General features: G+C 44.8%; 2 protein-coding genes across 3 annotated transcripts; both read left to right on the top strand.

Moving 5' to 3' along the window:
- Nucleotides 1-60,493: 60,493 nt before the first annotated feature.
- On the top strand, nt 60,494-94,069 carry LOC123344832 (myosin heavy chain, skeletal muscle, adult-like). Of its 2 annotated transcripts, none has more exons than XM_044981310.1 (38): nt 60,494-60,697; nt 60,783-60,926; nt 61,014-61,170; nt 62,540-62,567; nt 62,669-62,777; nt 62,881-62,973; nt 65,858-65,921; nt 66,017-66,115; nt 67,583-67,686; nt 67,766-67,904; nt 68,272-68,390; nt 68,490-68,639; nt 69,549-69,719; nt 72,318-72,624; nt 72,736-72,803; nt 75,657-75,744; nt 75,840-75,957; nt 76,366-76,489; nt 76,575-76,711; nt 76,811-77,066; nt 79,186-79,428; nt 80,611-80,787; nt 80,874-81,019; nt 81,101-81,191; nt 81,476-81,865; nt 82,161-82,287; nt 83,966-84,084; nt 84,818-85,014; nt 85,392-85,575; nt 85,656-85,821; nt 85,972-86,096; nt 86,344-86,652; nt 86,753-86,956; nt 88,672-88,797; nt 88,891-89,061; nt 89,146-89,250; nt 89,373-89,468; nt 93,917-94,069. In XM_044981310.1, exons 1-38 carry the CDS (start codon nt 60,494-60,496, stop codon nt 94,067-94,069), a joined length of 5,808 nt encoding a protein of 1,935 aa, XP_044837245.1. The 2 variants fall into 2 exon arrangements, with proteins under 2 accessions (XP_044837245.1, XP_044837244.1); XM_044981309.1 differs by having other exon boundaries at nt 72,733-72,803.
- Nucleotides 94,070-101,386: 7,317 nt separating this feature from the next.
- LOC123344834 (myosin heavy chain, skeletal muscle, adult-like) lies at nt 101,387-140,091 on the top strand. The gene is made up of 39 exons (XM_044981313.1): nt 101,387-101,422; nt 103,768-104,007; nt 104,093-104,236; nt 104,329-104,485; nt 105,312-105,339; nt 105,440-105,548; nt 105,645-105,737; nt 105,938-106,001; nt 106,097-106,195; nt 106,296-106,399; nt 106,479-106,617; nt 109,007-109,125; nt 109,225-109,374; nt 110,061-110,231; nt 113,695-114,001; nt 115,605-115,672; nt 117,003-117,090; nt 117,186-117,303; nt 118,150-118,273; nt 118,359-118,495; nt 119,519-119,774; nt 121,405-121,647; nt 121,755-121,931; nt 122,018-122,163; nt 122,243-122,333; nt 123,039-123,428; nt 132,630-132,756; nt 133,033-133,151; nt 133,468-133,664; nt 134,138-134,321; nt 134,402-134,567; nt 134,720-134,844; nt 135,091-135,399; nt 135,500-135,703; nt 136,323-136,448; nt 136,542-136,712; nt 136,797-136,901; nt 137,219-137,314; nt 139,939-140,091. The coding sequence occupies exons 2-39, from the start codon at nt 103,804-103,806 to the stop codon at nt 140,089-140,091; spliced, it is 5,808 nt and encodes a 1,935-aa protein (XP_044837248.1). The 5' UTR covers nt 101,387-101,422; nt 103,768-103,803.
- The last annotated feature ends 4,088 nt before the right edge of the window (nt 140,092-144,179 follow it).

The raw sequence follows: 144,179 nt of genomic DNA, 5'->3' as shown, positions 1-144,179 counted from the left end.
TAAGGTAACTCCCTTCTCTTCATGGATGTGTTTTTAAAGAAGCCTTATTGAGGGTGCAGGAACAAACCATCCTGATGTGCAGAAAGATTAGCAAACATGGCAGGTGCCCAGTTTGGCTTAACAGAGAAATCCTCGGTGAGCTTAAAGACAAAAAGGAAGCTTACAAGAAGTGGAAACTTGGACAGATGACTAGGGAAGAGAATAAAAATATTGCTCAAGCATGCAGGGATGTATTCAGGAAGGCCAAAACACAATTGGAGTTACAACTAGCAAGGGATGTGAAGGATAATGAGAAGGGTTTTGACAGGTATGTTAGCAACAAGAAGAGGGTCAGGGAAAGTGTGGGACCCTTACTGAATGGGGGAGGCAACCTAGTGACAGATGATGTGGAAAAAGCTGAAGGACTCAATGCTTTTTTTGCCTTGGTTTTCACAGATAAGGTCAGCTCCCAGACTGCTGCACTGGGCAGCACAGTGTGGGGAGGAAGTGAGCAGCCCTGAATGGTGAAGGAATAGGTTGAGGACTATTTAGAAAAGCTGGACATGCACAAGGCAATGGGGGCTGGATCTAATGCATCCGAAGGTACTGAGGGAGTGGTAATAAAAAGGTAATAATTGGAGATATACCAATCTCCTAGAACTAGAAGGGACCTTGAAAGGTCATTGAGTCCAGCCCCCACTAGCAGGACCAATTTTTGCCTCAGATCCCTAAGTGGCCCCCTCAAGGATTGAACTCACAACCCTGGGTTTAGCAGACCAATGCTCAAACCACTGAGCTATCCACTGATTGCAGAGCCCTTGGCCATTATCTCTGAAAACTCATGGCAAATGTCCCGGACGATTGGGAAAAGGCAAATATAGTGCCCATCTTCAAAAAGGGAAGAAGGAGAATCCAGGGAACTACAGACCGATCAGCCTCACCACAGTCCCCGGAAAAATCATGGAGCAGGTCCTCGAAGCACCTGGAGGAGAGGAAGGTGATCAGGACCAGTCAACATGGATTCACCAAGGGCAAGTGATGCCCGACCAACCTGATTGCCTTCTGTGATGAGATAACTGGCTCTGTGGATATGGGGAAAGTGGTGAACTTGATATATCTTGACTTTAGCCAAGCTTCAATACCATTTCCCACAGTATTCTTGCCAGCAAGTAAAAAAAGTATGGATTGGATGAATGCACTATAAGGTGGATAGAAAACTGGCTAGATTGTCGGGTTCAATGGGTAATGATCAATGGTTCAGTATCAAGCGGAGTGCCCCAGGGGTTGGTCCTGGGGCCAGTTTTGTTCAACATCTTCATTAATGATCTGGATGATGGGATGGATTGCACCCTCAGCAAGTTTGTGGATGACACTAAGCTGGGGGGAGCGTTAGATATACTGGAGGGTAGGGATAGGGTCCAGAGTGACCTAGACAAAATGGAGGATCAGACTAAAAGAAATCTGATGAGGTTCAAGAAGGACAAGTGCAGAGTCCTGCACTTAGGATGGAAGAATCCCATGCACTGCTACAGGCTGGGGACGGACTGGCTAAGCAGCAGTTCTGCAGAAAAGAACCTGGGGATTACAGTGGATGAGAAGCTGGATCTGAGTCAATAGTGTGCCATTGTTGCCAAAAAGGCTAATGGCATATTGAGTTGCATTAATAGGAGCATTGCCAGCAGATCAAGGGAAGAGATTATTCCCCTCTATTCGGCACTGGTGAGGCCACATCTGGAATATTGCGTTCAGTTTTGGGCTCCCCACTACAGAAAGGATGTGGGCAAATTGGAGACACCCCAGTGGAGGGCAACAAAAATGATTAGAGGGCTGGAGCACATGACTTATGAGGAGAGGCTGAGGGAACTGGTCTTATTTAGTCTGCAGAAGAGAAGACTGTGGTGGGATTTGATAGCAGCCTTCAACTACATGAAGGGAGATTCCAAAGAGGATGGAGCTAGACTGTTCTCAGTGGTGGCAGATGACAGAACAAGGAGAAATGGTCTCAAGTTGCAGTGGGAGAGGTCTAGGTTGGATATTAGGAAAAATTATTTCACTAGAAGGATGGTGAAGCACTGGAATGGGTTACCTAGGGAAGTAGTGTAATCTCCATTCTTAGAGGTTTTTAAGGCCCAGCTTGACAAAGCTCTGGCAGGGATGATTTAGTTGGGGTTGGTCCTGCTTTGAGCAGGGGGTTGGACTAGATGACCTCCTGAGGTCTCTTCCAACCCTAATCTTCTATGATTCTATGATTCTATCAGTAAGACTGAAATTAGAAAACACATGAAAAATCTGGTACCATGGCCAGAAAGATCCACAATCCCAATTAAGCCCCATGGGAGTTGACCTTAAATTTACTGTGTGCATTTGTTTTGCAGTTTATTACGCAAGCCTCTGTCACAGAGCCCCTGTGTGTCAGAAGCCCAACTGTACACAGATGAGAAAGGGCTTCTGTTAGAGGGGATGGACCAGGAAAAGTCAGAATAGAGAAGCAGCAAAGAATCCTGTGGCACCTTATAGACTAACAGACGTTTTGCAGCATTAGCCTTAGCCTTAGTCTATAAGGTGCCACAGGATTCTTTGCTGCTTCTACAGAACCAGACTAACACGGCTACCTCTCTGATACTTCAGAATAGAGAGAAGCACAGGAACAGTTGCTAGCCTGGCTGCCAGGACCATTAGGCACTGGAACAGGCTTTAGTGAGTCTTTTAAATAATGCTTTATAAATCCTACACAGTCTTCTGCTGGGTGAAGGTTTTACTGTAGATGCCTGAGGATGCACCATCATACTGAGCTAGCAGAGGCCTAATAACTCAGATGTGCTGAGCTGAATTGGCCCTCAGGCCCCAGGCAAGTTGCAGAGTTTTCATTTGGGTGACAGACTATAGTGTATAAAATAACCATTTAAGGTAGGAAACTTTGCAAATTGCACCCCAGACACAGGTAATGCAATTCCCTGAGGGCATAGGGACCATGTTGTGCTGCTTTCATAGATGTTCCAGAATGATGCAGTCTCAAGCATCTATGTCAAAGTTGGCAGCAGCTAAAGGACTTTATTACAGGGCCTATAAATAATTATTTTAAATGGATTCTAATGCTTGTGCCTGTGTTTAATCATAGAATCATAGAATCTCAAGGTTGGATGGGACCTCAGGAGGTCAGCTAGTCCAACCCCCTGCTCAAAGTAGGACCAAACCCAACTAAATCATCCCAGCCAGGGCTTTGTCAAGCCTGACCTTAAAAACCTCTAAGGAAGGAGATTCCACCACTAGGAGATTCCTAGGTAACCCATTCCATTTCTTCACCACTCTACTAGTGAAAAAGTTTTTCCTAATGTCCAACCTAAACCTCCCCCTCTGCAACTTGAGACCATTACTCCTTGTTTTGTCATCTTCTACCACTGAGAACAGTCTAGATCCATCCTCTTTGGAACCCCTTTTCAGGTAGTTGAAAGCAGCTATCAAATCCCCCCTCATTCTTCTCTTCTGCAGGCTAAACAATCTCAGTTCTCTCAGCCTCTCCTCATAAGTCATGTGCTCCAGCACCCTAATCATTTTTCTTGCCCTCCGCTGGACTCTCTCCAATTTATCCACATCCTTCTTGTAGTGTGGGGCCCAAAACTGGACACAGTACTCCAAATGAGGCCTCACCAGGGCTGAATAGAGGGGAATGATCACGTCCCTCGATCTGCTGGAAATGCCCCTACTTATACAACCCCAAATGCCATTAGCCTTCTTGGCAACAAGGGCACACTGTTGACTCATATTCAGCTTTTCGTCCACCGTAACCCCTAGGTCCTTTTCTGCAGAACTGCTGCCCAGCCATTCGGTCCCTAGTCTGTAGCAGTGAATGGGATTCTTCCGTCCTAAGTGCAGGACTCTGCACTTGTCCTTGTTGAACCTCATCATATTTCTTTTGGCCCAATCCTCTAATTTGTCTAGGTCCCTCTGTATCCTATCTCTACCCTCCAGCGAATCAACCACTCCTCCCAGTTTAGTGTCATCTGCAAACTTGCTAAGGGTGCAGTCCACACCATCCTCCAGATCGTTAATGAAGATATTGAACAAAACCGGCCCCAGCACCGACCCTTGGGGCACTCCACTTGATACCGGCTGCTAACTAGACATGGAACCATTGATCACTACCCGTTGAGCCCGACCATCTAGCCAGTTTTCTATCCACCTTACCGTCCATTCATGCAGCCCATACTTGTTTAACTTGCTGGCAAGAATACTGTGGGAGACTGTATCAGAAGCTTTGCTAAAGTCCAGAAATAGCACATCCACTGCTTTCCCCTCATCCACAGAGCCGGTTATCTCATCATAGAAGGCAATTAGGTTAGTCAGGCATGACTTGCCCTTGGTGAATCCATGCTGACTGTTCCTGATCACTTTCCCCTCCTTTAAGTGGTTCAGAATTGATTCCTTGAGGACCTGTTCCATGATTTTTCCAGGGACTGAGGTGAGACTGACTGGCCTGTAGTTCCCTGGATCTTCCTTCTTCCCTTTTTTAAAGATGGGCACTACATTAGCTTTTTTCCAGTCATCCGGGACCTCCCCCGCTCACCATGATTTTTCAAAGATAATGGCCAATGGCTCTGCAATCTCATCGGCCAAATCCTTTAGCACCCTCGGATGCAGTGCATCCGGCCCCATGGACTTGTGCTCGTCCAGCTTTTCTAAATAGTGCTGAACTACTTCTTTCTCCACAGAGAGCTGGGCACCTCCTCCCCATACCGTGCTGCAGAGTGCAGCTGTCTGGGAGCTGACCTTGTCTGTGAAGACAGAGGCAAAAAAAGCATTGAGTACACTAGCTTTCTCCACATCCTCTGTCACTAGGTTCCCTCCCTCATTCAGCAAGGGGCCCACACTTTCTTACTGTTTCTCAAAACCAGGTTCCTGTGGGGAATTCAGCAGATGGTCCAGTGCTTAGCTCTCTTTTTCTTTGTGGGTTCTATATCAGATTATGCAGTAGTCTTCCAGAAAAAATGCTGGATGGACTTGGGCTATTTGAATGAAAAATGGAGAAAGCGCTAGCAAAAGTACAATAGGTGGCAGGAGGCGGGACTAGCTGACCTGACAGATCTTTTCTGTCTCTTTTTTTTGGGATAGTTAGATCCAGAGTGTGACCTACATTTACACTGTGTTCCAAATACATTAAATAATATGGCCACTAGTTATAGCGGAATTCCAGAGGTTTTGTTGTGATGTAACAAAGGGAGCAAAAAAGTAGCTAAGAATCCCTGAGCGCAGAGCTGGGCAGATATAATCAGTCAGCATTTGCCTGCAGCACAAGCAAAGTCTTGTGGGCTTGAGGCTTTGACTTCCATGCAAATTCACAGACTTATGTACTAGCCTCTAACTCCTGCAGCAGTGGGAAGACTCAGCTCACCAGCACATCTCCTGACCCTGCTAGCCATACACCTAGAAAGGAAACCAAATCAGGGCCTGCTTTGTTCCCTTCTGGCTGGTTGGGGCAGGGCACTGTGCTTCCTTGGGGCTCCATTGCAGACTCGTTATCAACAATGCTTGTGCCATTCTTAATTTGCTTTACAAAGCCATGATCAGGTCTGTGCAAAAAGGAGCATGTTGGGAATGGCTGAACAATGGTGAGGGGAGGTCGCTGTGCTCGGAGGGGCTTGGATGGTGGCCTGCTCGAAGTGGGGTCTGGTCTATGTTCTCAGACTCTGCAAAGGGCTGGCTTGAGGGCTAAAAATAACTGTCCCTTACAAGACTCTTGAGCTGGCTCATGTCTGCTTATGCTGGTGACACTGTTCTCCTAATAAACATGGAAGACATTCCGCAGAGGCTAGATTGCCTCCTGTATCACACTGAAATGTACCATGATGTCAAGATGTTGGCAACTGTGTCATGCCCTAAAATGGCAGATTCTATTCTTAACTTAGAAAGAGTTACTAGTTAACAGTTCCTTCCCCATCTGAAATGATGGTGTAAATTAGCAACAGGCCTGGTTGTGCTTGCACTCCCCTAACTGTAAATCAGGAGTGACCCCTCTGAAGTCAAAGGAATGACACCCACTGTCGGTGCAGAATCTGGCGAGGACTCTATCCATGCTCTCTTCCATGTGCTCACAAAACTGAGAGCTGTGTATTCACTTCAAGGAGAGACGAGCTACCCAAATATTTGTGACAGCTGATCATAGAAATAATAGAAATGTAGGGCTCAAATGGACCTCGATAGGTCATATAGTCCAGTCCTCTGCACTATGGTAAGACTATTATCAAGACCAGTGTTTCTCAGTCTTTTTGATACCAGGGACCAGCTTGCTGCCTTCTTAAACTGTGTCAGGGAGATCTCAAGGACTGGCACGGGTCCCTGGACCAGGTGTTGAGAAACACTGATCTTTAGATATCAGAGGGGTAGCTGTGTTAGTCTGGATCTGTAAAAGCAGCAAAGAGTCCTGTGGCACCTTATAGACTAACAGATAGATTGGAGCATGAGCTTTCGTGGGTGAATACCCACTTCGTCGGATCCATCCGACGAAGTGGGTATTCACCCATGAAAGCTCATGCTCCAATATGTCTGTTAGTCTATAAGGTGCCACAGAACTCTTTGATCTTTAGATAGTGACATCTCATGGTCAGAAAGATTGACAGCAAGGTTTTAGTTTTCTTTTCCTTTTCCCATCCCCTAACAAGGCCGACGAGATGGGGGGAAGCCGGTACAAATTACCGGGGCCTGGCAGTCCAGAAGGGGGCCTGGGAATAGAGGTAACGGTGACAGGAAAGATGCAGCCGACGAAGTGGGTATTCACCCACAAAAACTCATGCTCCAATATGTTTGTTAGTCTATAAGGTGCCACAGAACTCTTTGCCGCTTTTACGGATCCAGACTAACACGGCTACCCTTTTGATAGGTGACAGGAAAGTGGGCCAGGGAGGATGCAAATAACAGTGACAGGAAAATAGGGTGAGAGGGAGGACACGGGTAATGGTGACAGGAAGGTGTGTGGTGGGAGGGAGGATGCAGGTAATGGTGCTAGGCAGGTTGAAGGTGAGAAGAAGGATGCAAGTAATGGTGACAGGAAGGTGGGGGTGGGAAGGTGGATGCAGATAACTGTGATAGGAAGGTGGGGGTGGGACAGAGGATGTAGGTATCAGTGACAGGAAGTTGGGGAGTGGGAAGGAGGATGCAGGCAACAATGACAGGATGGTGGGGGGTGGGGAGGTGGATGCAGGTAACGATGACAGAAAGGAGTGTATGGGAAGGAAGATGTGGGTAATGGCGATAGAAAGGTGGGGAGTGGGAGGAAGGATGCAGGTAATGGTGACAGGAAGGTGGGGGGTGGGAGGGAGGATCCAAGTAATGGTGACAGGAAAGCGGGAGGTTAGAAGGAGGATGTGGGTATTAGTGACAGGAAGGTGGGGGTGGGAAGGTGGATGCAGGTAGTGGTGACAGAAAGGAATGTGTGGGAGAGAAGATGCAGGTAACAGTGATAGGAATGTGGGAGTGGGAGGGAGGATGCAGGTAACAAGCTGGATGTAGTTAAGGGTGATAGGAAGGTGAGGGGTTGGAGGGAGGATGCTGGTAATGGTGACAGGAAGGTAGGGGTGGGAGGGAGGATCCAAGTACAGGTGACAGGAAGGTGGGAGGTTAGAAGGAGGATGCAGGTAATGGTGACAGGAAGGTGTGGTGTTAGATGGAGGATGCAGGTAATGTGACAGGGAGGTTGAGGGTGAGAGGAGGATGCAGGTAGCGGTGACAGAAAGGAGTGTGTGGGAGAGAAGATGCAGGTAACAGTGATAGGAAGGTGGGAGTGGGAGGAAGGATGTACGTAACAAGCTGCATGTAGGTAAGGGTGATAGGAAGGTGAGGGGTTGGAGGGAGGATCCAAGTACAGGTGACAGGAAGGTGGGAGGTTAGAAGGATGATGCAGGAAATGGTGACAGGAAGATGGGAGTGGAAAGGTGGATGCAGGTAACGGTGACAAGAAAGTGGGGGTTAGGAGGGAGGACACGGATAATGGTGACAGGAAGGTGTGGCGTTAGATGGAGGATGCAGGTAATGTGACAGGGAGGTGGGGGGTGGGAGAGAGGATCCAGGTAACGGTTACAGGAAGGTGGGAGGTAGGAGGGAGGACATGTATAATGGTGACAGGAAGGTGTGCCGTTAGTTGGAGGATACATGTAATGTGACGGGGAGGTGGGGGTCGGAGGGAGAATGTGGGTAATGGTGACAGGAAGGTGGGAGTTAGGAGGGAGGATGTGAGTAACAGTGACATGGAGGTAGGAGGGAGGACACAGGTACTGGTGACAGGAAGGTGGGAGGAGGATGCAGGAAATTGTAACAGGAATGGATGTAGGGTGACCAGAAGAATTGTTTCATGGGCTTAGTATCAGAAGAATTTGTATTGAGGGCTATTTTTAAGGCAGAAATATAAGACTGTATTAGTGATGAGACACTCCTAAGGGCTCGACAGCATAATTTATCCAGGAGGAAATAATAATTTTAGCATGAAGAGGGCTGCAGAGAGTGGGTGCTGACTACATTCTAATGTGATAATTACATTACATTTTAGTGAGGTGCCTCAAACACCAATCTCAGGGTCATCTTGAATCCTTTTATATCATGATACTGCCTGTAGACTCCCACAGTGCCAACTCTTACCTGAACACTAAGTACATTATAGCAGGGATGCACTGTGCAGTATCAGCCATTGGTGGCTGCACTTCTTCAGTATTGCTTTAATCTTATTCTGTTATTAAACTCTCAACAAAGGAGCATTTCATTGACTAAATCCAGGGTTTTCCGGGTGCACCAGACTCCCCATTCATAATGCCTGATCCTAGCTGCCTACATGCTAAGGAGACACTGCTCAGTTCTTTGGGATCCCTGGGGACCTAGCTGCCCAACACCCCCAATGGGGCAATAAGATAGTCATAAGAACATAAGAACAGAAGAACAGCAATACTGGGTCAGGCCAAAGATCCATCTACCCCAGTATCCTGTCTTCTGACAGTGGCCAATCCCAGGTGCCCCAGAGGAAATGAACAGAACAAGTAATCATCAAGTGATCCATCCCTTGTCTCCCATTCTCAGCTTCTGGCAAACAGAAGCTAGGGACACCATCCCTGCCCATCCTGGCTAATAGCCATTGATGGACCTATCCTCCATGAATTTATCTAGTTATTTTTTGAATCCTGTCATAATCTTGGCCTTCACAACATCCTCTGGCAAGGAGTTCCACAGGTTGACTGTGCGTTGTGTAAAGAAAATACTTCCTTTTGTTTGTTTTAAACCTGCTGCCTATTAATTTCATTTGGTGATCCCTAGTTCTTATGTTATGAGGATTAAATAATATTTCCTTATTTACTTTCTCCAGTCAGTGCTGGAGCATTTTTAGTTTTAAATACATAATGGCTGATGTACAGGTCTGTTTGCTTCAAAAAACTAAGATAACACCATCCCTGGGTAGGCTCAAATCACCAACTTATTTGTTATTAGCTGAATGACCCTAGTAATTGCACCACTGAGACAGATATCACATAAATAATAGTAATAAAGTGCCTTTTGATGTGATGTACTATAACAACAGCAGCAGCACCAAAAATGCACTCAGCAACGTTTTTGGCCATCTCCAAGATGCAGGCTTGGAATAACTCGTGAACCCTCAGCAGGGCTTTCAGTGAGAACCAGATGTTGCTGAAGGTCACAAAACCTTCTTTGTCAAAGCTTTTCCACCATAACAAAAATTGCACTCATAACACTAACACCTTTCTTCCCCACAAAAACCTGAACCCCCCACAAAAAAAATCTCCCACAGAACACTACCCAACCAACCAGCCAAAGAATCATAACCCTACCACAAGCAGAGTTTTCATTCTGTGAAGAGAGAAGAGCCAAAGACTATCAAGTTCATGAAGGACTTCACTATTTCTAATTGATTTTATGTGGCAGGTGCTCAGATGCGACAGTGCTGGGTGGGAGTTGAGAACCCTGCAGACAGATAGATGTCATGGATTTGTGCCCCCCTTCTTTCTGCCCTAAGCCACCTCATGCAGACCATTCTCTTCATCAAGCAAATGTTTCCCTGTAGAAAATGTTGCTTTGTGCTGGGTGGTGATATCCCTCTAAGGATCTGCTATGTTGGCAGGGGCGGCTCCAGGCACCAGCGCTTCAAGCGCATGCCTGGGGCGGCAAGCCACGGGGGGCGCTCTGCCGGTGCTGGGAGGGCGGCAGGCAGGCTGCCTTCGGCGGCTTGCCTACCGAGGGTCCGCTGGTCCCGGGACCAGCGGACCCTCCATGCTTGGGGCGGCAAAATGTCTAGAGCCGCCCCTGTATGTTGGTCAAAGCCTAGATTAGTCTACACTTTTTATCCCTTGGTTGGTGGCCTTCAGTGAGCAGTGGAAGTGCAAAGAGATGTTGCACCCTAAGTCTGCAGTTTCTGTAACAGATACGTAAGGCCTTTTGCAATGGCTTTAGTTAGCATTGTGACACTCAGCATGGCAGCACCTAACTTTTAGGCACCTAGAAAATCATAGGAACGCACTGCAATTCACAAAGCCTGAGTTAGGAGCCTGGGTTCCCTATGCAATGCGTAGGGAGGGAGAGATGCTGTGCCTTAGATTGAGATTCACAACAGCCACACTAGGCAGGGAGCTACCTAGGCTAGCCAAGAGGAGATGCCGATGAAAAGGGTGTGTGCTAAGCCCCACCTCTCAGGAAGGCCAGGGTGCAGGGAGGTGCCAATGTCTGCTAGTGATTTGCAAATGAGAATGACTCTCTTGGAGTCAGGTAGCTTAGGCTGTGAGACTAAGCTAGGGAGCTGCCTAGCTCCACACAAAACGTCAGGAAGAGGAACCCACTTTATAACATTTGACTCATGGTTAGCATGCTCACCCGGTGTCTAGGAAACCCAGGTTCAATTCCCTCCTCTGCTGAAGGAGAGAAAGGATTGGAACAGGGGCTCACAGGAGCACGTGCTAACCACGGAGCTACGAGATAGCAAACTCTCCTGTTGAAGCAGTTCTACTGGGGATAAACAATTAAAGAGTCAGTGGAGCAACGGACTGGCCTGTTCGTCCTCCACCTCCTACTTGGGGGCCCTAACCACCAGGCTACAGAGTTCTTTCCCCCTTTGCTAGCCCAGTGATGCTTCCATCATTTATCCACAGTGGAATCACTTCAACAGGAGGGATTGAGGGAGCTCCCATGTCAGAGTGTCCCACAGCTCAGTGGTTCGAGCACTCACCTCAGAGATGTGCGTGACCCCTGTTCAAATCTTTTCTCCCTTTCTGACATGGGGGTAACTGAACATGGGTCCCCCACATCCCCAGTGAGTGCTCTAACCGCTGGGCTAAAAGTTAGAGGGCAGCTGGTGCCTCCTCCTCCTTCTCTAGCTAGATTCTGAAGGGGACCTGATCAAGTTGGCAGTCTCTGAGAACAAAGGTCACGGTGGATTCTTCATCAGTGCAACTTTTAAATCAATATTGGCTGTTGTTCTAAACAATCTGCTGTAATTCAGGAGTTCCCAACCTTTTCTGAATCATGCTCCACTTTAGTATTTTTTTTTAACGTGGAGCCCCCCCGCCAAATGCCCGCTTACAATAGCGAGAAGGATATTGCCACCTAGCATTGCTAATGTATTTGTTCAAGAGCTACCAGGCCAATTACTCAAAATACAAGTCAAGTTGTATTATAAAAATACCCCTTACTTGTATTAGTGCTTGACTCCAAGTAACGGGAGAATTTACCACTTCCCTTGATAGTCTGATGATTAATTACATTCACTGTTAAAAATTTGCATCTTATTTCCAGTGTACACTTTGGTGACTTCAACTTCCTGTCAGTGGATTATGCCTTAGTGTCTGTTAGATTAAAGAGCCTTCTAGTGTCAGATATCAACTTCCTATGTAGGTACTTATAAACCACGGTCAACTTGTCCCTTAAACTTCTCTTTTATCAACTAAATGGATTACATTTCTTTAGCTTCTTATTGTAAGACATGTTTTCTGTACCTTGAAATTACATTAGATTTAGCTTTCATCTCTAGCTGTGAAATTTGTAGGGCTGCTACTGAACTTGTTGTGATGTGTGGGATATTTAGATGTTTAACTATAAGGCTATTTTCTGTTAACTTCACTTTAAGTATACACACTAGCCGGTCTGTAGAGACGCTATCACTGAGTCTGTTTAAGATGGCTGCTATAACAGAGTGAGTCACACACACTGTGCTCTCTCACAGAGACTTTATACAAGTTTTTTCTTGCATTGTTGTTTCCCCTGAATCTAAAATAAGACTAATCCTCTTGGAATGTATAGGTTTGCTTTTTGGCTAAGGAAAAACATAGCAAAAAGAAGGTAATGATGAAGTTCACATCTATTTAGACACTGGTGACAATATTTGACAGCCAGATCTCGATCCTGAATGGTACCAGTGTTCCTGTTTGTGGGAGGCTGTAAATGTCTCACTGTGCCTGATAATCCCAAATAATAGAGATGTTTTGTTCCCAGGGAATGTTAATCTTGGAGTGTTCTGTATGTGTTGCTGTTGTGAATCTGTAAAAATTCCTAGTGAGGAAATAGTTCTCATTTCAGGAGTATATTTATTTAATTAGTTGAATTCAAAAGATACTGATTACAGTTTGCGGAATATATTTTAAAACAAATTAATTTATATTAACTTTGGATAAAGTTTCAGTGACCATCTGGAGTTGATGAACTGACAGACGTGACTTAACTTTTAAATGATCTTGAAATCTGCTTGGAAAAAATGTAGGCTCTTTTATTTTTCAGAATGTGATTGTTTTAGAAGAAATTAATTCTATTTTTTAACTTGGAAAATATAAACATTGTGGTTTCACTAACTTTAGCTAAAAATCTCAGTCAAGGTATTCTATGCTAAATGTCATCTTTAGAAAATTCACACTAGTCCCATGTATTTTGCTGTGCTGAGTTGGTTGTGCCATTGAATGGAGGATCTCATAAAGCATGATGGATTATCAAGATCAAAGTGAAACATTAATGAGAGGGGAATGGAAAATTAATTTCTCCTCAGTTTGTGATTTGCTGCCTTACATGGAGGACAAGAGTCACTTTGCATTAACACACTATTTCTGGACTCAGGCTGTGCGTCAGCTGGTAAGTGCTGATGCAAAGGTAACTGATATTGAGAAAACATTGGTCCATAATGGCCATAAAGGAACATCACTGGGAGAAGGTTTAAAATAGATGCAGCTAATGTGCTGCACCCAAAGCTGCTGCACCATTTGCACTGCAGAGGCTTTTAAACAGTATCAGCAAGAGAGAGTGGTGTGTATTTACTGATGCACCAAAGCGTCATTCCCACTAATATCACCAGAATTTCACAAAATGCCCCCTGGGCTGCAGAAAGACCTTTTCCTTCAGAGGCTTCCAGTCTACAAAGCCAAATCCAATTATTCAGTTCTCCAAACACTACCTAAACAATGTGCTAGTACCTCTGCAAACCTACCTGCTGCAAGAGCTGATTTCTCTCTCATGCATAAAAGAAAGAAAGAAAGAAAGAAAGAAAGAAAGAAAGAGGCTTGCCAAGCCTTTGAAGTCTGACTTTAGAGCTGTCCCTACTCATATTTGGTAGCATTCACACATGTGAGTAGTCCCTTTGAAGTCAATAGGGATACTGGTGTGAGTAAATGCTATTCAGTATAAGAAGAGATTACTGAATCATGTCCCTAATGGGCAAAGCTGAAGGGCAAAATGTGTAACTGAGAGACCCCAGTAACCTAGAGGAATCTTTGGGAACATCTGCCCATGGGCTCCTCTACATCTGGGCAAGTGGATCTATCTGGGTCTTTGGCTATACTGTCTTTCTGACCCTTTATTTTGTGTCCATCACCTGCCTTCAGATGACTGGTGTGTTTGGAAACAAATGTGGTTTCTCCTGGCATTCAAGGGGTTAAAGTTGGGTATACAGCACCCAATACCTAATTTTCATTTTGTAGCTCCAAGCAACAAACAATCCAAGGGGCCTAGCCAGGGGAGAACCATGGGCAGAAACTAATAAAATGAGATGCATCCTGCCAATGAAACATTGGAACAATTTACCAAGGGCTCGGGTGGATTTCCCATTACTCGCAATTTTTCAATCAAGATTAGCTATTTTTCTAAAAGATCTGCTCTACTTCAAAAAGGAATTATTTTGGGGAAGCTCTATGGCCTATAGGGAGTCAGACTAGATAATCACAATGGTTCCTTCTGGCCTTGGAAACTATGAATCTATGCAACATCCTTCATGAATTGGGAGGCTTTGCAAGGTGTGGCCTCAAATGGAATATTAAACTCAGTACTAGGCATGGCCTTCCAGAAAGATCGTGATAAACTGGAGGGAACTCTGAAGAGAGCAAAGCCAGAGGGACTGATTTAGAGGGAAAGAGAGAAATCTGTCCAGCTTGGCAAAGTGATGGCTAAGTGGCATAGGCATTAAGTTCTTTGGTGATACAATGAGTATAATGATGTGAAGTTAAATAAGGAAACATTTAAGCTGAATACCAGGAGATGCTGCCTGTCAGCGTGAAGTATGAGGCTGTGGATGAGTCGCCCAGGGAAGTGATGGGACCCCATTGCTTGCAACTGTAAAAACTAGACTGTAGCAAACATTAAAAAATATACTATAGGGACCAATCTACTTAGCCACTTGGGAAGTGGCCTGGTAGTATAACAGGTATTTTCCCTCTATGATTCAGTATGGCCAAGTGTATGTTAAAGGCGTGGATAAGTTACAGTGTAGGTATACCATCCATTAACAGCATCCACAGTCAGACATCAAAGCTGCACTAAGCTCTCTTCATCCTGGGATCTCTTTCCTTATGTCCCAGATGGAGTGTCAGGGAAGGAACGTGTCACCTACTCACTCTTTTTCTAGAAGTCAGTTGCCCGCAGCTGCTGTTGCTAATATTATACTCCTAGCCTCCTTTACTCTCCTTGTCACTTCACTGTCTCTCTCCTTCTTCCTTCTCCTCCTTGACTGCACTCCCTCTCCTACCCATAGGCTTCTCACTCACCTGTTCTGTAACTGGAGCCCATCAGCTGTTCTGCAGTTTGATGAGAAGGGCATTTTGGAACTTCATCCTCTTCTGCTAGGACTCAGTGTCCAGATAGCTTTCTCTGGTGTTTACTATAGAGATAGGAAAAGTTTGATTAACCAGGAAACTCTGATGCATGATTAAGAGCTGCCAATCCTAAAATCCCTGTTAGCTGGGTTTTTTACCTGCCTCTCTACTGTTCAGAAAGTTGCTGGGCCCCTCCTGGCGTTTCACTCTTTCCCACTCTATGGCTTCCAGAGGGAAACCTCTCAGGTGTCATAACAGGAAACAGAAGACATCACTCACCTGGAAATCCCTCATCCTTCTGGCTGTGGGGCCAAGGCAGAGTGCTCACGGCCCTTTCCTGGGAGAGCGCAGGGCCAGGGACAGAATTAGAAGAGAAGGCAGCCATGTCAGTCTCCTGCATGCCCAGCTCATTTGACACAAGCAAGGGTTCAACAGCTAAACTCTCCATGGGATTACATTTAGCCTCAGAACCCTTAGCTTTCATGCACTATAAGCCAGAGCAATGGCTGGCCCAAATTGCCCTTCAGTCAGGACAATTAGTTGAAGTCTCTTGTCAGTTATGAGCATCAATTTGTTGTCCTCTGAAATCAGTTAATGTTTCCAGCTCTGCTCTTGCCCCACCAGCATGGGACTCTACTCATAATGGTAGATCAGACCCCTCGAGGACATTTCTTAACTAGACAATACAGTATTCTGGCAGCAGACGGAATAGGTTAGTGCTGCATGGAATACACAAAGCACTCTTTTATATGACTTAATCTGACCCAGGACATCTCAGCAGCATAAATAAAGCCTTTTAGTATGGAAAATATATTCTTACCACCTCCAGGGTCCAGTGCCCAGCAGTGTCTTAGCAGAAGTGTAGGGGTTGAGACGTTTTGCCGGCAGGATTACCATGCCAGTATTTCTGCTTGTTTTATGCCAAGATTCCTGGTAGCTCTAATTTTACAGGGAGAGCAGCAGAAATGCTGCTGCAATCTGAGGCTGTGCATTCCTCTTCACACTCTCCATAGGGGACCTGGAGGGCAAAGAAATCTCTCCAGGCATGCCCGACTAATATTGACAGCATGGCAGACAGCAGCATTTGCAAGCTGAAAATCCCACAGGGAATGTTTTTAGAAAATAATTAATGTACTAGCTAATCCAGAAGCAGTACAAAATCTGGCCAGAGTTTCACTGGAAACCTTGGAAGGTTCTGCTCTGTTTTCGGTGATGTTTTAGTAAATGCCGATAAAGGGCGTGATGCTGTCCCAGCCTCTGCTCTCACTGGGTGATGGTTTTATTCTTGTATTTGGAAAGCAACATGCCCTGATCTCATTGCTCATGATGAGGGATAATTCCATTGATTTCACTGGCATAACATTCCATGTCAGGAAGGACAGCAAAAGCAGGCCCAAATGAGTCGAAATTCAGACTTTTTGTAGCTTGGTTTCACTGGGAAGTTCATGTTGCTGGGTCAGTGTCAAAGCACTGAAACAAAACAATTGTTTTAAACAGAATTAAATATAATACGTTTAAAATCCAAGATCTTTGTAGAGGTGGAACTCGGTGATTTGGATCCAGGGTCAGGTTACATGTGTTTAAAAGTGATTCCTGATAAACATTACCTCGAATCGGGACAGCCTGGCCTGGGGTGAGGCTGCCACTCGGTGACCTAAACCCTCTGTACACAGTCTGATGTGCTACTGATTTTCTCTTAGAGAGAAGCCTGAACCAGAATGCCTAATATGTATCCCTCTGAATGTTGGGAAAATACAGACCCCCGTTCCAAGAACTGTCTGTAATGGGGCTGAACTAAAACTGGTTCCGCTGAAGCTGTACTAAAGCCATTGAGGATCCTAGTGCTGACGAGGCTCTGGTGGCCGGACTCCTTTTTACCCTTGCCTCCTGTAGGCTTTCTGTTCACTAGGAGTAACTAAGGTGGTGGTAACACAAGTCTGGCTGCCAGAGAATTGTCTTCACTGGGGCTCCCACTGGCTTAATGACAGTTCATTTGAACCAATGTGAGAGTCTGTGGAACTCTTTGTAAGCTTCCCAGTGTAGCCTGAGCCTTACAGAGCTTCTCCTGCCTTTGCCCCAAATAGGAGATGACCCAAGGGAAACAGAAGCTGCTACACTCCCCTCATCAAGTTAGGAAGGAGGCTCTGCCAAAAGGCAAACTGGGGTTTATAATTGGCTCAGTTCATGATCTCAGTTCACAGAGGGCTGATTCCGATGCCTTTACTCATGCTGGGTAACATCTTTCTCCACAAGTAGCCCCAGTGAGTGCAGTACTTTAGAAAGAGTAAAGTTATCAGAAGCTAGTCCACAAGGGGTGAACCTTCCCCAAGCTTGTCAATGTGGGAGTAGAAACTGCTGTTACCTTAAAAGATGCTGATACCGACGGCAGCAGGGAATGCTGGTGAAGTGGTTAAAACCTGGAGGAAACACGTAGGGAAACTATTCATGTTCTATCTGGGATCAGATGGGGGAGACTACTTCCTTCCCCCCAAGAGGCTCTCCGGTCAAAAGACATTTACAGGCAATATGGAGGTAAAGACCACTAGAAACTCAGTCAAAGGGAAATCAGCAGGGTGCTGATGTGATGGGACCACCCAGCAGCTGTTCCATAGACAGAACGCCCATCCCAGGCTCGGAGGGAGCCCATGTTCTCCGATACTGTAACATTCCTGTGTCACAAAAGCAATTTCCCCTCAATCTTCTTTTTCCACTGCAGCATGATGGTAGGTGGGGGCCATATAAACTACTAAAATAAAGTTCCCTTTCCACTTACCCAGGTGTGCTAGGAAGCTGTGGTAGGAAGTTAGTGACTATTAAACTGTCTGGCTATTAAGTCTCCTATAGTTAACTCAGATACTTAGGTCTGTATTAGACTTTCTGACCATTACAATGTCTGGAGATGCTTGGAGAAAGTAGATTGCTCAGTAAACCCTCCTTTAACAAACAGCAACGTTGCCACTTTTGACCTGAGTGACTAGTCAAAGCTGGGGGCTCTGTGGGATATTCCAGTTGGAAGTGGAAACTGATGGTGTCTGGTGTTTTCTTTGATGCCATTGTGTTTATTTACAAGGAATCTGCAAAGTCCCGTGTATCTGGACACCAGAACTGGACACAGTATTCCAGCAGCAGGTGCATCAGTGTCAAACACAGAGGTAAAATAACCTCTCTGCTCCTACTCAAGATTCCTCTGTTTATGCATCCAAGGCTCACATTAGTCCTTTTGGCAACAGCATCACATTGGGAGCTCCTGTTCAGCTGATTATCTATCATGACCCCAAGTCTTTTTCAGAGGCACGGCTTCCCACGAGAGTCCCCCATTGTGTAAATACGGCCTGCTTTCTTTGTTCCTAGGCGTATGTGTGATGCACAGGGAATTGTTATGTATTAATCTCTGAAGACTGATATATAACAATGGAATGAATATTGTAAGTGATCTGGTGAGTGAGGTAAAGTTACTGTATTCCTATGGTGAGTTATTAGAATGTCCTGTATGACTGTATAGCTGCAGGAAGAGCAAACAGGAAAGCCACACAATATATCTAGATAAGGACCCCAGTATACACTTGAAGGACAATGGGGCAACCTGTTAGCTTCAAGAATCCTGTCTCCTGTTTCCAACAGGTTGAAAACCTTGTTTTGCCAGAGCTGAGAGCCTGGAGCTCAAAAGAACCACTAACCAGTTGTAAAGCCCTTCTCAGGGGGCGAAGGGTTTACTTGGCAGAAACTAGCTAGGGGACAGGCTGACACTCTGAGGACAGTGTCTTAGCCACAGAGCCATCCCCAGCCCAGGGAATGCTAAGCCTTAGGGAAGGGCAGGCTTGCATACAGCCGGTTTTATTGCTTGTAACTTCTCCTTTCTTTGAAATGTTTTTGTGCTAAACAAATAATACTTTGCTCTCGGAGGCTGTTTGATCACTGGATCCCACTGCCTTTGCCCCAGAGTGAACAGACCTGTAGGTGTAGGAGACAAATCAGACCTGCTGAGATACACAGGGACTGAAGCCCAGGGCCTGGTCTGTGAAGGCAAGAGTCACATGGTCCCACCCTGAGAGACAGGTGACCTCTTGGGGCCTGAGAGCTAGAGGGGGCATGCTCAGAGAGACCAGGAGGCGTCAGAGGAGCAGTTTGCCTGGATTACACATGTTAACAGGAGATCCCCTCCCATTGGCGTAGGTTGTGTCTACACTGAAGCATTGCAATGGAGCAGCTGCAGTGGTGCCTCTGTAGTGTTTTAAGTGTAGACAAGCCCTCAGATACCCCTCTGATGCACAATTCCCTTCCCTGCTTCCCCCTTGCTCCTGGGGCAGGTAATTTGTTGCTGGCCTACCCCAACTGCATGGATTTTGCTGCACTGGCCTGTGTGCTGGGGTGGGAAGAAGCAGCCAAGTCTCTTGCATTCCCTGTTCTTCCCTGCCCACTCTCTGCTCTGGGTGAGTGGGAGGAGGTGGGTGTTGCACAACTGGACCCAAGGTCTTGGTAGCCAACACATGGGGACAAAGGGTTGTTCTTATTTCCCTTACTCCCTTATGTGGGCATGTTCCCAGCCCCAGTGTAGCCCCTGGTCTTCTCTTCCCAAAGAGCACTGAAGGAATGAATGGTGTAACACCACCGGAGAGAGGCAGGGCACGCATGTCTCTTGCGTCAGTAACTGAAGTCTATGATTTTAAAATAAAGAAAATTTTCCATAGCATTTTGCTTTAATGTTTATTAAATTACGGGCAAAGACCTTGATATTTGAACTCAGAATGACAGATTAGCTACTGCAGCAATTTGTCTCTGGCACTGATATTTTCTGTAATAGATAATTATCTTACCTTCCTAATTACCATTGACCCAACATACTATACCTCTCCCTGGTCCTCAGTAGAAGCCTGTAGGGGTGGCATTTTCTACCCTTCTCAAATAAAGAAAATAAATCCATCTGACATTCGAGAGTCACTGATCACAAATGTCTCTAAGTAAGAGATCTTCTGGTCAGGTCATCCCAGGAAGCTGTCTCCTCTGAGACAAGGGATTCACTTTCATTCCAAAGGCTAGTTTTGGACATTTCATTTCAGGTGTTTAGTTAGGAATGAGAAATGGGGAGCTGAACTGGAGAAATAAATTCTGCTAGTCAGTGCTGCTGCCTGGAGTGAGGAATATTTGTTGTCTGCAATGTTTGTTAAGAGATTTCTTCCTCAAGTAGGCTCCACAGTCTATAGCGCCCAGCAAGGTCTATTCAAAGGGAATATTTGGAAGCTCCATAAATGGTGTGTGTGGGGGTGAAGGGAGACTCATTACTTAAAAAGAACTTGTAATGTTTAAAACAAATGTATAAATCCCTGAGTTCATATATTTGGCCCAGCTCATATTCCATCTGCAGTTGGCAAAGCCATATGCTGCACTCACTCACTCCCCTGAGAAGCCCAAACTCCCCCTCAAGTATTAAGATGTCAGCGAAAAACTAGCTTCTTTCTGCTGAAACCTAACCCCAGGGAGCAGGGATACTGCTGCACATAAAAATAGCTTTCTGGTTCCTTTGAGACGTGCTTATGAAGGAATTGCTGAGCCCAAGATAGAACACAGATTTTCATACCAAATCAGACCATGGTGGGTCCCTCTGATCTGGGATGCTCCCTGTGTGGGAGATCCCTGCACATCCCCCTGTGCTGGGGACAGAGGGGCAGCTTTCCCTCATGTCTCAGTGTGCACCCCAGTCAAAATGCTGATGGTTCTGGTGCACTCAGGGTGTGTATCCTGCCAACAGAGGAGATGTCTGGGGAAAGTGGGGCGATGGTGGGGTATTGACAAATATTATTTCTCTTGAAAACGCTCCTGCTGTTGTTACTGTTAATATTACCACTAACACTGCAGCAGTGCTCAGCAACCCCCGCTCAGGATCAAGCCCCATTGCCAGTGTTAGGCCTAGACAAACACAGTTGAAGAGACAGACCCTACCTCAAAGAGCTTAGGAGCTACTCACTGCTGTTTCATTAGTTTGAGGGAGACATTGCTCCACTGGGCTTCAGAAAAGGACAGAATACACTTCCAAGGAGCCTGCAGACCGGGCAGAGAGAACAGGCTGAGTCTAGACACAGTGGCTGTGAATGGCTCCAAGTGAGGTGTAAACATTGTGAGGTGGAGTACGCGATGCACAGATCTGGGGGCCCATAGCCACGTGATTCCATGAGAGAAACAGGGCAGCTTTCTCTTATTCTCGCCAACTGCAGAGAGTAGCTAAGCTGATGAGGAATTCCTGCCTTCACCAGAATAATAACATAACAGATGCTGAGCAAATACCAACATACCACTTAGTTTTTCCAACAGCAAATATTTCTGAAGAATTCAGACTAGATGTTCCTATGGTCAGTTCTCATTCTGCCAGAATCCCACCTTCTCCTGCCTTTAGTTTGGGAGACAGAGCTGTTTTATCACTTCCAGTTGTAGCTAGAAATTCAGTATTTCCACATGTGTGCAGGTGTGTACATGAGGAGACCCATCATCTCTGTTGTCATGGTCAGACACCCAGGCTGTCAGCTAACTGTGCACATTAGACATGACTTTCTGCTCCAATAAGACAGGCTCCTCTCACCTGAGCTGAAAGAGTGTCTCCATGCACTGGCAGCGTTATGAAAGGAAAAAATGGCTTTGTGCTCGTTATTTCTTCCTCAGGGTGTATGCAGCATGAAAGGTTTTTTAAAAAGCCATCTGCTCAGAATTCAGGTCTGGCCTGCGCTGGACGGCTCTAGCAGCTGGAAAGCCAGTGACATTCTGACACCACAAATGTGCAGAGAGTGCAGGCTGAGACATGAGGGGGCAGGGATTGCTGTCAGACTCTTTAACACCTTGGGGACTGACTGGTTTTGTTAACACCTACTGAACTGCCTACTGAAGGGACCCTAGAGGCGAGGATGAAATGACGGCTCAGAAATATTCAGCACCTCGTCTGCTCCGCTGCCGGGGAGGTCCCAAGAGCATCCTCAGAGAACCACCTGGTAGCCCAGCCTTGCTGCTTGTAAGAATCTCAGAGTGACTCGAGTAGATTGTAAAGATTTCACCTCTTCCTCCTCATTGCCTTTCACTCCTTTCTGAGCTGTGTGGAAGCAAAACAGGACATGGTTATACCCACCTGGGCCTCCAGCCACTAAGGTTATGTTTGCACTCCAGCTGGCAGCCTGGGTAGACAGGGCTCAAGCTAGTGTGCTAAAAAGAGCAGTCGCAGCTCGGGCTGGAGCTTGGTTCTTAAGTCCACTCCTATGCACCAGCCCCAGCCACAACATCCACATTGGTACTCTTAGTGCTCTCGCTCAAACCCCGCTAGCATGTGTCTATCCACCGGACTGGGAGGCTCGATCCCCGCTGCAGCACAGCTGTACCCTCCTGGGCAAGGCAGTTACAAATGACTCGACACTCCACTGGGCATGTGGGACATTCCACTTCTAGAGGGCAGGCGGCACAAACATACTAAGCCCGGCTCTTCCCCGCCAAGCTCCTCTGCTGGCATCTGGGGTTTAGAGGAGATCAAACCAGCTGCCAGGAGCCAGGCATCCCCATGCCAGTCAGAACTGGGGGTCTTCTCATAGAGTCATAGAGTTAAGGCAAGAAGGGACCACTAGAGCATCCAATCTGAGCTCCTGTGTATCACAGGTCACCACCACCGCCCAGCACCCCCACACTAAACCCAACAATGGAAATGACACCAAAGTATCGCAGCCCATGGGAGACTAGACTAGTCTGTGCCACAGGCAGTGAATAGGAGGGACCGAGGTGCACCAGTGTCCCAGGCTAGGGCATGGAAATGATTAAGTGAGATAAACTAAGATAAGCCTGGCAAGTATCTGCACCCGCATGCTGCAAAGGAAGGTGGATGCCCTCCAGGGTTACTGCCACTCCAACCTGGGGGAAATTCCCATCCAACACCAGATGTGGCAATCAGTTAGACCCTGAGCATGTGTGTAGAACCAATCAAGCACCGGAGAGAGAGAGAATGCACTGTGCCACCTCAAAGCAATAGCCCTCCCCATCCAATGTCCCATCTCCAGCCATGGTCATCCCTGATGCTTCAGAGGAAGATAAAAAATACCCTCTCCAAATACACTAGGGGAGAGTCCCTTCCTGATCCCTCTGAGACCATGCACTAAAAGTTGCCTACTAGTCTTTGACGTACATCCTGAAACATGAGCTTTAGGAACATAATACATACAACTCCCCCATCATCACCAACAACTGCACTTGAAATTTGTCCAACTCTCTTTTAAAAATACTTAACTTGTTTGCCCCACAACTGCTATTGGGAGGTTGTTCCAGAACCTCACCCCTTTGATGGTTAGAAAGCTTCTAATTTCCAGACTGAATTTGTTCATGGCCAGTTTAAATTTGTTCTTGCTGAAATAACTCTTCACCCTCCCTGCTGGTGTTTACACTCCTAAAGTATTTCTAGAGAGCAATCCCATCTCCCCTCAGCCTTTTTTCAGCCAGGCTAAAGAAGCCAAGCTCTTCCAGGCTCCTCTCATAAGACAGGCCCTCCTTTTCCATGACCATCCTAGAAGCTCTTCTCTGCACCTCTTCCAGTTTGAATTAATCTTCTGCACATGCTCAAACTGCCTCTCTGGTAATGCTCCCCCACTTACTGGTGTTAAAGATACCTCCTGATTACTTGTGAGATGATGGATGGATTCTTCATGTGTGTGTGATGAGTGGCTGGAAGGAGAGCAGGCCTGGGGCTGTGATACAGAACAGTTCCTTCCCAGATTTTGGCATCCGTGCTGAGTTTTCAGTTTCACGATCAAGCACGGGGCGGGGTGCCTGGGAACTGTAGCTCTTAACTCAGGCTGAGCACTTCATCTCTTCCTGCTTGTTTGCTAAGCACAGCCCTCTGCATGACTGTCAGCCCAGGTGGGGGAAGAGCTGCCACAGAAGAGAGAACAATGCCCTTGTTTCCCATTGGAAAAGAGTTGTTCGTATATTTTTCTAATGAGGACCAATATTTCATCATTAGGGGGAATGACATCAGCTGTGTTGAAACTATCCCCCCAAATAACCGGTAACATCTGCCTCCCATCCCCAGCTGCCTGTGGAGATACAAGGGCACAACTAGGTCACTCCTCACCTACAACATGGTGGCCTCATTCTGTGGGTCTCTTTTAGTGTTTCATAGCGTGATTTATTTATTTTTTTTATGGTGGAAGCCAGTGATAAAAGCCATTTGGTCTTGTTCCCTTTCCAAGCCCAGGTTCCCAGCTGAGAAAAGTGGGGTTTGCTGCTAGTTGTTTTATATGGCCATGGTGCCTGCTCGGGTATGTTAGGAAACCAGACAGGCCACTGTAAGGCCTTGGCTAGATGGAGAATTAGCACACAGCCAGGTGGGGTGTGAATCTACAGGACACCAGCCTGCTGTGCACTAGCTGGCTGCATGGCTCTGAGACCATGCACTGAAAGTTGCCTACTAGTCTTTGACGTACTGCTGTTTGAAACGGGCGTAGACTCTCCATCCTGACAAGCCCCTACTCTACTTTAAAACCAGACCCATACATTGTAAGAGACTGTGCTATACAATGGGAGGACTCTATCGGTACCAAGCCCAAGTGACGAAGGGGAGAAGACTGCTGGAGTGGGAGATATGAGAAGGGCAGGGCAATGGTGACAATCAGGGACAACTAGTTCATGTTTCCTCAGCCCTTGTGTGCTACTGGCAGCCTCAGGCAGCTCCCCCCAGACTGACGTGCAGACCTCCTAGCACTGAGAATCCCGTTGTAACTGGGTGGTAAAACCATGCTAGAGTCAGCGCTGCACAGAACCCAGTCAAAACTCTCTGTTCACAATTGCAGGGTCTGCCATCCTGTGAACAGGGCCTAGAGGGGTCTCCAGGAGGACATGGATGGTTCAGAGACACAATACGAGTACTGCACAGTCTGCCCCTTCTCTAGCAATGGCTCCAGGGAAGAGGAACAGGGAGGGAAGGTGTTTGCTCCCATGCACACAGCCCCGAGCGCCAATATCCACTGCAGAACTGGGTTGGTGTTATTCTGACAGCTACATGGTGGGTTCACTGGTGTCCTGGCAGGAAGAGTTTGCCTTCAAAGTGGCTGGGATATGAGGATATCATTAAGTGTCAAAGGAAGTGGGGGACTGAAGTCACTCCATTATCTCTACATTGGGAATGTATCCATGTCCTGGCTTGGGGGTATGCATCCATGTGTTAGCTAATCCTGCTGCCAGAGTCCATACTGCAGAGACATGTGTATGCCACATTCCATGCTGACACTGGAGCTACAAGTTGTTCTGTGCCTAGCTTTGTAGGTGTCTATCCCATAGTCCTTAGCATCTTTGCCCCATGGAGTCACTCTACTACTACAACTTGTCTGTGCTTTTCCAACACCTGTGCAGAACTGCTTTCAGCCTGCCATCCTGTAGGTCTCTTCTTTCTGCCTGTGCAATGTGCTCAGCTTGTCGCTTCTAACCCAGGGATGAGCCATGAATCTATTTGATCAGCTGCTCCTGTTTGCAAGTGAATAGTTTATGCAGCAGCGCCGATGTTTGACGAGATACTGGCTAGCATTTCAGGAACAGTTTCTGAGACAAAGAAGGCAGAACTCAGGGTGGGATCCTTTCACATCAGACTGTATAGACCTATTGAATGCAGCAATTACAGCTTATTTGCCATGGGTGGAGTGGCGTTTCTGGTGCAGGATAACTAGCATAGTGTGGTGGGACCTCATCAGGCCTGGGAATACCAGCCACAGGGCCAGAACTTCTACATGAGGGAACAGACCTTCCTTGAACTGTGTGAGGAGTTTGTCCTGACCCTCCCCCTGACCCTCTATTGAGAGAGGCCATATCAGTGAGGAAGCAGGTTGCAATAGCCTTGACTGCTTTAGGTCCAGGGCTAGCCAGTCAACTGTGAGGGTTGTGGTAGTGGAGGTTTGCTGGGTGATTGTTACTGTGACATACCACATGTGATTGGCATTAGAAGTGTGCCAAAAATAATAGCTGGCTTTCCGAGAATGTGCTGGCTTTCCCCAAGTGTGCATTGATGGCACATGTGCCTGTAATTTGCCTACCACAAGGACAAGTGGCTATATAAACTGTGAAGGGCACTGCACCATCATTCTGCCGGCCTTGGGAACCACAGAGGCAGGTTCATGAACACCAGAATGGGCAGTTCTGGCAAGGTACATGGCACAAGGGTTTTCAGGAGATTTGGACTGGACCTCTTGGGAGAAGCAGGCACATTATTTCCCCCTAATAATATCGTTGACAATGGGGTGTTGGTGCCTACTGTTATTTTGAGGGCCCCTACCTACCTGCTGCTACCATGGCTCATGAAAACCTACCCCAGCAACACAGGACCTGCCAGGAGAAGGTTCAGTCATGTGCTCATTGGCTGCAGGATAGTTGTGGACTGTGCGTTTGTCAGGCTGAAGGCAGCCTGCCACAGATTACCGAACCCTTTGGATGCATATGGAGTCGACTCAAGACAGCACAAGTTTGCACGCCGGGTAAACGCAACCGGAAAAGGCACGTGTTCTCTCTAGATCTGCTTCCCTGCATGCAAGGGAAGTAAGGGGTATCTCTGGGCCCCCATTTGTGCACATCACAGTGAACTTACTGACATTTGATGATGTCCTGTTGTCCTACACGAGGGGTAGGCAACCTATGGCACATGTGCCGAAGGTGGCATGCAAGCTGATTTTCAGTGGCACTCACACTGCCCAGGTCCTGGCCACCAGTCCGGGGGGCTCTGCATTTTAATTTAATTTTAAATGAGGCTTCTTAAACATTTTAAAAACATTATTTACTTTACATACAACACTAGTTTAGTTATATATTACAGACTTATAGAAAGAGACCTTCTAAAAATGTTTAAATGTATTACTGGCACGTGAAACCTTAAATTAGAGTGAATAAATGAAGACTCCGCACACCACTTCATCCTACACTGTGTGCTCTGTTAATTAATGTTACTTCTGTTGTCAGTTTTCCAGTGTTAATTACCAATCCATGCATTTCTTTATGGTTAGTTGCGGGGAGGGGAAACAGTACTGCATGGGGCCATTGCTGGTCCAGAGCCTAGCACACACCCTGGGTTCCCTTATGGGTGAGCCCACCCTAACAGGCAGTGGACAACGAGTGTACTCAGGGATCATATAGAAGGGGTTCAGAATCACAAAGGAAGAAATGACACATGGAGCCCTATGCAAAGCTAGTCACTAGACACCTGTACAACGTTGTGAGTTGCCTGCATACATCACTGTCCACTTCGTAGACAGAGGAGCCGTCAATCCACTACTCATCAAGACAGTGCATGTTGCGGTGTGGTCAGCCACAAAGGGAACCCAGGGTATGTGCTGGGATCTGGGGCAGCAATGCCCCCACACAGTACAGTCTCCCTTCTCCCCCCATGAACCCTAAAGAAATTCATGGATTGCACTCGTGTCTGGCGGCTGTCCTGCTCAGCTAGCAGCCACAAAAATCTTTTTGTAGAGATAAGGATTATGGGAATTCCTACTAAAGTCATGGCTCTGGCTGTAGTCACCCCACAGGGTCACCAGCACCCTGGTATGGCTCTCAAGCCAGCTTGCAGCATGCTGAGGGATGGAAATCTTTTTTTTAAATGGCAGGGCAGGTAACAGTGGGAGCCAAATGTTGGAGCAATCCACTTGCATAAAAGGAAAGGCTTCACCATGCTCAGGAGAATGTGAAAATGGCAGTAAACTTCTGGACAAAAAGCAGGAGGCGTGAAGATACAGGACAGCCAGGGAATTGTGGGAGTGACGGTGGAGGACTATGGGGAGTAGAGAGCAATTCACTGCCGCATTGCTACGTTCACATCACAAAATGGGTGGGTACAGAGGCAGGCCAGATGCTGACGTGCAGTCTTACTCAGACCCCGGGCAGCTATGCTACCTCGCATTCTACATGCCCCTGGATGTGTGGCTAAGGGCTTCCAGTGTGGTTGCTGGGGAGCTAGGGACAAAAACCCGCAGCTTGCCATGCTGAAAGCTGGAAGTGTAGACAGGCCCAGAGAAAGGAGAGGGGGTTACATTCCCCAGACCCAGTGTCTGGAAGCCTTTCAGGGAAAATACAATTTACCCCCACTACCTTCTTACACCCGGAATCTGCTTTTCTGACTGCTTTTTCTGTGCTGAGCCTCTCACTGCCCTGAGTGCCTGGTTGAGGGCGGCTGTCCCAGACCCTGGACAGACAGAGAATTAACATCTCCAGCAGAGGTGTTCTTTATCACTCTGCTCATATTGGCCCAACTGAGAGCACTCACAGCTGTCCAGCAGCCTCAGTGCTCTGCCTGATATGCATAGCTTGGGCCAGAAGGCAGCCACCCTTTTCTTTAATAGGGAGTGGTGGCCCTTAGAGGCTATGTGTTTTGACCGGATAGCTCTGTCCCTTTCAATCAAGGTTCTCCAGTTGCATCCTGCGACATGTAGGGCCTGATTTGAATCTGGCTTTTAGTTGTATACTCGTTGACACCTGTGCAATTTGGGCATAAAATGCTCCCAAAGCAGAGTTCCTTCCTCATTCACAACTATGACAGCTGCACTGCTACAGACTAGGGACCGAATGGCTGGGCAGCAGTTCTACAGAAAAGGACCTAGGGGTTACGGTGGATGAAAAGCTGAATATGAGTCAACAGTGTGCCCTTGTTGCCAAGAAGGCTAATGGCATTTTGGGTTGTATAAGTAGGGGCATTTCCAGCAGATCGAGGGATGTGATCATTCCCCTCTATTCAGCACTGGTGAAGCCTCATCTGGAGTACTGTGTCCAGTTTTGGGCCCCACACTACAAGAAGGATGTGGATAAATTGGAGAGAGTCCAGCGGAGGGCAACAAAAATGATTAGGGGGCTGGAACACATGATTTATGAGGAGAGGCTGAGGGAACTGGGATTGTTTAGCCTGCAGAAGAGAAGAATGAGGGGGGATTTGATAGTTGCTTTCAACTACCTGAAAGGGGTTCCAAAGAGGATGGATCTAGACTGTTCTCAGTGGTAGAAGATGACAGAACAAGGAGTAATGGTCTCAAGTTGCAGAGGGGGAGGTTTAGGTTGGATATTAGGAAAAACTTTTTCACTAGTAGGGTGGTGAAGAACTGGAATGGGTTACCTAGGGAAGTGGTGGAATCTCCTTCCTTAGATGTTTTTAAGGTCAATCTTGACAAAGCCCTGGCTGGGATGATTTAGTTGGGTTTGGTCCTGCTTTGAGCAGGGGGTTGGACTAGATGACCTCCTGAGGTCCCTTCCAACCCTGAGATTCTATGATTCTATGATTCTATGATTCCTAGGCACTCTGTACAGGTGTCATTGGCTGCTCTCGCTCCAGGGGCCCAAGCTCTCAGAGGTGAGTGTAGCTGCAGCCCCACTGGAAAATGCTCTGCAAAGCGCTCCTGGGCTCTGACGTATCAGGAGAGGAACCGCAGAGGGGCATGTGGAAGGGATACTGCACATTAGGTCACTGAAGGAAACAGTTTCAAGACTTGGCTCCTCATTTCAAGGAAGATTTTTCTCATTTTCTCCTACCAGGTAAAGGAACTTTTAAAAAGACTCTCGCGACCGCACTGCTGGGACTGCAGGGAGAGGCAGTGCTGATCTCCTCAAGGTCACTGATGTGACAAGTGTGTACTGCATCAGGCTTTCAACTCACACATTAAACAGGGCAGGCTCTCAGCTCCAGTGTAAAGTCACGAGTTCGCCTCCAAAGGGAATCAGCTCTGCTAGGTATTTCTGTTCCTTGGGAACAGGTGACATGGCCAAGTTAACAGGAGGGAAACAACCAGAGAGTTGCAGAGAGGATTCCTGCTCTATCTTAGAACCACCAGTGCTGTAACCAATTGTAGTGTCATTCTGCTAGTTGCTGGATGTCCCCACCTAAGGCTGTTGAACTTAATTGTACAGTGGTCATGATTAGCTACTTGAACCAACTCCTGCATTTTAGTTGGGATCAAGTTAGAGTAAAATGGAGCAAAATGAGCTGTTCCAAGAAGCAACTGCTTAAAGTGATGAGAAATTGCTTCTCTAAACCTTGTCCATTGGGACCATTTGCCAAGGTTATATGCTGATAGCTGAAGGCCCCATTATTACTATTTTATTAGACATCATTACCTTTGACTCTCTCAACACTGTGTACTCAATATTCTTTCCCATCTCTGCAAGCTAGTAGTATGACCCCTTGTCTTCTTACAGATGGGGATTTGCATCCATCCAGAGTCATCTCCACTCAGTATTTTTACTTCACTGGATTCTAGGCAATCTTTTCATTTAATCCTTTGACTGAACAATTTTCACTTTAGTCTCTTGCTCTTTCTTTTCTTCCTCCAGTTTTTGCTCCATTTTGCTTTCCTCTATTGAATGAAGAATCTCTTTTCATCCTGCTCTTTCAGTGTCTATTTTTCCTGAATCTGACTTCTTCTTTCTCTTCCTTCATCCTCCTCTGATCCCTTCCCCCTTTCTTTCCCTGTGACCTCCTGACTGTACATTCTTTCATTCGCCTCACCCCACTGTGCTATAACCATCTCTCACACTCCTGCACATTGGCACTAACTGTTGTGTATTTGGTTGTCATGGGTTTTGTTACTATGGCAACTGAGTTAGACTATTAAGGGATAGCTCAGCTGGTTTCAACCGGCTGAGTGAGCTCTCTGTTTTCTGTAAATAAAATGGAGGTTTTGGTTAGCTGTCTGCTCTCTGGCCTCAAGTGATTGTTTCCTACACCGGCTGCCCCAAGGACTTAACACTGGCGACGAGGGTGGGATCCTGGTGCTGCTCCAGTAACAGAAGGAAGTAGAAGTCAAGGTAAAGACCAAACAAAGAAAAAAAGCTGCTTGTTTGCACTGACTGTGAAAGTGAAACTAAAAATCATGGCTACTCTGACCAGGCCCCTGGAGCCTTTTGATGAGAATACAGAGCAGTGGCATGTGTATACTGAGCGTTTTGAGCTTTTTGGTATTGCAAATGACATTACAGAAGCGAAGAAGGTGCCAATATTCTTAACTGTTGTAGGGGCTAAAACCTACTCTCTGCTACACAGCTTACTGCACCCTGTTAAGACTGAGACTAAATCTTACAGTGACATTGTGGAAATCCTGGGGTCTCATTTCTCCCCAAAACCACTGGTAATTGCTGAAAGATATAGGTTCCACAAAAGAGACCAAAAGGAAGATGAAACAGTTGTACAATTTGTAGCCATTTTAAAAAAGCTAGCAGAACACTGTGAATTTAAAGAGATGTTAAATGATGCCCTGCGTGACAGGTTAGTGTGTGGCCTCTGCAGTGAAGCTATATGGAAGCGCCTACTGACAGAGGCTCAGCTTACATTACAGAAGGCTGTTGATATTGCTGTCTCCATGGAACTGGCTACAAGGGAGGCACAATACATCGGTGCATCCCCTAGGGTGCAAAAAGTGTCACAAGAACTGACCCACAAAACGGTGCAGAGTCAAGAATGTTACCGCTGTGGTAAGCTGGGTCACCAGGCATCAGAATGCTGGTGTAAGGACCTGGTGTGTCGACACTGTGGCAAAAAGAGACACATTGAGTATGCCTGTAAACAAAAGAAAAAGAGGCCTGTGGTCTGGCCGACAAAAAGAGGAACCTTGCATACCCTAGAGCAGACCCAGGATGATCAAGGTGACACCTCCTCACAAGAGGAAGTGCCACTGCATGTTTTGTCTTTGGCAGCGGGCTCACATGAATACTGGGTAACCCCCTTATTGGAGGGCAAACCTATACGGATGGAACTAGACACCGGTGCAGCTGTCTCACTGGTTCCTGAGACTGTGTATAAGGAAAAGCTACAGCATCTTCCGCTTAAGGCAACAAAAACTGTTCTGAAGACGTATACAGGTGAAGCTGTGCCCATGTTGGGCACTATTGATGTTAAGGTGGAGCTCAACGGAAAGGCGGCTAAATTGCCACTGTTTGTGGTGAGAGGTAACTACCCAGCCTTAATGGGTAGGTCTTGGCTGGGAAGATTCAGCTGAACTGGGCAGAAGTGCACCGGATGACTAAAGAAGAAACCAGTCTAACCCCTATACTAAGGAAACATGCTGCTGTTTTTGGAGATGATTTGGGAAGTATGAAGGGAATCACTGTGACATTGAACATTAAACCTGGCAGTCCACCAAAATATCTGAAAGCCCGAACTGTGCCATATGCCATCAGGCCAAAAGTTGAAGCAGACCTGGAGCGCCTGGTCACCAATGGAGTCCTAATACCAGTTACCCATAGCTCATGGGCCACTCCTATCGTTCCAATAGTGAAGAAAGATGGCTCTCTCCGGATTTGCGGTGATTTTAAAGTCACTGTCAACCCAGTGTTGTGTGCAGAGCAATACCCGCTTCCCCGCATCGATGACCTCTTCGCAGGCCTGGCTGGGGGACAAAAGTTCAGTAAGATTGATCTGAGTCAAGCATATTTACAGATGCACGTCGATGAAAAGTCCCAAGAGCTGTTGACTATTGTGACTCATAAGGGGCTTTATCGATACTGTCGCCTACCCTTCGGAATCACATCGGCTCCCGCCCTGTTCCAGAGGGCTATGGACCAGATCTTGTGTGGCTTGTCAGGAGTTCAGTGCTATCTGGATGATATCCTGGTCACTGGAAGAAATGAAGAGGATCACTTAAGGAATTTAGAGGCTACCCTACAAAGACTGGAAGAGTATGGTCTACGAGTTCGCAAAGACAAGTGTGAATTCTTCAAGCCCTCTGTTGAATATTTAGGACATATCATCGATTCTGCAGGTCTTCATAAGGCCCCTGCAAAAGTTAAAGCTATTGTGGAGGCTCCCCCACCTCGAAATGTAAGCCAGCTGCGCTCATTTCTAGGACTACTGAACTATTATGGAAAGTTCATCTCACAGTTAGCCACACTGCTAAAACCACTTCATGAGCTCCTTGGGCAGAACAAGGCCTGGAAGTGGACTGAAGCCTGTGATGTTGCATTTAACAAAGCTAAGGATGCATTGTTAAATTCTGAAGTTCTAACGCACTTTGATCCATCCTTACCCCTACAATTGGCCTGCGATGCTTCCCCTTATGGAGTGGGAGCGGTCGTGTCACACATTATGCCTTCGGGAGAAGAAAGACCTATTGCTTTTGCTTCACGCACTCTAAGCAAAGCAGAAACTAACTACGCCCAAATCGAACGTGAGGCATTAGGAATTGTTTTTGGAATTAGGAAGTTTCATCAGTACCTGTTTGGGCGAAAGTTTACTCTTCTTACAGACCATCGACCTCTGACATCAATTTTTGGACCCTACACAGGCATTCCCCCATTAGCTGCTAGTCGTATGCAACGTTGGGCATTGATACTTTCTGCACACACATATGAAATCAAATATCGGAAATCCACTCTGCACGGCAATGCAGATGGCCTCTCAAGGTTGCCTTTACCGGTCAAACATCAAGATAGTGCCCAAAAGGAAATCTTCTACTTTGAACAGGTAGAGAATACACCCATCACTGCTACTCAGATAAAGAAGGCAACCCGCGTTGACCCAGTATTATCCCAAGTTATGGACCTGGTGATGCATGGAAAATCTCGACAAACCTCTCCGGTCTCACCTGACCTTGTTCCCTACATGTCCAGGCGGACGGAGTTATTGGTCCAATCTGGTTGTTTGTTGTGGGGGAGGCGTGTCATTATTCCACCACCCCTGAGATCACAGATGTTAGAACAGCTACATTCCGGTCACTGTGGAATAGTGCGCATGAAGGAAATTGCACGAAGCTATTTTTGGTGGCCTAGATTGGACAGTGCTATTGAAGAGAAGGCAAAAGCTTGTATGTCATGTCAGAGTGTAAGAAATGCACCCCAGTGGGCACCCCTACACCCATGGGACTGGCCTGAAAACCCGTGGCAACGTATTCACGTTGACTTTGCTGGCCCCCTTGAAGGAAGCATGTTCTTGGTGGCAGTAGATGCCCATTCTAAATGGCCAGAAGTCTCTATAATGCAGTCCACTACTGCAGAGAGTACTATCCAAAAACTACAAGGACTCTATAGTCGTTTTGGTCTGCCAGAACAACTTGTGAGCGACAACGGACCGCAGTTCGTCTCTCAGGAGTTTCAAAATTTTATGAAGGCAAATGGGATACACCACATCACGTCAGCACCATATCATCCGTCCACCAACGGATTAGCTGAAAGATTTGTGCAGACAATGAAAAACGCTTTGAAATCAGCAAAGGGACAACACTCCATTCAAAAGCGTCTGGATACCTTCTTACTTTCCTATAGAAACACACCTCATGCTACGACCCAGGCTTCCCCAGCCTTTCTAATGATGGGACGACAGCTGCGCACTTGCTTTGATCTGCTGAAACCTTCTGAACCCAGACAAACTGTGCAACATCAGCAGCAATATCAAGTCATCAGACGGGCACCCAGAGCAAAAGACCGAACCTTTAGCCCAGGACAGCCAGTTTTGGCTCGGAATTATACTTCCAGAGCTAAATGGGTCCCGGCCACAGTCATCACTCAAACAGGACCTGTTTCCTATACAGTCCGGACTGCAGAGAATCTTACCTGGCGGCGACATGTAGATCAGCTGTTGCCAGGTCATGCCAGTCTTCAGGACCCATCTGCAGTTGAGGGGTCTGACTTCACCCCTCCTGGTGAGACACCGAATCATGAGTCACCTGTTCCTGACTGTTCTCCTCCATTACTGCTGGCAGCTGAGATACCCCTTTGCCCAGCACGAGCTGATACCACCTCCTCACCTATTCGTGCTGCGGACCCTGAGCCCCTAGTACTTTCGGGTGCAACAACACCAGAAGTTCGCCGTAATCCACTTAGAGACAGAAGGCCTCCTCATCGGCTGGATCTTTAGTTAGGGCGAACCCACGGTTATGGGGCAAAATAATCCCCAGGGTTTAGCTGGGAATGGAGGCAGTCTACCCTCCTTCTCTAGTTTAGTGTGTGTTTTATTTAGGGGATGTTCTTATTAGGCGGGGAGGAATATGTTGTGTATTTGGTTGTCATGGGTTTTGTTACTATGGCAACTGAGTTAGACTATTAAGGGATAGCTCAGCCGGTTTCAACCGGCTGAGTGAGCTCTCTGTTTTCTGTAAATAAAATGGAGGTTTTGGTTAGCTGTCTGCTCTCTGGCCTCAAGTGATTGTTTCCTACACCGGCTGCCCCAAGGACTTAACACTAACCGCATCATTCACGTTCACTCTGGTGATCTTACCCACACACACTCGCGCAGTTGCTCCTGCCCCCATTCACACTGATGTCTTACCTCGCACCAGGGCCGGCTTTAGGAAGTGCAGGGCCCAATTCAAACAGTTTCGACGGGGCCCTGGCAGGGATGACTTAAAAAAAAAACACATGTAAAAAACACGTGGGGCTTGTATTCACCGGGCGGTGCTCTGAGTCTTTGGCGGCACTTCGGCAGTGGGTCCTTCACTCGCTCCAGGTCTTCAGCGGCAGTGAAGGACCCGCTGCCGAAGTGTCGCCGAAGACCCAGAGTAAGCGAAGGACATGCCGCTGAAGTACCGTCGAAGACCCGGAGAGAGTGAAGGACCCGCCACTGAAGTGCCGCTGAAGAACCAAAGTGCCGCCAGGTGAGTAAAAATTAAAAAGGCGCCTCTAGCCAGGGAAGGGATTCTCACTGGGCGCGGGGCCCGATTCGGGGGAATTGGTGGAATAGGCCTAAAGCCGGCCCTGCCTCGCACACCCATACATGTGTCCTTCATCCTCACTCATGCTAACACTGCTAGTGCCAGGCCTAAGCAAGGATCTTCTTCTCCTCGATTTATTGGGGATGAGTGGCCTTCCCCTGACTTCATAGGGATGGGTGGGAAGCCACTGGGAGAAGCTCAGTTGTAACTCAAGCCCCTGCCCCCAGGGGACCCATGGGAGCCCTATAGTAACACCATGATATGGGAGGACATCACCCATGGAACATCCCTTTGTCCCTTAGTGCAGAATTGCAGTTGCATTCCTGCATTCCAGTTTCCCCTAGAGGATGTTCAATGAGGCTTTTAAGTAGTGAACAGTGCCCCTTCAGGTGTCTGATTTATTTGACCAAAGGCCAAAATGTGGTACATAAACAAGTGTTTGCCCCAGCACCCTAGCTTGGAGGTGGGGGAGTTAAATTTAGTCTGTCTGCTTCCCATGAGTCCATCCATCTCCTCAGTCAAGGCTCCTTACCAGTAAATCTCTCTCAGCTCAGGACTTCCTCTAGAGCCAGGCCTCCTGCCCTCAAGTGGGAAGGGTTCCCTCTCTAGACTCAGGGCTCCTGGAGAGGTCAAACCTCCACAGCTCTTTTCCAGAGTTGTGTGTAAGTCCTCTTTGATATGGACCATCTGCTGTTCTCTGGTAAGGTCCTTTTGCTGAGACCAGGCCACCCTAAGGGTTTGGCATTCATAGCTCTCCCCTTTCAGAACCTCTTCTTTCCAGAAGGACCTTTCCTAGGTCCCCTTTCCTGGTGAGCTCCCTAACCAGCTTCCTTGAGAAGCCCCTGTCCTCAGGAGCTTCCTGTCTTCTGCAGGCTTTCTGCCTGAGCTGTCATAACCATTTCATTAGGCCCAGATGTTCCTTAGTTAATTGACTGCCACCCAGACACCCAGGCAATTAACTAATCACAGATGGCTCTGGGGTGGCTTATTCTCCTTATTGGAGCCTGTCACAGGTAGGCTGGGTGCTTGGGAACTTGGGTGAGAGGGGCGAGATAGCTGCTGAGTCAAGAGGGCCTGCAGTCACCCTGCAGGGTGGTGGGGGATCTGCAGGGAAGATCTGTCCCCTCCTGCAATGTTCTTATTCAAGTAGAAGGAAGGAAAAGAAGGAGGAGGAAGAAGAAGGGAGGAGGGCAGAAGGAGGCATTAGGAATTTCTGGAGTAATGGAAGGACACAGTGGGAAGGTTACAGAGAGCCATTTGGGACAGCCCAGGAGGGCTGGGGCAGGGGAGAAATTGCCCATCTCCTAAGCCTTGGAGTGGGGAGAAGGACTCCTCTGGGGAGCCTGCCCCACCAGGGAAGTTCTTGCAGCCAGTAAACCAAAGGGCTCCTGAGAGGAGAGAGTAGGTCAGGGAACAAGGCATGATGTTGGGGTTCAGGAGGACTAGTAGTCTGGAGAGGCTGGGGAAGGAGACCCTGGAGAGGGTGAAGCGCTGTCCAGCAGTAACAGTCACAGGACTGGGGTGGGAGGAAAGACATTGTTGCATAGGGCGGCTGCTCTGAATTCTATTGTGGAACAGGGTGTTCAACAGCAACAGAAGGAGGCAGTGCCGGGGATGTCAAAAGAGGATATGGGTATGAGCCAGGCCCTCCTCTCTTCCCCAGTTGCTGAGATAGAGTCACGAGGTCTGGCAGTAGCAGTAGATACTAATGAGCGAGGAAGCAGCAGGCAGGTAGTGGCAGAGAAGGCCGGTGTGCAATGCTAGTGGAATGGCAGAGGCTTGAGGTGTGGTGAGCTGCACCCTCGGTGCCCAGTGAATCATCAGAGTAGGGGGAGCCCAGTATGGGCTGGTGGGGAAGGCAGCTGCTACTCATACAGAGTTTGGTTTCTGGGCTGCACTGAACAGAGATGCAGATGTGGATGATGGAAGCCCTTTAGTCGCACCTCCAGGGGAACCATGGGAGCCCTATAGTAACACCTTCAGGGGAACCACGGGAGTCCTATAATAACACCTTCAGGGGAACCATGGTAGCCCTATAGTAACACCTTCAGGGGAACCATGACTGACCTGTAGTAACTCCCCCAAGGGAACCATAGCTCCCCTATAATAACACCCCAGAGAAACCAGGGGAGTCCTGTAGTCACACCCCAGGGGAGCCACGAGCGCTCTCTAGCAACACCCCAGGGGAAACATGGGAGTCCTGTTGTAACACTCTCAGGGGAAACAAATTTTAAACAACCACATTTGTCTTGAAAAACTAGTTTAATGTACTCTGGGTCCACAAACACGATAATGCCTTAATCATACAGTTATTGTATGGCATCACTCTAGGGCAGAGTTAATTTAGACTCTGGAGACTGTAACTGCATTTCAGGAGCTTAACTTGTTTGAGTTTCTTTTAAGCGTAACCATATCTGTGAATTTCCTGTGTCTGTAATGGTTGTTTTGTGATTAAAAACAATAGCCCTGTAATATTTTTTTACCCTTCTGTTACTGATAAGTACTCTCAGTCTTAACATATGGAGTGATCCCTGCCTGAATCTGCAGAGAGCCAGAAACAATAGTTCTAAGAGATGCAAACTGCTCCATTCGTTTCAGTCAAATGCCTGTGGACTCTGCCATTTTGCAGCCAAAAAATGTGGCATTTTTCATTTATGAATGGAGCTTTATTTTATTTATTTCATCATAGAATCATAGAATCTCAGGGTTGGAAGGGACCTCAGGAGGTCATCTAGTCCAACCCCCTGCTCAAAGCAGGACCAAACCCAACTAAATCATCCCAGCCAGGGCTTTGTCAAGCCTGACCTTAAAAACCTCTAAGGAAGGAGATTCCACCACCTCCCTAGGTAACCCATTCCAGTTCTTCACCACCCTACTAGTGAAAAAGTTTTTCCTAATGTCCAACCTAAACCTCCCCCTCTGCAACTTGAGACCATTACTCCTTGTTCTGTCATCTTCTACCACTGAGAACAGTCTAGATCCATCCTCTTTGGAACCCCCTTTCAGGTAGTTGAAAGCAGCTATCAAATCCCCCCTCATTCTTCTCTTCTGCAGACTAAACAATCCCAGTTCCCTCAGCCTCTCCTCATAAGTCATGTGCTCCAGTCCCCTAATCATTTTTGTTGCCCTCCGCTGGACTCTCTCCAATTTATCCACATCCTTCTTGTAGTGTGGGGCCCAAAACTGGACACAGTACTCCAAATGAGGCCTCACCAGTGCTGAATAGAGGGGAATGATCACATCCCTCGATCTGCTGGAAATACCCCTACTTATACAACCCAAAATGCCATTAGCCTTCTTGGCAACAAGGGCACACTGTTGACTCATATTCAGCTTTTCGTCCACCGTAACCCCTAGGTCCTTTTCTGCAGAACTGCTGCCCAGCCATTCGGTCCCTAGTCTGTAACAGTGCATGGGATTCTTCCGTCCTAAGTGCAGGACTCTGCACTTGTCCTTGTTGAACCTCATCATATTTCTTTTGGCCCAATCCTCTAATTTGTCTAGGTCCCTCTGTATCCTATCCCTACCCTCCAGCGTATCAACCACTCCTCCCAGTTTAGTGTCATCTGTAAACTTGATAAGGCTGCAGTCCACACCATCCTCCAGATCGTTAATGAAGATATTGAATAAAACCGGCCCCAGCACCGACCCTTGGGGCACTCCACTTGATACCGGCTGCCAACTAGACATGGAACCATTGATCACTACCCGTTGAGCCCGACCATCTAGCCAGTTTTCTATCCACCTTACCGTCCATTCATCCAGCCCATACTTCTTTAACTTGCTGGCAAGAATACTGTGGGAGACTGTATCAAAAGCTTTGCTAAAGTCCAGAAATAGCACATCCACTGCTTTCCCCTCATCATAGAAGGCAATTAGGTTATCTCATCATAGAAGGCAATTAGGTTAGTCAGGCACGACTTGCCCTTGGTGAATCCATGCTGACTGTTCCTGATCACTTTCCCCTCCTTTAAGTGGTTCAGGATTGATTCCGTGAGGACCTGTTCCATGATTTTTCCAGAGACTGAGGTGAGACTGACTGGCCTGTAGTTCCCTGGATCTTCCTTCTTCCCTTTTTTAAAGATGGGCACTACATTAGCTTTTTTCCAGTCGTCCGGGATCTCCCCCGATCGCCATGATTTTTCAAAGATAATGGCCAATGGCTCTGCAATCTCATCGGCCAACTCCTTTAGCACCCTCAGATGCAGCGCATCCGGCCCCATGGACTTGTGCTCGTCCAGCTTTCCTAAATAGTCCCGAACTACTTCTTTCTCCACAGAGAGCTGGTCACCTCCTCCCCATACCGTGCTGCCCAGTGCAGCTGTCTGGGAGCTGACCTTGTCTGTGAAGACAGGCAAAAAAAGCATTGAGTACACTAGCTTTCTCCACATCCTCTGTCACTAGGTTCTCTCCCTCATTCAGCAAGGGGCCCACACTTTCCTTGACTTTCTTCCTGTTGCTAACATACCTAAAGAAACCCTTCTTGTTACTCCTAACATCTCTGGCTAGCTGCAACTCCAAGTGTGATTTGGCCTTCCTAATTTCACTCCTGCATGCCTGAGCAATACTTTTATATTCCTCCCTGGTTATTTGTCCAATCTTCCACTTCTTGTAAGCTGTTTTTTTGTGTTTAAGTCGAGCAAGGATTTCACTGTTAAGCCAAGCTGGTCGCCTGCCATATTTACTTTTCTTCCTACACATTGGGATGGTTTGTTCCTGCAACCTCAATAAGGTTTCTTTAAAATACAGCCAGCTTTCCTCGACTCCTTTCCCCGTCATGTTATTCTCCCAGGGGACCTTGCCCATCAGTTCCCTGAGGGAGTCAAAGTCTGCTTTTCTGAAGTCCAGGGTCTCTTTTCTACTGCTTTCCTTTTTTCCTTGTGTCAGGATCCTGAACTCGACCATCTCATGGTCACTGCCTCCCAGGTTCCCATCCACTATTGCTTCCTCTACTATTTCTTCCCTGTTTGTGAGCAGCAGGTCAAGAAGAGCTTTTCCCCTAGTTGGTTCCTCCAGCACTTGCACCAGGAAATTGTCTCCTACACTTTCCAGAAACTTCCTGGATTGTCTGTGCACCACTGTATTGCTCTCCCAGCAGATATCAGGGTGATTAAAGTCACCCATGAGAACCAGGGCCTGTGATCTAGCAACTTCTGTTAGTTGCTGGAAGAAAGCCTTGTCCACCTCATCCCCCTGGTCTGGTGGTCTGTAGCAGACTCTCACCACGACATTACCCTTGTTGTTCATACTTCTAAATTTAATCCAGAGACTCTCAGGTTTTTCTGCAGTTTCATACCGGAGCTCTGAGCAGTCATACTGCTCTCTTACATACAACGCAACTCCCCCACCTTTTCTGCCCTGCCTGTCCTTCCTGAACAGTTTATATCCATCCATGACAGTACTCCAATCATGTGAGTTATCCCACCAAGTCTCTGTTATTCCAATTACATCATAATTCCCTGACTGTGCCAGGACTTCTAGTTCTCCCTGCTTGTTCCCCAGGCTTCTTGCATTTGTGTATAGGCACTTAAGATAACTCGCTGATTGTCCCGCTTTCTCAGTCTGAGACAGGAGTCCTCCCCTCTTGCAGTCTCCTGCTTGTGCTTCGTCCCGGTATCCCACTTCCCCACTTACCTCGGGGCTTTGGTCTCCTTCCCCAGGTGAACCTAGTTTAAAGCCCTCCTCACTAGGTTAGCCAGCCTGCTTGCAAAGATGCTCTTCCCTCTCTTCGTGAGGTGGAGCCCGTCTCTGCCTAGCAATCCTTCTTCTTGGAAGACCATCCCATTGTCAAAGAATCCAAACCCTTCTCTCCGACACCATCTGCGTAGCCATTCGTTGATTTCCACGATTCGACGGTCTCTACCCTGGCCTTTTCCTGCCACAGGGAGGATAGATGAGAACACCACTTGTGCCTCAAACTCCTTTATCCTTCTTCCCAGAGCCACGTAGTCTGCAGTGATACGCTCAAGGTCATTCTTGGCAGTATCATTGGTGCCCATGTGGAGAAGCAGGAAGGGGTAGCGATCCGAGGGCTTGATGAGTCTCGGCAGTCTCTCCGTTACATCGTGAATCCTAGCCCCTGGCAAGCAGCACACTTCTCGGTTTTCCCCGTCAGGGCGGCAGATAGATGACTCAGTCTCCCTGAGGAGAGAGTCCACGACCACCACCACCCTCCTCCTCCTCCTGGGAGTGGTGGTCGTGGAACCCCCATCCCTAGGACGGCGCATCTCATGCCTTCCAATCAGTGGAGTCTCCTTCTGCTCTGTTCCCTCAGATGTATCATCCACTCCACTCTCTGCACTAGTACAGAGTTTATTTATTTAGCCTTGGAATGTGGCACTTTTCTGCACTGGGAGCTCAACATTTTGGTTTGTTTCCCTGCCTTGCTGGGACCTGCCTGCTGCTGACTCTTGCCCTCCAGCTTTCCCCATAAGGGGAGTTGACTGGATTACAGTGCATGTTCCCTGCATTGATCCATGAAGCCAGGAGCAGGGTGGGTCACCTCTGCTCTCCCTATCTTACTCTTTCTTCCCTCTCCAATGATGCCATTGGACCAGAACCACAAAGGTAGTATTTAGCCTCTTTACTTCCACTGAAATCATAGCGTCATAGAATCAATGAAGCCTAATTACTTTTGTGGATCTGGGCCACGGCTTGCAGCCTAATTTTCCTATTTGGTGGATCAGATCAAAACACATCCCAGAATGCTTGTCAGCTACATGGCACTTCAAAGGATTGTTGCAGTAGCTGGTACAGGACACGCATGCAGTCATTAGAAGGAGAGACACTACGTCATTTGAGCTCAAGCATCTTTGCACAAAAACCCCATGGAATTCCTCTAGTAAAATCTTAAGGTTTTCAAAATCAGGAGACTGTTTTATTACGGCAATGGTGCAAACAGGAAGGTCCTCTGAGCTCAGACTTGGTGTTACTATGAATGGCAAAAGCCACCAAGTGTGACTGTAATTATGGAAAGCGATGCTACGACATTTGAGACACAGGGCACAATCAGTGTTATGCTGGGGTCTGCTGCTGCTAGTCAAGACACATCAATTCTCCTCTTTGAAGATGCAGTCAGGTGACAAACTGGTGCCCTAGGTGTCGATGTTCAGTACTGACAGTACTTCTCGAGGCAATGGGGTGGAACTGCAGATGTCTTCTTCTGCCTAACTTTCAATGTCTGTCCAGTATGAGTAGGATGCACCCATACACAAAGAGTTCCTGTTTTGCTATTACTGACAGGATGTCCACCGGGCAAGAAACCCTACAAACAAAACCTCACAAACATTTTTACGAAATATGTGTCCCTTTTTCCAACCCACTCCCCGGGAAGCTTTGGTGGGAAGAGGATGCCTGTAGAACTGAACAAGGTACTTGATGAAGCTGTGTAAGTTGTGCTCTTTATCATAGGTGAGCCTGAGGCATGCCACCGCTGCACTATTAGATGAGAAGAAATGGGTGCTTATTGACAGCTCCTCTTCCACACTGGAGTTCTTTCATGGGGCAGAGTCTTGAACCACATATTTGAGCTCAGAGAAGGTGCAAGGATTTCCCTGGCTGATTGAGTTTCTTCCCTTGCTGAATGCATCACTGACCAGTGCTGGCTTACTCCAAATGCTTCTCTCCAGGAAAAGACTATGCCATGGGGCTGCAAACATGAGTCACAGAGTTGTGCCCACCCTGCCCTTCCCATGGTGTTAAATGGGACAGAAGTCTTGATTAGAAGAGTTGGAAGCACCAGTGTGGTTCTGGTGTGGGAAATGTGGAGAACCACTGCATTAGAGCTGATACACACCGATCCCTCCCCTCGGTGTCAAGTTTGTGAAAGCTCCTTCCATAATGGTGTATTATCAATAGAGAGGTTCCTTCCAATGATGGGAGTGATACCTAACAAACAGACAGGGTGAGCCAGGGCTGAGGAGAAGGCCACAGACTGGGAGTCTGGAGATATATCTACCTTCCCTCTTATGCTTTGCCTCCATGCTAGCATGCGTGACTCTCCCCTAGCCTCCCTTGAAATCTCAGGGCTTGGGGGAGGGGGAATTCTCATCTTACAGCAGGCAGTAAGCAAAGCAGCTGGCTGATCTCCGTCTCAAGGAAGGATCTATTTTCAGCACATCTGAATCCCCTCTCCTCTGTGGAGAATGTCAGCATTCCAGCCACTTGCCCACATGGCATTGCTTTGCTGGACGTGCTGTAGCTAGACATAGCTTTTCTTCTGCCACTTCTGTTTTAACATCTGTTGTGCTTTGAGTGCCAGCATCAGCCGAGCGCCAATATCTGGCCTGGACATATGGGAACAAGAACTGGAACACAAACAATGGCTGTCAGGAACCACGCCTCTTTTGTTTTTGCATTCCCTTTGCTACCTAAGAGATGAGCCCTGCAGGGACTTGCCCATCCCTCACCTGGTTATATTATATGGAGACACTGGGCCAGATTCTTCCCTGTTGTGAATCAGCAGGCCTGGAAAACAGCAGGACTGTGCAGCCCAGCAGCCCAGGGCAATCCTCAGTAGAGTGGCCACTTCACTGAACACCCTGCTTTTTGTGGCACCAAGTTTCTGCTCTATGGAATAAGGACTCAGCATAAATGTTGCCTGCAAACAGCCATGACAATTTTCATTACTTCCCAAAGAGGAATATCATTGACTCTCATTACTGATAACTGTATTTTTTATCTTCCCCCATGCAGAGGCACTGAACAAAGATCTCCTTCCAGTGTTCTGCCCCTGATATTTTACTGTGGACTCTCCTGCTGCCTCTTCGTACTCTCCCAAATCTGCAGGTGTACCCCAACCCACATGGGTTTCTTCCCTGCCAGACTACATCGTGAGCGCACGTCTAACTTTCTATTGACGTCCCTTGCTCCCTGTTCAGGTCCTCCTCCCATGGGCTAAGAGAAGGGCTGGTTGGCAAATGTTTCTTTTCTGTGGAAAATTTTAATGTAATTTTTTTTTGTTTTTGTCAAAATTCTCAGCAGAAAATGTTTTCAATAAAAACTGGTAGAAATTTTTTGTTTTTCAGTTTTCAAAAACTCAAAACAGTTTCAAGGAAAGCAGAGTCTTTCTGTGAAAAAATGTATTTAGTCAAAGACTCAAAACCCAATTTTGCATAAAAAAATGTTTTGATGTTGATTTTTGACCAGCCCTAGCAATGAGAGGTTTAGGTGATCTTTGCCAGAAGTATTAGGAGAATTTTCAAGCTGAATCTCATTTTGTTTTCCCTGCCTAGGTCCCTTTGTATTATTTCTGCCTCTCTCTGCTGTTTACTACCATAGTCAGAGCATTAATGAAGATGATAAATAAGAAGAGACCTAACACTGCTCCATGGGGACTTGTATCAGAGGGGTAGCCGTGTTAGTCTGGATCTGTAAAAGCAGCAAAGAGTCCTGTGGTACCTTATAGATTAACAGAAGTTTTGGACCATGAGCTTTCGTGGGTGAATACCCACTTCGTTGGATGCATGGGGACTTGTCTACACTAGACCCTTTTGCCAAAAGTTTCCAGATATTGCTCTCCCCAGTGCAGCCCTGGTAAGAGTGCTGGTGTTAGACAACACAATGGTAAAACCACTACTGGCACCTTCTCTACTCCAGCAGCACAACTGTACCTGTGCTAGCACTGGTGGGAATTTTCTGTGGAACAGATTTCTACTATTCTAACCCTATCACTTTGCACCGGAAAAACTCCAAAGGTGAAATCTATCAAGCACCCATACCCACCTCCAGGAAAGAGCACAGCCACTTGGGAACAGCCCCATGATCACCTGGCATGGACTCCAGTTTTATTATCAACCCCCAATAGTCACTGGCACAGAACAGTGCAGAAATAGCTAATGGGAACAGCCAATGGAAGCAGGTTCTTTATTGGCCATTGCCTTCAGGGATTTATAGCCATGCGAATCAGGGCTCTCAGTGCCATGGCACAGGCTGCAGACTGTTCAAAAGATGTAAGAAAAACCATCCTCACTAAATTGGATGTTCCTGGAGCTGCCCAGTTATTACTTCCTCTGAGTGAGAAAGTACACAGTGAGCGGCAGCCCATGGCAGCGAGTCTCAGAGCCCAGACCACAAGCTGCTGGGACTGAGCAGAGTGCACAGAGCTCAGAACAGACATGCCAAGTGGATGACTGCCCTTTTTGTGAAGAAGCCAGACATTCACATGGCACAGTTATACCATCAATATAGAAAAACCTTCGACAGGCACATAAGCACATAGATACCATGCACACAAATGCATCTGCTTGGACTTGAAACAGAGTATTTGACCAGATTCTGAGTAGTTACATTGCACTCTCTCGAGCACCTTGTCCCAAAATTCATCTCCTGTTGCTGTTCATTGAATCAATGATTTCTCAGAGGCAAAGGAAGAGTAAGGGCTCCTAGATGCCATCTTCTCCATAGGAAAGACCAAAGGCTCATATATATATATTCATGGCCAGCATAATCTAACATTGAGCTCTGGGTCAACAAAGGGATTTAGGCATTGCCACGCCTAACTTTTAGTCACCTTGAAAATCAGTGGGATCCATAAAGGCTGAGATAGGCGCTCAGGTTCCCTATGGAGCAAGAGATAGGGGCCTGAGAATGGGCTCAAAAGCCAGCATTTTAGGGGTGCGATGTCCTGATCCTTGCCAATGTGAGACAATGAGCTGGCCATGAAAAAGGGACATCCTGGCCAATCACGGTGCATGGAGGCATGACATTTATAAACATATGGGCCAATGAAGGTGAGCTGTCATCTACACAGATGTCACAGTCTCCCAGGAGGCTCCGTCATCAAAACAGAAAGTTGCTCCATGATTTCTTCAGGAAATTTGAGGTGAACTGAGCAGGTTGGTACAGTAAAAGCAAAACCCATCTTAGGAGCTTTATGAGGCTATCATGTTCTTTAAGTCCCATGTCTCATGAAGCTGTATTCAGAAGAAAACCACAGCAGCACCATTAGCCCAACAATTCCCCCTTGTCTCATGAAGAATTAACTCAGCCAGATTAAGATGTGCCAGTACTGGCCCAAAGCATGTCCAGGCTGATCAGGGGGTCTGATCTAGATCAGGGAGTCTGTCTTACTACCCACTAACATTACATTGAACATCACCCCAAGGGGATCTGCAATTCCATTGCCCACAGGTTGTTGAGCTAAATCTCTTGCAAGTGCAAGAGGAACTTGGACTAAGCAGCTTTATAATCACTGACCTGACCCATCTGCCCATGCTGAGATTCACAAAGGAGACCCAGACTCAGCATTGCAATGCCTGATTTTTAGGTGGACTCCTCAGTCCCAAATTAGGCATGCAGGCTCCCTATACAATGCATCGGGAGGGTTAGGTACCTAAAGGAGGGATTCACAGAACCCAGCATGCTGAGCAGGGAGTAGCTAACGAGTAGGAAATGCCGAGGAGAGGGGTGTGGACTAAGGGAGTTAGGTGCCTAAGTCTGGGCCAGAGAAAGGTCCACCACTTACATGGGAATCTCAGCCATAAGCTCTCTCCTGGAGTTAGGCATCTAAGCCAGATCAGCCCTTTCTCACACCGCCACAAAACTGAGGCCCTGGTGACTGTGTGCCCCTTACACCCAATAGCCCATTGATTAACACACTCTCTGGGGATGTGGGAAACCTCGGTTCCAAACCCCACTCTGCCTGATTTGGTGTAGGGACTTGACCGCTCAGGTGAACATCTGAACCACTGATTGATAGAGTCAATCTTTCTCTGGCTCAGTTAATAGTTAATTATTTATACAAGTTGGAACAGTTTCAACATGAAAGGCTGAGAGAGACCCCACCCAGAATAGCTTATCTATTCAACTCCCTGTACCACATCAGCCGGAATAGGGATTTGAATTTGGGTCTATGTGTTTCAGTGCACTAACCAAAGGGCTACTGGGGGAAGGGGAGGGCACTGCTATGATAACTATGTTTTATATGGGGCCCAATCTATTAGGCATGCTCTGAAGTGGCCTCTCAGCGTGCCTACCAGATAGGACCCTGCTGAGGACATTGGCAGAGGAATGGCTAGTTTGTGAAGTTCTTGGTGCCGTCAAGATTTAGGCAGATCTGCGTATGCTCACCAACAGAAATGTAGGCACTTGAGGGACTTTATAGGTAGAAACTTAGGCACCTAAAGGATTAGACAGTAGCTGAGCAGAGGTTTTGTGAATATTAGTGGCACCTAGATGTTGGACTTAGGCACCTAAAGGGGCAATTAGACACCAGAGTCCCCCTTGTGTATCGAGAGAGTCCAGAGTCTCCAACTGCCCTCCTCTCATGAAAAATGGTAAAGTCCTGTTCTCCCCTGGTGTCCTATAGGCAGCTCAGTGGGCTGTGTTGTTATAGCTAAGGTGGAGATCATTCTTTCTATTTTAAATACCTATTTGCAGCTTCTGATGCATTTGTTTCAGGTGTTTCTTTTAGGTTGAGATATTTGGTCTCAATCCAAACGGAATTACTCAAGAAAGGGTGCAACAGCATTTCCTACTTAGAACCCAGTTGTTCAGATTCTTTTTCCTCTCAGATGACTCAAGAACGGCTTTGCCTTGGAACCTCATTGAGCAGTGTGGACTTTGCTAGGCTTAAAAAGCATCAGCTTTGAAATAAAATTACAGACATCTGACAGTGCACAATCTGCACTTTGTCATTAGTAAGTTGAGCGTATGCTGTTCCAGCAAGGTGCTTGTGGTCTGACAGGAAGTCTGTAAGTTTTAAAACAGACAAGAGACATTATCCAGGCATTGAGTGGTATTGCAGGGATGGATGGCAGCGTGACGGGTTCTGCAGTCTTGTTGTGTGGGTGGGGATAACTTTTGAGGAGGTTTATCGATGGGGTGAGTGAGCTGTGTCATGGGTTTCTCACTGTGGTGGGGAAGCAAGTGGATTGCATCAAGGGTCAAACTGGTCAGTCCTTAAAGGAAGTCCCATAACCTTGGCACTCATTTTTCTGATGGGTTTGGAATTCGTTTTCTTAGGCTTTCAAAAATATTTTGAATAATAGCTAACTTATGTTCTAGTTTGTTTCAAAGTGCAGTGAACTGATAGACACAGATGGTGCCTTCTAAACGCATTTCCATTTGCATTGGACTAATGGTGTAGCTGCTAAAACATCAGCTTCTAATTAGCTGGTGTAGTATTTGGAAGTTAGTAACAGATCTAATGCTGTTTCTCAGTTACTTTTATCACAGTGTGTGCCAATACAAATAATTATGCTATCCTGAGACGATACTGAACTGTACTCCGCTCTCAGTGTGCCTGGTGTTGTTCTTAAAGAATGGAAAAATGCCTCCATTTCAACTAAAAATTATTCCATCAAATGTGGCCATGAGTATTTCGCTCAAAGGGAGAAGAGGTTCTATCATAAAATTTGCCTTAGGTTTTTAAACTGGTTGGACACATTCAAAGTCCCTAACTAAAGAAGCGCTTCAGATCTCCTAGGTTCTCTGTGTAACTTGGCTTTGGGTAACTTGAGCATAGCCATGGACACTTGATAAGATCCACAGTAACTTATAGCTCTTTGGTGATAGGCACTGACAAGGAGCTAAAATAAATTTTCAGTATTAAAAGGTCAACAGCTTACACCCAAGATAAGTTCAATGCAACCGACTAAAGTATCAGTTTCTCCTGTTTGGAGCTACCTACTGTTTGCAATGGGCAGAGAACAGCTACTATGAAAACCACTGGGTCAAATAGAATGTAAAATGAACATTATTTACTATGTGCTTGTGTAGAGCCCACCATGTATAGGGCACTTTCAAACACTTTAGGACACCCCCTGTTCTGAGGAGTCACAATCTAAAGACAGAGCTCAGAGAAGAGGCATAAAAATAGGCAGCTTATAAAAGATGTATCTACAAATGAACCAGCATCAGTAGAGGCAAGGTGACTGAGGTGGGTCTGTAAGAATGTGGCTAGGCTAAGGGGATGAGGTGGAACCAGGCACTAGAATCTCCTTGCATTGGGCCAGGCTGTGTACTTTACACAGTGCCTGTGTGAGGGTTAGTGCAGAGTCGAGCTGCACCATAGGGTGAGCGTTGGGAGAGATGGGGCCAAGTGCCCTGCAGGAATGCACCCACTGCCCCTGCCCTTCAAATGGCACACTTTGCGCCCTGCGTGGTGATCCAGCTCTGCAAACTGATGCAGAGAGGTGGGAATGCTATGACTCCATCTCCTCTCTGCTGCCTTTGTGGTGATTTTCCCTAGGCCACTCCTCTCCCCTGGCGGATGGGAACGGAATGAATAACAAATACTTTTAACTGAACCAAAGAGTGTTCCTGAGCTGCTACCAGACTGTAACTGGCTGGGATTCTCCAAAGGGTGCGGCATCGGTCTAACTTCTGCCTTTCAAGTCCATGGGAGATCTACCATTGACTTCAGTGGGAGCAGATGGGCTAAGGGTGAACCCTTTGGTAAATCCCCACCCCCCACCTCTCCCAATAGGTACGTGTATTTTGACACTAAACTGGGAGGAGTTGTTGATACGCTGGAGGGTAGGGATAGGATACAGAGGGACCTAGACAAATTAGAGGATTGGGCCAAAAGAAATATGATGAGGTTCAACAAGGACAAGTGCAGAGTCCTGCACTTAGGATGGAAGAATCCCATGCACTGCTACAGACTAGGGACCGAATGGCTGGGTAGCAGTTCTGCAGAAAAGGACCTAGGCGTTACGGTGGACGAAAAGCTGAATATGAGTCAACAGTGTGCCCTTGTTGCCAAGAAGGCTAATGGCATTTTGTGTTGTATAAGTAGGGGCATTTCCAGCAGATCGAGGGATGTGATCATCCCCCTCTACTCAGCACTGGTGAGGCCTCATTTGGAGTACTGTGTCCAGTTTTGGGCCCCACACTACAAGAAGGATGTGGATAAATTGGAGAGAGTCCAGCGGAGGGCAACAAAAATGATTAGGGGGCTGGAGCACATGACTTATGAGGAGAGGCTGAGGGAACTGGGATTGTTTAGTCTGCAGAAGAGAAGAATGAGGGGGGATTTGATAGCTGCTTTCAACTACCTGAAAGGGGGTTCCAAAGAGGATGGATCTAGACTGTTCTCAGTGGTAGAAGATGACAGAACAAGGAGTAATGGTCTCAAGTTGCAGAGGGGGAGGTTTAGGTTGGATATTAGGAAAAACTTTTTCACTAGTAGGGTGGTGAAGAACTGGAATGGGTTACCTAGGGAGGTAGTGGAATCTCCTTCCTTAGAGGTTTTTAAGGTCAGGCTTGACAAAGCCTTGGCTGGGATGATTTAGTTGGGTTTGGTCCTGCTTTGAGCAGGGGCTTGGACTAGATGACCTCCTGAGGTCCCTTCCAACCCTGAGATTCTATGATTCTATGATTCTATGACTCTATTTCACTCACCTGTTTCCCCCAGCTGCCCAGAAATAACTTTGAGTCCATAAGCGGTTGAGAGTGCTGACATGGGAAGCTTTATCTCACTTGTTCAGCATGGCATCACTTCCACAGGTTCATGTGCAGTAAAAAGCGAACTGGAAGAAAGCATAACTGCTTATATACTCTGGAGCCTACGGATTTTCAGCTAACACATGCTTTGTGGTATCACATGATATTGAGAGGTTCTCAGGCAAAAAACCCCAGTGCTTGAATTAGGGTGTAAGAGCTACAAGATAAAGAGTTCCCTGTTGTTTTATCATTTGGTTACAGTAATCAGAAGATCTTATAGAAAACTATGGGTAGGGTTACAAATTACCTACAGATACACCTAATGGTGGATTTCAAGATAATATGGAGGTGGATTTGTATCACCCAGTCCTGCAAAGATTTACCTTTGTGCACTGACTTCAGCGACTGTACTCATGCGTAAAGTTCAGCATGTGTACAAGTCTTTGTAGGCTCCAGGTGTAAGTGCACAGCTGGAGGCTGTGTGTGATGTTTGTGCAGATGGGGAAATGAGAAAGGCCGAGCTTTGTGTAATTATCTGGGGACGCAATGTTGGGTTAGACTGACATTCCAGTCATTAGGTAATTAGTTTAATTTCTAAAATTCTGATTTAGTATTGTCTTTGGTTTAACTGTACCTGACAGTCTCATTACTTTTGATTATGATAAAGTATGGCTGGCAAATCCATATAGGCCTGTATTAAAGATCCATAGCTCCACATTGGTATCAAAATGACCTCTCTGGAACCAAACAGTATAGAATTAGCATGACTTTACCATTGTGCTAAGACTTAGGGTTACTGTGATTTGATTTGTTAGTGCTTGATGCAATTTAAGAGTCAATGTTAAATTAATAGATTTGCATCTTTTAAACACTGTACTGTAACCATTTTTATTTTATTTTCTGTAATTTCTTATTTAACTTGAAATTCTATTTTGAGTAATAACACATAGATTTATTAGAATTCTTGAGCCTGTACTCAAGCCTGCACTAAATCACCTGAAATACAATGAATATGACATTAAAATATTAATGAAAATTGCTTATACTAATTTTTATACTGTTTTAACCCTAATGCTTTTGCATCAGCCTAATTTTTCCCCTTCTTTGTTTCATCCCATTACTCTCAATTAAACCCCATATATCACACTCCATACTTCCTCTCCTTCCTTTGGATTTGCACCTTTCTAAAACAGTACTTGCGGACTGGCATGCCCATCCTTTACTCGTTGCTCCCACAAGCTCTTTTTAATCTTTAAATAGTTAAATTTTTCATAATAAGGACAATTGGTCAAATAATTAATGAGAAATAAATTAACCAAACAAATTAACCATTTTACAGGTCATATATGGTTGTGAACCAGGTGATTTTTGCAAGGAGTAGTAGAGCAGGTACAGTAAAGGATACAGAAGAGATCACTTGATTTCTTAGTGTTGGTATTTACATAGCTCGCTAATTCCATATTTTCTTCTTACATGTTTATGAAGGTTAGTTAAACTAGAGCTATGCTGTGTAACTGCAGCACTGCAAGTGCTTGGTGGTGGGCTCTCACTGGAGAAAAGGAGGAGGTACAGTACAAGAGGCTGGAGAGGAAAGAGACAGCTGTTCTCTTGTTGCGCAGGCAGCAGAAAGGGGCATATGGATGCACATGTTGTTTCAGCAAGAAGTTTGTGAAAGCTGTGTTGTGTGCAAAGTGTCTCCTTAACTCTGCATTTCCTGGTTCTCCTGTGGTGGCTGTCATGATACAGAGTGAGGGCTGGAGGGATGATGGGAGATCTCTGAACACAGCTAAGGGACATTTGCTCTTGGGACAGTGTGGGGTAGAATACTTGAGGAGAAGGTGAGGTGCAGGAATGGCTCTTTGGACATATCAGACTCTTCACTTCACTGTGGAATTAAAAGCCAAGAGACCTTCACCTAGTTTACTTTAAGAGAAGTGTAAAACTAGGGTATGTTAAGCACATTGTTTATTTTATGCTTTCACCAGCTCTGCACCTCATCAGCATGGTGGCACACCGGTTAGGGGCACCTCTATGCGACTGTCCAACCCCACTGCTCCATCCACTCCAGCTATTTTTGCACTTTCCCCACTCAGGGCAACATAACTCTCCCCAGGGGTGAGAGGGCACGTGGACACGCTGAGTCCTTCAGTTTTGGGGCTATATGAAAAAGTTGCACTTGTTTCACTAAAGGTCAGATTTTAAACCCGGTTTCTGACATTGACATCTATCCCTGTGTGGATGCTCTGTTTCCAGTTTAAATCAGGCTATTTCAGTTTAGCGTATGGGAATGAGGCAATAACGACGTTCACAGAGCAGATGGTCGTCTGAAGTTTAAGTGAGATGATATGCTCTGAGTTCCAAATGGGTGTTTCTAGGAGCTTTACCCACTTGTTTCTCACAGTGAAACTAATACCATGCAGACGATTTTCTTTGCTGCTTCTACCTTGCCAAAAGAAGGTGTAATTGGCCTCTTGGACAGAACCAGCATCTGCAAGTCTTGTTTCCTGAAGTGCTGCAATGTCAACACTGAGTTTATACAGCTCACAGTCTATCAAAGCTGACTTCCGTATGCTGCTTGTGTATTGTAGGTCCTCATCGCCTGTCAATCCTGGACACATGGTCCTGACATTCCAGCTGCCAAACCAGAAAGTTCTTGGTATCTTATTTTTTGCCAGGTGCAAGGTTTCTGTCTGCTTTTCAACTTTTGGTCTAGCCCCATGCACCCCATGAGGTGGACAGATCGTGGCAGGTTAGCACCTAACTGTCTAGGAGCTACCTGGCTTTGTGAGGGGCGGTGGGTTACCAATGGAATGTAATGATTCCTCCCACCATTGAAGGTGACCCATGGCACCCTCCTCTATGCCATTCAAGTAAGAACTTATAACCCATAACTTCCACCTTCCATGTTGTGTCCATGTTCCCAGCAAGGATGGAGTGTCCTCTCCATATAATGTGGCTGCAAGAACCTGGGCAGTTGATATGGAGGCGCTGCTTTGCCCATGTGTCAGCATCCCCCTTTTGACTTCACTGGTTTGGACCAAAGGAAGGATTGGAGTCTATACATTTGGAACCAGCTATGCTGCAGGAGTTGCCAGCGCAGAGGAGATCTTCCATCTGCCTGCTGCCCAGAGCTCCACTCCTAGATTAGTTATCAGCCACAGGTGAAGTGCCCAATCTGTCCTGTGTGGATGTCGTTGGCAAAAACACTGAGTGAATTTACTCATCTGCCTTTTGATGGCATTTCCTCCATCAAGGTTTCCACTACCCTCCTTAGGCACTCATCAGCCCGAAGCCATTGGTGCTTCCTCAGGTTTCTGGGTTAATTAACCACTGCCCAGCAGTCAGCGTTGTCGAGTACGGGTTGTACCACATATGGTCATAGCAGTAGCAGATTTTCAATTCTGACCTGACCTTAAAGGACATGGCCTTCTGATAAAGGCGGAGAAGAGTTGCACAGTCTGGGATCCTTCCTGTCACTTTATTGAATGAGCATGCTATCTTCATCCAAATGCATGTTTCTAGAATGAAGTCCATGAAAGAAAGATTATTAATTAACTGTGAACAGAAGGGTTACAGCAGCCTATTGATGAGCAGACAAGTGGGTTAATTACTGTGTGAAGGCAGCAATGCATTGAAAATTAGATCACTGGGTTATTTTGATGATTTTGGTGAATCACTGATGATTTTGTTGATTCTCCCTTGGGAGTTGTCAGATATTCCAATGAGAACCCCAATAGACATCTTGCAGATGGCAGCCTCCTCCGTCCCACACTCCCCAGAACTACATTGCCAATGTTTCTGACAACTTTTTACAAATTTGCACAGAAATATTAATATGCCAAAATATTTTATTAATAAATTCATAGACTTTAAGGCCAGTGGGGACCATTAAGATCTTCATCCAGTCTGATCTTCTGTCCAACACAGGCCATAGAATTTCAACCAGACACACTTCCATTGAGCCCAGTAATTTGAGTTTGGCTAAAGTATATCTTCCAGGAGGGCACCTAGTCTGGATTTAAAGAGGTCAAGAGATGGAGAATCAACCACTTCCCTTGGCCATTTGTTCCAATGGTTAATCACCTTCAATGTCCCCGCCCCAGGCACCGGTTCCAAACTCCCATTGGCCTGTTCCCAGCCGATGGGAACTGGAGGGGGGCAGTGCCTGCAGGTGAGAGCAGTGCGTGGAGCCTCCTGGCCCCCCTGTCTATGACCCGGACCTGCTGACTGCTTCTGGGGCACATGCAGTGTGGTGCCAGGACCAGCAGGAAGCCTGCCTTAGACCCCCACTGCGCTGCTGACCAGGAACTGCCTGAGGTAAACCCATGCCGCAACCCTGTGCCCCAACTCCCTGCCCCAGCCCTGAACACCCCCAAATCTGGAGCCCCCTCCTGCACTCCAAACCCCTCATCCCCAGCCCCACCCCAGAGTCCACACCTCCAGTAAGAGCCTCATCCCCTCCCGCACTCCAACCCCGCCTACCCCAGCCCAGTGAAACTTAGTGAGAATGGGGGAGAGCGAGCCACTGAGGGAGGGGGAATGTAGTGAGTGGGGGGTGGGGCCTCAGGGAAGGGGCATGGCCTCGGGGAAGGGGCGGGGTTAGAGTGTTTGATTTTGTGCAACTAGAAAGTTGGCAACCCTAGGTGAGGTTCAGGATAAGGTAAGGAGCAGGATGGGGGAGGCGCGGGCCCGTGGGAAATGGCAGCAGGGAAGGATCCCTTGAGGGCTCTGGGAAGTGGGACAAAGCTTACCAAAGGAGGGGCAAGGAGCCTCCAGAACTCCAGTCTCACCCATCCAGCTCCTTACTGCTCCTTGCTGGCAAGCCTGAGGTCAATCCACTTCCTGAAGCCTTCAAGGGAGCCCCCTACCATGCCCTCCCATGGTAGGGGGCTCTCTCAAGAGCTGGGGCTCCTGGGAAGGAGTGGATGTTGGGCTCCTGGGCGGGGAAGGTCAGGCTGATGGTGGGAACACCTGAGTGGGGAGAGGAGGGTCAGGCTGGAGGTGTGTGAGGCATAGCCAGTGCCCATCTGTTCTGTGCCTCGGAGATGATGACCTTCATGCCTGCCTTCTCTTCTAGCTTGGCTTTCCTATTCTGCAGGGGATGGGGGAGGAAAGCTGGCAGCAGGAGCTAGGAGTGGTATTTCCTGCTAGCTCCATGCCCAACCCAGGGGCTTAGGGGATGGGTTGGGGGAAGAAGCCCATCCCCTGACCAATCAGAGTTTCAGGTCTTCGCAGCACTGCTGCTGACATGTGGAGCAAGGGGCTTCTTACACACACATAGATCCAAAGGGGAGTCCAGGCTCACAGGTTTAGACTTTCTCCATCAAGTCAAACATGTTTAAACCCTTACATCTAAAACTGAAAATACTCTTGCATTTTGTAGCCTTGGTATGACTTCCTCAACTATTCTCATGGACAGGCACTCACTTTAATAGCCTTATTCACAATTTTTGGATCTATACTAATCCTTAACTCTTCTGATTTTATTACACTGACAATAGTGTTAGCCCCACTCAGCTAGTGTTTGAATTAATTCACTAATATCTAATTTTACCTGGTCAGGTTCAGTTTTTATTTTCCCTTTCAGTGCTAAGCTGACTGAAGTGCACATGTATATTTGGGGATTGCCTCAAGATGATGTATCATATCCTTAGTGCAACCCCGTCAATTAAACACCTCATCATAGTCCCTGTCTTTTGTGTCCTGTGCTGTAGACAAGTTCTACATCCATTTTCAGACTGCAACCTAAGCAACTCCCAGTTCCACTCTTCCACATTTTACTAAGTGGGACCTGTCCTTGAAGAAAGACGCCAGCACACAGTAGCTTTGCGACATGGGCTCATTCTGTGCCAGCTGTATGGAAAAAGCTTCATTTCTATTTTATTTTACCCTCAGCTAGTCACTAATAATTTTGTACAGACTTGCTGTGATTATGCAGTCACATGTATCTCCCCAGAAGTGTTGCTTCCCCTATTGTGTGCTGTGTGGATGGGGAGAAGTGTAAGAGAAGAGTTGCTATGGCACCGCGTGGGGATAGAGCAGAGGTCCAGCAATAGCAGGGAGAGGAGTGGAGAGAGAGTGAGTTGCTCTTTCCTTTCCCTGCCTGGCCTCTGTTAGGTCCTGGCAACAGTGGATCCTGCTGCTTATTTCACTCAGCCCCCCATGGCCTAACCCAGCAAGTGACTCACTTCAAGGTCACACCCCAGTGGTGGTGCAGTCCTGTACACGCTATGAGGCTTTTGGAGGAAGCAGCAGGGCAAGTTCTTTTACAAGACGCCTTCATCGTTTTAGCTGAGCTCAGTTTATAGGCATTTCCCAAAACACGTAACTAACGGTACACAGATATACGCCACATTCAGCTTCAAGTATGCCTCTTGACATTAATTGAATTTTGCACTGCTCGTAGTTATAGCTAATCCAGTTTTGTTCTAAACCTAGCAGCGCATGGTCTTATGAGCTCGCAAGCCCCATTCCTATGTGCAGCATTTCACAATTGGCCAAGTGAATAATGTGGGAGGTTTTTCTGAAATGTAGGGCCAAAGCACGGTAATACGGTACTAGATTTGATAGATAATTGTTCTGATCTTGTATGTGTTTTGGTTTTGAAACTATTTTAATAACCTAACAATTAATGAGCAGGAGAACAACTTGTTTATAGCTTGGCAGGAATTAAAACTGCTCAAGCAAGTCTGCCATTTTCTTAAAACTACAGCAGTAGTCTCATGTTCTGTCTTCAAATTTCCCTTTGCTTATAGTATTAGTATACTGAAGGACCAGTGCTACTCGCTCATCCTGCTCTCGAGGTAATATACTCCTGCAATATGGTAAGCTTTCTTATGTGTGTATGGGATTGTGTGAAGCTGTGAGTAGTCTGCAAGGTATATGTGGTGGAGGGGCAGAATTGTTGGCTTGAGGGTGTATTAATACTAGGAGTTGTATGCTCATGTGACATTTGTGTGTGTGCATGTTGGGATGGATGAGGTGTTTATGAGCGTTGGGCGTGGGGACTGGGTATATGTGGTTTTGGTGTTTGGTGATTTGCCTGAGGGAGTTGTTTGTGAGGGTTAACAGTGGGAGTGTAGATTTGTGAGATGGAGGCTTAGGGAGTGGGTGTGTTTGTATGTGTTAGAAGGAGATTATGTTATTATGTGTTTGTGGATTAAGCATGTGTTTGGGGACCGTCTGTACCATTGCATGAGTCATATTTAGGCTTGAATCGATTTGTCTCTGGAAGGACAACACAAGGATAGGAGGAGAGGCAGCAGAAAGAATTTTGACTGATCTGGTCTCTGTGTAACATCCTCCATGAGTAACATGAGCTTTTAGGATGTGATACATTTCTATGGGCTGAGGTCTATAGCCCAAGTATTTGCTCTATTTACTTGAGAGATCACCAGGAATGTTTTGGGGGAAAGGACAAGGGAAAGAAAGGAGGTCCCTATCACAATGCCAGGGGGAGGAACACCTAGATTAATAGAATTTCAAGGTTAAGGCCAGAAGGGTCTTAAAGCATTTCTTCATAAACTTCACAACAGCCTTTGATGTGGATAATTATTATTATGGCACTTTTATAGCTAGAAGAATTGAGGCAAAGCAATACTAAGTAATCTGCCCTAGGACATTCCAAGAGTCAGTGGGAAGCCAGCAATAGAACTTTGGAGCCTTGGATTCAGTTCTCTAGCTGACCCATTAGGCCAGATTCCCTTGTCAAATTATTTATAGGAGATTAATTCATATAGCCGGTAAGACATCAAAAATTTCTAATTATATCTAGTCATGTCAAATGACAATTATGCCTTTAGTTAAGTATGCCATACAATACTTTGCCAGAGAAAGGTTAGCCAAAAATGCTTTGACTGAAGATCTGTTGCAGATGCAGAACAGACCCTATAAAAGGACCCCTGGGAAAAAATTTGCCTTGTCCTTGCACAGAAAGCTTCAAGGTAAGCATATGGAGGGACCTGGGTTTGTGGAGAGGGGATATTTCTCCTGCATTCCACACATCCAGCTACATTCCCGAAGCCGCTAGCACTAATTTCCATGAGGGATTGGCTCTGTTAGCAGTGATTTTAAATCTGCTTTTCAAGGTGCCTATATATTTTCAGTCTATAATTTATCACTGGAATTTCGTGCAGCAATAAGAAGGGAATATCTATTTCTATTTTACAGTATTGATCAGCTTCCAGACTGCATACTATCCATCTGGTATCACAAGAGGTAAGATTCTGATTTACTGATTCCAAGGGGATAGTAAGAGACTATCTAGGGTGGGATTTCTGTATTCCTGAATGGACAGTTGCTGTATCCCCTAATAGTTATACCCATTGTGCAAATGCATTACATATTGTGCTTGGGCTATGCTGCCTATGGCAGTCAGGGTCTCCACAGTGGCTGAACTTGAAGCCAGTGACTGCTGATGCTAGGCCGGCCAGTGCCCTGTCCTAGATCCTCACTTTTAACCAATCAGTTTGATCGGTTCTAGACTTTAAGTCTTTGATATGATTGTATCCAATGTGGCTAGAGCCCACCAGCTGAAGGAATATTGCAAAATCTTATTCTTTTTCCTCAGACATATGTATTATTGTAATGATCATTTTGTCAGGAATTTTCTGTACCAAATTTTATTGAAGAAGTTTGTCATCAGAACATACAAGTCATTTTGTAACATGTAATACAAAGGCCTCATTTTCAATACTGCTGAGAACTCAGCAGTTCCCTGTTGTTATAAATCCATAGTTTATTTAAGAGCCTAATAATGGGTTTAGAATTCCAACTCCTATTTTTGAAAATATTGGCCTTAGTTATTTTTATAAATTATATTCCAGCACATTTACAACTGTACTAAGTGTTATAATAAATAATTGAAATTGAACAGTGGCAATTCATTAAAAAAGTTGTGTTATCCATGGTTTTTATTATTTGTTCACTTTGTTTTATTGTTTGAATCACTGAGTACAGAATAGCAAGGGTCTTCTCAATAGATTTAGGCCCAGATCATTAAACTATTGTTCTGCTCTGCAATGCCTAACTGAATTAGGAGTCAAACTCCCGCAAGCCAATGGCTCATCAAGCTGATGTAGTTAGGACATGTTAGTGTCATAGCTAACAGTACACAGGGGCGCAATGTGGCAACATCATGTCTGATTACCTTGGGGTACACCAACCCAATGGAATGGGGAACCAGTCTGCAGCTAAATTAACTCAAGGTGGCCTTTTAGTGTGAGGCAGGCAAGATTCAAACCTTCAGGACTGTAGTTCAGAACCTTACCCTCACATTCCTCATACCCATGAGGAGCCATACTCCCACTGATTTTCAACAGATGCCTTACAATTTACCCCCACTAAACCATCCCAAGGGTAGAAAATGTCAGAGGTGTCCCAACGGATGCAGAATATTACTGATTCATCAGTGTAACATTTTCTCCCCATCAGAGCTCACTGCTGAGCTGCCCTAAATAAACTGCAGCCATGTCGTCGGATGCTGAGATGGCCGTCTTTGGGGTGGCAGCTCCTTTCCTCCGAAAGTCGGAGAAGGAGAGAATTGAGGACCAGAACAAGCCTTTTGATGCTAAGACATCAGTCTTTGTGGTGCATCCCAAGGAATCCTTTGTGAAAAGCTCAATTCAGAGCAGAGAAGGAGGGAAGGTCACAGTCAAGACTGAAAAAGGAGAAGTGAGTAAAAACAAGGAGTAAGGAACAGCATTTTGTTCCTCCTCTGTTCTTAGCTGATAGAAATGGGTCTCTTCTTTCCTTCCAGACTTTGACTGTTAAGGACGATCAAGTCTTCTCCATGAACCCTCCCAAATATGATAAAATCGAGGACATGGCGATGATGACCCATCTCCATGAACCTGGCGTCCTGTATAACCTCAAAGAGCGTTACGCAGCCTGGATGATCTATGTAAGTAAAGGTCGAAGTCTTTCCTGGATTTCCAAACTAACAGCTAAATCACGTGGAAGCCAACCAGGCTGTCTCCCTTTCTTTCAGACCTACTCAGGTCTCTTCTGTGTCACTGTCAACCCCTACAAGTGGCTGCCTGTGTACAACCCAGAAGTTGTGGCTGCCTACAGGGGCAAAAAGCGTCAAGAGGCCCCTCCCCACATCTTCTCCATCTCTGACAGCGCCTATCAGTTCATGTTAACTGGTGAGTGGCTCAGCTCCTGAAAAGTGATTATAGAGTGAAAATTTCATATGAGGAATCACAGTGGCTGAGTTTTAGCAGTATTAGGGGCATGCACCAGTGAGCAAATATCTGTGAGCCTTATTTCCTTCACAGCCATCATCAGTACCAGTGCAAATTACACATATTTTTTCACTTCGTTTTTCTAAAAACCAAACCCATAACATATAGCCAAAGACACTGAACATGCTAAGAATAGTGATAGGTAAAGTGGTTCAGATGAAACAAGAATTCATCCAAACCTACATTGAAACTGACCCAAAACATTGTCCAGCACTTGAATCTAAACCTGACCCAAAATTTCACACAAATCCTTTTTGATATTCTGGAAAGTTTGATTAATTTTTCTAAAAAAAAATAACTGTTCTTTGTTCCCAGGTTTCAACCAGGCCTAGAACAAACATGCAAAATGCTTTGATAAAATGTTGATCTCATGGTATTGCCAGCACAGCTGGATTCAGAAACTACTATGATCTCATGAACTTTCAGCTCCAAGAGCTTTGGATGAACTTGCAAACTTTTAGTTGTCTTTTAGTTAAGAGTATTGTTTATATAATCATTTGCCCTACAGAGATTTGTCACTTGTTCAGATTCCTGAATAATACAATTTGATGAAAGGAAAATGTGTATAAGTTGGTCTGAAGCCCATGTATCCTATGGGTCTGTCAATCCATGTGAATTTAACTCAAAACCTAAATATCATGGAATTGATACATTGATTGTTTAAGAGCAAGGGAGAGAGAGAGATAAAACAGTTAATGAAAAAATAAAAAATTTGAAGTAATTTCATTACAAAATGAAATGATTTTTAAAATATTGGTTTTGTTTTCTTCCTTTCTTCCCCGCCCCCCTTTACCACTGAATGCAGTAGAGTGGATGATGCCCAGAGCTTTATTTTATGTTCACATTTTCATTTTGTTTTTTCCTTTTCCCACTTTGTAACTTTTAGAAACTTCCAGAATAGGTAAAATGAAGGGAAGGGTAAGATTAGTGCTAAAATGAAAAAAAGAGAAAAAGAAAACAGAAAAAGTGACCAGAAACCCCCCGAACCCATTCTGGACACAATTCATTCTACTGGCATTCAGTGACAAAAAAAGGGAAAAAAAGGATCTCCTAAAAACTCAAAAATTTCCAATGCTGATTAAAAAAAAAATCTCAAGAAATCATAAACTACTAGAGAAAGTTTCTAGTTTTGAAAAAAGGATAGATATTGTTGAAAAAAGTTTCAGATAAAAATTTTGACAATCTCATATTTACTTCAAACACATTTCAATCAGTTCAATGTTACTCAGTAACTCTTTTAATAGTCTCTTTGGTTCTGTCTCTTTCACAGATCGGGAGAATCAGTCGATCCTCATCACGTATGTATATTTGCCTGCTCTGGTTTTTGTTGGCTTTGCTGTGCGCTGCAGGAAGAAACTCTTTGGTTATGTGTTCTCTGCTTCTCTGTTTGATTTGACAGTGGAGAATCCGGTGCTGGAAAGACTGTGAACACCAAGCGTGTCATCCAGTACTTTGCAACAATTGCAGCTAGTGGGGAGAAGAAGAAGGAAGAGCCAGGCAAAATGCATGTGAGTTGGCTACTAGGGATGGGATTAAATGCTCTTTTCTGAAACCGCCATGTATGTACTGATTTAAAACAACCTTAATTTGACGATAATTATTACTTTGTAGGGGACCCTTGAAGATCAAATCATCAGCGCCAACCCCCTGCTGGAGGCCTTTGGTAATGCCAAGACCGTGAGGAATGACAACTCCTCTCGTTTTGTAAGTCCTTTTGTCAGAAATCCTTTTAGTTCTAGGCAAACATGAGGGTACGGTGTCTGCCACTCACTCAACTGCAGTGATGGGACAATTTATGTTCATATAATTAGAATTTTTTATCATGTCTTGACTGGTCTTCAAACGAAAACAGATCAGACATACATATAAATAACAGAAATTATAGTAGAGAGACAAGGTGGATGAGGTAATATCTTTTATTGGATCAACTTCTGTTGATGAGAGAGAGAAACTTTCCAGCCACACAGAGCTCTTCTTCAGGTCTGGGAAAGGTATTCTGAGCATCACAGCTAAATGTAAGGTGGAACAGATTGTCTAGTATAAGTAGTTAACGCATATTGTAAAGCCCATTCAAGGTAGAGTGGTCCATTAACACCTCTGCAGTCATAGGACAAAAATGGGGGTTAGTGGGTTACAGATTGTTGTAATAATCCATAAATCCAGAGTATCTATTCAGTCCATGGTTTTTAGTGTCTAGCAGAGTGATGAATTTAAGCTCCCAGGCTCATCTTTTGAAAGTGTTGTGCAGGTTTCCTTTGAAGATGAGCACTGAGAGGTCAGACATAGAGTGATCACTCTGTGAAGTGTTCACCCACAGGTGATAGGGTGTTTTTGTCTTTTATCATTTTCCTGTGAGTGTTCATTTGAGAGGTAGTGATTATCTGGTTTCACCCACATAGTTGTTATTAGAGCAGTTAGTGCACAGAGCTGGGGCAGCAGACCTCGAGCGAACTGCCCAATGACCACAAGATCTGTTAAGGTCTGAAGGCACCCAGCCAGGTTTATTGTCGACAAAGCCCTATACTTGCTACAAGTACACTCAATGCATGTATGCCCATGACAATGGATGCAGCTCAGTGAATGGCAGGACTTTCCATTCCCCCCAATGCTGGCCAAAGACATTCCGTCTGAGACTCCATTTTATATACCAATACAAACAAGTTACATATTGCGCCTCTGACGTGGTTGGATACTGCCCTCTGACATAGCTAACTACCGCCTTGTACCTGTTGGTTTGATATAAACATCTCTATCCATCATGCTGTCATCCTGACATTATCTTTAGGATGGCTCAGCATGTTCCTGTTATCTTGGTGAATGTGTCTGATATCGAGGTGTTCTGGTACCACCTTCTGGAATGTGTTTGTGTGAGTGGCCTGTGTGTAGCACTTCTAAGGCCTGGTCTACACTGGGGGGGGGTTCGAACTAAGGTACGCAAGTTCAGCTACGTGAATAGCATAGCTGAACTCGAAGTACCTTAGTTTGAAGTACTTACCCGTCCTCAAGGTGTGGAATCGAAGTCCGCGGCTCCCCCGTCGACTCTGCCACCGCCGTTCATGGTGGTGGAGTTCCGGAGTCAATGGGAACACGTTCGGAGTTCGATATATCGCGTCTAGATGAGACGCGATATATCGAACTCCGAGAAGTCAATCGCTACCCGCCGACCTGGGCAGGTAGTATGGACATACCCTTAGGAATGTGTTTTTCTGAAATGTCAGCTCTGTTCTTGCCAGAGTCTGTGAGCACGGCCTGCCTCTAGCTCACAGCCTGACTTTGCTTGATATCAGCAAAACTTTGACCACTACTTTAGCCCAGGCCTCAGGTCTCATACCAGGCCTCTGATACAAGGGCTTATGTCTCATGCTCTTTTTCTACTACAACCCCCAGTTCAAGTTCCACCACCTTTGGATGAGGAGAAGGGATTTGAACAGGACCTACTGCCTCTCAGGGGAGAGTCCTAACCATTTAGCTCGGGGCTATTCTGATGTGGGGCTCCTTCAGTCTCTCTGGATGAAACTGTCTCATTCTGGATCAATAATTAAAGAGTCATTGGAGTGGGACCCTGGGTCTCCCCTCCTTTCCCGTGAGTGCAGTAATCACCCAGCTATGGAGTCATTCTCATGCTTCTGCTCTCTGTGTGGGTGAGAAGGATGTGTGAGAATGACTCTATAGTCTGGTGGTTCATGCACTCACCTGGGAGATGGGAGACCCAGGAGCTAATCCCCTTGTTCTAGTGATGCTTTAATTTTATCCAGAGTGCAACAGCAACAACAGGAGAGACTGACGGAGCCCCTCATCAGAAGAGCCCACAGCCCAGTGGTTAACATACTAACCTGAATGGAGGTACTTGTTCAAAACCCTTCTCCCCTCAGGCAGAGGGAGCATCTCCTACATCCGAGGTGAGCACCCTAACCACTGGGCTAAAGATTAGAAGGCAAGTCCTTCATCCCTGGCTGTTCTGTATTAACTCATCTGAGGGGCCTGATCCAGGAGGAATTCTCTGAGCATGTCTGCCAGATCAGGCCCCGCATGCGATTTAGCCAGCTGAATTCCTGTCTTCCCCCTGGTACATCAATCGTTCTGGGGCTTAGGCAGGAGATTGGCACCTATGGCTAGAGGGAGGCAGAAGTGCACACACCCAGAGGCAAGAACACAGATGTAGGGAACTTTTACTGCAAAAACATAGGTGTCAAGGGAGTTTAGGCACCGACAGGGTTCAGCAGGAGTTTTGTGCGTCACAGTTCTGATGAAACCAGGACTTAAATGCCTAAACAGGGACTTAGGCGCCTGGGTATTTTTGTGCATTTGGGCCTTCCTTCCTCCCATGCATTCAACTTATGTGAACTGTACAATTGTGGCTATATTGGTCACTATGGATGTTAATAATTTAGCATAGGTCTTTACCTAAATATTTAGTAGTGACATAGGGTAAAAATTTCACTACATATTAATAAAATAGATCTAGGGGGAAGCCTTGGCCCCTCTGAAGTAAAAGGCAAAACTCCCATTGATTTCAATGGGGCCAGGATTTCATCTCTAGTCTGCCTCTGAGGGTTTTAAATGAAATGACTTTTTTTTTCCTTCAAAGGGTAAATTCATCAGAATCCACTTTGGTACCACAGGGAAACTGGCTTCTGCTGACATTGAAACATGTAAGGGACCTCCCTTTATGGGTCACAATTCTCTGTCTCTCTTTCTTTCCCATTGTGTTTTCTTGTGGCTAATTGTACTTTACCTGCCTTGCCAGATCTGCTGGAGAAATCTAGAGTCACTTTCCAGCTCAAGGCGGAAAGAAGCTACCACATATTTTATCAGATCATGTCCAACAAGAAGCCAGAACTTATTGGTAAGAAACGTTTTCACTCTTTTGGTGGAACTGGTCACTGAGTAACGCCAACTGATGAGCTTTGTTACATGGGCAATTATGGGCATGTCTGCACTGCATTGTAAACCCAGGCTCAGACTCAGGTTTGAGCCCAACCCCTCCTCTACAGTTCACACTCAAATCAAGGTGTTGGTGAGACCTCATTTGGAGTACTGTGTGCAGTTTTGGTCTCCCATGTTTAAGAAGGATGAATTCAAACTGGAACGGGTACAAAGAAGGGCCACTAGAATGATCCGAGGAATGGAAAGCCTGTCGTATGAGACTTGAGGAGCTCGGTTTGTTTTCCTTAACCAAAAGAAGGTTGAGAGGAGATATGATTGCTCTCTTTAAATATATCAGAGAAATAATTACCAGGGAGGGAGAGGAATTATTTCAGCTCAGTACTAATGTGGACACGAGAACAAATGGATATAAATTGGCAGTCGGGAAGTTTAGGCTTGAAATTAGACGAAGGTTTCTAACCATCAGGGGAGTGAAATTCTGGAACAGCCTTCCGAGGGAAACAGTGGGGGCGAAGGACCTCTCTGGCTTTAAGATTAAGCTTGATAAGTTTATGGAGGGAATGGTTTGATTAGGATAACGTGATTTAGTCAATAGGTCAATAACGTGCCACCACTGGTATTTAGTACCGAGGGTCAATGTTGGGATATTGAAAGTCTTTTTCCTGAGTGTCTGGCTCGAGAGTCTTGCCCACATGCTCAGGGTTCAGCTGATCGCCATATTTGGGGTCGGGAAGGAATTTTCCTCCAGGGTAGATTGGCAGTGGCCCTGGAGGTTTTTCGCCTTCCTCCGCAGCATGGGGCAGGGTTCGCTTGCTGGAGGATTATCTGCTACTTGAAGTCTTTAAATCAGGATTTGGGGACTTCAACTTCTGAGTCAAGGGAGAGAATTATTTCAGGAGTGGGTGGGTCAGCTTTTGTGGCCTGCATCTTGCGGGAGGTCAGACTAGATGATCATAATAGTCCCTTCTGATCTTAAGTTCTATGATTCTATGATTCTATGATCTGACTCGGGTCAGTAAGTCCTCAAGGCCTGGGTCCTAGGACTCACATGGGGTGGTAGGTCCAACCCCAAATCCTATTGTGATTTGGGTCCAAACTCCGTCATTTCACAGTGTGAACATAGCACAAGCCTGGGTCCCCAGAAGCAGAAGGTCTGACTTGAGTCTGTGAGCTGTATGGACGCATCAGCATGGTTCTGAGAACTGGGTCCATCAAATGTAAATCTGGGTTTACAATGCAGCATGATGCACATGTGTAAGCTTGGAAACACTGAGTCTGTAGGCGTGGGGCCCACAGACCTGGGTTTACAATGAAGTGTAGACATACCGTTAAAGCCCTGTGTTACCCTGAGGCAAAGTCTGGAATAAATACGTGACCAAAGACCAAACTGCAGCAGGTTAAAATTGGGATCTATTCTTCTTTTCAGAGCTGCTTCTGATTACCACCAACCCATATGACTTCCCGTTTGTGAGTCAAGGCGAGATCAGTGTATCCAGCATCGATGACCAGGAGGAACTCATGGCCACAGATGTGAGTAACACATGAGAATTATTATGTGAAGTATTAACTTTACTAGATAAGATCTTTACTTTACTGATTCTGTCGACAGAGCGCCATTGACATCTTGGGCTTCAGTGCTGAGGAAAAAACAGCCATTTACAAGCTGACAGGGGCAGTACTGCACTATGGGAACATGAAATTCAAGCAGAAGCAGCGTGAGGAACAGGCAGAGCCAGATGGCACAGAAGGTATTAGCAGAAATTACACTCTCAATAATGCAAGCAATAAATCAATCCATAGAAGGTGAATTATGTCAAAATGTCAAGCTTTAGCTTTCAGTTCTGTTTGAGGAGTCTCTTTTAAAACTATCCTTTATTTTTAGGTGCTTAGGGGTACATTTTCAAAGGCACTGAGTGCTTAACTCCCACTGACTTTCAAAAAAGCCTAATTTTGAATTTCATGTCTTTTATGCCTGCAAAATCTCTACTGTAAGATTACATTAATAGAATTGCATGAATAGAACATTTAACATTACATGTGCTTTTGAGAGAATCTCACATACACCACACTCTATTTGTTGTTCAATAATTGATTCCTCTGACTGTGTCCTTTTAGTGGCTGACAAAGCAGCCTACCTGATGAATCTGAACTCAGCTGACCTGCTCAAAGCTCTGTGTTGCCCCCGAGTCAAGGTTGGGAATGAATATGTGACCAAAGGTCAAACCGTGCAGCAGGTAACAATTGGTGATCTAGAACTCCTGGTTTGAATTAACACACCCAAGTTTCTTCCTCTGCTTGGTATGGTAACACCAGTCCTTCTCCAACTGCTGTAGGTGCACAATTCGGTGGGTGCTCTGGCAAAGGCGGTCTATGAGAAGATGTTCCTGTGGATGGTCATTCGTATCAACCAGCAGCTGGATACCAAGCAGCCCAGACAGTACTTCATTGGTGTTCTGGACATTGCTGGCTTTGAGATCTTTGATGTAAGGAGCAGGGATTTGACAGCAGGTTCCTGGAAGGGACACTGAGGGGTTGTGAAAATTCAGAGAAATATGTTTTTCCTGAAGATCTTAGAACTTTTAAGATCATTTACAATTTTCTGGAAAAGCCTGCCTTTTCTGGAGAAGTGCCCTTTCTCAGCTTCTGAAGAGCATGACACTTGAAGGGCTCCACTTTTAAAAAGACGGAATTAGGTTTTGTATGTAGAAATAAATAGCAACTGCAGCTTTATGTGCTTTCAACTTTTCAACAGGTTGAGCTCATTATCAAAGAAACTATTGTGTAATGAGGTGAATGCTCAGAAGTGCCTGAGCAAGCATGAGGCAATGAACACAAAGGCAAGCCCAAGGGCTGAGGCACAAACAGGCCTGAGCCAGGGTATGGGAATTCCTGAGTGGGCCAAGTCAATAGTGCATAAATGCCTGGTCAGACAGGTCAGATGGGTGAGTACTGGGGGCTTGACCCCATAAAAAGCCTGCAGCGAGAGTGAGGAAATCCTGGCACAGCAGGGTGCTTATCTGGGCCAGAGCCTAGAAAGAAGCATGGCCTTGATCTGAAAGCATAGAAATCCTGGTGCGGGCAGGCACTGAAAATGTTGAAATGTCCCAGGAGATATGATAGTATAGTAAATAATAGATTTACCTTACTATTGACTTCAAAGGATAATAAGAGCTCTCCTGGGAACAATGAATTCAAGGTATTTTTGCTCTCCCATATTCATGCACAAATCCCATTGAGGGAATTGCACACAAGGCCTGAGCTGGTGGCAACCTGTCAATACAACCCTTTACATTTACACTAGGAAGCCCACTTTAGGATTAGAAGTGCCACCACAGCTTCACAGTTGCTGTTACAGCTTTAATACACATACATTTGTCTTTCCCTTTGTGTAGTACAACAGCTTGGAGCAGCTGTGCATCAACTTCACCAATGAGAAACTGCAACAGTTTTTCAACCACCACATGTTTGTGCTGGAGCAGGAGGAGTACAAGAAGGAAGGAATTGAATGGACATTCATTGACTTTGGGATGGACCTGGCTGCTTGCATTGAGCTCATTGAGAAGGTATCTTTTCAATTCAATTCGATTCATCTGAGAATTCTTTATTTGCTGGGGGTTGTATTCATTTTAGAGTGACTCTTCCCTGCTCAGGTCCATACATTCGGCCTTAGTTATTAAAAATACCTTGACCCACAATTGAATATATTTTGGGATAAAAACATTAGTCATAGAATAAAAAAAAAGTAGGGCTAGAAGGGACCTCGAGATGTCATCTAGTCCAGCTTCCTGCGCTGAGGCAGGACCAATGATGGGAGTTACATAGCCTCCCCTGGAACCTTATTCCAGAGCTTAACTACCTTTATAGTTAGAAAGTCTTTCCTAATAGCTAACCTAAATCTCCCTTGCCACAAACTAAGCCCATTACTTCTTGTCCTACCTTCAGTGGACATGGAGAAGTATTGATCAGCATCCTCTTTGTAACAGCCCTTAACATATTTGAAGATTGTTTTCAGGTTTCCTCTTCATCTTTTTTTCTCAAGGCTAACCATGTGAGATTTTCTAAACCTTTTATCATTATTGTTGCTTTCCTCTGGACTTTCTCCAGTTTGTTCACATCTTTCTTAAAGTGTGGTGCCCAGAAGTGGGCCTCCAGCTAAAGCCTCACCATGCTGAATAGACTGGCATAGACAATAGACAATTACTTCCCATGTTTTACCTACCATATTCCTGTGTCTTACATATGACATCCCAGAATATTAGCCCTTTTTGCAACTGCATTATAGTGTTGACTTATATTCAATTTCTGTTCCACTATAACCTCCAGATTCTTTTCATCAGTACTGCTGCCTAGCCAGTTATTCCCCACTTTTTAATTGTGCATTTGATTTTTAATTTGTAAATATAGTATTTTGCACCTGTCTTTATTGAATTTCATTTTGTTGATTCCAGACCAGTTCTCCAATTTGCCAAGGTCATTTTCTATTCTAATCTTGTCCTCCAAAGTGCTAGCAACCCCTCCCAGCTTGGTGTCATCCACAATTTTTGTAAGCATACTATACACTCCATTATCTAAGTTATTAATGAAAATATTGAGTAGTACCAGACCCAGGACTGACACCTGTGAGAGCCCACTAGATACATCCTCCCAGTCTGACAAGGAACAATTGATAACTATTCTTTGAGAATGGTTGTTCAACCAGTTTTGCATTTCATCTAGACCACATTTCCCTAGTTTGGTTATGAGAATGTCATGTGGGATAATGTCAAAACCTTACTAAAAATCAAGATATATCCTGTCTACAGCTTCCTTCCTATCCACTAGGCCAGTAACCCTGTCAAAGAGGGAAATGAGGTTGGTTTGGCATGATGTTTTTTGACAAATCCATATTGCCTATTACTCATTACCCTTCTATCTTCTAGGTGCTTACAAATTGATTGTTTAATAATTTGTTCTAGTATCTTTCCAGGTATCAAAATTAGGCTGACAGTTCAGCAATTCCCCAGGCCCTCTTTGGACCCCTTTTTAAGATAGGTAATATGTTTGTCCTTCTCCAGAACAGAAAGATGACCCAAATTACCTTCTAATAGGACCCTTTTCAGAAACCTGGACAAAGCATGCTTCTATACTCTTTAGTACTGAAAGAATTCATTCTTCAAAGCAAACCATGGAGAAATCTGAAAAAGAAGTATATTTTGGTTTCTTGATATTATTGCCCAAGTAACATGAAGATTATATCAGTTTGAGAACTTCATTAAAAGAATGTTCTACATTTGTGCTCTACGGGCCCTCAATGTCATAGCCAGTTAATCATTTCCTGGGTAGATTGGTAAGGAAGGCAGAAATATAATATTCTGATCACTTTGACATCGTCTTCAACAGTTGTAGCTTAGAAATTTTGAGCATGGTGAATATAGAAAATGGAAAAATACAATTCTGGGCAAATATGTTCTCTCTCTCTAATGTATACATCTTCTGAGTGCAACAATGAGGAGGTGGTGATTTTGAATGTAGGGCACATAGAATTCAGAACATTTGCTGAAAGTATACACAGGGCCGGCTCCAGGCACCAGTCCAGCAAGCAGCTGCTTGGGGCGGCCAATGGTGAGGGGCGGCACGTCCGGGTCTTCGGTGGCAATTCAGCGGCGGGTCCCTCACTCCCTCTCGGAGTGAAGGACCAGACACTGAATTGCTGCTGAAGACTGAAGCAGCGGCGGTAGAGCTGCAGATCGCGATCACAACTTATTTTTTTCCCCCTTCTTTTTGCTGCTTGGGGCTGCAAAAGCCCCGGAGCCAGCCCTGAATATACAGTTCTGGAGAACAACAGGTTCTTTTACCAATATGTCTCCATGTTCTGTGAGCTCATTTGGGTAAGGACTTTTATGTAAACATGACAATATTGTTGCACCTCTCAAAATGTTTGTTACAAAAAAATAAAATTTCCATGAGCCATTATGTTACATTCAGAGCTGAAATGGATGAAATTCAGCTTGTTTAATCTCCCATTTTGTCAGGAGATGTACTTGGAGTACATCCTTTTCTGACCTGTTTATCAACCTCTGGATGCTGTCAGTCTTCTGACCAAGATATGGCAACATTATCCAGGATGGCAGTTTGTAATCAGTCTCTCCCTCTTTCTACTTATCTGTTGCTGTTTCTTTCAGCCAATGGGTATTTTCTCCATCCTGGAAGAGGAGTGCATGTTCCCCAAGGCAACTGATGTGTCTTTCAAGAACAAACTCTATGACCAGCATCTTGGCAAGTCCAGCAACTTCCAGAAGCCCAAGCCTGCCAAAGGAAAGGCTGAGGCCCACTTCGCCCTGGTGCACTATGCTGGCATTGTGGACTACAACATCACTGGCTGGCTCGAAAAGAACAAAGATCCCCTGAATGAAACTGTCATTGGGCTGTACCAGAAATCGTCAATGAAAACACTGGCTTTTCTCTTTGCCGCATATGGTGGAGATGCAGGTATTTGTATTTATCCACAGTATCCAATATACACCGTGATACTTCTTCTAGAATCACAAAAGGGAACATAAAAAATCGAAAACGTTTTCTCTCTCTTTCATTGTGCAGAAGGCGGTGGCTCCAAGAAGGGGAGCAAGAAGAAGGGTTCTTCTTTTCAGACTGTTTCTGCTCTTTTCAGGGTACAGTACAATGTTCATTATTGCCTTCTCTGTGAAGATAATGAAAAATCTCACTTTTAAATCTGAAAAGGTTATTTTCCAGCTGGCTCAGTTGTGGTAAAAGCCCCTTGATTCTTATGGGAAGTTAACCTGCTGTATCTCCATTTCACTGAGTGCAGAGTCTGTCTCCTCCCCCACCCCGGGTGATATAACAAACAATGACGTTAAACAAAAGTAGTTTCTAAGAAATGCTGCTATGAGATTGTTACAGGCCCTCCTTGCACCAGCTCTGGAGTCAGGGCTGTATGTGGCCCTGTAATGGGGTTCACTTCTCTCATCTGGTTAGGTGCCTGCTGCCTCAGTTTCCCTGATTCTACTCCCTGAAGAATGCATGTAGACTTATGTGATTCAAATTCATCTCCTTTTTGAGGTATGGTTTATAACACATCATTTCAACTCAACTCACCACAAATCTTCCCCACAGACTTTACAATTCCTTCCCAATGCCAGCCTCAGCTGTCTGGCCTTTCCTAAAGCTTTTACCAGCCAAAGCTTCTATTCCTTCTCCCTGCAGATATCTCCTGCCAGGTTCTTCTCCTGACTCTGGGTCACACTCCTCTGTATGAACTGGCTCCCTCTTTATTACCACTCACAGGCCACCATTATGTGACATTGGCCCATCTGCTGGCCAAAGTCTTGAACCAGGAAACTTGGATACATGCATGTGCCCCTGGTCCAGACTGCTTACATTTAAACCACCTGAAAACTTAGAAATGTCTCACTTCCCTCACTGCTTTACCCCTTTCCATTCTCATGCTCTCTGTGTTTTCCTTCACATATGTCCCGTAAAAAACAAAGGACCTCCAGGGCTCCCAGGATATGATGCCCTTTCTGACACTGGTTTCCTGTCCTGTTTTGGTGAACATTTTCAGTATTGCCAACTTGTGGCATTCAAAAGCCATGAGTTGGGCCACCAAAACTCACGAGAGTGAAATATGATTTCAAGAAATAAGTGTTGGCTTTTTTCCTTGCCCTCTGCTCTCTGAGTCTTTAGTGCACACTTAGGTCACATTTTCCAGCTTTTCTCCTCAACCCCTTGTTTTTCAGTTAAAAATTGACATTACCCCCAAATCAATTGATTCAGGAACTGGGGCATAAGAAAAACACCAAATATAGTGAGACTCATGATAAAATTGTGAGATGGGAACATTACATTTCACACTTCTAGGTAGCACTATTTCTACAGTTTTATACCTCACTTTAAATGACCATATTTAGGATCCAAAGGAAGAAGAGAACTTAGATTAGAATGATTCCAGCTGAGATGTTTTGCAAGCTAGTCTACCTACATTGGTCATGTGCTACCCCAACAGAATTCTGCACCACTGTGGGAGTGCAGAATTCATATGGTCTGCATATTTCTGTGCCCCCCCCCCTGCAGAAAAATGCAAAAGAACTCTGCAGGGGGACATGCGCCTCTTCCCCACCAGCACATCTGTTCCAGCATGTCTGGAGCAGCTTCAGAGATGCAAATCTCTGCAGGGGAAGGTGGGATGGGCATGCATGTCTCTGGGAGAGACACTGATTACCAGCAGGGGGTGGGGCTGGTCACCTAGAGAGAGAGAGAGAGAGACTCTGTCCCTCTCACTTGCTACTGTGGCTCATTGGGTGTGGAGCGGGGTAGGTCTTTTTATTATGCATGAGGAAGGCTCTGTCCCTGAGGCAGGAATGTAGCAGCCTGCCTGCCTAGTAACATGTCTGTAACTTCTTGAGAATTGAAAAAAAACATTTAATTAAATATTGGTATCATGTTACTGAACATTAATCATAGATTATTAGGGTTGGAAGGGACCTCAAGAGATCATCTAGTCCAACCCTCTGCTCAAAGCAGGACTAATCCCCAAATCCCCCCCTCCACGATTGATCTCACAACCCTGGGTTTAGCAGGCCAATGCTCAAACCAGTGAGCTATCCCTGCCCCCCAATTGTTTGTTTTTAAATGAAAGAAAATTGATTTTGTAATTAAAAACACATTTTGTTAATGTTGCTATTGATGGTTAATTGATCTCATTCCCTGAGGCAGAAACGTAGCAGCCTGCCTACATAGTAATATTGTTAATGTTCCTATTGTTAGTTAACTGTTCCCATTCTTAGTCAATTCCCCCAGTAGCATAAAACCTGTAAAAGTTTTAAGGCCCCTACATTACCAGAATGATGTAAAGCCTTATACATGATAGTAAGGGAATCAGGTAGGAAGATCTATGTGCGTTCTTACTTTTTTCCTGTGCCAAAGTGGCACAATGGGTTAGATTACAGCTCAGGATTTATTTTACTTACCCATTAAAAAAAAAGACTTTGAGGGCAAATAAAATATTTACCAAGCAGTCAATAAAATGTCAGGACAATTAGAAGCAAGCACTTCCCAAAGGTCCAGGACAATGATTATCAAAACTGTACGACTTTCATGTGTGAAAGTCTGTGCAATTAAAAATGATATTCTGCCTTTTTTTTTTTTGGCTGTTTGGTATCCTGTAATGTAATTTAAATGAAAATTTACTGGAATGCAGGGTATTAGTTAACAAGTGTTTGTAACTTAACTTTCATGTGTTTAGGAAATGCTGAATAGTTATTGTGACTTTTTTCTGCATTGTAGTTTAAATAACTTACTAAAATAATTAAAACTGGTGTGATTATATTACATTATTTTGACAAATAAAATTGGCAGAATTTTGCAGAATTTTTATTTTTTTGGCGCAGAATCCCCCTCTCCCCAGGAGTAATGTGCATGATCCCATTATAATGAGTTTACTGCGTCTATCGATGTATATGGAGCGTAACATTGGTTAACCTAAATCTTTGTTTATGGTCTCACAGGAGAATTTAAACAAGCTGATGAGCAATCTGAGAAGCACTCATCCTCACTTTGTGCGATGCATCATTCCCAATGAAACCAAGACACCTGGTAAGAAGTGCCAGTGTACAGAAATCTTAGTGAGATTTCTGCCATTCCGTCTGGGCTGTCCAATAAGGTACTAATTCATGCTGTGATTTGTTAAGGTGCCATGGAACATGAACTCGTACTACACCAGCTGAGGTGTAACGGCGTGCTGGAAGGGATCAGAATTTGCAGGAAAGGATTCCCCAGCAGAGTCATTTATGCAGACTTTAAGCAGAGGTCAGAGAGCTCCACTATACTACCCCATTATGATCGTGCTAAGTAGCTTGTCTTTCCTAATTGTTTCAAATATTATATTCACCAAAGTATTTAGCATATATTTTCTTTACTTTGTTGTAAATACCAAATTAAAGTAATTTACTGTGGGTTAACACTGAGATTGATATCTTTGGAGTCTAAGGTCCTCTCTCCAGAGAACATATGTGGTAGGATATAATTGCAGTACAAGCTTTCTCAGACTATCCTACAATTGTTCCTCAGCCAAACAGATGGACAGCCTCTAGACATGAGAACTGGTCCAGTCATCCCTTTTTCTGGCTTCCAGTTACAACATAGGAGCCAATTAGTGTCAATGGTGATGGTGGTTTTGGTGATAGGAACATCCTTGTATTCGGTTTTCTCCTACAGATACAGGATTTTAAATGCAAGTGCTGTTCCAGAGGGACAGTTCATGGATAGCAAGAAGGCTTCTGAGAAACTACTTGGATCCATTGATATTGATCAGACACAGTATAAATTTGGTCACACTAAGGTACAGACACTCTTTGTTTCAAACACCATCTAACTGTATTTTGTCCAGAATGAAAGTGATATTTTGTAATATTCCCTTTTTCAAGGTGTTCTTCAAAGCGGGACTTCTGGGTCTTCTAGAGGAGATGAGAGATGATAAACTAGCAGAGATTATGACCCGCACACAAGCCAGGTGTCGTGGCTTCCTGATGAGAGTGGAGTATCAAAGAATGGTGGAAAGGAGGTAGCAATATATCATCTTGCATGGGATTCGTTGTGTTTGTGCTATTGCATCTATATTCATCACACACAACATTTAACATATATTTTAATTACATTATAGAGAGTCCGTCTTCTGTATCCAATACAACGTTCGCTCATTCATGAATGTCAAGCACTGGCCCTGGATGAAGCTGTACTTCAAGATCAAGCCCTTGCTGAGGAGTGCTGAATCTGAGAAGGAGATGGCCAACATGAAGGAAGAGTTTGAGAAAATGAAGGAAGAGCTTGCTAAGTCTGAGGCAAAAAGGAAAGAACTGGAAGAAAAAATGGTGACCCTGATGCAAGAGAAAAATGACCTGCAGCTCCAAGTGCAGTCTGTGAGTATCACCAGTGCATTCAACCCTTATTGCACAGGGGAAACTAAGCCTGAAATTTTTAAATGCAACTTTCCCAGCAAGAGAAGCACAAACAGATGGTTACGTTCCACTAGAAAAATGTTGCAAGTCAAATTAAAATACAAGGATTAAATGTTACATTTTCAAATTTAAGCATGTGCATTTGGGCACTATCCAAAATGTATGGGTCCAATTATCTGGCGTATACACACACACACACACACACCCCTAAGTCACCTATTTCAAGTGTGTTAGAGAAACCAGGTGGGGGAAGTAATATCTTTTATAGGACCAACTTCTGGTCACAGAGCTTTTCTTCGGGTCCTAAAGAGATCTGTGCAAGCTCAAAAGCTTGTCTCTCTCTACAGAATTTGGTCCAATAAAAGATACTGCCTCACTCACCTTGTCTCTCTAATATCCCAGGACCTACATGGCCACCACAACACTGCATATATCAAGTGTAGTAATTTTATGTAGCTATAATTTAGTTATTTCTAAATTAAATTATTTTAACAATAACAAAGTCTTTCGTCTTCAAATACTACGTACTGTATATGTCAAGTATGATATTTTAAAGCATACCCGTTTTTGAGGTGTCTGGTACAAAAAAGTTCTACATTCTTTTTAATTGGTAAAATTGTAATTTTTATTTATACAATGCTCAAACAGTTAAAAAAATGCAAGACTCCTGACATAAAGAGCCAGATTTTAAAAAATGCTCAGTATTCAAAACAGCTCTCATTCTCAGCTGACCTTCTTACTGAGAATAATCAATGTTCCTGGGTGCTCAGCATTTTAGAAAATTAGGCCATTAAAATCCAAATCATATGCAAATACAATAGGTGACACCAACCAACAGTGGGGTAAGAAACCAATGATGAGAAGATAAAATTAAAAACAGCATATGTAATTATATAGGATGTTTATATGCATGTCTAGGCTCTGACCCTGCTCACATGCTTAACAAACCACCATACAAGCAGGGGTGAAAATAACTTAAAGGACTTACCAGTACTCTGGAGTCCTTAGGAGGGGGTGGGGCCTCAACCGGAAGAGGTGTGGCCTTTAAATCTCCAGGCACTTTAAATCAGGATTTAAAGGGCCCGGGGCTGGGGCTGTGGTAGCAGCAGCTGGGAGCCCTGGGCCCTTTAAATAACCCCCAGAGCTACCAGCTGCAGAGGTGGCTGGGAGCCCTGGGGGTGATTTAAAGGGCCCGGGGCTCCAGCTGCTGCTACCGCAGCGGAGCCCTGGGCACTTTAAATCACCATTGGAGGGGGGTCCTGGCTGCCACCGCTACTCTCTGCTGCCGGAGACCTGGAGTAGCGGCGGCAGGGCTCTGGTGGCAAGTTAAAGGGCCAGGGGCAGTAGTGGCAGTTGAGCCCTGGGCCCTTTAAATCGCCGCCCCAGGCCCTTTAAATTGCCGCAAGGGAAGCCGACCCGCCCTGGTACGGCCCACTGGCTCTTGCCAGTATGCCGTACCAGGGTGTACTGGCTTACTTTCACCTCTGCATACAAGCAAAGGAAAGTCAGGAGGAATACTCATATACTTCAGGTTGAACATGTGCAAAATTGTTTGTAGGATCTGGGCCTTAATGGTTTAGGGACAGATTATATACGTTCATATGTAGTTATTACATTAATTTTTGTCTATGAATAGACTAAAAAAATAATCTAGTTGCTATTTTTCATGATCAGACATCTCATAAGAACATAAGCATGGTCAAACTGATTCAGACCAATGGTCCATCTAGCCCAGTATCCTGTCTTCTGGCAGTGGTCAATGCCAGGTTCTTCAGAAGGAATGAACAGAACAGGTAATCATCAAGTGATCCAGCCCCTGTCATCCAGTCCCAGCATCTGGCAATCAGGGGCTAGGGACACCTAGAGCATGGGGTAGCAATCCTGACCATCTTTGCTAATAGCCATTGATGGACCTATCCTCTAAACAACAAGTAAACAATTAAAATCAATCATATTTTGTGCTGAGATTAAATATAATTATTTTCAGCCTTTATTAAAATACCACTATTTAGTGTGATATAAGATAGAGCTAAAAGTCACCAAAACACAAATAAATGGAAAAACTACATTTCCCCAACAGGAATCTGAAGGCTTGGCTGATGCTGAGGAAAGATGTGATCAACTGATCAAAACCAAAATCCAACTTGAAGCTAAAATTAAGGAGGTGACTGAAAGAGCAGAGGATGAGGAGGAGATGAATGCTGAGCTGACAGCCAAAAAGAGGAAACTGGAGGATGAATGTTCTGAGCTGAAGAAAGATATCGATGACCTTGAGTTAACATTGGCCAAGGTTGAAAAGGAAAAACATGCCACAGAAAACAAGGTAAAGGCCATATATATATGAATGAGAGAGAGAGAGATCTGTGCATGTGTGCCTGGAGGGAGACTGGGACTGGCAGCCAGTAGGATGAGAAATGTGGGCAGGAGGAACAAGGAGGTGAGGGAAAGACAGATCAGACAAAGAGCTTGGAAGGGAAGAACTGGGACTGGCTGGCCAAGGGGACAGTGCACCATCTATTCTGCATACTGAATGAAGCAGGAGTCCTAGGGGGTCCTATGTTAAACAATTGTATGTAATCATGTAATTAAAAACTCTATCATAATGGATATGTTGCACAGGCAATCTTAATTCAAGAATTTCCTAACCTTGGAGTGCTTGACTTTGAAATTTTTCTTTGAAAATTGTTTTTGTGTGAGAGATTTATATTATACACACACACACACACACACACACACACACACACACACACACACACACACACACACACACACACTTTCTTAATTTACATATTTAGTTTATACTTTGCATTCATTTAATAAAAAGATCAATACATAATGTATTTATTTATCTTTATCATTTACTCTCCAAGTAAGGTATAATAAATACATTAATACACTTATGAGGTATGATATGCCACCAATTGAGTAGGCTCCATTCTAATTTATATTTCAGTGGTAAACAGACAGATTTTCAAAACTGCTCAGATCACTCAATTGGAATAGAAATTTCTAAAGCCCTCATAACTCTAAACTGTCAACTGAGACGAAGGTTGTTGCCGAGTACTCAATATTTTTAAAAATCTGAACATATATTTCAGTGCCTAAAAATTGAGAAGTGACCTCTTTTGATACGCAGGCATTAAAGTTGTTATTTGGTCTCTTATTGTTGAGGGAACAAACTGACTGAAATGAGACAAATCCAGACCTTAGTAGGGCAGATGTGGGAGTTTTCAGCTGTAAATTACTACAGTTTCATGAAAATGTCTTCCCATTTTTTCTGAGTTCACTCAGAGAAAAGATGATAAAGTAGCTATGACTTCACACATGACAGTGCTTTCTGCTTATTATATTACATTTCCATGCAGCCAGTATCTATTGCTTGAATCTTACAAAATCTTGGATAAAAAACATCAAATTTAATAAATCTAAATTTTAAATGACACTGTCATTTCACAAATAATGTTTTGTATCCATTTTCTTTAACTATCTTTATTCAACTCTGCAGGTGAAAAACCTCACGGAGGAGATGGCAGTCCTGGATGAGACCATCGCTAAACTGACAAAAGAAAAGAAAGCCCTCCAGGAGGCCCATCAGCAGACCCTGGATGACCTGCAGGCAGAAGAGGACAAAGTGAACACACTGACCAAAGCTAAAACCAAGCTGGAGCAGCAAGTGGATGATGTAGGCACAATAACATATGGAGAAAACAAAACCAGTGTGAAATTAGGCTCTTGTTAGCAGAGAATTTATGGCCTTTTTCTGTTTAGCTTGAAGGGTCGCTGGAGCAAGAGAAGAAGATTCGCATGGATCTTGAAAGAGCTAAGAGGAAACTTGAGGGAGATTTGAAACTGGCCCAGGAATCCACAATGGATTTAGAAAATGATAAACAGCAGCTGGAGGAAAAACTGAAGAAGTAGGTATGGTTTGCAGTGGGTATCCTGCAGATACATGTTGTTCCAGCACTAACTATTTTTTTCTTTGTGTGTGTGAAAAGGAAAGACTTTGAAATCAGTCAGTTCCTAAGCAGAATAGAGGATGAGCAAGTCCTGGGCATCCAGCTGCAGAAGAAGATCAAAGAGTTACAGGCAAGTCATAGTTTACCTGCTTCAGCCCAAGAGGGAGTTCAGTTTAAAGGAAGGGATTGGTCTTAGTGAACATGATGTATCAGGGACCCAAATTTCTCTCAATGGGTCTTTGGATGTAGCTACCCCAGTTCAGGGAAGTGATGTTCCTTTGCCACCGGAATCCCTGTTGTCAGTGTAGGCCGCATCTATTCTACGGTGTTATGCCAGCAGAACTCTGCCAACAGCCATACTGGTGTTGACTCCAGAACAAAGCCACAGTCTTAGTGTTTCCTGTTGTTCTCTAGGCTCGTATTGAGGAACTGGAGGAGGAGATAGAGGCTGAACGTGCCTCTCGGGCAAAAGCAGAGAAGCAGCGGGGTGATCTCTCCAGGGAACTTGAGGAGATCAGTGAGCGTCTGGAAGAAGCTGGTGGAGCCACAGCAGTTCAGATTGAGATGAACAAGAAGCGTGAGGCAGAATTCCAGAAAATGCGCCGAGACCTTGAAGAGGCCACTCTGCAGCATGAAGCCACATCCGCCGCCCTCCGGAAGAAGCACGCGGACAGCACAGCAGAGCTTGGGGAGCAAATCGACAACCTGCAACGAGTCAAGCAGAAGCTGGAGAAGGAGAAGAGTGAACTAAAGATGGAGATTGACGACCTGGCTAGTAATCTGGAGACTGTCTCCAAAGCCAAGGTACAGAAACAATATATATATGTTTACTGCAGAAAACAGACTGAACCTTCAGATTTGCACTTTGTAGTAGTAGTCTTAATTATAAAGACGAAAAATTCAGTGATGTCATTGCTATGTCACATACATAATACCATTTTTATTTTACTATTTGCATAATATTCAGTTTTATGAAGGGTGAGGTTTCCTTACTAATTGAGCCCACATGTAGTTTGTCATGACAAAGATCCCAATGATCTCAGAATGCTGGAGAGCCCATGTGTTTAATCCTCTGTCTTTCTGTCCATTTCACACAAAGGCAAACCTTGAGAAAATGTGCCGCACTCTGGAAGATCAGCTTAGCGAGATTAAGACAAAGGAAGAAGAGCATCAGCGTATGATCAATGACCTCAATGCTCAAAGAGCTCGTCTACAGACAGAATCAGGTAAAACATACATATTGTACAACTGTGAGCACATACAGGAGATTCTGGGATAAGAGGAAATTTCCATCATATGCACAACATCTGATCCACCATAAGAACAGCCATACTGGGTCAGACCAAAGGTCTATGGAGGCCAGTATCCTCTATTCTGACAGTGGCCCATGCCATGTACCCCAGAGGGAAAGAACAGAACAGGTAATCATCAAGTGATCCATCCCATCACCCATTCCCTGCTTCTGGAAAACAGCCTATCCTGCCTGCCAATCTTGACTAATAGCCATTGATGGACCTATCCTCCATGAATTTATCTAGTTATTGTTTGAACACTGTTATAGTCTTGGCCTCCTCAAACATCCCCTGGCAAGGAGTTCCACAGGTTTACTGTGCGTTATGTGAAAAAATACTTCCTTTTGTTTGTTTTAAACTTGCTGCCTATTAATTTTATTTGGTGACCCCTAGTTCTTGTGTTATGAGGAGTAAATAACAACTTTCTTATTTACTTTCTTCACACCAGTCATGATTTTATAGACCTCAATCATATCTGCCCTTAGTCTTCTTTTTTTCCAAGCTGAAATGTCCCAGTCTTATTAGTCTTTCCTCATATGGCAGCCGTTCCATGCCCTTAATCATTTTTGTTGCCCTTTTCTGAACCTTTTCCATTTCCAATGTATCTTTTTTGAGATATGGTGACCACATCTGCACAAAGTATTCAAGATGTGGGCGTACCATGGATTTATAAAGAGGCAGTATGATATTTTTTGTCTTATTATCTATCACTTTCTTAATGGTTCCCAACATTCTGTTTGCTTTTTTGACTGCCGGTGCACATTGAGCAGATGTTTTCCAAGAACTGTCCACAGTGATTCCAAGATCTCTTTCTTGAATGGTAACAGTTAATTTAGACCCCATCATTTTATATGTATAGTTGGGATTATGTTTTCTAATGTGCATTACTTTCCATTTATTAACTTTGAATTTCATCTGCCATTTTGTTACCCAGTCACCCAGTTTTGAGAGATCCCTTTGTAGCTCTTTGCAGTCTGCCTGTTTTGTATCATCTGCAAATTTTGCCACCTCACTGTTTACCCCTTTTTCCAGATCATTTAGAATATATTGAATAGGACTGAGTTCAGTACAGACCCCTGGGGGACACCATTATTTACCTCTCTCCATCCTGAGAACTGACCATTTATTCCTTCCCTTTTTCTCTATCTTTTAACAAGTAACAAATCCATGAGAGGACCTTCCCTCTTATCACTACTGCTTACAATGTTTAAGAGCCTTTGGTGAGGGACCTTGTCAAAGGCTTTCTGAAAATCTAAATACACTATATCCACTGGCTCCCCCTTGTCCACATGCTTGTTGATGCGCTCAAAGAATTCTACTAGATTGGTGAGGCATGATTTCCCTTAAAAAAACATGTTGACTCTTCCACAACAAATTATGTTCATCTATCAGAGGGGTAGCCGTGTTAGTGTGGATTTGTAAAAAGCGACAAAGAGTCCTGTGGTACCTTATAGACTAACAGATGTTTTGGCCCCTTGCAGCCCCAGTACCCTTTTGTAAGCCTTTGACAAGGCTCTAGAAGACCCTTCTAAATTAATCTGTTTTAAAATAAATTACTTTATTATGTTCACTTAATTGCCATTTCATATAATCTATCTGGAATCTTTCTTAGGTGAATTTGCGCGCCAGGTAGAGGAAAAAGATGCTTTGATTTCTCAGCTCTCAAGAGGTAAACAGGCATTTACCCAACAGATTGAGGAACTGAAGAGGCATCTAGAGGAGGAGATAAAGGTGAGGATTTTTCCAACAGCCTTTTCTGTGAAGCTGGATTCTTGTTGTGAGCAAGATGCTTTAACCTCAAATGAAACCATAGCACCCTAGAGAATAGAGGGGGAAAGGTCCTGTAGGTCACCTAACCCAGCCCCTGCAAATGCAGGATTGTTCCCTACATTAAATTTATGAATGCTTTCATAGAGTCACAGAGTTTCAGGCCTGAAAGGACCACTGGATCGTTTAATCTGTCCTGTATATCAGAGGACCCCAACACAAATCAGCAACCACATACAGAGCCCATCATCCAAAATTATACTGAAGTGTTACAACCCTCCGGAGACTAACCTATTTTGTGCCACAGGCAGAGAATAGGAGAGATCAAGGTGCGCTAATGCCTGAGGCACCTGCAATTATCAAAACCCAGCATAAAGCTTATCATCCATCGAATCTAGCACCACTTCCCTGGGATAGCTTTCCACAGCCTTCAGAGTTAATAATAAATAGAGATATACCAATCTCCTAGAACAGGAAGGGACCTTGAAAGATCATTGAGTCCAGCCCCCTGCCTTCACTGGCAGGACCAATTTTTGCCCCAGATCCTTAAGTGGCCCCCTCAAGAATTGAACTCACAAGCCTGGGTTTAGCAAGCCAATGCTCAAACCACTGAGCTATCCCTCCCACCCTGTTCACTGTCAGGAAGATTCCCAGGATATTTAGCTACCTCACTGTGATATTCCTGTTGTATCTCCAGGCTAAGAACGCACTGGCCCACGCCTTGCAGTCTGCTCGCCATGACTGCGACTTGCTCCGGGAGCAATATGAGGAGGAGCAGGAAGCCAAGGGTGAGCTGCAACGTGCCCTGTCCAAGGCCAACAGTGAAGTTGCCCAGTGGCGAACCAAATACGAGACGGACGCCATTCAGCGCACAGAGGAACTAGAAGAGGCCAAGTATGTGCTGGGGTGGAGGACTGGAAGAGGCCAAGAACTAAATGGGGAAATGTGAAGAGGCCAGTGATATGCTCAGGATGGGACTGGAAGAGGCCAAGGATGTGCTTGGGGAGGGTGATTAGAGGAGATGCAGTATATCCATGTAATGGTATGGGTTGGAAAATGGCAAATATGTACATTATGTTTAGAAAGACTAAGAGAGGCCCTATACTCTGTCGATAATGTGTGTGAGCTGATGGCAGAGGGATTACCAGATACATTGTACTGTATATGAATTGGATTAGAGTGACTGAGAAAGGGGTCACTGCTCAGAAGAGGTGACACAGTTTGTTTCCCATATTGCTCACTAAATGGGAGCTGAATTTACAATCTTCCAGGAAGAAGCTTGCCCAGCGTCTGCAGGATGCTGAAGAACATGTCGAAGCTGTGAATTCCAAATGTGCTTCTCTTGAAAAGACGAAGCAGAGGCTGCAGAATGAAGTGGAGGACCTGATGATTGATGTGGAAAGATCTAATGCTGCCTGCGCAGCTCTGGATAAGAAGCAGAAGAATTTCGATAAGGTATTTCAGCCTTGTGGGTGTTGGATGGAGCACCCTCTAGTCATCTCTGTTGCTTAGACTAAGGTCTTGTTGTTCTTCAGGTTCTGGCAGAATGGAAGCAGAAATACGAGGAAACGCAGGCTGAACTGGAAGCTTCCCAGAAGGAGTCTCGCTCTCTCAGCACAGAGCTGTTTAAGATGAAGAATTCTTATGAGGAAACCTTGGATCAACTTGAAACTCTGAAGCGCGAGAACAAAAACTTGCAGCGTAAGTCCCTGGATTTCTTCTCTAACATGGGCCTTCTGGAAAGCTTGTTAACACTCTAAAGTGAATCTGTCTGTGCTGGTGGCATTTCTAAGGAGCCTCTCTCTCTTTGGGCCCTTTGTCTGACTATGTTATTTGTCTGTAACCCAACAGAGGAGATTTCTGACCTCACGGAGCAGATTGCAGAGGGGGGAAAGACCATCCATGAGCTGGAGAAAGTGAAGAAGCAGATTGAGCAAGAGAAATCAGAAATCCAGTCTGCTCTGGAGGAAGCTGAGGTACGAACGCCATTAGTCACTGCTTTACAGAGAGAAAGTCAGAAAACCTTGGATCTGTATCCTATTGTAACACGGTGGGATAATTCACAGGGACAGGAGGACAGCTCATGCTGTGCTGGAAGCTATGTACTCAGTGCCCATACTACCCATAGCACTACATTCCACTCTGTGGGAGCATTTAATACTTTATTTGGAAGGAAAAAACTATTTTTGTCCCCTTATTGACCCTTCACTTGTTCTTGTTAAGGCTTCACTTGAACATGAAGAGGGCAAAATCCTCCGCATCCAACTTGAGCTGAACCAGGTAAAGTCTGAAATCGACAGGAAGATTGCTGAGAAAGATGAGGAAATTGATCAGCTGAAGAGAAACCATATCAGAATTGTGGAGTCCATGCAGAGCACCCTGGATGCTGAGATCAGGAGCAGAAACGAAGCCATTAGGCTAAAGAAGAAGATGGAAGGGGATCTGAATGAAATGGAGATCCAGCTGAGCCATGCCAGCCGCCTGGCTGCAGAGGCACAGAAGAACCTGCGAAACACACAAGGAGTGCTCAAGGTACAGTAAGCCACACATACCTAGTGTGATAGCTCAACTGGTCTTTTCAGCATGCCAAGGAATCTGTGCCTCCAGGTAATTTCTCTCACTCGTTTTACAGGACACCCAGATACACTTGGATGATGCTCTCCGAAGCCAAGAAGACCTGAAGGAGCAGGTGGCCATGGTTGAGCGCAGAGCTAACCTGATGCTGGCTGAAATTGAGGAGCTGAGGGCAGCTCTGGAACAGACAGAGAGGGCCAGGAAAGTGGCTGAACAGGAGCTTCTGGATGCAAGTGAACGAGTGCAGCTCCTGCACACCCAGGTCAGGGTCTAGTGTGAAAAGAAATCATAGAATCATAGAATATCAGGGTTGGAAGGTTCCTCAGGAGGGCATTTAATCCAACCCCCTGCTCAAAGCAGGGCCAACGCCAACTAAATCATCCCAGCCAGGGCTTTGTCAAGCCTGACCTTAAAAACCTCTAAGGATGGAGATTCTACCACCTCCCTAGGTAACCCATTCCAGTGCTTCACTACCATCCCAGTGAAACAGTGTTTCCTAATATCCAACCTAGACCTCTCCCACTGCAACTTGAGACCATTACTCCTTGTTCTGCTACCACTGAGAACAGTCTAGTTCCATCCTCTTTGGAACCCCCCTTCAGGTAGTTGAAAGCAGCTATCAAATCCCCCCTTCTTCTCTTCTGCAGATTAAACAATCCCAGTTCCCTCAGCCTCTCCTCATAAGTCATGTGCTCCAGTGCCCTAATCATTTTTCTTGCCTTCTGCTGGGCTCTTTCCAATTTTTCCACATCCTTCGTTTAGTATGGGGCCCAAAACTGGACACAGTACTCCAGATGAGGCCTCACCAATGCCTAATAGAGGGGAATGATCATGTCCCTCGATCTGCTGGCAATGCTCCTACTTATACAGTCCAAAATGCTGTTAGGCTTCTTGACAACAAGGGCGCACTGTTGACTCATATCCAGCTTCTTGTCCACCATAACCCCTAGGTCCTTTTCTGTAGAACTGCTGCCTAGCCATTCGGTCCCTAGTCTGTAGCAGTGCATGGGATTCTTCCATCATAAGTGCAGGACTCTGCACTTGTCCTCATTGAACCACATCATATTTCTTTTGGCCCAATCCTCTAATTTGTCTAGGACCCAGTGTATCCTGTCCCTACCCTCCAGCCTATCGACCACTCCTCCCAGTTTAGTGTCATCTGCAAACTTACTCAGGATGCAGGCCACACCATCCTCCAGATCATTAATGAAGATATTAAACAAAACCAGCCCCAGGACCAACCCTTGGGGCTTGATACCGGCTGCCAACTAGACGCGGAGCCATTGATCACTACCTGTTGAGCCTGACGCTCTAGCCAGCTTTTTATCCACCTTATAGATGATAATATCCACAACCCCCTAAGCAGGAGATTGCGATGTATGTACCCTGTTCCAAAGAGCAGTGCTAGGGGGTGTTTAGAAGATTTTTGTTCCTGAAATGGCCTTTATGCTAATGTCAATAGGTTGGACCTTTGTTAAACAGAAAGCAAGAAGCTGCAAGGCCATCCTTGGTTTTCTTCATGTTGCTGTGTTGAACATGACACAGGAATGATGAAGGTTATAATTGAAGTGATATGATGGAGCAGGACAAGTGTCTCAGAGGCTCTGGGAGTGGCTTTCCTGCCTCCTATACAGTTTCCGTCATTGGATACTTTTAAGTAATCTCTGCCATCCCCTGACATTCAGGAAGTATTTCTATACAGTGATTATTTTGTTTTGGAATGGACCAGATTTACAACAATTGGCACATAGAGTTTGTCACAGACTATGGGGGTAATGTTAGTGAGAGCCCTTAAAATATTCACAGCACATCACTGACTAGCTGTCAATGTTCTGCAGCAATGATACATTTGCAGGAGAGTTCTGCTGCAGAACAATGTTAATAGTAACCTGTACATTAAATACAAATATTCAGTTCATTTTCCAGAGTCAATATTTTGGGACTAACTGTAAAAACGTCTTGTCTATTGTTAAACAGAACACCAGCCTGATCAACACGAAGAAGAAGCTGGAAACAGATATTTCCCAAATCCAGAGTGAAATGGAAGAGACAATTCAGGAAGCACGTAATGCAGAAGACAAGGCCAAGAAGGCAATCACGGATGTGAGTTGAAGGCACCTTTCTTTGGAGAACATGGCCATGTTTGCACCTGAAATGGCTGGTTTTCTGGATCGGTTTCCTTTCTTTATTCACTAGGCGGCCATGATGGCGGAGGAGCTGAAGAAGGAGCAGGACACCAGCGCCCACCTGGAGAGGATGAAGAAGAACCTGGACCAGACGGTGAAGGACCTGCAGCTCCGTCTGGATGAGGCAGAGCAGCTGGCACTGAAGGGTGGCAAGAAGCAAATCCAGAAACTGGAGGCCAGAGTGTGTATTCCCCATATTTGTGCATTTAGGAGCATTTCCTATGTCCAGTCACAGTGAAACTCAACGATCCATTTCTCATTTCAGGTGCGTGAGTTGGAAGGTGAGGTTGACAATGAGCAGAAACGCAGCGCTGATGCTATCAAGGGTGTTCGCAAGTATGAGAGAAGAGTAAAGGAACTGACCTATCAGGTAAGGAGGGAGGCCCTTTATGCTGTCACATCCTTTTTTCATGTAAACCTGCAGGGGATAATTTTATTTTATCATATGGGCAAATGAACTCACCTCTTTCCTGCTTTATTAACTGCTTTCAGTCTGAGGAAGACCGGAAGAATATTCTCAGGCTTCAGGATCTGGTTGATAAACTACAAATGAAAGTGAAATCTTACAAGAGACAAGCCGAGGAGTCTGTAAGTATCAGTCAGAGGAGGGAAGATAGTTACCTGCTAACTAGGTAGGAATTGTACTAACTAGCATAGGATGTGTGGCAGGTATCATAGGTTCAGGGATGCTAAGCCTCCCCAAACAGCCAGGCATGGCCCTGCCCATGCTCCGCTCCAAGGCCCCCTCCTGCCTCCCACTCTTCTCCCCTGGTCCCAGCCCAGGCTGCTCCTCTTCCCTGAAGCGGCCTGGGACTCAGGGCGGGCTGGCCACGACGGGGTGACCGGTGGCCTGGGCCGGGTGGTGCGGCGGGACTCAGGGCGGCTGGGACGGGGCCAGGGGCTATCCTCCCCAAATGGGAGGCTCATGTGCCGCCCATGGTAACTAGTGGATATAAGAAATTATGAAGTTGTACAGGAGAACAAGGTTTAAGGATCAACAGAAGCTTGATAATTCATGCTTATATCTGAGGAACTAATTACTGAAAGAGTAAGCAAAGAAACAATAAAAAATCATAAAATAATAATATATATAAGTACATTTGATAAGCATAGTTTATTTGTCAGTGTTTAGGTTCATATTTCATAGTACATTATATAGAGGATTTAATAAATGATAAGAAAACTGAGCAATATAAGAATTCTACAGCATTTTGCAATTAAATTTTTGCTGAAAGTGGAGAAATGTTGCTGTTTTATGTATATGCCAGTTAGGAACCAGTGCCTAAATCAACAATCACTGACTCGTGCAGATAAAAACCATATGTGCTAGGTACATGCATTTTTTCCCATCTCTCCCCAAAAGAGCTCTCACCTCATTGAAAATTTCTTCAGCTACTCCGTAACTTTTCAAAATCTTCTCAAACTTGGAAAAGTTCTAGAATGCAAAGTTACAGAGCTCCTTTACCCTTTTGCTATTGTGCAACTTTTCCAAAGTTGAGAACATTTTGAAAGGTTACCTACTGGGAAAAGGAAAAAGAAAACAAAGGACAAATGAAACATCATTCATTCGATCACATTCATTTTGCAAAAGGGAAAAAGGGAAGAAAATGGATAGGATGGGGTGAAACAGTTTGAAATTCAAAATTTTGAAATTTTCAGTTTCAATGAAAAGCTGTTTTGAAAGGAATCTGTGAAATAATTTGTTTAGAAAAAAGACTATTTTTCATTAAAATGAAAAAAATTCTAGCAACTCTACTGAAAACTTTGCTTAGCTCTACTAATAACTCAATCGCAGTTGCACAAAAAATCTTCCAGATTTAGCATGTGCCTAGGCCACCATGAGGCAGATTCTTCTTGCTGGGTTTGTGGAGGGTAGTTTAAAAATAACAAAAAGTGCTAAATGATTGGAAGTGCACACCTGAGTCAGCTGGCAACTCAACTGCCAAGGTTGTTAGCATGGCCTGATGAGGCCTTGCCTCTGTGAACATGCTCCTTGTGTTGCCTGCCCCAGACCCAGTAGAGATAAGGATGTCTGGTCTCTGCGGATGGGACAATTTGCAAGAGGGAGACTGTGAGTGTCTCACTACTCACTAACTCCTCCAAATCCCTGCCTTCACCTCAGGGGCAGCAGGATAATAACGTTAAGCAGAATGGAGGATCCCATGATTTAAGCTCTCTGTGAATTTTTTCATCATTCCACAATTTTATGCAAATTCTCAGCTTTCATTCCAAACCAAGAATCAAATTTCATTTTCCTCTGCAAAGATCCATCCTTCCTAAGAAAGAGCATTATGCTGCTTCCTTGGTAACCCAGACAGCTGCCTGAGGCTAGTTAGGGACTGAGAGAGGAGCTGCCTGGCTGGAAGAGAAGGAAGGAAGTAGGGATCTGCCTGATCTGAGTCTATGCTGCCTGACTGGGAGAGAGAAGAGGGAAAATGAGTGGGTGGCAAGTGCTTCCTCTGTGAGGATCTGATCCAAACCTCACTGGAATTACTGGAAAGGCTCCAGTTAACTTCAATGGACTTTGGATCAGGCTCTTAGGGAGGAATAGGATTGTGACAGAATGAGAAATTCCTACTTTTCTCTTGAAACTGCTCCTCATTATCTCATTCTGTTCAGGGCAATCTGACTCTTTGAATATCCCATAATGGTTCAAAGTACCCAGACTGCCAATCAAAAGATCACTGTCATACATTGCAGTTGTGTGCACACAATACATGGCATATCTGACTCGGTGGAGCTCAGTATTCAAATGGTAGATTAATGGTGCGGATGCAACAATAACTCTCCATGCAGCTCAGTGAAACACACTGTGTTATCAAGGCTGTGTCTCCCGGAACTCAGCTTCAGGGTGGATGCACTCTTGTTGTTGGCGCTACAATGTAATGAAAGGTGGTTTGTTCATTGTACAATCCTGAACTCAGAGCATACAAATTGCAGACCTAAAACTGTCTCCGGAAAGGCTCACAAGTGAGAATGGATGACACTTCTCTTCTGGATTTTTGTCATTTCCCTGTCCCTAAGTGAATAGACTTCTAGTAGCAATTACATGTGCAGCATCATTCTACATTTAAAAAGGATTTCACCTCGCTTTTAATGGATTTTCTAACTTAGAAAATGGTGAGTGTGAGAAGGTCTGTACTTGGTTTTCAGATAAGAGATGGCAAGTGAGTGACAGATTAAGCAATTGTATCCCATGAAGTTCCAAATGCAAGAAAAGGGGGTCAGTGACTAGGACAAGCACAGTCACATCTAGTGGTCAGAGCAGGTGTTAGACCTAGTGGTTAGATAGCCTAGTTGGTAGCCAGAAATTGGAGCCCAGGGTCAGAGCTGCAGCCAGAGTCCAGACGCCAGAGTCAAGGGTCAGGGACAAAGTCATCAGTCAGGAGTCGGAGTCCAGGGGCAGAACTGGCTTACCTGGATTGAGGCAAGGCAGGGACAACGTTGGCGCCAAGGCAGGAGCAGGGCAGGAACAAAGCAAGAGCAAGGTTGGGAACAAGGCAGGAGCAGGCACTACTGCAGCTCTGGGTACATGCTTTGAGCAGTTGTTGAACTGCTGCTGCTGCTGCTGGGTTTAAGAGCCAATCTGCTGAACCTTCCAACCAATCAGGCAGCCTACTGTAGGCCAGCTGTGCTCATTAAGATTGCCCAGAGACTGGCTCTGCTTTGGGCCCTGCTTCCAGACTGGCTCTGCTACAAGCCCTGATTCCTTTCGAGTGCACCTCCTATGGACCCAGGGCCTGGTTTCTCAGGGTACTACTGAAAAACTCTTGCAATAGGCCAGGGTGTGGATGTTCATTCCCATGACCGCTAGTTCATTCTGTAGTCTTCCCAGTCCACCCCTTACTGGATCCTTCCCCTAATTTGCCAAGAGTGGAGGGTTCAGTGGACCAAGTACTTCTCCTGTCCGTGGACTGTTACGGATGGCAGTGGGCAGTGGAAGGTCATAGCAGTTTGTGTATGGGTTCTCAATGTAGGGCTTTAAAAGTGTGATGTGAAAGACAGCATGTATCTTTAAGGACTTGGGCAGCTGTAACCTAAAAGGCATTGGATTCACACATTGTATAACACTGAAAGGGCTCAGGTATTGGTAGTCTGACAGATGGGCAGCTAAATTTAAAGTTCTGGGCCGAGAGCCACACGTTGTCCCCTATGACTAGATTTGGGGTGGCCCTGATGGCTTCAGTCAGCATGATATTTATTGGCAGACTGGAAATGTTCCTTGAGCTCCTGGTGCGCCGGATGTAGATGAGAGGCTTTGTCAGTGGGGTACAACTGTGGGCATAGTAGAAATAGGAGCCAACACTGATTTAGAAATCCACAAAATTTGTGGCAATTGCCATTTAACTTGTCATACAGGGGGAAGTTGCTCTCGTGGAGAGTTGGGGTTGGAGCTGAAGACAGCACAGATTGAGCTTGCAGGACTGCATGCTAAACCTACAGGGTGGCAAGTTGGTCCTGCAAGGTATAGGGCTCCCATTATTTCACTCAGAGAGATATTGGCCTTTGTGGAATTCATGCTTCCTGTATTAGCTCTAGTTCTTGTATTGTTTTGTGCTAGGCTGCTCAAACTGTCAGTGACTGGAATATGAACAGTCGCTGCCTAGTGGTCAGAGCAAAAGTCAGTTAGGCTACTTCTAGTGGTTAGAAGAGCATTTGCTAGCAAGGAATTGGAGCCCAGGGTCAGAGCCAGAGTCAGAGGTCAGAAATCTGAGCCAAGGGTCCAGGTTACCTGGAGCGAGGCAAGGCAGGAGCAGGGCTGGGAACGAACAGGAGATATATAGATATAGATGACTGCTGTGAGCAACTGCTGCTGCTGCAGCTGGGCTTAAGAGCAGTTCTGCTGATCCATCCAACCAGTCAGGGTGTGTAGCCAAACAGGCAGCCTACGTTAGGCCAGCTGTATTCATTAAAGTTGCCCGGAGACTGGCTCTACTGCAGGCACTGCTTCCAGAGTGGATCTGTTGCAGGGCCTGATTCCTGACAAACGGCAACTGTCAGCACTTTGGTTTTCACAACTCTCTCTCCATCCTCAGGAGGAACTATCCAATGTCAACCTCACCAAGTTCCGCAAGATCCAGCACGAGCTGGAAGAGGCTGAGGAGCGGGCTGACATTGCAGAGTCCCAGGTTAACAAACTGCGGGTGAAGAGCCGCGAGATTCACAGGAAGATTGAAGGAGAAGAGTGAGGATGTCACCATGCTACACAGTGACTGAAGAAATGCACAAAATGTGAATCTCTCTGTCACTTTGTTGTATTTATTGGTTATTCTGTCCTCACTGTTTAGGAAATAAAGATTGTAGAGACCTTTGCATACAAAGAACTAGTAGGGGCTTTTGTTTTTTACAGATTAGCTTTGGGGTCTTATTAAGGTTTGTGCACTATTGAATGTTTAATTTTAACTCTTGTCCTTTGCATGCATCCATTACAACACAGTCTTTAATTACCTGATCACATAGTATTTCTTCATTATACATTATAAAATTATTCACTGAGAGGAAAAATAGTGTTAAATGTGATACAAAGATTGAGAAAGTGAGTGCTCAAGAGTAAGAAATGCCAAATGTTAATGTTGAAAGTTCAGCCTAAATCCTATTCTATTCTATTCAGATTCTTATATCATCCTCATCATCGTGGTATCTGAGCACCTTCCAGTAGTGTATTAAGCAATGTGATTAACAATTCTCACATGTGGTTTGTTCTTTCTCTCAGCTTCTCTCCAGGAAGGAATTGTTGTGCAGAGGAGTGTTTTGGTAGGGTTTTTTGTTGTTGGTGTTTTTACATTAGGTAAAACAGGTTGGAGAAGTGCCTCTGGCACTTGGAGTGGAAGGTGGGGATGTGTGTGAGGGTGCTTAGTTCATTGGGGAGTTTGTTCCACAGTCTGGGACCAGAATTCCTCCAGGAGTTCTCAAGACCAAACGTGCCCAGTTTTTTTTAACCTTTTGACATAAATCAGATTTTCTAAATCTTTTATAATTTTTGTTGCTCTCCTCTGCACTCTTTCCAATTTGTCCACATCTTTTCTAAAGTGTGGCACCCAGAATTGGACACAATACTCCAGCTGAGGCCTCACCTGTGCCAAGAAGAGTGGGACAATTACCTCCCTTATGTATGACACGTATGACACGCCTGTTAATACTCCCCAGAATATTAGCCTTTTTCTCAACTGCATCACATTGTTGACTCATATTCAATTTGTGATCCATAAGATCCCCCAGATCCTTTTCAGAAGTACTACCACCTAGTCAATTATTCCCCATTTTGTAGTTGTGCGTTTCATTTTTCCTCTCCAAGTGAAGTACTTTGTGCTTGCCTTTTTTGAATTTCATCTAGTTGAATCCAGACCAATTATATAATTTTGTCAAGGTAGTGCTGAATTCTAATCCTGTCTTCCAAAGATCTTGCAGCCCCTCCCAGTTTGGTGTCATCTGCAAATTCAATAAGCATGCTTTCCACTCTATTATCCAAGTCATTAATGAAAATATTGACTAGCACTGGACCCAAGACTGACTCCAATAGATATACCATCTCAGTTTAACACTTAACCATTGATAAGTACCCTCTGAGTGCAGTCTTTCAACCGGCTGGGCACCTACCTTATAATAATTTCATCTAGACCACACTTCCTTAGTCTGCTTATGAAAATGTCATAGGGGACTGTGACAGAAGCCTAACTAAAATCAAGATACATCATGCTTACTGCTTCTCCCCTATCCACTAGGCCAGTGACCCTGTCAAAAATGGAAACCAGGCTGGTTTGGCATGATTTGTTCTTGACAAGTCCATGCTGGCTATTCCTTATAATCCTGTTTATCCTCTAGGTGTTTACAAATTGATTGTTTAATAATTTGTTCCAGTATCTTTCCAGATATTGAAGTTAGGCTGACTGATCTATAATTTCCCAGGTCCTCTTTGTTACCTTTTTTAAAGATAGGTCCTATATTTGTTCTTCTCCAGTCCTCTGCGACTTCACCCGGCCTCCAGGAGTTCACAAAGATAATTATTAACGGTTCCAAAGTTGATTCAGCAACTTTAACCTGTTTTTTTTGCCTATTTTGTCTTGCGTTCCTTCCCCCTTGTTAACATTAAACTGTGCTGAGTATCTGGTCACCATTAACATTTTTAGTGAAGACTAAAGCAGAACAGGCATTAAACACATCAGCCTTCTTGATGCCATCAGTTGTTAGTATTGCTACCTGCTAAGTAGAGAACCTACATTTCTCTTGCCCCTAATATATTTAACAAACATCTTACTGCCTTTTATGTCACTTGCTAGGTATAAATTATTTTGTAGCGTAGCCTTTCGATTTTGTTCCTTCAAGCTTGTGCTCTTCTTTGGTACTCTTCCTTTGCAATTTGTACAGGTTTTCACATTTTGTAGAATTTTTTTATTTTTATTTTCAAGTAACTAAATAGCTCCTGATGGAGTCAGATTGGCCTCTTGCTATTCTTGCTAACTTTCCTTAACATTGAAATAGTTGAATGCAGTGTAGTTGTAGCCGTGTTGGTCCCAGGATATTAGAGAGACAAGGTGGACGAGGTAATATATTTTATTGCACCAACTGCTGTTGGTGAAAGAGACAAGATTTCGAGCCACCCAGGGTCTTCTTCAGCAGATGTGCCTTGAATATTGTCCCTTTGAAAAACTGCCACCTCTCCTGAATTCTTTTATCTCTAAGACTTTCTTCCTATGGCACCTTACCTTCCAGTTCTCTGAGTTTGTTAAAGTCTATTTTTCTAAAGTCCGTTGTTCTTTTTCTGCTGCTCTCACTCCTTCCTTTACTTAGAATCATGAAATCTATCATTTCACGGTCACTTTCACCCAAATTGCCTTCCATCTTCAGATTCACTACAATTCCGCCCTGTTGCCTAACCACAGAGCCAGGAAAGGACTAGATATGGTAGCATGGAAACATCCATCCTACAGATCACAGCGTAGTAAGCCAGCTACAATCAACAGCAAATTCTTTAATGCACTCAGTGTACAAGGAACGTGCAGAAGGTGCTGGCTTTGAAGCAAGAATATGCTGATTTATTATCATGTCACAGAAAGAGAGTAGGAGCACAAGAAAATGACAAGCATCCATCATTCCTTCTTGGATCTGTTGCTGTCCCAGATGATTTTAGTTAGCCCTGGGAGGTAAAGCTAGATATCAGATTTAAAACTGACACAGAAGATATGTAAGTGGGACCTCTGAATCAGTGTAGTGGAATCTGAATAATCCTCCTCAGTTAACACACACTATGTCTATCATAGGGAGTCCAGAAGTGAAGCTAAAACTAAACCTAAAGGTAGAGTACAGATTAGCAGTCCAAAGTGTGTAGTTTTGGAGCTCCACAGATTAACAACTGTTTCACCCAAGAAGGAGTGGAAGAGGAGTCTAGTGCTCTCGTTGTAACAAAATCATACTGATGCTTTTGGGGAGAGACCAGCACTGCAGTGCACCTCACCAAAATTAAAATTAGAGTGGAAATTATTCATTACAGTTTTCATGCAGCACTGGAGAATTTCAAGTCTAATGTGACCTGAACAGGAATTAGATCAAAAGTCTAGATGTGGGTTTATACAAGAAATTACGAAGCCCACATCATGTGACAATGGCAAAGACTCACAGAGTCATGTTCTTTTAACACTGAACAAGACATTGTTATTAGAATAAGAAAAAAACAGAGATCCTCCCTATCTCTCTGATTCACTACAAAGCTTCTTCCTAGACTAAGAGTTGCTAAAATTTTTCATAGCCATATAATAGGATTTTATAGTGAATCCTCCCTTTAAATTCACAACCACAAGTACTGTCTCCTCTTTGCAATTGCGTAACAGTCTTGTGGCAACTACAGCAATAGCTGACAGGGAAGAGAAATAGTAGAAAAAATGTCATGTATTTTTAGCTTCTTTTAATGCAATTTAGCAGTCAAGAATAAGATAGACACCTGCACCAGGTGACCAGCACCAGGTGACGCTGGTTCTGACCACAGGGCAGGGGATTGGGTGGGTGGTGACGCTGGGTCTGGCCATGGGGCAGGGTCTCGGGTGGGTGGTGATGCTGGGTCTGGCTACAGGGCAGGGGCTCAGACGGGTGGTGACGGTGGCTCTGGCCACGAGGCTGGGGCTTGGGCGGGTGGTGATGCTGGGTCTGGCCACGGGGCAGGGGCTCGGATGGGTGGTGACGCTTGGTCTGGCCACGGGCCTGGGGCTCAGGCGGGTGGTGACAGTGGCTATGGCCACAGGGCAGGGGCTCGGGCGGGTGGTGATGCTGGCTCTGGCCACGGGGCAGGGGCTGAGGCGAGTGGTGACACTGGCTCTGGCCATGGGGCAGGTGCTCAGGTGGGTGCTGATGCTTGCTCTGGCCATGGGGCAGTGTGGCCTGGCAGGGGCTGTACTCAGATCAACTTATTTGAGTTCCCTGTCTGACAGCAAAGTGGGACGTGGGCTGGGACATGTGGGGAGGGGAGGAGTCAAAGACATTAGATCTTCTAAGACTCTGGGTTTCCTGGGAGACTCCTGGAGTTGGGCTTCCTCTCTAGGCCTCTCAATCAGACGCCTGCCTCTCTCGTTGCTACTGGCAGGCAGTGACTTCTTCTGTCACATGTCAACTTGAAAAGCAGCACTAAAGGGTGATGCCCCAGTCTGCCTCCACTGGGTGACTGCCAATGGGATGGACCAAGTGACGGCTGTCCCTCCAGGATCTTACCAAGCCGAGGCTCATTAGGTCCCATATCGGGCTGCCCTTCCTTGTCCATTAGTGTAACAGGCAATTGCACCTCTCGCAGGACACCATTCAGTTACTCTGCCTCACTCACATGAAGGGGAGCAGCTTTAGGGAACCACAGAGCAACTGATTTTGGAGACAGCAACCCCAGCAAAGTCCCTGCAGCAGGAAAAACACATACTGGGAGAGGAAACAAGGAGAGCCGCCCCTACTGGTGGGAGTGGGTTTCTGCAAATCAGCAATTCCAAGCAGGACAGCGGGGGTGCAACAGGGGTGGCTTGAGGGGAAATGGTGGTCACTCAGAGCAGAGGTGGCACAGCAGGAGGGCAAGGGGAAGGTAACTACTATTCTAACCACAGAGGAAATGTGAAGGAAATGTGAGAATGCCGAAGACTTGCTGAGACTGAAATTTGTCCGGGACACTTTTGTTCATGCCCTGATTTTTGCATGGAAGGAGTTAAAAGCCACACAAGATCTTTGACTATCCCACATAGCTGCATAGCATCTTGGTTTTATGTCTCACCTGGCAACACAGACATATTTTTGAGGTGTATAATTGCGATCCAGTTTTGTTGTGTTTTGAACAAGCCACAACTCCCACTCCAAAGCTGACCAGGTGCAGGAGTGGACATGATGCTGAGCTTCCTCCTCAGCACTTTTGAATGACTTCCATTGTAAGGAAAAAAGCTTAGGAATGAGATGAAGAGGTAGAAACATCTGAGGATACATAGATAGTAGTGTATTCTGAACTCTGGTGGGTTATAACCTGCATTCTTTCTGCTGTTTATGTAAAAGAGCGCAACCATATTCTCAAAATATGTCAATTAATATACTAGTTATTTGCATGAAGCCTCCAGATTTCTGGACCTTCAGCATTAACAGTTATGTGTGTTGATGGAAGAGGGCACAAGTGGTACAGGTTGTAGGCTCCAAAATGGCTGAGCTGAGCTCTCAGGCCAGTGCAATAGGGTGGCTCACAGCAATGCCTCCTCAATAGCGACTGACAGGAAAGATGGCGCATCCAAAGCCCTGCCTATACTGACAGGCCTGGGAGTGAGGGTATGGAGTGATGTGGGGGTTGTGCACGTAGGCCTGAATGGAAAACAACCATCAATAAAGGTTGTAAACAGTTTAAGAAAGACAGACATGAAAAATGGATTGAAAAAAGGGCCAAGCATCATGCCAAGTCTTCAGTGGGAGCCTTCACATTCCTATGTGACATCTGTTTGTGACCTTGCTCCCTACAGATCAGACTATACACTCACGAGAACACATGAGATGCCACGATGGCATAGTCAGATACAACAGAGCCACACCATGTGCAGTGAGGTGAAAGTCTTGGGAGAACAAGAGCACTGCTTTCGTTCTGAGTTTAGTTTCAGAAAGACAGAATGAAGACAGGAGAAGAGATTAGCCATGACTGATGAGTTAATTATATGTCATCCCCTTTATTGGGTAATATGAGCACATGGGATGTGATACTGTTCCATGGCTGGTCTCTGCAATGCAACCCACTACACAGACTGACACCTAAAAAGTGAGGCACAATATGTGGAATTAAAAATAAAGTTACCGTCACCCTTCAATGTGTTTGCAAGTGGGCTCCCAAATACAGCTGGGCAAAATTTTTCTACCCAAACGGGTGTTTTTTGGAACAAAAATGCAGCTTCTTTGATACCAAAAATTTTGTGAATTCATGCAGATTTTGCTGAATTGTTTTGGTCAAAAGAAACCCTTAAAAATCAGAAATGTTTCGATTTGATGTTTTCTAAACAAAAGGTTTAAATTTGTTGTTTCATATTTTTCTTAAATTGTATTTTGAAAAATTAAAAAATGTTTATAAAGCTCAAAATCTACACAAAACATTCTTCTTCTTCTTATTATTATTTAAAAATCTGTTTGCGACACCAAGCATGTACTTGGGTGGCTAGCTCTTCCTGCCGCTTGGCCGCCACAGCTACAGCTAACCACTGCTCTGATTAGTGCACTAGTCGAGCTAGTGTGGGTATATTGCCTCAAGCTGGAATGGAATTTGTAGCTCCAGCTCAAAGTGTAGATATACTGTTTTCATTTCTGGGATCAGGACTATTCTAAATCTCTCGCTCTTTGCTTTATTGCAGGATTTTCCAGACCACAGTTGCCAAAAGTCTTTATTATTATAATAATTAATAATAAACCATTTAATCTCTACTGAGCTCTATGACACAGAAATCTAAAGTGTCACATAGTAAGTCAGTGGCCCAGACAGAACTAGAAGCAAGCAGTCCCAACAGTGCCCTGCTCTAACTACTACAGGGCACTTCCTCTTCAAATTCCCAGTCATAATATTTATAGGAGATTTATTCACATAGCTGGTAAGACAACAAATATTTCTATATATATCCATGTCTTATATGAATGACAATCATGCTCTGAGTCAAGTTTGCCAAACAATACTTTGCCAAAAATGTCTTGACCTAAGAAAGAGGAGGAGGCTGCTACATGTGCAGATAAGACCCTATAAAAGTGCCCCTAGGATGAATCTGCCTTGTCCTTGCACAGAAAGCTTCAAGGTAAGTGTATGGGGGGATCTGAGCTTGCAGAGAGGAGAAAGTACCCCCTGCATTCCACACGTCCCACTGCATTCCTGCTGCTGCTAGCACTCTTTTCCAGGAGGGATTGGCTCTTTCATCAAGGCTTTTAAATCAATTTTTGAGTCATCTATACATTTTCAATCTCCAGTTTATCACTGGAGTTTCATACAGCAATAAGAAAGGAATTTCTATTTCTATTTTAGAATATTGACCAGTTTCCAGCCTGCATACTATCCATCTGGTATCACAAAAGAGGTAAGATCCTGATTTACTAATTCCCAGGGGATGGTGAGTACCCTCTAGGGTGGGATTTCTATCTAGCTCAATAAGCAGACATTGTATCCCCTAATATCTATGCCCATTGTGTAAATGCACTGTATATTGTTCCTGGGCTTTGTTGCCCATGACAGGCAGGTCTCCAAAGTGGCTGGACTTGAAGCCACTCACCACTAATGCTGGGCCGGCCAGTGCCCTCTCTCAGATACCTCTCCTGAATACACACGTCACAACGCAATTGTACACAGAGCGCTCCGACACTCCAGCTCATAGGTCCCTAATAAACCAGGACAGAGTGGCCCAACAGAGGAGACCCACTAGGGGACAGAATCTAATTACTTGTCCATAGAATAAATCTATTCTTTTAATGAGCATGTATCCAGAATTTGCTTTTCCCCCCACACCCCAAACATCACTGACAATAATTGTGCCCCATCTGAAAGAGACACACATTTCTCTGGTAAATGCTAATCAAGTTTTCATCTCTTATTGCGCAGAGTAGCTTAGTGAGTGGCACTTAGGGCATGGCTACACTTGCAGATGTAGAGCGGTTTGAGTTAAACCAGCCTTCGGAGAGCACAGTAGGGAAAGCGCTGCAGTCTGTCCACACTGACAGCTTCAAGCACACTGGCGTGGCCACATTTGCAGCTCTTGCAGTGGCATTGGAAGCGGTGCATTATGGACAGCTATCCCAGCATGCAAGTGACAGCAACATGCTTTTCAAATGGGGTGGGGTGGGGTGTGACAGGGAGTATGTTGTGTGTATGTTGGGGGAGAGAGAGTGGGTTTTTAGGGGGCTGAGAGCATGTCAGCATGCTGTCTTGTAAATTCAGACAGCAGCAGATCTCCTTCCCCTGCCACCTCTCTCTCTCACACACAGCATTACACACTAATGGTTGTTTTGTCTCTGGGCAGACAAGCATGCCGGCTGTCAGAAACAGAGCTTTGAAAGGGCATATCTGCATTCCTGCAGCAATTCAAAAACAATGACAAGAGTGGCCACTTGACTTAAGGGGATTATGGGATGTTTCCGGAGCCAATCAGAGTGCAGTAACACAACACCCCGTTCACACTGGCGCCGCGGCGCTCCAGTGGAGGTGCAGCAAACGTTATTCCACTTGCCGAGGTGGAGTACCAGCAGTGCTGTAGGTGCGGAATCAGAGTGCTGTACATGCCTTGCCAGTGTGGACGGGTAGTGAGCTAGTGTGCTTTATTGCACACTAACTTGCAAGTATAGCCAAGCCCTGAGATGCCATGTGTGAAAATGCCCTCAGAAGAAGGTTTCAGGCAGTGTTTAAGGCAGCTGGTGGCCCTTTCACACTGACTCCTTGACCAGTCTGACCCAGTAGCTCAGCTAGGGGGGGAGCAGCGGGAGTGGCCGCTCCCCCACTGAGCACAAGTGGTGCCTTTATAATTTTTTGGCACCTTTTTAACTTTTACTCTGAATGTGGGGGGGACGGACATACTGCTGCAGGGCTTGTACTCACTGGGAGGCGCTCTGGGTCTTTGGCGGCACTTCAGCAGCGGGTCCTTCAGTGCCGCTGAAGACCTGGAGCAAGTGAGGGACCTGCCACCGAAGTGCCCGCTGAAGATCCGGAGCGCCACCCGGTGAATACAAGTGCCGCAGTGGGTGCTGCCTTTTTTTATGTCCACCCTCCCCCTCTCCCCAAGTTCACTGCACCTGGCTATACCACTGGTCTGACAGTGCCACTAATGAACCAGATAGTTCTTATATAGTTAAGTAAGGAAACTGTAAAAGGAGTAATGGCAAATAAAGGCATATTGATAATATTTGGTTAACTGGAGTGGGAGAGACAGACAGACAGACAGAGCTTAAATTACATGAGAACCCAGTGCTTTATTCTCTAATGCCGGAAAATTCTTTATCAAAAGCACTGACGGTAGTAGCCTCCCTTTTGCACCTTTTCCAATATCCACCCTCCTGCTCCCTTTCCCCCAATGCCCTTCCATTGTAAGCACATGACACAGTCTAAAATGTAGACAGAAGAGAGGATGTAAGAGGGCTTTCATAATTCTAATATGTTTTTGGCTCTTCCTGGTCCCTCATGTAGGGATCTACTTATGCTATTCCTATCAACAAATGCAGTGGACAATGGAGTTCATCCCCATGTAACTGCATGGCCCCTAATTATAGAGATCTAAACAGACAAGATGAAAAAGGGGTGGGAATGAAAAGTGTGGTAAAGTGAAGCCCCATATAAGTTTCTGGGTCTAAAGTGAGTCAGAGAGCATCTCACCCAGCTCTGGGGTTTCTTTCATTCCAGGTCCTGAGTCAAAAATGTAAAATATTTTCTCCCCATCAGAGCTCACTGCTGAGCTGTCCTAGATAAACCGCAGCCATGTCGTCGGATGCTGAGATGGCCGTCTTTGGGGTGGCAGCTCCTTTCCTCCGAAAGACAGAGAAGGAGAGAATTGAGGACCAGAACAAGCCTTTTGATGCTAAGACATCGGTCTTTGTGGTGCATCCCAAGGAATCCTTTGTGAAAAGCATAATCCAGAGCAGGGAAGGAGGGAAGGTCACAGTCAAGACTGAAAAAGGAGAAGTGAGTAAAAACACGGAGTAAGGAACAGCATTTTGTTCCTCCTCTGCTCTTAGCTGATAGAAATGGGTCTCTTCTTTCCTTCCAGAGTTTGACTGTTAAGGACGATCAAGTCTTCTCCATGAACCCTCCCAAATATGATAAAATCGAGGACATGGCGATGATGACCCATCTCCATGAACCTGGTGTCCTGTATAACCTCAAAGAGCGTTACGCAGCCTGGATGATCTATGTAAGTACAGGCTGAAGTCTTTCCTGGACTTCCAAACCAACAGCTACACTAAATCACGTGGAAGCCAACCAGGCTATCTCCCTTTCTTTCAGACCTACTCAGGTCTCTTCTGTGTCACTGTCAACCCCTACAAGTGGCTGCCTGTGTACAACCCAGAAGTTGTGACTGCCTACAGGGGCAAAAAGCGTCAAGAGGCCCCTCCCCACATCTTCTCCATCTCTGACAACGCCTATCAGTTCATGTTAACTGGTGAGTGGCTCAACTCCTGAAAAGCGATTACAGAATGAAAATTTCTTATGAGGAATCACAATCTTCTTTCCGGGAAATATGACATGCAGCTAACGACACCAAAACACATTCAGAACTAGCAAAGTGCAAACATTAATTTGTTCAAAAACAAACTGAACCTGACCCAAACATTAGCCCAGCTCTCGAAGAACCCAAAGCAAACCTTTTTGGAAGTTCACAAGCATGTGGTTAATGGAAAAAGTACAGAATGTCCATATCTGCTTCTGTACATTCTGGCTCTAGCTGGGCCCAAAGAAGAACTGTCAAAAATCATGACGCTCTGTTCTCAGGAAGCCTGATTCTTCCTGACTTTGCATCTTATGTGTCATTTACACTTGTGCAAAGTGGTGCATCATAATTCTCCACACCCCTACACCTTGCACAGTAATTCGCACACACTTTGCACTCTTCTTGCACTGATGCTATGCAGATGGTTATAAACTGAGGATCAAGTCATTATTCTGTATAACCCTTTGTTGTCCAGAGAGATAAGTAGCTTCATCAGATTTCTGCAAGAGGGAATTCTGTGAAAGGGAAGTGGGTATAAGTATCCTGGGGTGGCTCTATTGAGCTGCATGAGCGTATAGTTATTATTTATTATGGCCAGGATTTTCAAAGAGGCCTAAGGGAGTTAGATGCCCAATTCCTATGGACTTTGAGTTAGTTGCCTGATGTCCTGAGGCCCCTTTGCAAATCCCAGCACTTATTTGTTTCATTCCGTTTTCAGTGAGTTCAATGTTACTCAGTAACTCTTTCAAAAGTCTCTTTGGTTCTGTCTCTTTCACAGATCGGGAGAATCAGTCGATCCTCATCACGTATGTATATTTCCCTGCTCCGGTTTTTGTTGGCTTTGCTGTGCGCTGCAGGAAGAAACTCTTTGGTTATGTGTTCTCTGCTTCTCTGTTTGATTTGCAGCGGAGAATCCGGTGCTGGAAAGACTGTGAACACCAAGCGTGTCATCCAGTACTTTGCAACAATTGCAGTTTCTGGGGAGAAGAAGAAGGAAGAGCCAGGCAAAATGCACGTGAGTTGGTCACTAGAGATGGGATTAAATGTTCCGTTCTGAAACTGCAATGTGGTTTAAAACAATCTCAATTTGACAATAATTATTACTTTGTAGGGGACCCTTGAAGATCAAATCATCAGCGCCAACCCCCTGCTGGAGGCCTTTGGGAATGCCAAGACCGTGAGGAATGACAACTCCTCTCGTTTTGTAAGTTTTTCTTTTGACAAAATTGCTCCTAGTCACAAGTGCAATGATGGGCCACATATGTTCCCATCATTAGACTGTGATAATATAAATCTTGGCTGAGATTCAAACCTGCTGAAGGGACCCCCAGGGCAGCTTTGCAAATCTCACTTTTGGAGTCTGCCTGTGAGGGTTTTAAATGAAATGACTTTTTTCCTTTAAAGGGTAAATTCATCAGAATCCACTTTGGTACCACAGGGAAACTGGCTTCTGCTGACATTGAAACATGTAAGGGACCTCCCTTTATGGGTCACAATTCTCTGTCTCTCTTTCTTTCTCATTGTGTTTTCTTGTTACTAATTGTACTTTACCTGCCTTGCAAGATCTGCTGGAGAAATCTAGAGTCACTTTTCAGCTCAAGGCGGAAAGAAGCTACCACATATTTTATCAGATCATGTCCAACAAAAAGCCAGAACTAATTGGTAAGAAACGTTTTAACTCTTTTGGTGGAACTGGTCACTGATGAACTCAGGAACATGGTCAATTAAATTATACCCATATATATCCTATGCTTGTTTTCAGAGATGCTCCTGATTACCACCAACCCATATGACTTCCCATTTGTGAGTCAAGGTGAGATCACTGTAGCCAGCATCGATGACCAGGAAGAGCTGATTGCCACAGATGTAAGTAACACATGAGAATTATTGTGTGGAGTGTTAACTTTACTAGAGAAGTTATTTATATTACTGATTCTTTTGACAGAGCGCCATTGACATATTGGGTTTCAGTGCTGAGGAAAAAACAGCCATTTACAAGCTGACAGGGGCAGTCATGCATTATGGGAACCTGAAATTCAAGCAGAAGCAGCGTGAAGAGCAGGCAGAGCCAGATGGCACAGAAGGTATTGGCAAAATCTGTATCTAAACTCTCAAGCAATAACTCAAGGCCAGATTAACAGATATGTTCTGGATGTTTCATGCAACTCTAGCATTGCAAATGGCGGATAGCTCAGTGGTTTGAGCATTAACCTACTAAATCCAAGGTTGTGAGCTCAATCCTTAAGGGGGCCACTTAGGGATGTGGGGCAAAAATCAATACTTGGTACTGCTAGTGAAGGCAGGGGGCTGGATTTGATGACCTTTTGGGGGTCCCTTCCAGATCTGTGGGATAGGGTGTATATCTCCATATATTTAACATTAATTTGGCTTAAGCACATAATTCAGTTGAGTTCCGACCTGCTTTGCATCACTGGAACGCACATAAGAGCCAGAGTTTGCTAGTGAATCTGTCCCTATGTCTGCTGCTATATTAGACACTGATTTGCCACTCCGTCATCAGTTTGACATTGATGTAAGTCCACTAATGTCAGTGGTGTTGCCCTGGTGTAAAGCTAAAGTAATGCAGTGAAGAATCCTTCCAAAGTCTCCGCCAACAGTGATGAAGAAACAGAGAAGCAAAGGGCCTAATTTTACATGGCCTGGCACCTAGTCCCTCACTTAGTGAAGGGGGATTTGATAGCAGCCTTCAATTTCCTGAAACGGGGTTCCAAAGAGGATGGAACTAGGCTGTTCTCAGTGGTGGCAGATGACAGGACAAGGAGCAATGCTCTCAAGTTGCAGTTGGGGAGGTCTGGGTTGGCTATTGCCTGCTCTGGTTTTTGTTAGCTGGTTTGGTGTGCAAACACCTTTTCTTCCCCCACCAGGGCCATCCCTAGGGGAGTGCCCCACGAGGGACATTGCGGGCCCTGCGCTGGGGTCTGGGCTGCAGGGGCAGCTCCAGGCCCCAGCACGCCAAGCACGTGCTTGGGGCGGCATGCCGCGGGGGGCGCTCTGCCGGTCGCCGGGAGGGCGGCAGGCAGGGCTCCGGTGGACCTCCCGCAGGCGTGCCTGCGGCGGGTCCGCTGGTCCCGCGGCTCCACCGAAGCCCGAGCCCAACGCAGCACAGGGCCAGGCAAATGGGTCTGGCAGCCCAAGCCCCATGGAGCATGGGGCCAGGCAGTTGGGGCTGGCAGCCCAAGCCCTGCAGATTGCGGAGCCGGCAGCCCAGCAGAGGTGGCTCTAGACATTCCAGCTGACCCTCCGCAGGCACGCCTGCGGGAAGTCCACCGAAGCCACGGGACCAGCGGACCCTCCACAGGCACGCCTGCGGGAGGTCCACCGGAGCCATGGGACCGGCGACCGGCAGAGCGCCCCCCGCGGCATGCCTCTGTGCTTGGGGCGCTGGAATGTCTAGAGCCACCTCTGCTGGGCTGCCGGCTCCGCAATCTGCAGGGCTTGGGCTGCCAGCCTCAACTGCCTGGCCCCATGCTCCATGGGGCTTGGGCTGCCAGACCCATTTGCCTGGCCCTGTGCTGCGTTGGGCTCGGGGTGCCGGTGCCTCCGCTGACCAGGGCTCAGCTGCTTGCTCAGCGCTCCACCGGGCTTGGGCTGTCTACTCTGGAACTAGGTCCCACCTGCTGCCTCCCATGCCTGGGGTCCTCTGGCCGCCATTAAGGACATTTTTCTGGCGAACACCCTGTAACACTGTGCGAACCCCCAGGGTTCACAAACCTCAGTTTGGAAACCACTGCTCTAGGATGTATGTCTCTGGAAGGGAATGTAGGAGTGGTTCTATAAATAGTCATTATTTCAAGGTCAGTTGTTCATTCTGTCAAAAGCTAACTGCTCTTTACAGAGTGAAAACGCTTCACTTTCTTGAGAGGATTAGGATCTAAGGACAAATGCAAACAGAACTAAAGAAAACAGTTGTAAGAAAACATGACCCATTATAGACCTGGTCATGATATATTCAATAATGGCATTACATGCTGTTATTAATAATAAAATCATTTAAGCAATTTCAGCCAACACTGGAGGCCATAGGAGCTGTGGGATCTGAAGTCAATGGAACTGCACAGGTTTAGGTCAAGCCAATGTTTGGCCATTAGCCTGTTTCCTTCTGATCATTCAGAAATCAGAATCCCTAGACAAGCTGCACAGTAAAGTGGCAAAGAAAGAACTCCAAAGACATCTTTCCATTCTGGCTGTTCATCTGCTTCTTTCTCCTTAAAAATGGTTTTTATTTGGCCCTTATGAGGTATTTGTAAACAAATTCTTACAATCACTTGATGTACAGACCCTCTCAGTCAAATGCAAAACAATACATCAAGAAATCAAGGAAGCTCTAAACTCCATAATTACTGGAGTTATTAATAGATGTGGTAGTTGGTAAAACACAAACAGATCTCATTGCTCTTTTCTAGTAATTATAAATGACATCAAAGCCTATCTTTCATTCCTCTCTCTGTTTAGTGGCTGACAAAGCAGCCTACCTGATGAATCTGAACTCCGCTGACCTGCTCAAAGCCCTGTGTTACCCCCGAGTCAAGGTTGGGAATGAATATGTGACCAAAGGTCAAACCGTGCAGCAGGTAACAATTGGTGATCTAGAACTCCTGGTTTGCATTAACACACCCAGGTTTCTTCCTCTGCTTGGTATGGTAACACCAGTCCTTCTCCCACTGCTGTAGGTGCACAATTCAGTGGGTGCTCTGGGAAAGGCGGTCTATGAGAAGATGTTCCTGTGGATGGTTGTTCGTATCAACCAGCAGCTGGATACCAAGCAGCCCAGACAGTACTTCATTGGTGTCCTGGACATTGCTGGCTTTGAGATCTTTGATGTAAGGAGCAGGGATTTGACAGCAAGTTCCTGGAAGGGACACTCAGGGGTTATGAGAACTTTGAGGGTTTTTTTAACATTATATATTTTTTATTTAAATAATTTCCTGTAAAAGCCTGACTTTTCTGCAGAAACAGGTGTCTCTTGATCTTCCACTAAGGCAGCATGACCCTCTAATGGCTCCATTTTTTTGATAGACTTGTGTGGTACATGTAGAAATGACAACTGCATTGAAAGTGCCTTCAAATTGTTAACAGGTGGTGCCTAAAAGAAAATAAATGATTGTGTACCTAACTCAAATTTTTAGGTGTTTATGGCACCTGGAGGGCAGTTTGCTAACTCCCAGGCAGGCTTGGGGCTGAGGGTTGGGAAATGTCTGAGTAGGCCAGAGGGTTGAGAGCTCAGAAGGAGCTGGCCAGGCTCAGACCCAAATGCCTGGTCAAAGATCAGGGCCAAGAGTTGAGAAATGCCTGAGTAGACTTGGGTCCCAGAGCACAGAAATACCTGGACATGCCTGGGTCTGATACTGCAGAACTGAGAATAGAACTCCCAAAACATCTGGCTGGCTCTAGGGAGAAGAATTCAGAAAGTCTCCCAGGATTTGCTAAGCAATAGTAGCATTGCTCTTCATACTTTAGCTTTTTCACATATACATTGAAAGTAATCAATTTCTTTGCATTTTTGTAGTACAACAGCCTGGAGCAGCTGTGCATCAACTTCACCAATGAGAAACTGCAACAGTTTTTCAACCACCACATGTTCGTGCTGGAGCAGGAGGAGTACAAGAAGGAGGGAATCGAATGGGAGTTCATTGACTTTGGGATGGACCTGGCTGCCTGCATTGAGCTCATTGAGAAGGTATCTTTTCAATTCAAATGCCTTATATATTCAAGAATTCTTTAATTACTATGGGTTGCATTGAATTTTAGACGAGTTTTCCATGCTCAGGGCTATAAACATCTTGACCCATAATGTTTTAATTTTTTAGTCTGAAACATTAAGAAGACCACACACAGCTTTATGACAACAGTCCTGCACCTTCTTTCCAAAAGTGGAAAGATGGCATCGTTTACCTTTAGCAGGATTCTTTTCAGAATCCTGGACACAGATTTAATTTTAAAGCATACCCAGAAAGCCCCACTATCACAACTCAAAGAGATAGTATCCTGGAAGTTAAATTTCTCTACTTTTTGTCAGTGGAATACATCATTCTTTTCAGGAAAACCAGAAGTAATTCCTGAAAAAGATGTAAATTTTTCTGCCTTGATGTGATTATTGTACAGAGAGCAGGAACTTTATGCCAATTTTATGTGTTGAAAGGTCTGCTTCTGCATGTTGTTGTCAATAGGACAGTTCACCTGCTGGGAACTCAATTTTCATGCTGAAATATGTACTGATTATTTTGATGTCTTTCTTCACAGATACTGTAACCATTTTTGACAAGCTGAATGTTTGTAATGCACATGCATTATTAATCATTATTATTTGTTGTAGTGCAGGAGCTCCCAGGTCACTAACTAGGACCCTGTTGTGCTAGGTACCATATACCTTATATACATAAGGTTAAATCAGGCTGGGCCAATATAGACGATCTTTCATTTCTATGGCCTCTTTGGATGTGAAGATGAGGATTTTGACCGTGTTTCCACATTTTGGAAGATTCCTTTTGATTTTCAGGTCGTTAAAGAACCATATTAATCTCTTACTATTTTTCCTGTCTTTCCTTTGCATTAGGATAGTTTACAGTTGTGCCTTTACATTGTCTCCTTGAGAAACGGCCAGCTCTCCTGAACTCCTTTATCCCTTAGATTTTCTTCCTATGGGATCTCTCCTGCCATTTCTCTGAGTCTCTTAAAGTCTCCTTTGCTGAAGTCCATTGTCCTTATTCTGCTGCTCTCACTCATTCCTTTCCTTAGAATCATGAAATCTGCCATCTCATGATCACTGTCACTCAAATGGCCTTCCACCTTCAGATTCGCTACCAATTCTTCCCTGTTGGCCAGAATCAAGTCTAAAATGGCTGTCCCTGTGGTTACTTCCTCCACTTTATGGAACCAAAAGTTGTACGCAGCACATTCCTAGCATGGCTGGCTCCAGTTTTTTTGCAGCCCGCAGCTGTGAAGAAAAAAAAAAAGAAAAAAAGAAAAAACAATTGAGCTGCCACCAAAGTGCTGCTGAAGAGGAAGAGAAGGAGTGAAGGACTTGCCGCCAAATTGCCGCCGAAGACTGTAGCAGAGCAATTGGGCTGCCGCTGAAGAGGAAGCGAGGCACTGAAGGACCCACCTCCGAATTACCACCGCAGACCTGGATGTGCCGCCCCAACAATGGATGGAGTGCCGCCCCAATCTATTGTCTGCCCCAGGCACCTGCTTCCTTCACTCCCACCTACTTCTGGACCTCAGAACAAATGGATATATTCTTGTCAGAACCTTCTCCCTTTTCCTCCCGCCTGTCCTTCCTGAACAAGCTGTACCCCTCTGTATCAATATTCCAGTCAGATTTATCCCTCCAAGCCTCTGTGATTCCAATTAAGTCATAATTTAGTTATTTTATTTTTCACATCCCTTCTAGCATAAATAACATTAATTTTCATGAGCCATTAATGTATCTAGGGTTGATTGAAAAAATCAGATGAATAATTTATTCAGAAAATGTTCATTTTTCAAATGAAGGAGGGGGGTCTCTCCCCTGCCACAGCAGCCACAGAGCTGATGCTGGGAAGGAGGGCCGTCTCTCCCTGGCAGCCGCAGCCATGGAGCTGGGGAAAGTCACCTCCTTCTTCGGCTGCCGCAGCCCTGCATGTCCCAAATTCCCCAACCCCCTCTTCTAACCCCACTGCCCCCCTCCCACCTAGCCCCTATTCCCCTCAAGGCCAGCACCTCACCTTACATGTGCGTCTTCTCTAGGGTTGAGGCACCTTATTAGTGGAGCCAAGCCCATGTGGCTCCACTAATCAGGTGGGTAGCCCTTCATTCTTTCCTGTGCAGCTGCCCAGGTACGCACCTTAGGGGAACTATCCACGGACCACTTGAATGGAGCTCGCAGACCACTGGTGGTCCACGGACCACAGTTTGAGAGCCTCTGTCCTAGAGCATATTGTTTAGAGAAATATCCAATCTTGATTAAAAAATTATCCATGCTGGAGAATTCACCACGACTCATGGTAAATTATTCTAATGGTTAATTATCCTCACTCTTAAAAAAATTACACCTTATTTCCACTCTGAATTTGTCTAGCTTCAAATTCCAGCCATTTGATAGTGTTATACCTTTCTTTGCTAGACTGAAGAGCCCATTATTAAATATTTGTTTCCCATGTGGATACTTATAGACTGTAATCACATCACTCCTCACCTTCTCATTGTTAAGTGAAGAAGATTGACCTCCTTGAGTCTATCACTATAAGGCAGGTTTTCTAATCCTTTAATCATTCTCATGGCTCTTCTCTGAACCCTCTCCAGTTTATCAACATCCTTCTTGAATTGTGGGCACCAGAACTAGGTGCAGTATTCCAGCAGCAATTCTAAGCAATCTCTGGGCAGTTCTGCCAAATACAGAAATAAAATAACCTCTCTACTACTGCTCAAGATTCCCCTGTTTATGCAGCCCTGGGTCGCATTAGCTCTTTTGGCCACAGCATTGAACTGGGAGCTCATGTTCAGCTGATTATCCACCATGGCTCCCAAATCTTTTTCAGAGTCGCTGCTTCGTGGGATAGAGTCCTCCATCCTGTAAGTGTGGCCCACATTCTTTGTTCCCAGATGGATACACTTACATGTAGCCATATTAAAATGCATAGTGTTTGCTTGAGCCCAGCTTACCAAGTGATCAAGCTCACTCGGTGTCAGTGACCTGTCATCTTCATTATATGCCATTTCCTCAATTTTTGTGTCATCTGCAAACATTATCAGTAATGATTTTATGGTTTCTTTCAGGTCATTGATAAAAACGTTAAATAGTGTTGGGCCAAGAACTAATCCCTGTGGGTTCCCATTAGAAACACACCCATTCAATGATGATTCTCCATGTACATTTAGATTTTGAGATTTATCGGCTTAGCCAGTTTTTAATCCACTTAACGTGTGCCATGTTAATTTTATATCTTTCTAGTTTTGTAATCAGAATGTGATGAGTATGAAACCAAATGCCTTACAGAAATATAAGTATATTACATCAACACTATTACCTGTCCTCTAAAGCACTAGTAATATCCTCTTTTTAACTAGACCAAGAGATGGTCATGTTGTTGCATCCAGAAAATCCTCATGTAATCTCTCTCTCTTCTCTTATCCCCTTTCTTATCTGTTGCTGTTTCTTTCAGCCAATGGGTATTTTCTCCATCCTGGAAGAGGAGTGCATGTTCCCCAAGGCAACTGATGCTTCTTTCAAAAACAAGCTCTATGACCAGCATCTTGGCAAGTCCAACAACTTCCAGAAGCCCAAGCCTGCCAAAGGAAAGGCTGAGGCCCACTTCGCCCTGGTGCACTATGCTGGCACTGTGGACTACAACATCACTGGCTGGCTCGAGAAGAATAAAGATCCCTTGAATGAAACTGTCATTGGGCTGTACCAGAAATCGTCAATGAAAACACTGGCTTTGCTCTTTGCCACATATGGTGGAGATGCAGGTAATTTCTGTAAAATCAGTATTTTAATTGAGTCACAATAAACTGATTCCTCTAGAATCCCTACCAGTTCTAATCTAGCAGCACACTGTAGAGAGTGAAAAGTCACCTTCTGCCTGTGGCTTGGTCTTATTAACAAGGAAATAAAAAATCAGATCAAGTGTAGCTCAAGCCTCCTCCTTAGTATTGTCAAGACTGTGCATTGCACACCCTAGATCCTCTTTCTCCAGACAGCCACTCCTACCTCCCTTACAAATGGGTGTGATAATAGGGCTGTCAAGCAATTAAAAAAATTAAAAGTGATTAATCGCACGATTAAAAAATTAATCGCAATTAATAGCACGATTAATCACACTGCTAAACAATAATGGGATACCATTTATTTAAATATTTTTTCATGTTTTCTACATTTTCAAATACATTGGTTTCAATTACAACGCAGAATACAAAGTGTACGGTGCTCACTTTATATTTATTTTTGAGTGCAACAGCTCTCTTTAGAAATCTCACATTAGTACCGGCTTTGCATTTTGTCAAATTTGCAGTGAAAGTGTTCTTAAAATGAACAACATGTGCTGGGTCATCATCTGAGACTGCTATAACATGAAATATATGGCAGAATGTGGGTAAAACAGAGCAGGGGACATACAGTTCTCCCCCAAAGGAGTTCAGTCACAAATTTAATTGGTGCATTATTTTTTTAATGAGCATCATCAGCATGGAAACATGTCCTCTGGAATGGTGGCCCAAGCATGAATGGGCATGAAGGGGCATGATCGTTTAGCATATCTGACATGTAGCAATGCCGGCTACAAAAGTGCCATGCAAATGCCTGTTCTCACTTTCTGGTGTCATTGTAAATAAGAAGAGGGCAGCATTATCTCCTGTAAATGTAAACAAACTTGTTTGTCTTAGCAATTGGCTGAACAAGATGTAGGACTGAGTGGACTTGTAGGCACTGAAATTTTACATTGTTTTGTTTCTGACTGTATTCAGAGTAGCAGCCGTGTTAGTCTGTATCCGCAAAAAAAAAACAGGAGTACTTGTGGCACCTTAAAGACTAACAAATTTATTGTAGCATGAGCTTTCGTGAGCTAAAGCTCAACAAAAAAAATCTACATTTGTAAGTTGCACTTTCATGACAAAGAGATTGCACTACTGTACTTATATGAGGTGAATTGAAAAACACTATTTCTTTTTTTATCATTTTTACAGTGCAAATGTTTGTAATCAAAATAATATACACTGATTTCAATTACAACACAGAATACAGTATATGTGAAAATGTAGAAAAACATCCAAAATATTTAATAACTTTCAATTGGTATTCTATTGTTTAACACTGCGATTAATGCTGTGATTAATCATGATTAATTTTTTTTAATTGTGATTAATTTTTTTGTTAATTGCGTGAGTTAACTGGGATTAATCGACAGCCCTAATAATGAGCTGTCTGCTGTAGCAGAAACCATTAGTCCTTTCTCAGCATGACCAATGTTTATTAACAGGGTTGGCTGTTACAGGCAAACAGAACCAGCCTGTGAGAGTAACTGTTCAAACCTTAAAGTGCGTCCTTTTAATTTTGTCCTTTTTATGTGTGATTCAGAGGCTGGAGGCAAGAAGGGAGGCAAGAAGAAGGGTTCTTCTTTCCAGACCGTCTCTGCTCTTTTCAGGGTGCAGTACATTGTTCATTATTGTGTTCTCTGTGATGGTGGGTTGGAAATTCCCTTTACATCTAAAAAATCTATTTTCCTAGTGGTCTCAGTTGTGAACTTTTTAAGTCAAAAAGCCTCTTTCAGTTGCTCTTAAAGGGCCTGGTCCAAAGCCCATCGAAATCAGTGGAAAGACACCCATCTTTGGATGATGTCTAAAGTACTGTGGCCTTTACACAGGATTAAACCAATAGGGCTAAATTTGCCCTCTACTGTGCCCACTATGTACTAGCATTAGTGGGTCTGGCTGCCCGCCTTAGGCTGCCTGCCTGCCGAGCATGGGGGGATGTGCAGAAGGAGTAGGGCCAGCACAGTGGGTCCAAGACCACCTGCTTTCTAGCAACTGGCACAGGGGATATGACAGAGGAAAAGCGGCATGGTCCAGCTAATGTCTGGAAGCCAGAACAGGCTCTTGGTGTTATGGGCAGTAGGCACATCTTAGAATTGCCCAGGGATTGCTTAGAACTGTGTCTTGGGGCAGCCTTTATAGCTAACAATGCAGCCTCCCTCCTGATTTGTGCCTAGTGCAGCAGCGTCAGATCTGAGGAGGTGGCTCATAGTAACTCCATTTCTATTCCGTGGCAGAGTTACTCTGAATATACCTAGGTGTAACGGGAAGCAGAGTCTGTCCTTTTGTCTCCTCTCCCATGATGAAGATGTCAGAAACAATTATGTCAAACCAAACTAGTCTTGAGACCCCCCCACCCCACCCCGAGATGCTGTTATAGGATTTAGTATTTCCCTTCCTGCTTCCTTCGCTTTCTGTGGAAATTGTTACAGGGTCGTGTGCAGCCTTCCACTCAGCTCTGGATTTCAGGGATGTTAATGGCCCATACTGCCTACATTTCAAACACCTGAAAACACAGAAGTGTGTCATTTGTTAGCCTCTCCTGCCACTGCATCTGCCCCCGTCCTCTCTCATCCCCTCTGCATTTTCCAATATAATCAACAGAAAGAAACACCTTGTTCAGAATGATGGCCTGATGTTTGCAGATAATCATCTTTGAAAATTTCCTCTTTTGGTTTCCATAACAGCCCTTTTGGCCATTTCCCATTAGTTTCTGGTCCTGTCTTGGTAGCCTTTTCCAGCTTGCTCAAGTAGTGCCACTTTCAGAGTTTTATATCTCACTTTAATGACCGTGTTCAAGATCCAAAGAAAGAGAGCACCTTAGGTTAGAATGACCCCAGCTGGGAAGCTAGTCTGTCTACATTGGTAATGGATTTACTGCATCTATCGGTGAGCATACAGATGCAACACTTGTTAACCTAAACCTTTGCTTATGGTCTCACAGGAGAATTTAAACAAGCTGATGAGCAATCTGAGAAGCACTCATCCTCACTTTGTGCGATGCATCATTCCCAATGAAACCAAGACACCCGGTAAGAAGCGCCAGTGTACAGAGATCTCAGAGAGATTTCTGCCATTCCTTCTGGGCTGCACAATAAGGTACTAATTCATGCTGTGATTTGTTAAGGTGCCATGGAACATGAACTCGTATTACACCAGCTGAGGTGTAACGGCGTGCTGGAAGGGATCAGAATTTGCAGGAAAGGATTCCCCAGCAGAGTCATTTATGCAGACTTTAAACAGAGGTCAGACTCCTCCAATCCCTGTTCCATTCGCTCTGTGTTGAGTAGCTTGCATTTTCTAACTGCTTTAACTATTGTAGTCACTCCAGCACCCAGCACATGTTGTGTGTATAGAAGAAATTTAGAACCAAACTGGTGTAGTCCAAAAAGCAGCAAAAATGCCACACTTTTCTTATGTGGGGGGAGGGAAAGAGGCTGGGTGAGCAGTGGAGTGGCCATGCCAGGTGACTATGTAGCCCTTTAAATACCATAAAGCTGAATTTCATGATGGGTCTGTTTGTGGGACCTCAGAATAGGTGCTTCTTGGGAGGCAGTGACAGAGACATGGCCAGTGTGGCTGAGAATTCTATGGCCCACTGAGCCACAGCTGTGGATAGTGTAGGTGCAGTGGGACATGGCTACTACTAATTCTCATGTGCTGTATTAGCAATATTAGCTTGATTGCACTGATGCACTGTTTCTTCTCTCGGGTTTGTTTCTCTCCACATACATGCTTGCATAGCTCCCCACACACAAGGTTCTTTATTTGGGGATGTGACTTTTACCCTTGGAGATGGAGAAACATATCAGCCTGACATCCCTGGAGACCAATCTCATCTATGCATTGAGAACAGTTAATATAAATACATTGCAAGCAGTCATAGTGCAAGCTTTTTCACTTTGCCCTGAAAATGTGCTTCCTTCTGACCTGGAATGTCATCTAAAAGCATGAGAAAGAAATTCATTCTTCACAGCTCCATACACTCCTTGATTCTACTGTGGAAAATCCTAACAATGGGGCCCGTTAGTGACACATATAATTATGGTTTCAGCAATGTAAGTATCTTCATAGTCCATTTTCTCCAACAGATACAGGATTTTAAATGCAAGCGCTGTTCCAGAAGGACAGTTCATGGATAGCAAGAAGGCTTCTGAGAAACTACTTGGGTCCATTGATATTGATCAGACCCAGTATAAATTTGGTCACACCAAGGTACAGACACTCTTTGATTCAAACACCATCTAATTGTGTTTTGTCCAGAATGAAAGTGATGTTTTGTAATATTCCCTTTTTCAAGGTGTTCTTCAAAGCAGGACTTCTGGGTCTTCTAGAGGAGATGAGAGATGATAAACTGGCACAGCTTATCACCCGCACACAAGCCATGTGTCGTGGCTTCCTGATGAGAGTGGAGTTCCAGAAAATGATGGAAAGAAGGTAGCAATGTACTGCATTTGGTCTTTTGGGTTTGTGTCACCCTACAGAGGTGAAATGAACAGAATTGGAGGGGTGGACTCAGTCTAACTTAGATCTCATTAATCCACTGTATCAATGTGTGAGCACTTAGTAGAGTTGGGTGAAAATTTTCAGACAAATAGTTCATTTGCTGAAAAATGCAGTTTCAGGTTGACCTAAGCTAGTCACAAAATTGCTGATAGTTTAGTCCCAAAAACTGAGGCTAGAGTCACAAGGAAACTTAAATGCTATATAGACAACCGGAGGAGAAGGTAGAGACACAGCATCACCCCCACTTTCCCCTCTGGTCTGGGGAATCTAGCCTTTCTTTTCCTTTGCTTTTATTAAATGAAAATTTAAAAAGCCTGAACTCAAAACAAAAGGTTTTATTCAATCTTAAATGAAATTTTCCAACTTTTTCAATCCACTGAAAATTCAGAAAAATATTAGTTTGGGTTCAACCCAAACTGAATTTTTTTTTAAATTTTATTTTTCGGAACTGCCAGTGAACGAAAAACTCAGTTATTTGCACAGCTCTATCTGGGAGTGTAAAAGGATATAACTGGTATACCAAGCAGCAAGAAGAAGGTGTAATAAAGTGCGTGTTAGACTATAGGTGGCCAACTTTAACTTACACCTTCCAGTTGGGTACTTTTATGCTAAATTCTCAACCTGTGAGTTATACCAATTCAGAGTCCCTTAGACTTCAAAACACTCATCAGAGGGAGTGGGTCAGTTACAGATGTGATGTGTAAAGAGGGAGTGAAAGTTTATCCCGGTTTGTGAGTGTGAGTCTACAGAGAACAGACATCAGTTCAACATGCACATTAAGGAGATCGACAGTGGAGTTTTACTGCCCCTAGACTTTCTAAGGCTCAAGCAGGTCCAAAGATGTAACCTTCAGAGTAGTGCTTTTTCAAGTGAGTGGCCCCAGTGCTACTCACAATTAGTAACATTGCAGTATCTGGCCTTTAACATTAACCATATATTCTGATTACATTATAGAGAGTCCCTCTTTTGTATCCAATACAACGTTCGCTCGTTCATGAATGTCAAGCACTGGCCCTGGATGAAGCTGTACTTCAAGATCAAGCCCTTGCTGAAGAGTGCTGAATCTGAGAAGGAGATGGCCAACATGAAGGAAGAGTTTGAGAAAACGAAGGAAGAGCTTGCTAAGTCTGAGGCAAAAAGGAAAGAACTGGAGGAAAAAATGGTGACCCTGCTGCAAGAGAAAAACGACCTGCAGCTCCAAGTGCAGTCTGTGAGTATCACCAGTGCATTTGACCCTTATTGCAGGTAGAAAGGTCCAAGCTGAAAGTTCCAAATGCAACTTTCCCATGAAGCATCCCATTAATAGCACTGGGATCAGTGTTTGGCCAAGATAAAATATTCTCAGTGTTTAAAATATAAAGTATCGGTGTATAAATAAATAACAATACTCCCAGTCACGTATGACAGGTCATGCCCTAAAACAAGGTGAGAGCAAGCAAATTCAAAGAAACAAAGTTATGCTCTTTAAATACTCCTGCCTCATCCATGGCAACTTAGGCAACATCTACAATACAAACTATGGCTGGTGGCCTGTAGGGTACATGTGGCTACCCACAGCAGTGAAAAGCAGGCTACGGCTACATTGCAGTGTGCAGCTACGTGTGTTGTTTAAGGCTCTGGCAGAGAGTAGACAGCAAGAAAAGGTTTCAGCTGCCTCTCCCCTGCCAGAGGCTTTCCCTGCTGGTGGAGTCTTTCTATGTGGGGAAAGCAGAGAACAGCAGTGTAGGCAGGGAGGCCCGGCTTGAGTACGTAGAGAGCTGTGTATGTGTGTGAGTACATACCCACACCCTTCAGGCATGTCTGTACTCTACTTGCCTAAACCTGGTCTCACCGTCTACACTGCTATTTGTTACCCATGCTAGTGGCTACCTGGATGTGTGCACTCCACAGAGCCAAAAGAAGCATGCAGTGGAGACATACCCTTACTGTGACAATCCCAATGTATTCACATGCCATGATGAATTCACACATCTGCTGTACTATTTATATTTATTGTGCCACTGATGTTACCATTCAGGGCTGGATTAAGGCAGTTCGGGGCCCTACACAGACCATGACACAGGGTCTTCTCTGGCTCTACCCTGACATCCCCACCCCATAATGTGATCTCCACACACAATAGCACTTAGAGTGGCAGAGGCAGGGAGGCTACTCCCTGGGGGCAGGGTCTCTGTTGCCTATCAGAGCAGCAGGTCTTCGAGCTCATACCTCATAGAGAGAAATGGGGCAATTCTGCCCTCTCAGACTTTTGTTTTAGACTGTCTGTAAACTCCTGCAGTTGACACTGCATCAGATAAACTTGGGTCACATTTTCAACCTGTTCTTCATAACCATGAGGGCTACAAAGTTCTTTGAAGGATTAGGCCTTAGTTTTAACACTATGTAGATGCAAAAGCTAGATCCTGCAAATGGATCTGCCCCCAGGGAGCTTCACTGACTTCAGAGGAACTCTGAGTGGGTGCAGAGTCCACCCATGTGGATTCCTATAAAGTCATGGGTTTCATGAGAGTAGATCCATTTGCAGGATCTAGCCTCAAATTTGATCTTCAAAGTAAAGCCATACTCGAGGCACTAAAAATATTTGCCAAATATGTCAACTGGTAAGGGATGCTTCATTTACGGTGAGATATTTGAAAAATATACATTTTTCATATTTAAATTGTTTTGAAGATGCAGAACTTTTAAGCCAAATGGTTGTTTTTTAAAAAACTATTATGAGTCACTGATAGTATGAGTTAAAAATAGAAGTGTCATCTCAACAGATGCGGTAAAAATCATTATGATACAAAAACCAGTTAAAAATTTTTGTAGAAAAGATCCTAATAATGGATTCACTGTAGGAATCTGATGGTTTGGCTGATGCTGAGGAAAGATGTGACCAGCTGATCAAAACCAAAATCCAACTTGAAGCTAAAATTAAGGAGGTGACTGAAAGAGCAGAGGATGAGGAGGAGATGAACGCTGAGCTGACAGCCAAAAAGAGGAAACTGGAGGACGAGTGTTCAGAGCTGAAGAAAGACATTGATGACCTTGAGTTAACACTGGCCAAGGTTGAAAAGGAAAAACATGCCACAGAAAACAAGGTATAAGGCAGAATCTCTAACGAACATTTTAAAATATGACACTGTTGGTTCACAAACAATAATGTTTTGTATCCATTTTCTTTAACTTCCTCTGTTCAACTCTGCAGGTGAAAAACCTCACGGAGGAGATGGCAGTCCTGGATGAGACCATCGCTAAACTGACAAAGGAAAAGAAAGCCCTCCAGGAGGCCCATCAGCAGACCCTGGATGACCTGCAGGCAGAAGAGGACAAAGTGAACACACTGACCAAAGCTAAAACCAAGCTGGAGCAGCAAGTGGATGATGTAGGCACAATAACATATGGAGAGAATAAAACCAGTGTGAAATTAGGCTCTTGTTAGCAGAGAATTTATGGCCTTTTTCTGTTTAGCTTGAAGGGTCACTGGAGCAAGAGAAGAAGATTCGCATGGACCTTGAAAGAGCTAAGAGGAAACTTGAAGGAGATTTGAAGCTGGCCCAGGAATCCACAATGGATTTAGAAAATGATAAACAGCAGCTGGAGGAAAAACTGAAGAAGTAGGTATGGTTTGCAGGGGGTATCCTGCAGATACATTTTGTTCCAGCACTAACTTTTTTTTTTTTTGCATGTGAAAAGGAAAGACTTTGAAATCAGTCAGTTCCAAAGCAAAATAGAGGATGAGCAAGTCCTGGCCATCCAGCTGCAGAAGAAGATCAAAGAGTTACAGGCTAGTCATACATTTTTTCTCTTCTGGGCTTCAGAACAAGTTCAGTTAAAAGGAAGCCATCTTTTTTAGGCTTGGTCTAAGTTAGGTTGACATAGTCATGTCGGCCAGGGGTTTGATAAAACCACATCCCTGACTTGCATAGGTTTACCGACCTACCCCCCAGTGTAGATGCAGCTGTGTTGGTGGAAGAAAGCTTTTGTCGATATAGGCAATGCTGATGAGAGAAGGTAGAAAGGAGGGACAGTTGTACCAGGGCCCTGAGGTCAGGGGACCCCAAAAACATCTTTAATCTCTGTGTAAATAAAGTGAAATAGAAAGAGGTGGACTCAGTGAATATGATGTATCAAGAACCCAAATTTCTCTCAATGGGTCTTTGGATGTAGTTACCCCAGTTCAGGGAAGTGATGTTCCTTTGCTACTGGAACCCCTGTTGTCAGTGTAGGCTGCATCTATTGGCCTGCTAAACCCAGGGTTGTGAGTTCAATCCTTGAGGAGGCTATTTAGGGAAATGGGGTAAAATTCCATTTGGGGATTGGTCCTGCTTTGAGCAGGGGTTTGGACTAGATGACCTCCTGAAGTCCTTTCCAACCCTAATATTCTATTATTCTATTCTATGGTGTTATGCCAGCAGAACTCTGCCAACAGCCATACTGGTGTTGACTCCAGAACGAAGCCACAGTCTTAGTGTTTCCTGTTGTTCTCTAGGCTCGTATTGAGGAACTGGAGGAGGAGATAGAGGCTGAACGTGCCTCTCGGGCAAAAGCAGAGAAGCAGCGGGGTGATCTCTCCAGGGAACTTGAGGAGATCAGTGAGCGTCTGGAAGAAGCTGGTGGTGCCACAGCAGTTCAGATTGAGATGAACAAGAAGCGTGAGGCAGAATTCCAGAAAATGCGCCGAGACCTTGAAGAGGCCACTCTGCAGCATGAAGCTACAGCCGCCGCCCTCCGGAAGAAGCACGCGGACAGCACAGCAGAGCTTGGGGAGCAAATCGACAACCTGCAACGAGTCAAGCAGAAGCTGGAGAAGGAGAAGAGTGAACTGAAGATGGAGATTGATGACCTGGCTAGTAACATGGAGACTGTCTCCAAAGCCAAGGTACAGAGCTATGTATTGAAAGTGCTGTCTTTATCCTAAGTGTTATTGCAGCATAAAAGAATGAAAGAATTTTTATCATGTTTAATTGTACAAAAGATTGTAAGAGCAGGATATGAGTTGACTGTAATTTGGATTCTAACAGAATTATCTACAGTTTAATTTGTATAAAACATACATAAAATCTCAAACAGGACCAAGAAGTTTATAAACTCCAAATACAGTTATTACTAAATTAATAGCCATCACAGTTAGAGTATAATAATTAGCATTATATTGTTTTTTAAAGTGAATTATTAAAATTTATATGAAAGATATTAGTCTACCATAGAGTACTGAATATACAAGTCTACCCAGAATTACCTTTATAAACTATCTTAAAATAATTTTAAAGTTGCAGAGTCAAGCACAAGCACACAAAATTAAAATGGTCATAGAGCAATTTTTAAACTAAGGGTAGCGGGAAAGCTGACAGGTGCAGAGAAGTATGTTTTTTGGACAGAGACATCCCTTAGGGGAGGATCTATTAATGGAGAATATCTATGTCCCAGTAAGGAAGAGAGGATGGAAGATGATAAAATATGGGTAGGATGTGATGAGAAACAGTCAAATGAAAAAGAGTCTCATTCAATTACATCACGTGATGGCAGACAGCTGCTAAAAAGTGACAATTATTTTAAGTGCTTATATACAAATGCTATAAGTCTAAATAATAAGACGAGTGAGCTAGAGTGCCTCATATTAAATGAGGATATTGATATAATAAGCATCACAGAAGCTTGGTGGAATGAGGATAATCAATGGGACACAGTAATACCAGGGTATGAAATATATTGGAAGTACAGAAAAGGTCATGGTGGTGGGGAGTGGCACTATATATGAAAGAAAGTGTAAAATCAAATGATATAAAAAGGTCAAATGAACCAAACGGTACCATAGAATCTCTAAGGATAGTAATTCCATGCTTGAATAATAAGAATATAGCAGTAGGGATATATTACCAACCACCTGACTAGGATGGTGATAGTGACTGTAAAATGCTCAGGGAGATTAGAGAGGTAATAAAAATAGAAAACTCAATAATAATGGGGGGTTTTCAACTATCATCATATTGATTGGGTACATGTCACCTTGGAATGGGATGCAGAGACAAAGTTTCTTGACACCTTAAATGACTGCTTCTTGGAGCAGCTAGTTCTGGAACCCACAAGAGGAGAGGGAATTCTTGATTTAATCCTAAATGGAGCACAGGATCTGGTCCAAGAGGTGAATATAGATGTATAGATGAATATAGACCCGCTTGGTAATAGTGACCATAATATAATTATTTTTAGTATCCCTGTGGCGGGGAAAACACCACAGCGGCCCAACCCTGTTGCATTTAATTTAGAAAGGGAAACTACACAAAAATGAGGAGGTTAATTAAACAGAAATTAAAAGGTACAGTTCCAAAACTAAAATCCCTGCAAGCTGCATGGAAAGTTTTAAAAGATACCATAATAGAGGCTCAACTTAAATGTAGACCCCAAATTAAAAAACATAGTAAGAGATCCAAAAAAGAGTCATTGTGGCTAAACAAAAAAATAAAAGAAGTAGTGAGAGGCAAAAAGGCATCCTTTAAAAAAGGGGAAGTTAAATCCTAGTGAGGAAAATAGAAAGGAGCACAAACTCTAGCAAATTAAGGGTAAAAATATAATTAGGAAGCAGGGCCAGCTCTAGGTTTTTTGCCGCCCCAAGCAAAAAAAAATTTGGCTGCCCCCATCCCAGCCCTGGGCTCCTCGCTGAACCCCCCTGCTGCCCCAGCCCTGGGCTCTCCCCCCCCACACCTCCTGCCGCCCCAGCTCTGGGCTCCCCCTTTGCCCCCCTCCATTGCCCCCCCACACACCTCCTGCCGCCCCAGCCCTGGGCTCTCCCCCACCCACCTGCACCCTCCTTTCGCCGCAGCCATGGGTCACTGGTAACTCGCTCCCAGGGCGGGTCATTCAGCAGGAATTTTGGATGTGCACAAAACGCAGACAGGATTGGTTCCCATATGGTTACAGAGCTGCAGCAAAGTGGAACAATTTTCAGCTTGTGTGATTGGAGGATATCTGGATGCATATTATAAGACTGTCCTCCATAAATGAGAAAAAGTTGAGGTGACTTTATTATTCTTTTGTTCCACTCTTTCTTTCTATGGGGAATTTGCCAATGCAATATCACTGTCTTCCTTTTAAACAAACAAACAAAAGGCAAAGGCTGTTGAAAATAGCAATTCCAGTCCTAATAACCACTGAGAAGCATTTCTTGCTCAATTTTATCCTACTTTTTCTACAGCAAGTTACAGTGGATCAGTATATTTGATTTAGGAGAAATGAAGTAACAGCTGCCCAAACTGAGCTTGAGCACTCCTGAATTTTGAGGTGTTCAAATCTGGAAGGCAGGTGCTGGGAGGGGGGGCTGTGGCTCCACGGGGGAGCACGGCAGCATGTATACAGCAGTGGTCTGAGTGGCACAGTAAACAGACTGGGGGGTTGGAGAAGGGGGGGTTGGATGGGGCGGAGTCAAGGGACAGGGAGCAGGGGGAGTTGGATGGGGCGGAGGTTCGTGGGGGCAGTCAGGGGACAGGCAGCGGTTGGATAGGCATGGGAGTCCCAGGGGTTTGTCAGGGGACAGGTAGGGGGTGGGGCCCTAGGGGGAAGTTGAGGGGGGTCTCAGGAGGGGGCAGTTGGGGACGAGAAGGGAGGCTTAGATAGGGGGTGGGATCCCAAGGGGCAGTTAGGGGCAGAGGTCCGGGAGGGGGTGACCAGGGGATGGGGGGGTTGGGGGGGTTGGGGTTTCTGTGGGGGGCAGTCGGAGGGAGTGGATGGTGGCAGGGCGAGGGAGTGGATGGTGGCAGGGTGGGGCTACCCTCCCTTCCTGTGGAGTGTCCTATTTTTTGAATGTTAAAATATGGTATCCCGACCCTTCACCCTCCATTTACAGCAGGCTACAGCATGAGGTCTCAGTTACCTCACTCCCTTCCCCTTCCTTTCCTGTTGGTAGTGGCCAAGGGAATGCCGGGAAATGTAGTTCTTTCTTGCTCCAGGGCTGGTTCTATAGTCAGGGAGCTAACCAAGGAACTACAGCTCCCAGGGCCCCCTGTTGGTTCTCAGCTTCCATGCTGGATCCCTGCCGCCCCTGCAAATGGGCTGCCCCAAGCATGTGCTTGCTTTGCTGGTGCCTAGAGCCGCCCCTGTTAGGAAGGCCAAACAAAAATTTGAAGAACAGCTATCCAAAGAGTCAAAAAGTAGGAGCAAATTTTTTTAAGTACATCAGAAACAGGAAGCCTGCTAAAGAATCAGTGGAAAATAGAGATGCTAAAGAGCACTCAGGGATGATAAGGCCATTGCGGAAAAACTAAATGAATTCTTTGCATTGGTCTTCATGGCTGAGAATGTGAGGGAGATTCCCAAACCTGAGCCATTCTTTTTAGGTGACAAATCTGAGGAACTGTCTCAGATTGAGGTCTCATTAGACGAAGTTTTGGAATAAATTGATAAATTAAACAATAATAAGTTGCCCGGACCAGATGACATTTACCCAAGAGTTCTGAAGGAACTCAAATGTGAAATTGCAGAACTACTAACTGGTATGTAACCTATCATTTAAATCAGCGTCTATACCAGATGACTGGAGGATAGCTAATGTGACGCCAATATTTAAAAAGGGCTTCAGAGGTGATCCCAGCAATTACAGGCCAGTAAACCTGACTTCAGTACCGAGCAAACTGTTGTCAGTTTGTGTTTTAACATTGAAAAAGCTTTAACTTTTTGAATCTCAACCTCTACTGTCATTAAACAGTATTGTCAGACACATAGATGAACATAATTTGTTGGACAAGTCAACGTGGTGTTTGTAAAGAGAAATCATGCCTCACCAATCTACTATAATTCTTTGAGGGGGTCAAAAAGCGTGTGGATATAGTGTACTTAGATTTTCAGAAAGCTTTTGACAAGGTTCCTCACCAAAGGCTCTTAAACAAAGTAAGCAGTCATGGGATAAGAGGGAAGGTCCTGTCATGGATCAGTAACTGGTTAAAAGATAGAAAACAAAGGGTAGGGATAAATGGTCAGTTTTCAGAATGGTGAGAGGTAAATAGTGGTGTTTCCCAGGAGTCTGTACTGGGCCCAGTCCTATTCAACAATCATAGATGATCTGGAAAAAGGGGCAAACAATGAGGTGGCAAAATTTGCAGATGATAGAAAACTAGTCAACATAGCTAAGTCCAAAGCAGACTGCGAAGAGCTACAAAGGGATCTCACAAAACTGGGTGACTGGGCAACAAAATGGCAGATGAAATTCACTGTTGATAAATGCAAAGTAATGCACATTAGAAAACGTAATCCCAACTATACCTACAAAATGATGGTGTCTAAATTAGCTGTTACCACTCAAGAAAGAGATTTTGGAGTCATTGTGAATAGTTCCCTGAAAACATCCACTCAATGTGCAGCGGCAGTCAAAAGACAAACAGAATGTTGGGAATAATTAAAAAAGGGATAGATAATAAGACATAAAATATCATATTGCCTCTATATAAATCCATGGCACACCCACATCTTGAATACTGTGTGCAGATATGGTCGCCCCTTCTCAAAAAAGATATATTGTAATTGGAAAACATTCAGAAAATGGCAACAAAAATGACTAGGGGTATGGAACAGCTTCTGTATGAGGAGAGATTAATAACTGGGACTTTTCAGCTTGGAAAAGAGATGACTAAGAGAGGATATGATAGAGGTCTATAAAATCATGACTGGTGAGGAGAAAGTAAATAAGGAAGGGTTATTTACTCCTCATAACACAAGGACTAGGGATCACCAAATGAAACTAATAGGCAGGAGGTTTAAAACAAACAAAAGGAAGTATTTCTTCACACAAATCACAGTCAACCTGTGGAACTCTTTGCCAGAGGATGTTGTGAAGGCCAAGATTATACCAGGCTTTGAAAAATAATTAGATAACGTCATGGAGGATAAGTCCATCAATGGCTATTTGCCAGGATGGGCAGCGATGGTTACCCTAGCCTCTGTTTGTTAGGGACTGGGAATGAGCAATAGAGGATGGATCAGCTGTTTTGTTCATTGCCTCTGAAGCACCTGGCATTGGTCACTGTCAGAAGACAGGATACTGGGTTAGATGGATCTTTGGTCTGATTCAGTACGTTCTAACAGCAATGAATATGCCAGAATTATTGCTGTCCATGGAGAGGCAAACTTAATTCTGGTATCACTTAGCTTCTGAGTGCTTCAGCTTGCAATTGTAAAGCTCTTTTAAAGTAGGAAGATGGTGTTATGCAAAATTTTAGGATTTTTCTTCATAAAGCAGACTGAAAAACCAGAAATTTTATAAAGTGTAATCATGTTGATCCCCCTAAAATGGTCATCAGCAGGATTGAAACCTTTAGCTCCACAGCAACCTGAGCTAAATGAATAACTGGTAGCAGTAGTAAGCTCTTATCCTCTATGTGGACCAGCATCTAGAGAGGGATGACACACACTTTTTATCAGTGGGTCATACAACTTTGTGATATAACTGAGGAATGTTAGGTATAAGTAGGGTTGGCAGAATTTGATATTTATTTTTTTATAATTTTGATTGATAATATTGATGTTTATTTTGAAGTATTTTTAATTTTTTAATCTATTTCATTTTTCACAGTTGTACAAAATTATGGGTTTTAAGTATTTTTATGTATTTAAATTTTCACGTTTGCACAAAATTATGAGGGATCAGACAATGTAGGGGTTCAGACAATTATTTAATGACAGTAGAGGTTGAGAGTCAAAAAGTTAAAGCTTTTTCAATGTTAAAACACAAACTGACAGCATCACATGTCAAAATATACAAAGTAAAAAGCCTTAAATCAAACTCTAAGAAGTTTTCAGAAGCATTGTTCTGACTTTCCTATCTGTAAATTTCGTTTATTATCATGGAAATGTTTTTGTTGGTTTGTGTGCATGATGACATCAATGATTATTGACATTTACTGATAAAAATCGAATCCTTCAAAGCTTAGGTGTAAGGAGTGTGGGCTAGCAGTTACAGACAGCACAGCCATCCATATAAGTTTGCCACATTCATTCTGCAAAGCAGAGTGGCTGGAGTTTGGATTTTCCATGTTAGCACACTGGATTCCATGCCACAGTGTGCTGAAAGTGACTTGTATAACCTCATATTTCCCATCCATAAAATGGGGGAAAATTATATTTGCCTGACTCCCAAAGTCAGGGCATTGTTCAATAATACGGACTATGGAGTGCAATAGACCATTAACATCAGTCAGTAAAAGACCTGGAACTAGAAGTCATGGCCTGCTCCTGCCTCCCAGATCAGCACCCCACCCCATAGACTTGACCACAATTGTTAAGCTCTGTGTGGCTCCATGTGACATTTCCTGCCAGTGGGAAATAATCACTTATTTAATCACTTTGCCCCGGGGCACCCCAGAGCACTGGGAACAGGGTAGAGGGAGGCACGAGCCTACTTGTCACATCAGAGGGGATGGCTGGAGAGGCTTCTTGGGCATTCTGCAGAGGTGAGAGGCCAGGGGTGGTGATAGAGGAACCAACTAGGGGAAAAGCTCTTCTTGACCTGCTGCTCACAAACAGGGAAGAAATAGTAGAGGAAGCAATAGTGGATGGGAACCTGGGAGGCAGTGACCATGAGATGGTCGAGTTCAGGATCCTGACACAAGGAAAAAAGGAAAGCAGTAGAACAGAGACTCTGGACTTCAGAAAAGCAGACTTTGACTCCCTCAAGGAACTGATGGGCAAGGTCCCCTGGGAGAATAACATGACGGGGAAAGGAGTTGAGGAAAGCTGGCTGTATTTTAAAGAAACCTTATTGAGGTTGCAGGAACAAACCATCCCGATGTGTAGGAAGAAAAGTAAATATGGCAGGGAACCAGCTTGGCTTAACAGTGAAATCCTTGCTCATCTTAAACACAAAAAAACAGCTTACAAGAAGTGGAAGATTGGACAAATAACCAGGGAGGAGTATAAAAGTATTGTTCAGGCATGCAGGTGTGAAATCAGGAAGGCCAAATCACACTTGGAGTTGCAGCTAGCCGGAGATGTTAGGAGTAACAAGAAGGGTTTCTTTAGGTATGTTAGCAACAGGAAGAAAGTCAAGGAAAGTGTAGGCCCCTTGCTGAACGAGGGAGGGAACCTAGTGACAGAGGATGTGGAGAAAGCTAGTGTACTCAATGCTTTTTTTGCCTCTGTCTTCACAGACAAGGTCAGCTCCCAGACAGCTGCACTCTGCAGCACGGTATGGGGAGGAGGTGACCAGCTCTCTGTGGAAAAAGAAGTAGTTCGGGGCTATTTAGGAAAGCTGGACGAGCACAAGTCCATGGGGCCGGATGCGCTGCATCCGAGGGTGCTAAAGGAGTTGGCCGATGAGATTGCAGAGCCATTGGCCATTATCTTTGAAAAATCATGGCGATTGGGGGAGGTCCCGGATGACTGGAAAAAAGCTAATGTAGTGCCCATCTTTAAAAAAGGGAAGAAGGAAGATCCAGGGAACTACAGGCCAGTCAGTCTCACCTCAGTCCCTGGAAAAATCATGGAGCAGGTCCTCAAGGAATCAATCCTGAACCACTTAAAGGAGGGGAAAGTGATCAGGAACAGTCAGCATGGATTCACCAAGGGCAAGTCATGCCTGACTAACCCAATTGCATTCTATGATGAGATAACCGGCTCTGTGGATGAGGGGAAAGCAGTGGATGTGCTATTTCTGGACTTTAGCAAAGCTTTTGATACAGTCCCCCACAGTATTCTTGCCAGCAAGTTAAAGAAGTATGGGCTGGATGAATGGACGGTAAGGTGGATAGAAAACTGGCTAGATGGTCGGGCTCAACGGGTAGTGATCAATGGTTCCATGTCTAGTTGGCAGCCGGTATCAAGTGGAGTGCCCCAAGGGTCGGTGCTGGGGCCGGTTTTGTTCAATATCTTCATTAACGATCTGGAGGATGGTGTGGACTGCACCCTTAGCAAGTTTGCAGATGACACTAAACTGGGAGGAGTGGATGATACGCTGGAGGGTAGGGATAGGATACAGAGGGACCTAGACAAATTAGAGGATTGGGCCAAAAGAAATATGATGAGGTTCAACAAGGACAAGTGCTGAGTCCTGCACTTAGGACGGAAGAATCCCATACACTGCTACAGACTAGGGACCGAATGGCTGGGCAGCAGTTCTGCAGAAAAGGACCTAGGGGTTACGGTGGATGAAAAGCTGAATATGAGTCAACAGTGTGCCCTTGTTGCCATGAAGGCTAATGGCATTTTGGGTTGCATAAGTAGGGGCATTTCCAGCAGATCGAGGGATGTGATCATTCCCCTCTACTCAGCACTGGTGAGGCCTCATTTGGAGTACTGTGTCCAGTTTTGGGCCCCACACTACAAGAAGGATGTGGACAAATTGGAGAGAGTCCAGCGGAGGGCAACAAAAATGATTAGGGGGCTGGAGCACATGACTTATGAGGAGAGGCTGAGGGAACTGGGACTGTTTAGTCTGCAGAAGAGAAGAATGAGGAGGGATTTGATAGCTGCTTTCAACTACCTGAAAGGGGGTTCCAAAGAGGATGGATCTAGACTGTTCTCAGTGGTAGAAGATGACAGAACAAGGAGTAATGGTCTCAAGTTGCAGAGGGGGAGGTTTAGGTTGGACATTAGGAAAAACTTTTTCACTAGTAGGGTGGTGAAGAACTGGAATGGGTTACCTAGGGAGGTAGTGGAATCTCCTTCCTTAGAGGTTTTTAAGGTCAGGCTTGACAAAGCCCTGGCTGGGATGATTTAGTTGGGTTTGGTCCTGCTTTGAGCAGGGGGTTGGACTAGATGACCTCCTGAGGTCCCTTCCAACCCTGAGATTCTATGATTCTATGATTCTATGATAGGGCTGACACAGCCTCTACCATCCTGTGTCTGCTTCCCATTACCATACTTTCTGCCACATTCTACTAAGGTCTCAGCCTGTCCCTCTCTCCTCACGCTCCCTCTTTGCTCCATTCCCCTTCTCATTTTACCTTTTGCATACTTTGTTGCACACAGATTTATGAAGGGTGAGGTTTCCTCACTAATTGAGCCCATGTGTGTTTGTCATGCCAAAGCTCTCAATTATCTCAGAATGCTGGAGACCACATGTGTTTATCCTCTTTCTTTTTGTCCATTTTACACAAAGTCAAATCTTGAGAAGATGTGCCGCACCCTGGAAGATCAGCTCAGTGAAATTAAGACAAAGGAAGAAGAGCATCAGCGTACAATCAATGACCTCAGTGCTCAAAGAGCTCGTCTACAAACAGAATCAGGTAAGATGCATACATGTTTTTTGATGTAGACATTGTGAGTGTATGGAGAAAATATGAGGCGCAAAAGGGAGGAAATTGCCATTCTGTGGAAAAACTGCATATCCACCCTGCTGCTTGGCACCTGCTATTAGAAGTTCTTGAACAATGACTTGGATGAATTGAGAACTCAAGTTATTTGCTTTTCTTTAAAGCATTTCCATTTGTAGTTAATGGATGACTATATCATTTTCCAGTCAGTTAAATTAAATCCCTCCTATTTCATTTTCACTTTTTTAGGTGAATTTGCGCGCCAGGTAGAGGAAAAAGATACTTTGATTTCTCAGCTCTCAAGAGGCAAGCAGGCATTTACCCAACAGATTGAGGAACTGAAGAGGCATCTAGAGGAGGAGATAAAGGTGAGGATTTTTCCAACAGCCTTTTCTGTGAAGCTGGATTCTTGTTGTGAGCAAGATGCTTTAACCTCAAATGAAACCATAGAGGATAGAGGGGGAAAGGTCTTGTTAGGTCACCTAACCCAGGCCCTGCCAATGCATGATTGTTCCCTACAATATATTTAACAATGTTTTATTTACTCCCAGCTTTAAATTTGCCATCCATCAAATCTAGCACCACTTCCCTGGGATAGCTTTCCACAGTCTGACAGAGTCCATTGTCCGGAGGATTCCCAGGATATTTAGCTACATCACTGTGCTACTCCTATTGTTTCTCTAGGCTAAGAATGCACTAGCCCACGCCTTGCAGTCTGCTCGCCATGACTGCGACTTGCTCCGGGAGCAATATGAGGAGGAGCAGGAAGCCAAGGGTGAGCTGCAACGCACCCTGTCCAAGGCCAACAGTGAAGTTGCCCAGTGGCGAACCAAATATGAGACGGACGCCATTCAGCGCACAGAGGAACTAGAAGAGGCCAAGTATGTGTTGGGGTGGAGGACTGGAAGAAACCAAGAACTAAATGGGGAAATGTGAAGAGGCCAGTGATATGCTCAGGATGGGAATGGAAGAGGCCAAGGATGTGCTTTGGGGTGGGGGATTAGAGGAGATGCAGTATATCCTTGTAGTGGTATGGGTTGGAAAATGGCAAATATGCTCATTAGGTTAAGAAAGACTGAGAGAGACCCTGTTGATAATGCGTGTGAGCTGATGGTAGAGGGATTATCAGAGACATTGTACTGTACATGAATTGGATAAGAGTGACTGAGAAAGGACCTGAACTGTGTATGCACTTGAGTCATAGCCCAGAAGAGGTGACTTATGCTCTCACAAATCCCAGAGCAGCTGTACATAGTTTGCTTCCCATATTGCTCACTAAATGGGAGCTGAATTTACTCACTAAATGGGAGCTGAATTTACTCACTAAATGGGAGCTGAATTTACAATCTTCCAGGAAGAAGCTTGCCCAGCGTCTGCAGGATGCTGAAGAACATGTCGAAGCTGTGAATTCCAAATGTGCTTCTCTTGAAAAGACGAAGCAGAGGCTGCAGAATGAAGTGGAGGACCTGATGATTGATGTGGAAAGATCTAATGCCGCCTGCGCAGCTCTGGATAAGAAGCAGAAGAATTTCGATAAGGTATTTCAGCCTTGTGGGTGTTGGATGGAGCATCCTTTAGTCATCTCCATTGCTTAGACTAAGGTCTTGTTGTTCTTCAGGTTCTGGCAGAATGGAAGCAGAAATACGAGGAAACGCAGGCTGAACTGGAAGCTTCCCAGAAGGAGTCTCGCTCTCTCAGCACAGAGCTGTTTAAGATGAAGAATTCTTATGAGGAAACCTTGGATCAACTTGAAACACTGAAGCGTGAGAACAAGAACTTACAGCGTAAGTCCCTGGATTTCTTCTCTAACACGGGCCTTCTGGAAAGCTTGTTAACACTCTAAAGTGAATCTGTCTGTGCTGGTGGCATTTCTAAAGAGCCTCTCTCTCTCTTTGGGCCCTTTGTCTGACTGCGTTATTTGTCTGTAACCCAACAGAGGAGATTTCTGACCTCACGGAGCAGATTGCAGAGGGGGGAAAGACCATCCATGAGCTGGAGAAAGTGAAGAAGCAGATTGAGCAAGAGAAATCAGAAATCCAGTCTGCTCTGGAGGAAGCTGAGGTACGAACGCCATTAGTCACTGTTTTACAAAGAGAAAGAGAAAACCTTGGATCTGTATCCTATTGTAAACACGGTGGGATAATTCACAGAGACAGGAGGACAGCACATGCTGTCCTGGAAGCTATGTACTCAGTGTCCATACTACCCATAGCACTACATTCCACTCTGTGGGAGCATTTAACACTTTATTTGGAAGGAAAAATCTATTTTTGTCCCTTTATTGACCCTTCACTTGTTCTTGTTAAGGCTTCACTTGAACATGAAGAAGGCAAAATTCTCCGCATCCAACTTGAGCTGAACCAGGTAAAGTCTGAAATTGACAGGAAGATTGCTGAGAAAGATGAGGAAATTGATCAGCTGAAGAGAAACCATATCAGAGTTGTGGAGTCCATGCAGAGCACCCTGGATGCTGAGATCAGGAGCAGAAATGAAGCCATTAGGCTAAAGAAGAAGATGGAAGGGGATCTGAATGAAATGGAGATCCAGCTGAGCCATGCCAGCCGCCTGGCTGCAGAGGCACAGAAGAACCTGCGAAACACACAAGGAGTGCTCAAGGTACAGTAAGCCACACATACCTAGTGCAATAGCTCAGCTGGTCTTTTCAGTATGCCAAGGAGTCTGTGCCTCCAGGTAATTTCTCTCACTCATTTTACAGGACACCCAGATACACTTGGATGATGCTCTCCGAAGCCAAGAAGACCTGAAGGAGCAGGTGGCCATGGTTGAGCGCAGAGCTAACCTGATGCTGGCCGAAATTGAGGAGCTGAGGTCAGCTCTGGAACAGACAGAGAGGGCCAGGAAAGTGGCTGAACAGGAGCTTCTGGATGCAAGTGAACGAGTGCAGCTCTTGCACACCCAGGTCAGGGTCTAGTGTGAAAAGAAATCCCACAAACCCCTAAGCAGGAGATTGCTGTGTATGTTCCCTGCTCCAAAGAGCAGTGCTAGGGAGTGTTTAGAAGATTTTTGTTCCTGAAATGGCCTTTATGTTAATGTCCATAGGATGGACCTTTGTTAAACAGAAAGCATGAAGCTGCAAGGCCATCCTTGATTTTCCTCATGTTGCTGTGTTGAAGGCAACACATTGCAGTGATGTGTTGGAGGGGGGCTAGTGTCTCAGACTCTGGGAGTGGCTTTCCTGCCTCCTATACAGTTTCCATCATCAGATACTTTTAAGTCTCAGGAAATATTTCTACACAGTGATTATTTTGTTTTGGAATGGACCAGATTTACAACAATTGGCACATAGGGTTTGTCACAAGCTGTGGGGTGGGTAATGTTAGCGAGAGCTCTTAAAATTTTCACAGCACATCACTGACTAGCTATCAATGTTCTGCAGTGATGATACATTTGGAGGAGAGTTCTGCTGCAGTAAAATGTTAATAATAACCTCTACCTTAAGTACAAATATTCAGTTCATGTTCCAGAATCAATATTTTGGGACTAACTGTAAACACATCTTGTCTGTTGTTGTTAAACAGAACACCAGCCTGATAAACACAAAGAAGAAGCTGGAAACAGACATTTCCCAAATCCAGAGTGAAATGGAGGAGACAATTCAGGAAGCACGGAATGCAGAAGAGAAGGCCAAGAAGGCAATCACGGATGTGAGTTGGAGGCACCTTTCTTTGGAGAACATGGCCGTGTTTGCACCTGAAATGGCTGGTTTTCTGGACCAGTTTCCTTTCTTTACTCACTAGGCGGCCATGATGGCGGAGGAACTAAAGAAGGAGCAGGACACCAGCGCCCACCTGGAGAGGATGAAGAAGAACCTGGACCAGACGGTGAAGGACCTGCAGCTCCGTCTGGATGAGGCAGAGCAGCTGGCACTGAAGGGTGGCAAGAAGCATATCCAGAAACTGGAGGCCAGAGTGCGTATTCCCCATATCTGTGCATTTAGGAGCATTTCCTATGTCCAGTCACAGTGAAACTCAACGATCCATTTCTCATTTCAGGTGCGTGAGTTGGAAGGTGAGGTTGACAATGAGCAGAAACGCAGCGCTGATGCTATCAAGGGTATGCGCAAGTATGAGAGAAGAGTAAAGGAACTGACCTATCAGGTAAGGAGGGAGGCCCTTTTTGCTGTCACATCCTTCTCCTGGGAGCATGAATTGTTTGTACCTGAACCTGCAGGGGAGAATTTTTATTGTCCTTCTCAAACAGTAAGATGGTTAACAGTAATACTATGGAAAAACAAAGAGTTCACCAGGAAATCATTTGAAAGAGAATGTTAAAATATCCATTATAATCTTTATTATCCATCTTATATACTTACCAAAATATTTATATGCAATGTTTCTTTTACTGTATAATGTGAAGGAAATAGACTAATAATTTGGTAATGAAATTACTCTTTTCCATTACAAACTGTTTCTAGACTGAGGAAGACCGCAAGAATGTTTTGAGGCTCCAGGATCTGGTAGATAAACTACAACTGAAAGTGAAAGCTTATAAGAGACAAGCTGAGGAATCTGTAAGTATCATTCTGAGGAGGGACGATATGCATCCTTTGATATTGCAGAATGTTTGAGGGATGTCAGAATACACCTTTTCTAAGTCTCCTTTAGTAAAAATGCTTGGCTCTCATTAACAAATACTTATGTGTGCAGAGCTTAGTGAGGAACTCTGAGTGTTTCTCTATCACTTTTTGGTAGGGTAATCAAAGATCTGACTTAGTTTGACAGTTTTCATAATTCTATAGTGACACGTTACCTGGATCTGCATATGTCACTTAGACATGGTTGGAGATGCAGGCTCTGTTTGCTACTACAAATCATGTAGAATTGAGAAATGAGGAAGCAGCTATTTTACCTCTTTTACTTGAAATACATGAGGTGGCCAGTGGGGATATGGATTTTTTTTTTTTAGTTTAAATTTACATTCTGATAGGCTGGTTGGGAATCTTCTGGGATGTCACAGCTGTTGGATTGTCACAGTTCAGGGCTAACTGCACCTTTGACCCCTTTTGGTCTGTCTGAGTGCAACCCCCTTGGGTGACAGGCCTTGAAATGTCATCTTTCTGCAGCAGAATTTTCTCCTGCTCCCAGACTGGGTCCCAGGGTACAGTACTGCAATCAACTGAGATTCTTTATGAGGCCTGACCCAGTCAGCTGCCTTGCAAGTCTTTTTTTCAGGAGTTGTGACCGGTGCAAACACAAAGGACATAAAACAGCCTTTTCAAAACAATATATTGTTTAATCTCAGCAGAAGGAACACAAAGTAACAAGAGCAAATGGTTATTAACATCACAGTCTACATGCAGAGCTATGTTACCCAAAACGTAGGTAGGCTTAGCTTATCCAGACACCCCCTTTTCTAGGAATGGGGGTGGGCACAGCCTGATTTCCCACAATCCCTGTGTCACCCTCTCTCCCTGCGCCGCAGTTGCTCAGTTTTTACCCCATTCCTAAGCCCTGTTGCCTCAGTTTCCTGTCTGGGTTACCCACTCCTCTGTACCAAGACAGGATGTTGAACTCGGCATGGTCAGAAGGAAACTTCTGACATCTGCTTTAGTACTGGTGAATGGTGCTGAAACTCTTGTCTCCCTTCCTGCTTACATGTGAGCCATGCCTGGTTTAACCCTTTAGCAATCATATAGCAATCAACACAAACACAACCAACCAAACAGATGAACATATAATGGTCATAAAATGATATTGGTGTTTTCCAAGGGATCTCTTCACCAAAGGGAAGAGCAGCATCCCTCTGCTTCTTATATTAAATGGAACGCCACTGAGTCTTTTACATTTAGCTGGGGTGGGAGGAGAAGAGGAAGAGAGTGATTAAACTCAGTTGGCCATTTTGATCATGCTGATTTGACATCTTAACAGCTTTTGCTATGACCGTGACCATGGTTTTGGTGACTAACTGATACAGATTGCTGATGTATTCCGAGTTTGTTCCGGCATTTGCTGCCTCTCTCCCAATGTACTGCTGCCCTCTGTTAACCCCATACGCTGCCCCCATATGGCCCTACCCCTATTTACCCCATGTCTTGCCTCTGCCCTTCTTGGTATGATGTCCCATGACCCATGTTGATGTGCTGCTGTCTCTCTCATGTCTCACACCTACCCCCAGGTCCCAGTTCCCCCTGACCACAGGGCACTTTTGGGGGACCTGATGGCTTCTCTGCTCCCAGCCCACTGGCTTCAGTGGGTGTCCAGCTGCATTCCCCATCTCCCAGGTTTAGGGAACCATCAAAAAGGGCCACTGCCCCCCAATTCCAAGAGAAAGCCTTCCAAGGAAGGGTTGTGATCATGCCAATCAGCAGGGCAAAGTCCCACTGGCAGATTGAGCTCAATTGACACCAGCCCTGCCAGATTCTGGTTACTCCATGCCCACGGTCAGGGTTTCTGTACTCATGGAATGGAGAAACCCCCTTACAATAAATTCACATTACAATTAAACTACTAGCATTATCTTTCTATACAATACATGCACACACACAGTTAAAATGTACATCTCTTGCTCGATTCCATCCTGTGTGAAAGGGCTAGAGAGCCTCTAGTACTGTACAAGCTCCATTAATTCAATGTTATCTTCTTCCCCTCTCCCTTTGAATGGGGCACCTCATTACAGTTGGTAGGAAGCTGGCTGTCCTAAGTTTTTTGTTATGAGGAAGAATAATTTCTGATTGTCTAACCCTGAACTCTAAGCCTGTGAAATTGCTGACATGAAGGACTCACAAACTAGAATACTGTTGCTTTCCTAAATTGGATGCTTTCATTTCCGTATCTATCACCGAGCATATTGTTGTTTACTGTCATGTATCTATATTTAAAATAACATATACTACTGCATTAATATGGCCTGATTAGGAAAAGGGAGTTATAAATGAATGTATAAACCTAAAGAAAAAATCACTCCAAAATGTTCAAAAATCTATTTTCAATTAGTTTTTAATGATTTTTAAAAAAAATTAGAAAAGGGCAAGAGTGAGAAGGGCCGTGCTTAGATTTTAGATATGAAATGGTAAGTGGGTAACAGTCTGGGCCTTCCCTGTCCCCTCAGCAAACAAACACCTCCTATTAAGTCCCAAATGCAGGAAAAGGGGAACCCTCAGAGCTTTGGTTTACAACTCTCTTTCTCCATCCTCAGGAGGAACTATCCAATGTCAACCTCACCAAGTTCCGCAAGATCCAGCATGAGCTGGAAGAGGCGGAGGAGCGGGCTGACATTGCGGAGTCCCAGGTCAATAAGCTCCGGGTGAAGAGCCGCGAGGTTCACAAGAAGATTGAAGCAGAAGAGTGAAGATGTCTCCATGATGCAAAGTGACTGAAGAAATGCACAAAATGTGAATCTCTCTGTCACTTTGCTTTGTAATTATTGTTTATTCTGTCCTCAGTGTCTAGTAAATAAAGATTGTAGAGACCTTTGCATACAAAGAAGCAGAAGGACTTTTATGTTGTACTCATTAGCTTTGGAGTTTTATTAAGGTTTGTGCATTTACAAGATATATTTGCATAATCAAACATACGTTGAACACTTATCCCTAAATTTTCAAATACGTAATTCACAGGTTTTAGCTTCAGAACTGATTGTTCTGTCAATTGAATGAATCAGACCTCTTGTATGGAGAAAGATGCCAAAGTCCTCTGAGATCATTCATGGCTTTATTCTTTCAAACCGTTTCAAACAGCACTCCAGACAGAATTGTAGAGACAGATTTGCTTTAAAATAGGATGGAAATTTTCCTGACAATTACCATCTGGTAAGCTAAATATAATTTCCTCCAAAACAACGGAATAAATATGTTTTTTTTTAAATTTGCAAATATCTAAAGGATATGAATTTTCTGTGCAATAATAATAAGCAGCACAGATGATAAAGTACAAGCTAATGCTGGACAAATATAATTGAATTTTTAGTAAGGTACAGCATTAGAGACAAAAATGCAGTAATTCTGCATTTTAGCGTGGCATTTGACATAGTGCACATGATGCTAAACCTATACACTGGTAATTTTGGGATGGGGAGGTATCTGGTGAGGAGCCATAGACATTAGTGTAAGACCTGGTTTTATTAAACATGATTATTAATGATTGAGAGATGGGGCAAATGGAACTTTACACATGTAACCCTCATGCCCGTCTGAGTTGACAGCAACAAGGGCTGGGTTCAATATCCAGGGGTTCCATTTCAATAACGCAATGAAAAAGCGGCTCGAGCCCCCACCCAGTGACCTGGGAGACAATTACATACCACCACCACCCCGGGCGCCTCTAGGAGGCAATACTTCCCCTCTCACAAGCACGGAGTCTGAGTGTAGCAAAATCCTTTTAATAAAGGAGGGAAACAATGCGGCATTATGTTGGGGAAACACCACAAACAGGATTCATAACACAAACCATGAGGAAAAGACCCACCCCCCAAGTAAGTTTGGAGGTATCCTTTTCCACTCAGGGGCTTAAGTCCTACCACCCAAAAGATCACCCCAAAGTCCCAAAAGTCCAACACCTCAAAAGTCTCTTGAGTCCAGCAACCCAAAAAATCACCCAAAATTCCAACAACCCAAAAGTCTCTGTCCTTGGTCAGCACAGCCCCAGAGTTCAAGAGTTTATCTGCAGAGTTTTACCGCACCCCCCAGGCCTGAGTGGAAATGGGGGGGGGGGAAGAGGTACACAGGGTGTTAAGGGGAACCGTACGTGGTCTGAGGCCAACTGCCCCACCTTTCCATGGGGTTCTGCTGCAGTCTTCACCACGAGCCACTCCACTCCACAAGCCGTCCCATGAGCCGCACCAACCGTGCGCCCCACAAACAGCTCCACTCTGCCCCACCTCACTCCACTCACCATCCCATGGGCCACTCCAACCATCCCGCAAACTGCTCAGCTCCGCTCTGCGCCACTCCACTCACTGTCCCATGGGCTGCTCCAATCATCCCACAAACTGCTCCGCTCTGCCAGCTGCCTAACAATATATCTTCAGGCTTCCCCATTAGTTAACACAGTACTCAGTGATCTCAGCTCTTAGTAATTTTAGCTCTTTAGTGGTTTCTGCTTGTAGTAGGGGCACCCCAGTGCTGGTGCACCATTGGCCCAAAGTGCATTCAGCACAGCAACCTGCAACTAAACTCTTAGTGGAATCAAAATTAGCTCTGCTATTTAACAGTGGAGAGAGGAGGAGGAGGAGCAATTGGTGTTTCAGGCCCTCAAAAGGGGCCCATACCATCAGGTACAAATACTTGTTCTCAGTCTCTCTTAATTCACTGGGTTTTGGAACCCATGTCCTTTATCTAGCGAGTGCTACTTAGTTGATGGTGAGTCCCTCTGTCATAAAACAGTTCCACTGGCCTTGACTCACATAATCAGGGTAACAACACTTTATTCTTTCTGCCCCAATAACAGAGAAACTGGGGATCCCACAGCAGCCAAAGTGACCATTTGGGTCGCTGTGGGCTCATGATAGGCAGAGTCGGTGTGCCTATGCAAACAAGACCAGCCGCTGAAGTTCTTTTCCACAACTTGCCACAATTCATCACCAGATGTCAGGGCAGAACTCATCCTGACTCTGCTTACACACAGGATACTGAAGTGGGAGGGATTACAATACAAAATAATTGGGAGGGTTAGAAATATGGGTAAGGAATAACAAAATGAGATTCAATGGGCTGAAATCTAACACATGTGGATAAAAGTACAGAACAGATATTTTCTTGTAGGAAATAATGACAAAAGACACCTAAGGGAGACAGTGGAGAGAAACCAAATGATATCACAATGCAATGTCATGTGAAAAAGTGCAGCAGACCCAGACAGCAAATTATATGAGAATCTCAGTCTGACCAATCCAAAAGGTTTATTGGGCCAAACTTGTGATGAGGATGGAGTCATGAGGAGCAGCCTGAGGGACCGCATGCGGGCAACTTGAAACTTTACAGTTGGTCTCTTTGTCCTCTTTACAATGTCTTCAGTTTTAAAACAAAGAATCCAGCAAAATTCAAACATACAGAAAAAATTGCTACAAACAGTTTAATGTTTTATGGATAACTTATGTTCAAAACCACAAAAATGATAAAATAAAGCAGAAGGTCATATAACTACATACATCACCTTCTCACACATACGGGATTGTGAGTGTGTTTGGGTGTGTATCATCCTTACCACAAAAAAATCAACAGTAACCAACCAGGGTCACCAACATGCTGTCCAGACAACCCTAACCCAATAATGCTAAGTTATGGTAGCTATCCCTTGCCTACTGTTAAACAATAACAATTGCTTTATAAACCACGCAGCAACACTTCAGTGCTCCTTACTAATAGCAACACAATGTAGTTCAAATATCCAATGTTACAAAAATTACAAAAAAAAATTCCTTAGAAAACAATTAAAGTTCCAAAGGACAAATGGCACCCAAGTCAAAATCACACAAACTAGGAAATACAAGATCATACCACTATCATTGCACTCTTGAAAAGTCCAAGCTTTATACAATTATAGCAGAATGCATTTTGTATTCCCATTCCACGTCATATTCAGAAACCTCCACAATGATCCACCAAAGTTTCCAGTCACCTTTCTCTCTTCTTTCTCTGCTTAGTTGTCAAAATTATGCTTCTTTTTCTTCTCTTTGTGGCCTATCAGCAACATCATTTTCTATTTTGTATTCAGTCATCATTGTCATCCTTTTCCTTTTATTGATTCTCTTTCTCTAGCCTTTCATGCTTGGTCATCTTCATTGTCATAGCCTTTCTTTTGGTGGTTATTGTCATCCTCCTTTTTCTGCAACCAGTCATTGGGGTTATTCTGTTTTTGTTCAGCTGGTCGTCATTGTCCTATTTTTTCTTGTATGTGATTGGCCCTGTACTTCTTTTGCTGTTCAGTCATCACTCAGTCATCTTGAGTATTTTTGGTCATTATCATCTTTATTTATTTTGTGTTTGTGAAACATTATGTTCTTCATTTACTGACCAGTCGGTTTTTGTCCTTTTAATTTATGTACTGTCATAAGAACGGCCATACAGGGTCAGACCAATGGTCCATCTAGCCTAGTATCCTGTCTTCTGACAGTGGCCAATGCCAGATGCTTCAGAGGGAATGAACAGAACAGGGCAATTATTGAGTGATCAATCCCCTGTCACCCATGGCCAGCTTCTGGCAGTCAGAGGTTTAGGGACATTCAGCGCATGAGATTGCATCCCTGACCACCTTAGTTAATAGCCATTGATTACTCCTGGGGGGATTCTGTGCCAAAAAATTCAAAATTCTGCAAAACTAAATTAGCAAGATAATTGGGAATTGTTTAAGAAGACTTTACTATATATCCAAAAATCCACAATCCCACAATTGACAGAGAAAGACGCTTTGGTTAAAAAATAAATCTGGCTTAGACAGGAA

This window comes from Mauremys mutica, chromosome 12 (assembly GCF_020497125.1).
Source record: "Mauremys mutica isolate MM-2020 ecotype Southern chromosome 12, ASM2049712v1, whole genome shotgun sequence".
Lineage (NCBI taxonomy): Eukaryota > Metazoa > Chordata > Testudines > Geoemydidae > Mauremys > Mauremys mutica.
Note: the sequence above shows the minus strand (reverse complement) of the source record. Positions and strands in the feature narration are given on the sequence as shown.

Excerpts from the sequence above, each read along its gene's own strand:
- LOC123344834 (XM_044981313.1), top strand. The coding sequence starts at position 103,804 with ATGTCGTCGGATGCTGAGATGGCCGTCTTTGGGGTGGCAGCTCCTTTC. Across the intron at positions 105,549-105,644 it reads AAGAGCCAGGCAAAATGCAC|GGGACCCTTGAAGATCAAAT; the intron begins GTGAGTTGGTCA and ends ATTACTTTGTAG. Across the intron at positions 117,091-117,185 it reads CAATGAAACCAAGACACCCG|GTGCCATGGAACATGAACTC; the intron begins GTAAGAAGCGCC and ends TGATTTGTTAAG.
- LOC123344832 (XM_044981309.1), top strand. The coding sequence starts at position 60,494 with ATGTCGTCGGATGCTGAGATGGCCGTCTTTGGGGTGGCAGCTCCTTTC. Across the intron at positions 66,116-67,582 it reads CAAGAAGCCAGAACTTATTG|AGCTGCTTCTGATTACCACC; the intron begins GTAAGAAACGTT and ends TCTTCTTTTCAG. Across the intron at positions 72,625-72,732 it reads CGCATATGGTGGAGATGCAG|AAGGCGGTGGCTCCAAGAAG; the intron begins GTATTTGTATTT and ends TTCATTGTGCAG.